Genomic DNA, 144,179 nt, shown 5'->3' with positions numbered 1-144,179 from the left:
TTTTTTCCCTTCCTGTTTTGATTGCAATGTTCCCTTTGCTTCAATTTTCAATTAGCACTAACTGGAAAATCACCTCCTTTCATCCCAGCATGAAACCTGGACATTATTGTCCTGTAAAGTAACTACTAATTATATTGGCAAAAGTAAACTTCCTGGAAGACTGTGTCCTTGCTGAATAAAGATATCATTTAGGCAACCCCAATTTCTTGTGAGAAGCTTAAAATATCTTTCTGTCTCATAAAACCAATTAAATATTCAGGGGAAATATTCCCCTTGTAGCTCAGCCAAGAAATTGAAAATGACCTTTTAAGTTTGTCTCCTGTTGTTAGTGCAGGAATAACTTCGAAAGAATAAAAATCGGTCATTCTTCTCACTTCTCTTTTACCTCCTACCTTCATAAGATTTGTGGGGATTATAAGCTCTCAAGATTCTCTATACCCCATTCTCAGCTTCAGTACCCAAATTATTATTTCACTTTTCCTCAAAATGCTCCTGGTTCCAATATTACATATCTCCTTTGTCTCTTCTTTTCTCTCAATATTATCTTTTCCTTGGCTTAACTGAGCTCGTTTCTCAGATGACCCCAATGACACCCCATCTCCTGTTATTCATATTCTTGTTATTCATACTCTCCCTCACTATTAAGGCCAACCTCTGTGACCAATAGAATTATGGAAGTGAAAGAGGACAAATTATAACACTTAGGTCACAAAAAACACTGTGACCTCTGCCTTACTCTCTCTTGGACTGCTTATTCTGTGAAGAGGCAGCCGCCATGTCATGAGAACAGTAAAGCTATTCCTGGAGAGGTCCTTCTGGGGAAGATCTGAGGTTCTCACCTATAACTAGAACTATTGGAGCACGCCATCTTGGCATGTATCTTTCAGCCCCAGCGGAGCCTTCGGAAGACTACACCCAGCCCAGATGTTTTTTGCTGTAGCCTTCTCTGAGACCTGGAATCAGAACCACTTAACTAAGCTGCTTCTAAATTACTGATCCACAAAAAATGTGATATAAAAAACTTTAATAACACTGAGTTCTGAGGAAAGGATAGCCAGTACATCACTGAAAATCAATTACTGAGAAATGTTCCACAAATTTTCAGAAGCGTTTACATATTCCAAAAAGGACAGTTTTAAACTCAAATCTATAATTGATAATTTTCAGACAACAGGAAAAATGAAGTGAAGGCTTCAACACAAGGAATAAGGGGAGGAGATAATTTCTCTTTGCATATGTATGTTTTGGGAAGCAGGAGAAGGCAGAAGATACTAATATATAGTAAATGAGTCCTGATAACCTGCTCTCCGATCAAACCCCTCCTAAACCCATACATCTTGTCAGGGCTTATTTCCTTCCTTTCTTTAAAAAAATATTTCATTGAAATAGATTATCCTGGTAGATTAAAAGTAGTCTCTTCTAGGGAAGCCAGCCAACTTAGACCACCATGCCAGGATGAAGCTCAAGCTAGCTATCTGAAGAAGTCCTTGAAAGGAGAGAGATGCCTGAGCTGTTTCAGTCATCCCAACTAAGGTGCCAGATCTGCAAGTAGAGAAGCCATCTTGGATATCTGGTCCAGTCAGCCTTTCAGCCAACTCCAGCCCCAGCTGCCAACTGACTACAACTGCATGAGAAACTCTGAGCAAGAACCTCCCAGCTGAACCCAGTCAGCCAACAGAACTAGAGAGATAATAAAATGGTTGTTTTAAACCACCAAATTTTGGAATGGTTTATTCAGCAGCAAAAATAACTATAACAATGAAAGAGGAAATTAAGCAGAAAACACTAGGAATGTCTGTTGATGCTGACAATCATTAGTTTGTAATGGAGCCATTTGTCTGACTTTGTTATTAATACTTTCTCTAGCTCAGCTTCTTAGGTTCAGGATCAGAGGGAATCGATAGCAGGACTTCTGCAAGATGATGATGATAAAGATGATGATGATGATGATGGTTTAGTGGTTAAAGCAACAATTTATTATCTTCTAGAGGTTTGGGCCTGATGAGCTCATTAGGGCAGTTCTTACTTGAAGTGTCTCAGATGGCGGCAGAGAGTTTCTTTTTCTACCCAATCTCTCCACATGACTAGCATGGGCTTCCTCACAGCTTAGCAATTTCAAAGTACTCAGATTTCTTACATAGCAGCTGGCATCCCTCAGAGCAAACATTCTAAGAGACACAGGCAGAAGCTATAGGGATTTGAAAGATTATTATTTTGCCATGACATGAAGAGACATTAAACACCAAAGGGGTGAAAAATGGACATGTAATAAGACTAGGTTCGAATATTTTTTAATGATTTTATTTATTTTTGGCTGTGCTGGGTCTTCATTTCTGCATGGGCTTTTCTCTAGTTGCGGTAAGCTGGGGCTACTCTTTGTTGCAGTGTGTAGGCTTCTCATTGCAATGGCTTCTCTGATTGTGGAGCTTGGGCTCTAGGGCATGTGGGCCTCATTATTTGTGGCATGCAGGCTCAGTAGCTGTGACTCCTGGGCTCTGAAGCATATGCATAGTAGTTGTAGATCATAGGCTTAATGGCTCTGAGGCATGTGGGATCTTTTTACCACTGAGCCACTCAGGAAGCCCCTAGGTTCGATTTTAAAAGGAGACAAGGAATCGAGAAAGTGGAGCTATGGTGCCCCAAAACTTGTTGTCTAGAACCAGTGTTGCCAAAAACAAGTTTCTTTTCTTTTTTTTTAAGTACACACTGCTATATTTTAAAAATAAATAAATAAATAAAACTGTGCTGAAAGTAAAATAATTTTTTTTAATAAATTAAATCTTTCAGGATTTATAAGACAAAACAAAATCTAAAGCTAGTCATTGACCATTAGCATTTTCTCTTCTGAACTTTTGGTCACCTTATTTCATTCACACTTTTTGTGTCTTCTATTATAGTTACTTGGGCATTTGAATTATTCCCAGGTATAAGATGTTGACATCCAATAGGACAAGGGCCATCTTATTTTTTTTAACATCATAGTAGCCTCAAGCCCTGTTTCAAGCAGGGTTTCCATAACAGTTGTAGTTCTGCTAGGTATTTGGTCTTTAAGAAGAAATATTAACATCCTCTTATTTCCCTGGGTTGGGAAGATCCCCTGGAGAAGGAAATGGCAACCCACTCAAGTATTCTTGCCTGGAGAATCCCATGGACAGAGGAGCCTGGTGGGCTACAGTCCACAGGATCACAAAGAGTCGGACATGACTGAACAACCTAACTAACTAACTATTTTTCTTGATCGTGAAGCAGAATGCTGAAAGCTTTCAAGACAACTAAAAAATGCTTTCCATCATTATTGTTGGTCTGTTGACTTCTTGTTCAGGTTAACCTCCTCAACCTTGAGGTAGCTCTTGACTTTAGTGAAGGCTTTTAATGGCAAGTGCTTCAGACTAGGATGTTAAGTATACCATTTGATGATGAAAACACTTATTCTTCAGGGAGGTAGGGAAAGACAGGATGACTCTTTGTCAGTTTGAACATTTGACATGGCCTCTGGCTGGCAACAAGATGGCATCTGAGAGGTTAGAGGAGTTTTGGATCTAAGTGTCCTTAGGCTTATTGAAAGGATAGTTTCTATTGGACAGTCAGGAATAATCTTTGAGTGTGTGGATCACAACAAACTGTGATAAATCCTCAAAGAGATGAGAATACCAGACCACCTTACCTGCCTTCTGAGAAACCTGTATGCAGGTCAAGAAGCAACAATTAGAATCGGACACAGAAATATGGACTAGTTCAAAATTAGGAGAGGAGTACATCAAAGCTATATGTTGTCGCCCTGCTTATTTAACTTCTATGCAGAGTATACCATGCAAAATGCCAGGCTGGATGAAGCTCAAGTTGGAATCAAGATTCCCTGGAGAAATATCAATAACCTCAGATATGCAGATAACACTACCCTTATGGCAGAAAGCGAAGAGGAACTAAAGAGCCTTTTGATGAAGGTGAAAGAGAAGAGTGAAAAGCCTGGCTTAAAACTCAACATGAAAAAAAAAAAGATCATGGCATCCATTCCCATCACTTCATGGCAAATAGATGAGGAAAAAATGCAAATAGTAACAGATTTAATTTTCTTGGGCTCCAAAATCACTGTGGATGGTGACTGCAGCCATGAAATTAAAAAACACTTGCTTCTTGGAAGAAAAGCTATGACAAACCTAGACAGCATATTAAAAAGCAGAGACACCACTTTGCTAACAAAGGTCCATATAGTCAAAGCTATGGTTTTTCCAGTAATCATGTATGGGTGTGAGAGTTGGACAACAACAATTATCAGGACAAGCAAGGACTTGCTATTGATAGAGTCCATAATGGTGCTAGTGGTAAAGAACACTCCTGCCAGTGCAGAAGACCTAAGAGATACAGGTTCGATCCCAGGGTAAGGAAGATCTCCTGGAGAAGGAAATGAAACCCACTCCAGTATTCTTGCCTGAAGAATCCCATGGACAGAGGAGCCTGGCAGGCTACAGCCCATGGGGTCACAAAGAATCCTACAGGACTGAAGCAACTTACCATGCAGCAGATAGAACTGACTTATTATTGTTCAGTTGCTACATTGTGTCTGACTCTGTAACCCCATGGAGGGCAGCTCTAGCCAGACTTCCCTGTCCTTCACTATCTCTCGGAGTTTGCTCAAACTTTTTCATTGAATCAGTGAAGCTATCCAACCATCTCACTCTCTGCTGTCCGCTTCTCCTCCTGCCCGCAGTCTTTTTCAGCATCAGCATCTTTTCCAGTGAGTTTGTTCTTTGCATCAGGTGGCCAAAATATTGGAGCTTCAGCTTCAGCATTAGTCCTTTCAATGAATATTCAGGGCTGATTTCTTTTAGGATTGACTGGTTTGATCTCCTTGCAGTCCAAGGGACTCTTTAGAGTCTTCTCCAACACCACAATTCAAAAGCATCAATTATTTGGTGCTCAGTCTTCTTTATGGTCCAGTTCTCACAGCCATACATGACTACTGGAAAATCCATAGCTTTGACTACATGAAACTTGTCAGCAAAGTGATGTCTCTGCTTTTTTAATATACTGTCTAGGTTTGTCATAACTTTTCTTCCAGGAAGCAAGGATCTTTTGATTTCATGGCTGCAGTCACTATTCTCAGTGATTCTGGAGCCCAATAAAATAAAATCTGTTTGGGGGGCTACAGTCCACGGAGTCACAAAGAGTCAAACATGACTGAGCAACTAACACTTTCACTTGACTTGTACCACCCTATATTTTGAGGATGTTCTACTTGGACATCAAAATATGAGATTCACTGTCTGGTGATTCTGTACAAGCAGCTCAGTGTTGGCGATTTACAAACTCCACAACCACTCCCAAAGGAATAAAGCAAGCCTAAACCCCTCCTATCTGGTCAGTAGACAAAATTTCACAAAACAAAAAGTAAATGCAGAACAAGCCCAAGATTTTCATCCCATGACTATGTTGATTGGGCATAAAATAGATACCACAGATGCCTATGGAGCTGAGTTTTTAATCTCACTGAATATCCAGAAACTCAGAAAAGATTTGGAGCAGAAACAATCAAATGTGAATACCCTACCACAAACACCAAGGGCTTAGGGGTAGGGAATATTGGCTTTCACTTCAATAAAAAGGTAAAAGACAAATATTATTTTCTACATACTTTGAAATAAGATTTTAGATAAAGTAATACCTTGAAACCCACATCAACCGTAATTCTATAATCACACATAAAATGTGTATAAAATTTTGTGAATCTCACAATCAACTTGGAAAACTTTGTTTTTTGATGTTTAAAGTGGCCAGTAAGTCTCTTCCTTATGTATTTTGTTAGTAGCTTTTAATCTTTTTGCTATTGAAAAGAGTGGCATTGTGAAATTAAAACAGGTAGATTTTTACGGTGTGAGGAAGGTGTTAGGAAGGAAAAATAATTTTAAACCCTTCTAGGTTCTTGACTGAGACATCTCCTTGGAATAAAAGAGAGATTAGGAGGAGAAAAATAGATTTAATTTAACTTTGTACATGGGGAGCCCAAATATAAGAGACCTTCTTACACGTCATGAGCTAAGGAGAAGGAAGTAGGGGTCTGGGACTAAAAGGGACTTCTCCTTCTGGAACTCCTATAATGTGAATATTAGTATGCTTGATATTATCCCAGGGGTCTCTTAAATAATCCTTATTTCTTTTTTCAGCTTGAGTGGTTTCCACTACTCTGTCTTCCAGCTCACTGATCTATTTCTCTGTATCATTGACTCTACTCTTGATTTTTTCCAATGTATATTTTATTTCAGGTACTGTATTTTTCATCACTGTCTGGATCTTCTTTATATTTTCTAACTATTAGTTAAAAACTACTAAATTCTCACTCTGTTTATCCAATCTTCTTCCAAGTTCTTTGAGCAACTTTAAAATAATTACTTTGAACTCTTTACTGGTCGTTTATCTCCATTTCCCTTAGCTCTTCTTCTTGTGTTTTATCTTGTTCCTTCATTTGGATCATATTCCTTTCTTGCCTCATTCTGCCTCATTTGCTGATTTTATTTCTACATATTTGGAAGGTTGATTATGTTTCCAAACCTTGGAGACATCCTATGAACAACCCCCTCTAGTCCCTAGAGCTATGTGCTCTAGGGTTGCCGCTTATGGAGGCAGCATAGGTCCTACTGTTGTGGTGTGCATACTACTGTGGGTGGCCTGGAAGTGTGACTGGCCCTTGGTCTGATAGGTGGCCAGGTCCTGCCTTGTGTGGGGGCTGCCAGCCCCTGGTGGTCAGGGCTGGGTCATGAGGCAGCTGGCTGCAGAGCCTTAGGGAAGGAAGGTGTCTGGTGCTGGCTCCCTGGTGTGCAGAGCCAGGCTTTGAGGTGGGTGGTTGTGCAGTGGGGTCCCTGGCTATGATCTCACCCTGCTAATGGTGGGGCTGGCTCCTGGGGACACTAACTGAGAGGTCCAAGGTTTCCCCGTTGGCATGCTAGTGGGTAGGGTAGATCCTGATAGGGCTGGCTGTGGGACTCTTGTTTTCATGGTGAGTGTGGATGGGTCCTTAAGCAGTCCCAGCCTACTGTGAGCAGAGCCGGGTTCTAGATTCTCTGCCTGAGGGCTTAGGAGTTCTTGTGCTGGTACCAGCTTTCTAGTGGTCAGGACAGATGCCCAGGAACACCTGGGGTTGGTGCCAGCTCACTGGTGTATAAGTCTGGTCTCAAGGTTAGTTCTGGCCCACTGGTGGATAAAGTTGGGTCCCAACATGTCTGACTGTTGGACCCTAAGTATCCTGAGGTTTATGTGTTTGCCTAGTGGAGGGTGGGGCCAGGGCGCAGGCAGTCCTGGGGCTGATGCATGCCCACTAATGGGTGCTACTGGTTCAAGGATTAGTTCTGGTCCACTGGTGAGTGGAGCTGGGTCCTGGGATCTCTGGCTTTAGGGCCCTGGGTGTCCAGGCGTTGGTATCAGCCAAGTGGTTCATGAGACAGGGTCTCAATGGCTGGCTGCAGGGTCCTGGGGGAGTCCCAAGGATAGTGTCTGAGGACTGGTATGTGGGGCTGGGTCCTGGGCCCTCTGGTACACAGCGTCAGGTCCTGAGGTGGCTATGGTCTTCTGAGGGTCTTCATGGAGCCCACCTGCCTCGGGTAGTACTGTGTACCTGTCTGGCTAGCTGTTTGACTTGAGGCATACTGGTGTTGGCTGACAAGCTGGAGGGCAGGGCTGGGTCCAGATCCTAATAAGCTAGAGGGAGGGCTCCAAAATGGTGCTTGTCAGCACCAGGTCCTTGTGCTAGAAAGAGTTCCCACAGTTGCTGCTGCCAGGGTCTATATCTGCCGTGTGAGTTCCAGTCATCTCCTGCCTCTCCAGGAGGCAGGCATTCCAAGATAAGCAAGTGGGTCTGACCCGGGTCTTTTCAAGTTACTGCTTCTGCCCTGGGTCTCAAAGTGTGTGAGATTTTGTGTGTGCCTTTAGAATGCGGTCTCAATTTCCCATAACCCTTCGGTTCTTCTAATTTCAGGTCAGACATTTGCTCAACATCATTACATCTTCGGTTCTTCTAAAAGTAGGCCCTGCTGACCTTCAGAGCCAAGGTTTTGGGGGCTTGTCTTCCCTGTGCAGAACCCCCAGGCCTGATGTGGGGCTTGGACCCCTCACTTATGGGAGAGAACCTCTGCAGTTATAATTAGCTCTCTATTAGTGAGTCACCCACCTAGGGTTATGGGTCTTGACGATACAGTGTCTCTGCTCCTCCTATCTGTCTCATTGTGGTTCCTTCTTTAAATCTTTAGTTTTAGAAAATCTTTTCTGTTAGTCTTCTGGCCTTCCTTATCAATAATTGCTCTATAAATAGTTATAATTTTGGTGTGCTCATGGAAGGAAGGAAGCTCAGGGTCTTCCCACTCTGCCATCTTCACTCTTCAGTTAAGTCTTCATGATGAAAAAAAAAGTTGATAATAACACTCTTCCTGGTACAGGCTCTCTATATAAATTATTTTACACAATTAAGGGACGATATAAAGCTCTTCTTGAGTCTGTTGGGCCTTGATTGTCTTCAGCTTGAAATAATCCATACAATAACGGTATATTCTAGAGTGCCCTGCTCTGAACCACATCAGGGGGAATAAGCACAAAGCAGATAAGCATCTTTGGGAGGTAAATATCCTCATTAATTAAAAAGAATCATAACAGTTATAAGCTAAGTGTTCAAATAAACCTTCATCTTTTATCTTTTCATTTGTTTGATGAGCAACATTGTTTCATATATCACATTGCAATTGTTTAAATTCTGTTGCGATTATACATTTTTTTTTACCATATATATAATCTTGTTTTCTTTTTTATTAAAGTTGATTTACCATATTATATTAGTTTCAGGTATATAATATAGAAATTCAATACATTTATAGATTTTACTCTATTTTAAGTTATCACTAACTATTGGCTATATTTCCTGTGCCGTACAATATATCCTTGTAGCTAATTTGTTTTATAATGATAGTTTGTACTTTTTAACCCTCTACCCCATTTTTGCACCTCATCATTCATCTCTCTACCAGTATCCACTAGCTCATTCTCTACATCTGTGAGTCGGTTTCTGTTTTGTTATACTCACTCATTTATTCTATATTTTAGATTCTACATATAAGTAAGTGATCACATTCAGTATTTGTCTCTTTCTGTCTTGACTTATTTTAAGCCCAGTGCCCTTCAGGTCTATTGATATTGTTGCAAATAGTAAAATTTCATTCTTTTTATGGTTAAGTAGTATCCCATTTTGTGTGTATATATGTATACCACACTTTCTTTATTCATCATCAGTTATTGAGAACTTAGATTGCTTCCGTATCTTAGTTAGTATAAATAATGCCGCCATGAACACTGGGTAGCAAACTAGGGCTTTGATTATACATATTTAATGCAAGTAGTTATCCTTTTTAGCTACTGAGACATTTTCCCCAAATAATCAACTTGTATGGAATCTGAAAGCTCATATCATAGGTTCGTTAGGTGAAAATGACATGGTATGATTTAGTTTACCCTAATTTCTACTTGCCTTGGGAAATTTATAGAATTTATCTCTGAATTTGTGACTTCTGTGTCCAACTTTAGCACACCAAAAAAGAATTTTGTGGAGGAGGGAGGAGAGAGTGCACACAAGAGATGCTGCTTCCAACATCTTCAGTGTGTTGTAAACATTATTTTTTTCTGCTTGCTAGCTCTAGAAATAACATAAGAAGTTTGGTGATTTATCTAAGTTCTCCATAAATGTAATGTGGGAAAAGTAAATGAAATTTGAACCAAAGATATTGAATACAGTCCTGATATTTGTTATTTACTTTATGTGTAAATATTTTCTCACCTTTTGTTTGCTTTCATGAGTCATTATGAAAGAGAGTGTACAACAGTGGGGTGTGGATTATCAGTTAGCCTCTGCCTATAGGGATGAAATGTAAACCTAGAATTGCAGCACCAGGTCATATGCAGTGACTGTTTCTTTTGTTTAAAAGATGAATCTGCCTGCAATGCGGGAGACCCAGCTTTGACCCTTGGGTTGGGAAAATCCCCTGGAGAAGGGCATAAGTACCTACTCCAGTATTCTTGCCTGGAGAATTCCATGGACAGAGGCTACAGTCCATGGGGTCGCAAATAGTCAAACATGACTGACTAACACTAAACTAACACTTTCACTACAATTTTTGGTACACATAATTTTTGATGACTTGTCTTGGTATTGCCTTCAAGTTTGGTTAGTGTTCCATCATCTAGAACTCCTGAGAATATATGAACTAACCCAAGAACATCAGGTGAGAGATGGACCACAGATAGCAAAGGCCTACAAAATGATGTACTTCTTGAGCATTGATCTACGGGGTCCAGACTGTGGTGAGCCTTCCTGATCAAAGACTACTTGTGTCTCGGGACTTCCCTGGTGATCCAGTGGTTCAGGGTCCACCTGCCAGTGAAGGGGACGTGGGTTCAATTACTGGTCAGGGAAAATCCCACATACTGCAGAGCAACTAAGCCTATGCATCACAACTGCGGAGGCCCATGTACCTAGAGCCCATGTTCCACAACAAGGAATGACACTGCAATGAAGACCCAATGCAGCCAAAAATAAATAAATAAATATATTTTAAAAGAGTACTTGCTTACTTGAAGAGATGGTAGCATCAGTACCCTGTGAAAGTTTGTTAGAAATTCAGAATTTCAGACCCCAGATCTGCTGAATTAGAACCTGTACTTTAACAAGATCCCCTGGTGATTCAGGGTAAGTTAAAATTTGAGAAATCCTGCTCTAGATCCTAGATACTAGGGCATTCCATAATTATATTCGATTTCTGTAAATTATGCAAGTGACCCGTATCACCTCTCTCACTCCTTTCTATCCACTTCTCTTCTGCTCTCTCCATCTCTTCCTCTTCTTCCTCTGCCACCTCTTTCTCCTCCATCTTCTTCTCCTCCACTTCCTTCTTTTCTTCCTCCCCCCTCTTCTCCTCTTCCCTCTTTCTCTCTCCCCCCTACACTCTGTACTCTCACCCTCTTTCTCTTCTTTCATCTATAGAATATATGCTAGGAAAATAGAGACCTTTAACTCACATACACATATGCATATTCACAAAGCCAAATAACAAATAACTCAGCCTACCTGGAGCATTAATCGGTAAAGGAGCTGAGGCTGGGTCTTGGAAGAGAGGTGAAAAATGTGAGGTTATAGTTCTCACCCGTGAGTTTGAGATGTTCTCTCTTTGTTGCAGAAAAGACAAAGGAGCTTGGGTTTGGGGTAGTAAATTGGTGAGGAAATAAAAAAAATTTTAATATAGCCTCTCAATCCTAAATTCCCTGTCTTGGCTGACAATGATACCTTCTCAACTCTGGATACAGGGAAGGCGTGTTTCACATGGAAAATTCATCTCTTGCTTTCAGGGGGACATAGGAGGGTCAGAATGTCCTCCTTACATCACTTTTTCACGTACATTTATTTCAAAATAATCAATATGTCAAAGTGGCATATTTTAGGGTGACATATTCTGAACTATTATATTTGTATGGTGTAAATGTTTTATAATGTCCTCAGTTGTGCATCTCTTCCCAACTCAACAGTTAGTCATGCCACACAGGTAGCTGAAAAATGGCCATGGTTAGAGTATTTGTACCATGGAAACTGGCAAATGGGACAAATCAGAATTGTTTTTTGGAGAGCCAACTGTTAAACAGTTACCATCAAACCACTGACTTACATATTACTTACTTTATTCTTTTGGGTTTTCCCCCTTCCCAGTCCCTTCCTCTTCCTCACAATACTTTCTGAGATCACCTTGCAAATAGGCTATTTGCATACAATGCTTTATCTTAGAGAAACAACAGGAAAAAAAATCTGACCTTTCCAAGCTGACACTTTTGTTGGCCAGGGAGGCTGGCCTCTTAGCATAGAGCTGGCTGCTGAATATCCCCCTTTATAGATGAGCGCAGTTTCCAAGCAACAAAGAATTGTCGTGAGCCCCATACTTACTGCAAGAGAGCCTGAAGTAACTCAGCCTGGCGAAAATTTGTATCCAAAGAGACTTTGAGGGGGAAAGTGGCTTACATAGAATTCATCAGAAGAATGGAATTGAATCTCCTACTCAGCAAATCTTGTGGATATTGTGTGTGAACATCACGGGCTTCAGTGTGCTTTAGGTTAGTGCTTTCAGATTTCTAGAAAACTTTGATCCAACAAAGTAAATTTTTTAAAATTCTGAGTCTAGATATAGGATTGCTGGTTTTTCATTTTGTCCCAAATAGAACATTATAAAATGAAACAAACTCCTATTGTTTCAAAGGATATTTTAACCTTTAAAAATAGAAATAAATGTCATTTATCATAGGATATCTTTTTACGGGATAAACTTGGCTTCATGAAGAACTTATGACATTTCCTTTGTATTTCTCAATTTTCTTGAGGCTGTAAATATGTCTTCAGGGATCACCAACCATTTCACCTGGACTTCAGGGCAATCTCTCATCAAGGTTCTGATGGTTTATAGTTAAGAAAAATTCTCTCAAGTGAATGAAATCGAAGGAGGGAATGATTGAGTTTATGGAAGGGATGCAGTGGAGACCACATTGCCCATCTTTCTTTTTTTTCTGTTTCCCTTTTTACATCTGTTCTGCCTGTGCCTTCCTTTTCCCATTGCCTTTCCCTGTTGACTCATCTTGGACTTGGCCTGATTATTTACAAACCCCTGACTTATAGAGCATTCACTGAGGGCTTTCTTCTCAGTATCTGTTGTGGGATCTGTCTCACAGAAAGATACATTCAAGTTCAACCCCTGTATCTCTGAACATGACCTTATTTGGAAATAGGGGTTTGCAGATACAACCAAGTTAAAATAAGGTCAGTAGGGTAGGTAATCCAATATGGCTTATGTCTTTGGACGAGTATAAGAAGCACAGAGATAGATAGACACAGAGGAAAGAGAATGTAAAGACAGATACACAGGGGAAATGCTGTACAATGATGGCAGCAGAGATTGGAGTAAAGTAATGCATCTATACAAGCTAAAGAAGGGTAAGGATTGCTGGCAACACCAGAAGTTAAGAAAAAAGTATGGAACAGATTCTCTCCTGGTGCCTTTAGAGACAGCATGGTTCTGGTGGCACCTTGGCCTCCAGAACTGTGACAGAATAAATTTCTGTTGTTTTAAGTCACTAAATTTGTACTTTGCTACATGAGTCTTAGGAAACATGTGGTATCCTAGCTAAAGTTGCTGAGAGAAGCTAATTAGCTTCCCTCTGATCAGGAACCGAACCCTAGTCTAGTCAGAAGCCAGCCAAGCTTTGCCTCCCAAACTGAGTAGCTGTGAGTGGGACACTTTGACCTACATGTCTGATACAGGAAAGCTGGCAGGACCCATGGGAGAAAGGTCAGTGGCCAGTGACTTGACGACATCGAGGGGGAAGCAGGACTTACCCTCTGTATCCCCTTAAGTTGAAGCTTGAGTTTCAGGAGGGCACAATGAAGTCCAACAGAAAGTTTTGCATTTCTTCAGCCATAATGAAGTAGTCTCATTATTTTATCATGGAGGAAAGGGAAGCTTTCTGGGGCCAAACATGAACCACTGAAATAGTGTTGACCAATACTGCCTTGTTTTGACAAAATATCTCAACTTCTCCATGCCAGCCGTTCTTACAAGATATGGTTCCACAGGAGAAAAAACACCGCTTAATGAGTTAGCTACTCCAAGACACTAGTATGCCAAACAAATTGGGCTATTCACAAAGTTATTTGTCTGAGCCCTTTATGGCAGTAATAAGCAGGGCAGAGATTAACAACAACAACAACAACAAAAACCCAACGATGTGTCTGGCATATTGTGTTTCCCTAATCAGATTGAAATAGCTGAAATGGAAAAATCATATTCTAGGGGGTTTTTGCCATTCTTGGAATTCCTTCACACTGCAGCTGGGAAAATAGGCCTCATAACATGCAGATCCAAGTTATGAATCATTCTCCCTACATCAATAAATAAAACTGAATTTGAGCTAGTTCAGTAAATCTGTTATATTTTAATCTGGGAGCTGTGGTGTGCCGGTAAATATCCGACAACCAGTCCTCCTCGGGGAAAGCCCTGATCTGCAGCATTTACTGGTTTCAGACTACCCTTTGGCTGATTTCAAGTCACCAACGTGAAGACAATGAACTTGAAGTTGGGAGATGGGTACCACCCACATGCAGCTGGCTCCTGCACAGAACTTCTTAAGAGTTTAATAGTTGTACTTGACATTGTTAGAGAACTTCAAAGAATTTGTTTTCTTTATACCAGGTGTTTCACATAAGCACTCATTCACAGTTGACATTCTTTTAAAATTCTTACACTTGATGAGGTAGATACTATCTTAGTTTTATAGGCTATAAAATTGAAAGCCTAAGAGTATGAGTGGTTTGTATAAAACCAGGTAGTGGAGCTGAATTAGCCAAGTTATTTAACTTAATGGCTTTTATTTCATTTCCTACAATATGTATTAATAATAGTACCTCAAACACAGTTGGGAGGATTTACTAAGATAAGGCATGGAAACTTCTTAGCACATTGCCTGCTGTGCAGTCATTCTCTATTTCAAATGCAATAAATATTCAGTGTGAAACATTAAAAAAATACCAATATGCAAAAAAGAAGAAAATTTAAAATACTTTTAACTGCTAACAATCCTGGTGCAGGATTTTAGTTCTGGTTTATAAGATTTATGATGGGCAATCCAAGCATAAAATACTTTTCCAATGATAAAACATTTGAGCAATTGTTGAGTGCAATTTTGTTTGGATCATGATGGAAGCTTAGGTTACATACCAAAGTATGCAAATTACTTTTAAAAATAAATTAGAGCAGAAGCAATAATATCATTGTCCCTCTGAGTATGATATCATGTTCTCTCTAGAGTGGGAGTCCTAAGAAAGAAGATGAAGCCAAGGTCCAGAGCATATAATAATCATGGCTAGAACATCCATGAGTACATGTGGTAGCTCTAAATTATACCCTTGGTGAATGCTGCAAGAAAGATGGGGAGAGAACTGAGTCAGACAAATTCACAGTTAGGGAGAGCTAGTGTGTTTCTTCCAAGTCATTACTTAGAGTTCCCTGTAAGGGGTAGTGGAGCTTCTCCTCTGGGTGTGGGGGTGGGGTACAGGGGGCTGTGTGATATTTTTCAGTAGATCACAGCTCTCCACCTGATTTGACAGAGGATTTTCAGCTGATTTCAGTGGAAACAAAAAGTGATACCTTTTTTTTTTTTTTTTAACCACACCGAGGCAGCATGTAGTACTTTTCCAACCAGAGACTGAGCTTGAGCCTCCTGTAGTAGAATTACTGCATCTTGATACTTTTGAACTGTGGTGTTGGAGAAGACTTTTGAGAGTCCCTTGGACTGCAAGGAGATCCAACCAGTCCACCCAAAAGGAGATCAGTCCTGAGTGTTCATTGGAAGGACTAATGTTGAAGCTGAAACTTTAATACTTTGGCCACCTGATGTAAAAAGCTGACTCATTTGAAAAGACCCTGATGCTGGGAAAGATTGAAGGCAGGAGGAGAAGGGGACAACAGAAGATGAGATGGTTGGATGGCATCACTGACTCAATGGACACGAGTTTGGGTAAATTCTGGGGAGTTAGTGATGGACAGGGAGGCCTGACATGTTGCAATTCATGGGATCGAAAAGAGTTGGACACAACTGAGCAACTGAACTGAACTGAACTTTTGGACTACCAGTGAAATCCAAGACATGACATTTTTTTGCCCTGAAAATTTCACAAATTTTTTTTCCTTCAAAACAACTTTATTGGGAATTCCCTGGGGGTCTGGTGGTTAGGACTCTGTGTTCTCACTGCTGAGGGGGCAGGTTTGATCCCTGGTTGAGAAGTAAGATTCCAGATGCTTTGCAGAGTGACCAAAAAACAAACAACACTTTCATTTTTGTTTCATTTGTTACCACAATTTGTTGCCATAATTCAGTAATTAGAAGATGAGCTTGTAGTTTAGCTTGCTTGTATATGCTTTTTCTATTGTTTTTGAGCATGATTAAAAATTAATACATATTCACATAGAATATTTGAAAAGCTGAGAAAAACACAAAAAGACACAACCTCACATGTTTCCACTACTTTTTTGTATATTTATTGAGCATTTTAAAAGTAGTATATTAACATATATTTCTATAAATACATATATATCAAGAAATACTTTTATTAAAAAGTAGGATCATACTAAAAACTCTTTCACCGGTTTTTACTTAGTAATAGATTGTGGACATTTTTTTAAGCAGGTACATAGGAGTAATTGAATTCTTCTTTAAGTGACTATTTCTTCTGTAGATAAATGAGCATCATTTATGTAACCACTGACAAATGTTTGTATTGTTTCTACTTTTTTTCTTAGTTCTTAGTATATTTTCATATGCCTGTAAGTATACCTTTCTAAAAAATATAAATTCTGGGTTGAAAGCTATGCACACAAATGTTTCATAGCTATGATTCAAATACTCTCCAAAAGAGTGCTATCAATGAACATCCTTAACAATAATGTGCCAGATTATTTGTTTTTTCACATCCTTTCAAAACTGGGTGCTATAAATTCTTACTTCTATTACTGATAAGTTCCTATGGTTTCTCTTTGTTAAAGACTGTTGGAAACCCAGGAGGTTGAAGGTCGTAGAACTAGAGATATGGTGGAATGAATTGCTCTGTTGGCTGCTAGAAAAGTTTTGGCTCTGAAATCAAAGAGGGCCATTCTGGGGTCTGAGCAGGAAGAGATCATGCTTGTCTATAGACCAAAGGATTACACAGAGCATAAGCCTGTGGTGGCATAATTAGGTGGCAGACATCTTCCTTAGGGCTTTCCTCATAGTTCAGTTGGTAAAGAATCAGCCTGCAATGCAGGAGACCTGGGTTCGATTCCTGGGTCAGGAAGATCCGCTGGAGAAGGAAATGGCAACCCACTCCAATATTCTTGCCTGGAGAATCCCATGGACAGAGGAGCCTGGCAGGCTACAGTCCATGCAGTTGCAAGAGTCAGACATGACTTAGCAACTAAAACACCACCACCACTTCCTTTTGGCTCAGGGCAGTATCTTTGGACTAGAAACAGGATGAGGAGATGTTGCATCTGTTAGAATAATTGTGTTCAGCCCTGTGCCAAATTCAAATAGTCATGTGAGGGACTTCCCCAGTGGTCCAGTGGTTAAGACTCCACCTTCCAAAGCAGGGAGCAAGGGTTCAATTCCCAGTGGGGGAACTAAGGTCCCACATGCCATGGAGTACAGTAAAAAATTAAACAAACTTTGGAATTCCCTGGTGGTCCAGCGCTTAAGAATCTGCCTGCCAATTCAGGGCACATGGGTTTGATCCTGGTCCAGGCAGATTCCATATGCCGAGGGACATCTAAGCCCCAGCGCCTAGGACACATGCTCTGCAATAACAGAAGCCACCGCAATGAGAAGCCCATGCACCACAACCAGAGAGTCGCCTCCTCTTGCCACAACTAGAGAAAGCATAGGCGTGGCAATGAAGACCTAGCACAGCCAAATAAATAAAGAAAGAAATATTTTTTAAAATAGTCATGTGAGATTAAAGTTTGTGATTCTGAAATCACTCCAAACTTCTGTAAAGATTAGATGGCCCTTCTGGTAGCTGAGATTAATTACAAGAAATCATGGGCTTTAGAGGTCAATTATTTATTCCCTCAGGCAACAGAACTTATCAAGTACATCTGATAGGCATAGTTATAGACACTGGGCTTCAAAAGAGAATAACATAAGATTCAGTAAATTCAAGGAGTTTACAAATTAGTTGCCCCTCCAGTGTTCTTGGGCCTCCCTTGTGGCTTAGCTGGTAAAGAATCCGCCTGCAATGTGGGAGACCTGGGTTTGATCCCTGGGTTGGGAAGATTCCCTGGTGAAGGGAAAGGCTACCCACTCCAGTATTCTGGCCTGGAGAAATCCATGGACTGTATAGTCCATGGGGTTGCAAAGAGTTGGACATGGACATGACTGAGTGACTTTCACTTTCACAAATTAGTCGGGACTGGGGAGACTGAAAACCAAAAACCAATACCAATAAAGATGCAGTTGATATTGTCTATGCAAATTTACCCATGTAAATTTTTATCACACCCACCCCCTCAACACACACACACACACACACACACAAACTCTAAGAAAAAAGCAGGAACAAAGAAAAGGGTTGTAAGGAAAGGTTTCCAAGATAAGTACAGATAATTTGATGACTTCTTGGAGCTAATTTTACAGTGGTTCAAGTGGGTGGGGTGAGGACAAGTAGAGGAGAAGAGTCTCTTGGAGCAGATCTTCTCAACCTTTGTGTTCAACTTTGAATACCTAGTAATCTTGTTAAAATGCAGATTCCAGGTTTGGCAGAACTGGAATACCAATGCTGTTGGTTCAAGGACCACACTTAGGATGGCGAAGTTCTAGACTGATATAGGTCTAAATCCTTTGGAATGACTGGGAAGGAAGGGAGTGGCTTGGGTCACAGACAAAGTTTTAGAGGTAGGTAGGATTCACTAATCGTGGAGAGCCATGGAGGTGGTGGTGAAATTTAATCCTGAGAGGTAGACTATGAGAATAAATCTACCCTTTTGCTTTCTTTGCCTTCCCCCTTCCTCCTCCTTCACCCCCCAACCTTACATGAAGCAAACAAAGAGGAAGGCTTCTCTATTTTGAAAACAAACAGAAATTTCTGGCTATTACAGAATTCTTAGGTCTCTGAATTTCTTAAAATTTCCAAGATGAGTTTTAATCTCCTACAAAAAGAATTTGGCTGTTTGCCCTAGGTAGTGGATGCCTGCTTTGGCCATGTTACTGAACTCAAATTAGGCTGTTTGCTGCTTGAAAGTCAATATGCAAAAAACACCTTGTCAATAGACGAGTGTTAGTTGGAAAGTAAAGCTTGCTTTATTCAGGGGGCTGGCACCCTGTGGAGAAAGCAAATTTTTGTCCAAGAACCAATTCTGAAGTTTCTGGTCAACCATGAAAATTTTTTAAAGGGAGAAAGAGGAAGTTAATTATTTGGGGGAAGGTGTCAAGAGTCTTTGTTATCACACACTGTGTGCAGACTTCCTTCTGATTGGTTGGTGGTGAGGTAACAGGGTGTGGTTCCAGGAATCTTGAGCTCAGCCTGAAGTTCCCATCCTCCACCTGGGTGGGGACCTTGGTGGTGGTTTAGTCGCTAAGTCATACGACCCCATGGACTGTAGCTTGCCAGGTTCCTCTGTCCGTGGGATTTTCCAGGCAAGAATACTGGAGTGGGTAGCCATTTCCTTCTCCAGGGACTTCGGGACCCAGGAATCGAACCCCGGTCTCCTGCACTGCTAGCAGACTCCAGCATTGCAGGCGATTCTTAAGGTGGGTGGGGGCCTTAATTCCTGCAAAAGAGCTCAAAGATATATTGTAATGTATACCCCTTGAGGAGGAGCCAGGATTCTGCCGCATGCCTACACTATTGTTTCTTTGACTGCCCCTCCTTTTTTTCTGCAATCCCTCCCTTTTCTGGTTGCTTAAGGCTTCCCTGGTGGCTCAGTCAGTAAATAGTCTGTCACAATGCATGTGACCTGGGTTTGATCGCTGGGTTGGGAAGATCCCCTGGAAAAGGAAATGGCAACCCACTTGAGAATTCTTGCCTGGAGAATTCCATGGACAGAGGAGCCTGGTGAGCGTCCATGGGGTCACAAAGAGTTGGACACGTCTGAGTGACTAACTTTCACTTTTTTCCCTTTTCTGATTAGCAACTGTTTTTATCTGCCCTTTGGAAATTAAGGAAGGTCAAGGAGGCCAAGTAAAGCCTGTTTCCTGCAAAGGAGAAAAGGCAATGTGGAAGGATTTGTGCCTGGGAGGGCCCCACAGGGTCTTGCTCAGTTTCAATTAGTCTATGATTTGAAATCTGAGACCTAAAAAGTAATCACTGACTTTAATAAGTTTTATCAGCCTAGGATGTCATTTCCTAAAGAACTTTTCTGTAATAACTGCCTACAGGAAACCTCTCTCCAAGTCCAGTAAAATAAAAATCTCTAAAACGAACTAATTAGTTGAGGTTACTAACGCTCACTTCTATAGTTGGCTGGGTTATGAAATAACTTGGGAGACAATTTCCATTTCTGATGGACTTTGGTTGACTACACACACTATAACTGAGTCTTCTAACCATTAATCATAGATGTAATACTTGCATTAAATAAAGGTCATTTATTCCGTTTTTTTTTTAAAAAATGCCTGTGTGCTCAGTCACTCAGTCATGTCCGGCTCTTTGTGGCCCCATGGACTGTAGATGGCCAGGCTCCTCTGTCCATAGAATTTTCCAGGCAAAAACACCAGAGTGGGTTGCCATTTCCTCCTCTGGAGGATCTTCCCAACCCAGGGATTGAATCCTCATCTCTTGGGTCTCCTGCATTGGCAGGCAGATTCTGATAGTTAAATAAATCTAGAGAGAAAAAGACTGGATTACAGGGGTACAAAACAAGGATATAATAAATAAAAGCAATAAAGTGTTAGTTCTCAGTCTTGTTTTCATTTTTAGGTAAAATAACAAAGGTATGGTGCAAAACAAGAGTAGAACAGAGAGAAGGGTTATTGCTGCTAATCTCCCCATCTAAATCATTCACAGAATAGATGTGCCACCAGTGCCAAAAACCTTTGCCTTCCTGACTCTGGCTCCAGCATTCTTTGGCCTGGCACCAGTCTGGCTTGAGCAGCTGGGTTTTTGGCCCTTGAGTGTGGTAGCAGTGCTGATAGTGGTTGTTTTTTGTTGCTGTTCAGAGTAAGGATATGCCCTGAAACAGCAGCTCATTTTGTGGACAATCAATATTTTCACTAAAATGGTAAAATGATAGCCCATCAACTGTGGAACAGTTTGAGCAGTAAAGGGAACTCTTTTGGGGATCCATTGTAATGCAAAATGCACAAGACTCAGAGGCATTTGGAAAGACAAGAAAATAGTAATAAGTGGAACTGACTGAAGACAAAATGTTCAGTATTTTCTGATAAAATTTTGTGTATTAAAAAAATGGAAATACAGTCTTAGTTCAGGTGTAATACATAGTGATTTGGCAATTGCATACATTTTTGTGAACATAGGAGTGCATTTATCTTTTTGAATTAGTATTTTTGTTTTCTTCAGGTGAATACCTAGAAGTGGAATTGCTGGATCATATGGTAGTTCTATTTTTAATTTTTGAGGCGCCTCGATACTGTTTTCCAATAATTTACATTCCCACCAAGGAATGCACAAGAGTTTCCCGTTTTCCATATCATAGCCAAGACTTCTAGTCTCTTGTCTTTTTGATAATAGCCATTCTGACAGGCATGATGCGATAGCTCATTGTGGTTTTGCATTTCCCTGATGGTTAGTGACGTGGAGCATCTTTTCTCGTTGGCCAATCTGTAGGTCTTCGTCGGAAAAATGTTATGTCCTCTGCCCATAATTTAATTGTTCTGCTTCATTGTATCCAGTTTCACCAAAATGAGAAAATTGTTATTCTATTCTCCCTTTTTGTGGAAGAGACTCTATATAGCAACTGACAAAGCTTTCTAAATAATTCTTCCATTTACTTAAAACATTTTTTTTTAAGTGCTCCCTTTTTGGTTATATACATTTAAAATGTGATAGGGAAATTAAATGGGTAATGGTACTCTACCAAAACTATTAGCATAATTTCCACAATTCTGGGAATTAGGCTGGGCATTACCTTATTCCACTGATTCTACTGTCCCTTTTGAAAAATTTAACCTCTGAAATCACTGATGGCCAGGGAGGAGCAACCCTGACATATTTGTCCTCTAGACACACTTGAATGTCGTTGTTTGCCCTGAAGACCTTTGAAGATGGAGTAGGAATCCAGACTATTATCTGTAGACCTTTGTTGATAGCTTCCCTTAGGCTCAAAACTAGCAATGGCATCAAAACTTGGCCATTGGTATCAGTGACTTAGGTCGTGGTGATCATATTTGAGCACTTTAAAAAAAATGTTGTCACTAATGTTATTGGATAATACTGTTTTGAAAACAAGGGCATTACAATGTTATTTATGGTTGAACTATAAATGTGAAGATGTTTCAGGAATACCAGGAGAAATATCAATAACCTCAGATACGCAGATGATACCACCCTTACAGCAGAAAGCAAAGAAGAACTAAAGAACCTCTTGATGAAAGTGAAAGAGGAGAGTGAAAAAGTTGGCTTAAAACTCAACATTGAGAAAGCTAAGATCATGGCATCTGGTCCCATCACTTCATGGCAAATAGGTGAGGAAACAGTGGGAACAGTGAGAGACTTTCTTTTCTTGGGCTCCAAAACCACCGGAGATGGTGACTGCAACCATGAAATTAAAAGACGCTTGCTCCTTGAAAGAAAAGCTAAGACCAACCTAGACAGCATATTAAAAAACAGACATTACTTTGCCAACAAAGGTCCATCTAGTCAAAGCTATGGTTTCTCCAGTAGTCATGTATGGATGTGAGAGTTGGACTATAAAGAAAGCTGAGCACCGAAGAATTGATGCTTTTGCACTGTGATGTTGCAGAAGACTCTTGAGAGTTCCTTGGACTGCAAGGAGATCCAACCAGTCCATCCTAAAAGAAATCAGTCCTGAATGTTCATTGGAAGGACTGATGCTGAAGCTGAAGCTTCAATACTTTGGCCACCTGATGTGCAGAACCGACTCCTTGGAAAAGACCCTGAAGTTGGGAAAGATTGAAGGCAGGAGGTAAAGGGGATGACAGAGGATAAGATGGTTGGATGGCATCACCAACTCGATGGACATGAGTTTGAGGAAGCTCTGGGAGTTAGTGATGGATAGGGAAGCCTGGTGTGCTGCAGTCCATGGCAGCACAAAGACTCCATGGACTGATTTGCAAAGACATGACTGAGCGACTGAACTGAATTAAGCACTTTATTTCACTTTTCATGCATATATGCACAATAATGATATATTAATAAAACTTGTGTCTAAATAGATATAAAAGAACACTTTCATTAAATAAAATGAAAATATAAGAAGATATTATGGCATATTTTAAAGGGCAGCACTTTTTGATTCTTAGTATTGTCTTACAATCAACTTCTTAGGTATGTTGAAATTGGTAGTTCTTTCATGGAATTGAGGTACAGGGAAGGTATAGGGGGGAAGGTAAAGTGTCTGCCTATAGTGTGGGAGACCTGGCTTTGATCCCTGGGTCGGGAAGATCCCCTGGAGAAGGAAATGGCATCCCACTCCAGTACTCTTGCCTGGAAAATACAAATGGGCTGAGAAGCCTGGTAGGCTACAGTCCATGGGGTCTCAAAGAGTCGGACATGGGCTAAGCGACTTCACTTTCAGAAGGGACATAGTCATTAGGTAGCAACAGGTACTGTGTCAGAGGCTGGGTGCCTTCTCCAGCTTCATTTGAAATAACCTATGGTATTTAAATTTCTACTTCACTGATGAAGAAACAGGTCAAAGATATTTTGAGCTAACCTTCTGAATCTTAGGTGCTACAGACATTTCGATATGGTGGTACAACTGAGAGCTTGGAAAGCATGGACCAGAAAAGCAGCAGCCAATTTGAAATTGGTTTAAAGGTTCACATATGCAGCACTTAAAAAATTTTGGAAATCATCAGTTCCTTTGGTTCCCTCCATATAGAATTGATCTTTATATGAAAAAAAAAAAAATTAACAACAAGAACAAACTTTAGCAATTGTGTCATTTTTATGAAGAATTAGTCAGTTCAGTTCAGTTGCTCAGTCGTGTCCAAGTCTTTGCGACTCCATGGACTATAGCACGCCAGGCTTCCCTGTCCATCACCAACTCCCGAAGCTTCCTCAAACTCATATTCATTGAATCGGTGATGCTATCCAACCAACTCATCCTGTCATCCCCTTCTCCTCCTGCCCTCAATCTTTCCCAACTTCAAGGTGGTTTCCAACGAGTCAGTTTTTTCTATCAGGTGGCCAAAGTATTGGAGCTTCGGCATCAGTCCTTCCAATGAATATTCAGGACTGATTTCCTTTAGGATGAACTGGTTGGATCTCCTTGCAGTCCAAGGGAACCGTCTTCAACACCACAGTTCAAAAGCACCAATTCTTCTGTGCTCAGCCTTCTTTATGGTCCAACTCTCACATCCATACATGACTACTGGAAAAACCATAGCTTTGACTGGATGCACCTTTGTTGGCAAAATAATGTCTCTCTTCTTAACATGCTATCTAGGTTGATCATAGCTTTTCTTCCAAGGAGCAAGTGTCTTTTATTTCATGGTTGGAGTCACCATCTGTGATGATTTTGGAGCCCAAGAAAATAGACTCTCTCACTGTTTCCATTGTTTCTCCATCTATTTGCCACGAAGCATAGGACAAGATGCCATGATCTTAGTTTTGTGAATATTGAGTTTTAAGCCAACTTTTTCACTCTCCTCTTTCACTTTCATCAAGGGGCTCTTTAGTTCTTCGCTTTCTGCCATAAGGTTGGTGTCATCTGTGTGTCTGAGGTTATTGATATTTCTCCCAGCAATCTTGATTCCAGCTTGTGCTTCATCCAGTCTGGCATTTCGCCTGATGTACTCTGCATATAAGTTAAATAAGCAGGGTGACAATATATAGCCTTGACATATTCCTTGCCCAATTTGGAACCAGTCTGTTGTTCCATGTCCAGTTCTAACTATTGCTTCTTGATCTGCATACAGATGTCTCAGCAAGCAGGTAAGGTGGTCTGGTATTCCCATCTCTTGAAGAATTTTCCACAGTTTGTTGTGATCCACTCAGTCAAAGGGTTTGGTGTAGTCAATAAAGCAGAAGTAGATGTTTTTCTGGAACTCTGTTGCTTTTCCGATGATCCAATGGATGTTGGCAATTTGATTTCTGGTTCCTCTGCCTTCTCTAAATCCAGCTTGAACATCTGGAAGTTCATGGTTCACGTACTGTTGAAGCCTTGCTTGGAGAATTTTGAGCATTGTTTTCCTAGAGTATGAGATGAGGGCAATTGTGTGGCAGTTTGAACATTCTTTGGCATTGCCTTTCTTTGGGGTTAGAATGAAAACTGACCTTTACCAGTCTTGTGGCCACTGCTAAAGAATTAGTAGGGGCTTCTATAACTTGGGAATTGCTCATGGACTCATACAGACGGAATGAAAGGCATGGCCCTTAACCTCGAGGGACAGGGCCACCTGTGAGGTGAATGAAACACGAAATTGATAGCCTTTTGAATCTGTAAAAGATTCTGACAGTAGAAAGACTGTGGAATATCTCAGGAGATATTCAAAATATTTACACGGGTTGATCAAGGGGTAAGTACGAATGATCACTCTTTTTAAAAAATTAATTAATTAGGCTGTGTCAAAGGTCCCCTGGAGGAGGGCATAGCAACCTACTCCAGTATTCTTGCCTGGAAAATCCCATGGACCGAGGAGCCTGGCAGGCTTCGTTCACAGTGTTGCATCAAGTCGGAAGTAGGAAGCAACTTAGCAGGCACACATGCAGGTGAAGTCTTAGTTGTTGTGCAAAGGATCTTCATTGCATCATGTGAATCTTTTGTTGTGGTGCATGGACTCTCTCTAGTTGTGGCGAACGGTCTCTGGAGTGTGGACTTCAGTAGTTTCAGTGTGTGAAGTTAGTTGCTCCAAGGCATGTGGGATCTTAGTTCCCTGACCAGGGATTGAACCTGTGTCCCCTGTCTTAACTACTGGACCAGCAGGGAAGTTCCCAAATGATCTTTTATCCACATAATAATGAATATTTCTGGGATAAGACTCAGCACAAAACAAAGCTGATTAGTTAAAATTACCAAAGGTGTATAGGCGTACATTAGTTGCTCATGAGTGTCTGACTTTTTGCAATCCCATCTGACTCTTTGCAACCTCATGGACTGAACCAGCTCCTTTGTCCACAGAACTCTCTAGGCAAGAATACTGGAGTGGGTAGCTATTCCCATTCCCTTCTCCAGTGATCTTCCCAACCCAGGGATCAAACCTGGATCTCCTGCATTGCTGGCAGATTCTTTGTAGTCTGAGCCATCAGGGAAGTCCATTGTTGGAGGAATCAACACTTTGTGATAAAAATAAAGGCTTGCAAAATTAGACTTGGTAAAATAGTGGCCACAAAAGTAGATGCTACAGTTGGTTAAAAAAAACTGGTATTAACATAAAACTTTTTTTTTTGTAGTAAAATTTATATGAAAAACCTGAACCTGGGATTTCTCTGGTGCTTCAGTGGTTAAGAAGGTAGGGGTCATGGGTTTGATCCCTGATTTGGGAAGATCCCACATGCTGAGGGTCAACTAAGACCCTGCACCACGAATACTGAACCTGTGCAACTAGAGCCCATGCTCTGCAACAGGAGAAGCCACTGCAGTGAGAAGCTTGCACACCTTAAAGAAGAGGAGGTCTCCATGCTACCCACCCCCTGCCATTAGAGAAACTCAGCACAGCTAAAAGTTAATTTGAAAAAACCCTGAACCCAACAAAGGCAATTTCAATAAAATAACCATGAAACTAGCAACAACTTACTTCTACCTCTATTACCGAGTCCAGGCTCACTCTACTTGCCACATGACAGGCCAATGAATCCAAGAGTCGAGGTGTTGAGGTAAAGAAAGTGAAGTTGCTCAGTTGTGTCCACAGTCTTTGTGACCCTGTGGACTATAGCCTAACAGGCTCCTCCATCCATGGGATTCTCCAGGCAAGAATACTGGAGTGGGTTGCCATTCCCTTCTCCAGGGAATCTTTCTGACCCAGGGATCAAACCCAGGTCTCCTGCATTGCAGGCAGATGCTTTACCGTCTGAGCTACCAGGGAAGCCCTGATTGAGGTAAGGGAGAGACTTTAAATGGGGAGCTGGCAGATCGAGAAGGTGGCAAGCTAGAGCCTCAAAATAACCAATTTATGTGATTCTAGGTGCCAGGTTCTCTTATAGACTGGAGAGAAAGAAGCAATGAGGAACTACAGTCAAAAGGCAGAATAGAGAGGGAAATGCAGAGGGGGAAATAAAGTGGAAGGGTCTTCAGTCTTGCAAAACATCTCCAAGGGAGTGGCCAGCCTTCAGAAGGGGTGTGTTTCTTCTAATCACAGGTGGGCAGGGACAAACTTATCTGTCCAGGAGCTGAACAAAGTCACTTTAGTTTACAGTCAAGCAGATGGGGAGGGTCCTCCAAGCAAGCAATTGAGTATGATTATAATAATAAAAGGAAGTAAAAAAAAAAATAGTTTCCAACATGGAGTCAGAATTGGGTTCCTTCCTGCAACACCTCTACAAAATTTAAGTAAGAAAGGAAATGGGCTTAATCGTTTTGTCCAGAAAGAAAGCCTCATAATTCATCAATTTGAGGACATCTTCCTGGTGGCCCAGTGGCTAAGACTCTGCACTCCCAGTGCAGGGGACCTGGGTTCAATCCCCCCTTAGGGAACCAGATTCCACCCCCGTGATGCAACTGAAGATCCCTAGTACCACAGCTAAGACCCAGAGCAAAAAAATAAATAAATATATTTAAGTTCATCGATTAAAAATTTTTCCAAAGATTTATATTCAATCACAGATAGTGAGGAGTAGGATTTAAGTTCAAGTCTGGGACCTAAGGCTAGAATATTTTCCACCAATGCTACTACCATCGTTAATACATGAAAGACAAACAGAGATCACGCAGCTGATTTTGGATGAATGAGTTAATATGTTTCATTATTTAATCAAATAAGATAACATTAAATATTTTAAATGAGGTAAGATCCAAGTTAATCTCATTAAACATTTCTTGCAAAAGTTATAACATTCCACAGAAGTAGGAGGAAGGAATGTATTGTTTATATTTTACTTTAATATAGCAATCATAACAAGGCATATATGATATAATTTAAAATATTTTGAATTATTATAAGAGTTTTCAAGCAAGACTGTGTAAAGTGGCAGCTCCAGGAGTCCCTTCTTTCCCTTTGCAGATCCACGTTTCTCTGTTCTCAGTTTTTCAGTTATCCAATGCTGCTGGCTTGTTTTGAATCTTCTAGAAATTCCTCAATTTCTGGCCCACTGATGGTGATTTTCAAATATGTGTAATTCTTCTGTGATTTCAATAGGACTTAGGGAAAAAGCATGGTTTCGACCCATCAACTTGAACTATAAACATTAGGCAAGTAATAGCTTGATTAAATAGTGATTACAGTAAAAAAAAGATCTAGTATAAACATTTAAAAAAAAGCAAACATATGAAAGAAATTCATCACTGAAGTATGACTAACAGCAGAGGAATGAAATAAACTCTAAGGTATTAGGAAATGTTAACAGTGGACTTTAGCGGATAAAAGTACATAATCAGGAAGACATTTTATTTCCTTAAGAAAATTGTGACTAAAACTAGTAACATCAAGAAATCATTGCATCTTGTGTCTTGCACTAAGCAGGCACTTAGAAATTATTTATTAACTGACTAGATAACAGTCAGAAATGCTCTGGGAGCTAATCCAAGATCAAATATCAAATGCAATCACCCGATATATAAAATTTTATTTTATTAACAAATATATCTATTTATAAAATCCGACTTATAAAACTAGGAGCTGTCTAAGAGCTAGAGCGCCTCTAACCCAAATGCCTGTTTAATAGGATCATTCTAACCAATATGCTTCCCTGGTGGCTCAGAGGTTAAAGTATCTGCCTGCAATGTGGGAGACCCAGGTTCGATCCCTGGGTTGGGAAAATCCCCTGGAGAAGGAAATGGTAACCCATTCCAGTATCCCTGGGTTGGGAAAATCCCCTGGAGAAGGAAATGGTAACCCACTCCAGTATTCTTGCCTGGAGAATCCCATGAAGAGAGGAGCCTGGTAGGCTACAGTCCACGGGTCCCAAACAGTTGGACACGACTGAGTGACTTCACTTTCTTTTTTCTTTAACCAATTTGCAGCTCAAGCTAGCTCTTGAGTCCTTTTTTCACATCTTAAGATATTTTTCATATCTTACTCAATTTTAAATATAACTACAAATACATTATCATATTGCAATAGAATTATGAAATGTTCGAGTTGGAATCTCACTCGTTTTAAATGAAATCTGATAGCAATTTTTTATTACGGGTAAACCAGCAGTTAACCTTGAAAACTGGAAAGCAATAGTTTAAGTTGGCTGATTAATTTTTCTGGAACCATCAAAGGAGAGAGTAAACCTTACCGTTTTTTTTTTTTTTTTTTTTTCCTTCTTCTTCTTGGTAAGGTTCTTCCCCCCCACCCCACCCCCCACCCCAAAAAATAAATGACTACGGGTTTTGCAGAGATCTTTCTAGCTTCAAGCTTTACTTTACATATGAATAACCTGGGTCTTGTTACACGCAATTCGTGCCGATTGACGTTGTTGTTCCTGAGTCGCTAAACTGTGCCTCACTCTTTTGCAGATACCATGAACTGTAAAAATGCGAGGCTCCTCCGTCTATGAGATTTCCCAGACAATTCTGGAGTGAGTTGTCACTTCCTTCTCCAGGGGATCTTCCCAACTCAGGCATCGAACCCCTTTTCTTGCCGTCTTCTGCATCGGCAGGCAGAATTCTTTATGATTGCACCTGGGAAGCCCTTAAAAGCAATTGGAATAGGCAGGTCTGACGGGATCTCCAGAGGGCAACTGTGATAATAACCACCATGTGACACTGCCAGAATGAACCCCATCCTTTGCATAAGGAAGGTATAAACTCTCAACAATCTTAGGTCTCTCAACTCTCCTTAACCCTAAAGATTTGGTCCAAGTGCGCTTTTCATTTTGTAACGAAATAGAAGTTTCCACGGAATGTTAGGCTTGTTAATCTCCCTCGCTTTCCAATGGGACAAAAGACGCAATTCAGGATCTCAGCTCCACCTTTTCATTCTAATTTGTCCCAGGACGACTTAGGGGACCAAGGTAGGTGTCTAAGAACCCAGGCCAGAAAAAAAAATAAAAATAAAAATAGAAAGAAAAAAAAAAAGAACCCAGGCCAGGCTTCTGCCGCCGGTCCCGGCCAGGCGAAAAAGCCCACGCGGGGAACCCCTGGAATGCCCAGGAGCCCTCAGTCACTGAAGCCAGCCCTTGCCAGAATCGCGCGGGCCCGCCCCCAACGTGCGGCCCCCAACGTGCGGCCATCCATTGGCCCGGAGGGCGCCGGGCGTGACGTCAGGCTCCGCCTCGCCGCTCCTCAGGCCCCGCCCCGCGAGGTGGCCTGGCGGTTTGGTCTGGAGCAGCTGAAACCGGTTTGAGCGGAGCCGCTTCCTGTAGCTTGGTGCGGCTGCGGGCTGCCTGAGGGAGCGCTGGCGAGGTGCTGACGGCCGGCACCCGGCACCTCGGCCTGCGACACTGGCTGTCGGGCGCGGCGTCGGTGGTGACGCTGACCCGTGGACCCAGCAGGTGAGGTGGGAGGCCGGGCGGGCTGGGCGCTCGGTGCGGGGGCCGTGGCGGTAGCTCACGTGGCTCCCGAGCTGTCAGGGCTACGCGGCGGGGCGGGGGGCGAGTTGTGGGCAGGATCCCCCACCCCAGACGGGCAGCCGGTCCGGGAACAGCGGCCTGGCGGTTTGCTCCTGTAAGTCGGTGGGTTACACATGTTTATTGTATTTATCGTTTGCTGCCGCGATTACGCAGTGCTGCCTAGTGCTTAGTTCCCGTATGAAAATTCTGTAGCGTTTTCGGTAATACCAGAATGCATAGAGGATGAAACCACCTAAGTATTGGAAGAACCATTTAGGGAACGAAGAAACGTAAATGCAGCAGAACTCGCTCACCGCCAGTCTCTGACTTCATCCATAAGTAATTCGTAGTGTTTTGACAACTGCTGCTTTTCTGAAATTGCTTATCCAAGTAGTCTAGGGCGTGCTTGTATAATTCAGTTATTCCAAGAAACCGAAGTGCCTTACTCTTTTAGGAAAAGGTTCTAGTAATAGACATCAGTGCCCTTGATACAATTTTAAGACAGCTGCCCCTTTTTCTAAAGCTCTACTTTTTCCAAGCTCTAAAGATTACCTTGTGGTAGAAAACCTAGTTCATCGACCCCCCTCTTTCCCCCTCGCCCGGATTTAAAGGAAATCAGGCATGAATCATGAATTCAGTCACGAAGTGTGGAGATCTTTCACCATTGAGACAGCGGTCTAGTCTGATGTAACACATAGAGGAACTGGTTGGATGTTTGGGCTTGATGTTTTCTTCATACTTTTCTGTTGCCCTTCCTATTTCTGCTCAATTTCTATCCACTACTCCCCTCCCGACCCCTTCTCCCCTCCCCGCCCCACCTTGCTACATTTCTGATAGTTGTGGCTTAACAGAAATAAATACAAGCTATCAGTCCTTTTTCCAACGCCTAACATTCTGGGTACAAGTAAGTAACATAAGGTAAAACAAACAGGTAAAACTTCATGGTTCGGTCCGTTCTTCACATCACTAGCGAGAACTAATACTCTAGACAAGATGAGATTAGGAAGTGAAATCGCTCAGTCGTGTCCGACTCTTTGCGACCCTGTGGACTGTAGCCCACCAGGCTCCTCCGTCCGTGGGATTCTCCAGGCAAGAATACTGGAGTGGGTTGCCATTTCCTTCTCCAGGGGAATCTTCCTGATCCAGGGATCGAACCTGGGTCTCCCGCATTGCAGGCAGACACTTTAACCTCTGAGCCACCAGGGAAAGTTCGACTGAAATAGTAACCACAAAGGATATTTCAGTGGCAGAGCGAGTAAAATTTGGTATGTACAAAAGTAAGTTGATGAATCAAGTCTTTGTGTATAACTTAACCAGGAAAAAAAAATATATATGAAAATAATATCTAGATGTAATGAAAAAAATTTGGAATGGTTTTCTGGCATTGTGTAGAAAGATGATTGATGAGTTTACTGGCTTAATGAAATCTTCAGAACTGCTTTCTTAATAAAAACCCATCATGTCTATGTACACTTGATTAAAGTATTGACTCAGTATACTGGGGTTGGACTAGAGGGGGATCATAATGATCCTCCACCAGGATGAGCAGAAGTTAGCTCAGGAAAGTATAGGCATTTCATATATTGCTTTCTAATATGCACTGAGGAGGCAAAGCTGTTGGAGCCTAGAGAATTGGAAACAGCTTTTTTCTTTGAAAAAATATTTGAAGGAAAACAGTGAAATACGTCTTTTTTGGCTAGGAAAAAAACACAATTTTGCTGAAAATACCTGTGACTTCAGTTTAGTTCTAAATTGTACCTCTGTTTGTTTAAATCTCTTTTGTTCCCTAAGCTGGCAAGCCAGTAAAGGAATATGTTAGGATAGTTTATTTGATAAAAAGAATAAAGTAAAACTTACTTTGCCAGGTAGTATTTTTGAAGTATTTTTAAAATGTAAATTACAGTGTCATTTTGCAAATTTATTCGAGTCCTTAAAAAAGTGTTAAAATAGTGTTAAATGCAACTCAAAGTCTCAGATGAGAATGCTGTTTAATACTTAAACTTCAGAAAGCAAAAAATGGAGGTTATGTTTAAAACCAAAGCAAAAACATATCTCAGGAAGCATGTTTTGTACTTGAGGGTATAGGTGAATTAGTTAAATTACATATTCAGTCAGCTCATGTATATAAAATGACTAGCATTTTCCATCTTATTCTTGTTGTATGTATCTAGAAGACCTGTCCCTGTTCAAGTTTAGGTTTCCTTTGCATGTTTAGAAGAAGAGGAAATGTTGGTTGTGTAAATTTTTTGTTCCATAACAAAACAATATTTTACTTTGGTAGCAGGGTGCCAAAATGGTACACTTCAGTCCTGCACCAGAATTTTGGCCTCTGTCCACCATGAAGTAAACTGCTGTAGGAGCAGCTCTGCAGGCTTTTGTTTGGAATGGCCTTAAATTTGGGCATTGCGGGGAGTGGAACTTAAACAGATTATATGACTTTTGGCAATCCAAGTTGGAGATGATGCTTTGTTCACACCCGGTGAGGTTTTTTTTGGAGGGGCGGGGTTAATTTTGTGCTTGTGCATGCAGCTTTGGTATATAGTACATAATGTAAACTGCAGCTGTTTCCAGCCAAGTTGCTATAGCCACTCTTACAAGCAACCTTAATAATGAGAGGCTCAACTGGAATCAGCTAATTCCCTTTTCATAAAATTTAATGCAGTAGAAATTCAGAGATTTTTTTTTTTACTAGGTGTTGATTTTAATACATAGGAATAATTACATCTGTTTCCCTAAAATTGGTTAAAACAGTTACTTAAAATTGATCAACAAATAATCAAGTACCAGTTTTTAATTATATACATGAGATTGTTCTTAGTAATTGTGGCAGTGAGCATTGGGTGAAAGTTCAGGTTATATGTTGAGATTGGTTATTCAGCAGTTTGCTGGATGATAGAGTTTTTTGCTTTGTCTCAATTCAGTAACTTAAAAAGCCTAGTTTTTTATATAGCCTTAAGGTTTCTGCTTGATATGATTGATGTAGATAAATGTAAGATAGATAAATTAAAAGTAGATTGCAGTGCTTCAATGAATCATTTATTTATTAGGAAAGGAAATCATTCTATTCTTAGGGTTATACTCAGATTCGTATCAAATGAAGGTTATTTGGGTTATATAGGTTAAATGGCGGGTAACAATCTAAAACTCATTTTAGATTTAAAACATTATTTGGCTGTGCTCAAACTGGATGTATTAATATATGTTTTAAATAGATCAGGTTTACTCTTAGACATAGAAGGTAGATTAGCATATGTGGTTTGATCAGGGACAGGCTTTTTTCCCCTCCAGTGTGGAATCTTGGGTTTTCTTACTGAATGGAGTTACTAAATAGGGATTTCTTGAGCCAAATGACGTGAAACCACGTTGACTGATGGTGTTCCTGGTTGCTTAGATGGTAAAGAACCTGCCTGCAATGTGGGAGACCTGGATTCGATCCCTGGGTTGGGAGGATCCCCTGGAGAAGGGAACAGCTACCCACTCCTAGCGTGGAGAATTCCATGGACAGAGGAGCCTGACGGGCTAGTCTGTGTTGTCGCCAAGAGTCCGACACGACTAAGCGACTTTCACTTCACTTGATTATTTACTGTATTTACATTTTATAATTGATGTAGGTGAGATGATGCATAGTGACTCTTGATTTTCATTGCAGCGCCCCCAGGGTTAGTTATTAGAGATTCCTCATCCTTAGCCCTCTTGATACTTGGAGCTGGATAATTATTTGTGGAGAGCTGTTCTATGCATTATATGGTGTTGAGCAGCACTCCCAGCTTTTACCACTAGATGCCAGGAGCATCACCCACAGTTGTGGCAACCAGAAATGTCTCCTAACATTGCCAGATACCCTTAGAGGACAAAATTGCTTCCAGTGGCAACTGCTGCTTTAGATCTATCTGCTTTGACTTGAAAGTGTGGTTAACTGTGGGTGTTCAGTTCAGCTCAGTCGTGTCCGACTCCTTGCAACCCCATGAGTGGCAGCACGTCAGGCCTCCCTGTCCACCACAAACTCCCGGAGTTAGTGTTCATTAAATGACCATTGTGGAGTTGTGCATGTGTTCATAGGGAGGGGAACGGAGCATAGCAAAAATGGAAGAATAGCTGAGAAAGGTACTTCAGGATTTTTTTGGAATAAAATGTGTAAATGCAAATAATATTTAAGCTGGAAAATTAATGGAAATGACATAAAGACATTGGAGTTCTTTTAGGAACATTGATGGATTGAGGGTACAAAAGTTTTATTGGAGGTGTTGGGATAGGTTATGTAAAATATGATGTGGCCTTTTGTGTGGAGTATGTGTTCTTTCTGTATTTAAATTCTCTAAACTGCCTAAGAATTGATGTACATTAAAATCTTTAAAAATTTCTTATCTAAAGTACTTAAAAGATGGTAAGGTGAATAAGTTGGTTAGGCTGGGAAAAACAGCAAAGAAATTGAAAGCAAGCTGGAGCGAAGATGTGGCTAAAGGAGTAAAGGACACCAAGAGCTTAGGGGTTTAGATTTCTGTAAAATAATGGAAGCGATTCTAAGCCAGGGATGCGAGAAACATTCTAATTGACATAAAAATGTATTGTTGGAAAGCGATTGGAAGACAAAATATAAGTAGGAGGCTTGAGTTTTTAAAGAAGTTTAAACTTAGAAAAGCATGTATGTAAGATAAATTCATATCTACAGGGTTTGGTAATAGATTGCAGAGTTGAGACTGCAAGACTGTAGTAATGATGGCCCTGTAGTTAATAAACTTGAAAAGTGATTTGTGGGGGAATGGGTTTTGTCTTTTTTAAGCCATCAGATCATTTAGAAGCAGATTCTCAAACTTGTTACAAAACATAGCCAGTTTGTTTCAGTGGATGGTGCTTAAGTTCTTTGGTTGTTTTCTTGTTATTAAAATTGGAACTTTCTTAATTAAAGTAAAAATACTCTTGAGCCAAGCTTTTTTCTGTCTGTAGTTGTGTGTGTGTATATTTCCCTCCACTGTAAACATGATCCTGGTCAGGAAAGATAGGTGGAGTTCAAAACAGCTGCTTATTAGAGGAGTAACTGTGTGACAAGATAGTCTTGAATTCTAAGAAAAAAAGCTTGGACACACTTGTTTTGAAGTTTTTTCTGGTCCATGCATTCTTACAGAATAGGTTTGTAACATTAGGCCCTAAGACTTCCCAAATAATTCAATCTCTCTCTATGTAAAGTCTCTGAAATCTTCATTTTTGTTTTGTGCTTTTTAGCTTATTTCTTGGTGGTAGCTATCTAGATATACTATAAATGACGTCATCTTTTTCTTTATAGCACGACATCCTAAAATATATTCATCAGAATGACACCTTCTCAGGTTACCTTTGAAATAAGAGGAACTCTTTTACCAGGTATTGTAAAGCTTTACTTTTAAACATTTTAAAATATTACATTTTTCTTATCTGGATTATCTTAAATATAGAGTTGTTACTAGAGTGGACCTAATTTTTATTTATTTTTTAAATATCTTTCTAATTTTTAGATGAAAGTATCTTCAGGGCATGCCTGATAACGGAAATGTGCTTGGAGCATAGTAAGCTCAAGGGAAAAAACAAAAAGCTGTCTCAAATAATGTCTTATTCTCATATTTTTCAGGAAAGCTGTGAATTTTGCATAGGATAAAGATATTTGAGCCATGTTTTTTTTGGTCACACCCACAACTTGTGGGATCTTAGTTGTTCCCTGACAAGAGATTGAACTTGGGCCCTCAGCAGTAAAGAGAGGTTTTAAGTTGCATGAAAATGATGGAAATGTTTCTAGTGTGAAAAGTTGGTTAAATATTTGGCTAAGATAAATTTGTTCCTTACTTGAACATCTATTTTTTAAAACTTCATTGTATTTTTTGCTGTCTACTAAAGCAGTGTGAAATAATTTTAGTGTAAGGTAGCACGTCAGAGCAATCATACCTTGGGACTTCCCTGGTGGTACAGTGGTTAAGACTCCTTCCTGGCTTCCATTGCAGAGGGCATGAATTCTATTCTTTTTCAATCTCTGGTCAGGGAACTAAGATCCTACATGCCTGCATAGTGTAGCCCAAAAAATGAACAACCGAAAAATACAGTATCATGCCTGGGTTATATACTTCCTTGTTTAATGCACTCTGGTTATTCTTTCCAGTCCTCAAATCTGTTGCTTTCCTTTTCTCCTTTGGGGCTTTCTCAAATTGTTTCCTTTGTTTAGATCTGTGCCGCTTCCCACCACCTTTTAACTCACTCATTCTGTATATCAAGCATCTTTGATCCAGTAGCTATTATAGCACCTGATAGTGTGTGTTTGTCTAACACACGTTCTTAGCCAAGATGATCTTATACAGCTCCACCTCTGCGCAAGATTCTGCAGGTTGAAGATTGCTGGTCCCTTGGGTCCAGTACTCACCTCTTATCTAATGTGTAACCTCCTTTGTGGAGAGAAGACTGCAGACCTGTATCTTTTATTGACTTTTGTTCATAGGCAGTTTAAGCTAGAAGGGGCTGACCATGTCAGACAAATAGGATAACCGCAGAATTGGCTCTAGAGGAGTCAGCTTGACACGGTGTAATTCCTGAAGGACTAGAGGGAAGATAGTGGTAGATGTGAATGTAGGTGAATCTAAGTGGGAGGAAAGGAGGTGGAGGGACAAGAAGGACTCTCACCTTCTGCCTAAGTATTGTGTTACCTTAATTTCCTCCCCAAAGCAACGAGGAAGTATTCTCTGCTAAATGTGGAGTGAGTGCAGAGAGGAGTGAAGTTAGAGGGAACAAGTTAAACTAAGAGTATGTGGCAGTACTGTTTGAAATTGCTTTAGTTAGCATTCAAGTCTCTTGATAAATGAAAGCCAATGAAAGAAAGTGGTCTATTCTAGTAAAAAGTTTCCCTTTTTTCCCCTTCATAGAAGCCGTGGTATTCAAAGGCAATCAGCAGAAAGAGTAACATTGTAGGAGGGTATTGATAAAATGCCTGAACTTTAATATAGAAGGAAAGTAACCAAGTTTGTCCAAGTTTCACTTTTTTCCATGTTTGATACATGTTCTTTCCAGAGCAGAGAGTAGCTACTGTTTTGTGTGGGAATAGGAAATAACTGAATCCATGAAAAAGTTTGATGAGACACTCCTTTATAAAAGAAGTATAACAGGCCTGAGTCAGTGATTTTACGGTAATCTATACTTTGAGCTAGGAACCATCTTATATGCTATACATATGCATAGCAGCATATGTGATCTTGAGAATAAACATTTGTGCCTTGTATTTAACAAAAGTGTTTATCTTTCTTTAAATCAGAAAAGGTAGTGATAACCTAAGTTAATTGCAAAAAAAAAATCTGATTAAGGATTGGTGAATATTTTAACATGAAATCTTTATGTATAACCACCATATGCCTTTATAGACATGTATTTAGAACCCTGAAAACTTCTGAATGACTACCACACTTGTGATTTTAGTTAAGTTTTAGACAGTCCAAGTATACAAAATACTCATGCAGGTTGCTAAAGCCAAGTATAGCTTCAGTCTTACTAGAATAGTGTCCAAAGCTTGGAAACCAGGCTATACAAGAGTGTGAAGGAGTTTGTACTGAAGTTTTGTTCATTTGGGCTCAGTTCATTGTCTTTTTCTTCATGAGTTTTAATTATAATAATTCAGAATGTGTTGATACATAAGTTAAAGACTTCTGCATACTTACATTCAAGAATTTGTAGACTTTTCCTAAATGTGTGAAATTAGCAAATATAGGTGATGTTGGTTAGTGTGTTGAGAAGTGTTCAGATGAAGTGTGATAGTCTTTTTTTTTTTTTTTTTTAGTAAGGAATACTAGATTTTTCACTAGTCTTGTATTGAGGGTTTTTTTTTTTTAAGTGATGGCTACATTGCTCATGTCCCATTGATAATTTTCTTGATCTTTAACTTCTTGATAGCCACTGTTTGAGTTCCTGGAAAATATCAATTATTATTTCTCTAAGATACTTATATGTCTTTAGTGTTTGCCCCTTTAAGTTGGAAGCTGCCTTGAAGACAAGGACTATGGTTTGATCACTTTGTCTTCTTGGTGCTCATTATTGGCTCAGTAAATAGTTGAAAAATGAAGAAAATTCTGTCCCTGTACAACCTTCTTTTTCTCTGCCTTTGGTTCTATGTTAATAATGCAGGTGTAATCAAAACAGAAAAAACACCCCCCTCCCAAAAAAACCACAGGGTCTAGTGTGTGTGCCACCTGGGTTTAAACCCATTTCTCCAGTGAAGCCCTTTCATCTCTGTTAAAGGGGACTCTGTAGCCTCTTAAACCAGGGCAACGTCCTAAAACAAAATGAGATGTTCCTACTTAACCCATTATGTTTTTTTAGGAGAGGTTTTTGCAATATGTGGAAGCTGTGATGCTTTGGGAAACTGGAATCCTCAAAAAGCTGTGGCTCTTCTTCCAGAGAATGAAACAGGTGAAAGGTAAGCATGGACATGTCATAGTACCAAATAATTGTGACATTCAGATTATAAACTTGTTTTTTTTTTTTTTTTTTTTTTTTTTACGGTATCTTGGTGTATTTTTCTTTTAATTTTTAGCAAACTTATCACATATGCATAGAGAGTAAAGTCATTTTACAAACTTTGCTGTGAAAAACAAGTTCCTTTGTTTCTCAGTTTTGACCTCTCAAATAGTTTCAGGTCTTGGTTGTTAGCTGCATCTTTTGGTACTAATACCATGTTTCTAAACAGGCTTATATTGTTTCTTATTTTAAAAATCTTTTATTTAAGACATTGTCTTTGGCTTCTTGTTACAAAGTCTTTTTAAAAGATCTAATTTTTGCTTTAGCATAAGAAATAATTTTCTTGAGACATGTATACTATTAAAAGCAGAGAGTGGAACACATCATTAAAATTTTTAGCTAATGAAATGAGTTCACTACTGACATTAATTACAGCACTAAGCTTAGCATGGGTGTGTTGGTGCATTGGAGTGAAGAAAGGAGGGCCTGGGTGCCAGTTTCAGTTCTGTAATTAACAGTGATTTGAGGCAGATTCTGTATTTCTTAAGCCTCAGTTCCCTCATCTACATGGTTAAGAGGTTAGGATAGAATCAATGATGTCAACAGTGGTAATCCTCCACTTGCAGATATTTTGAAGTGTTACTGATTGTCAAGATGTATGTGTGGGGGTAAAGGAGAGATGAGATTGTAAGTAGTGTACAAATACATGCAGTGCCCCCAGGGAGAAACTTCATATTAGATGATTATTAAGCAGTTCTACTAAAACTGTGGCCTTTAGACCCAGTGTTAGACAAAAAACATTTTTTATTAGTGCATGATGTGAGAAATGCACAAATTGAGAGCAAGTGTTTTGAAATGCTTAATGGCAATTTGACATTGCTAGGACACCGATACATGTAATGGACTTATTGAACTGGATGTGTTGTGGACCAGAAGTATTGGTAGGGTAATACAAACAAACAGAAACTGGTCCTTCACAGCAGATAGTTTGAGGAGCACAGGGAAATAACAGGGAAAGTAGAACAAGACCATAATGTTAGCTTAGGAAAAGAAAACGAACACGTAGAATACCATTTTCTCTGTCATTTGTGTGACACGTTTTCTCAGCCAGTTCTCTTCTGTTTATATATATAAGTTAAATTCTGTTGACAAATGATATTGGGATCACAGACAAATGAAATGTTTATTCTCTTCAAGTGGCTATTTTTTCCTTGATTTGTGGATCCGTCACTCTTGTCTGAGGTGAAACCTCATGTCCTTTCGAACTTGTTTACCTCTACTCTGAATTCTTAAGCTGCCCCTTTATCTGTCTTCTCATTGCAGTGCCTTCTCTTGTTGTGAAGCAGGGCGATAGGACCTGAGGGCTTCAGTAATTGTAGCGCGTGGGTGCCATTGTTGTGCATGGGCTTAGGTTGCTCCCTGGAATTTGGAATCTTCCTGGACCAGGGACTGAACCCATGTCTCCTGCACTGGCAGGCAAATTCTTAACCACTAAACCCAGGAAAGTCCTGAAACCACTTTAAAAAATTATTTAAAAAGGACTTTAGATGATTTAAAGCACTTTTAAAAGAGGCTTTTTTTAAAAAGTACATGTGCTTAGGCCCTACTCCTGGAAGATGAATAAACAGTGCACGGGAGAGGGACCCCAACACATTTTTAAAGCTTCATATTAATTCTACTGTGCACATTTAGGGCAAGTTTCAGTTAATCTGGTTGATTCTATGTATGAAATAATACTGGACATTTGCCATAATTTTGGTAGCAGAGATGGGAGCTAAGTTTCACCCCAGAGTTGGTAGAATCTGTCAGAGCCCTGTGTTGAAGAGGATTCTGAGGCTTATCAGGGAGAAGTCGTCAGGGCACATGTGCTGAGCATTCGCTCTGCCCATGCTGTGCAGCAGTGATTCTCAGCCAACTGTATGCATCCAGTGTATCAAGCTCCATGTGACCAGGCTTCACCCCAGACCTATGAAACCAGTCTCCCGAGGTGGAGCCAAGACATATGTATTTTATTATTGCCAGGTTAATCTGATAGTTGTAGCTGGAGACCGGGGTGGCAGCTGGTTGTGGATATTTGTTAGAGACCAGAATTGAGTCAGAGTAAGGGTAATGCCTTAAGTCTGTCTTGGCAGAGCCAGGTGGGGAGCAGTGCTGACCATCTGGTGTCATGGAAGAACACTCGGAGCTCCTGTTTATAGTCACTGAACTATTCATGCTGAATTAATGTTTGAGTAATGACCTATGATATGGGCTCTCAAACTCAAGTGTTCATCATCAGAGCCTGGAGGCTTGTTAAATTACCGAGTGCTTGGGCCCTCCCCCGGAGTTTCCAATTCAATAGTTCTAGATGTATTCTGAGATTTTGCATTTCTACAAGCTCCCAGGTGATATGATGGTCCTGAGACCACACTTTAAATGCTTTTGGTCTATGATTTGAGGTTAAGAATGACTTATAATCTTGAATTGTAGTGAATTCTTTCACTGTTGAGTCCATACTTTAGAAATAGCGTTTAGAATATGTTAAAATAGCATAGTTCAAAGGAAGACATTAAGTTGTAAGACTTACTTACAAATAAGTAAGACACAGACTCTGCTTGACTAGGGGGTAATAGCTAGAGGCTGGGCAGGAGAATAAGAGACAGTGGAAACAGGTGGTTAAGTCAGTGACCTTAGCCTCAAAGCCTCTTAGCAGCCATGTAACATCACTAGCTAAGTGAAAAGTGAAGAGATTCAGAAGTCTGCAGTGCTTCTTGCCTTTTTTTGTTTGGAATATTTCTGGTTCCTTTGTATGACTCACTGTTTAGGGCTCAGCTCAGACAGCTCTTGTTGAGGTCTCCCTCCAAAATTTGTCCCCTCAGAAAGATCAGCTAGTCCTTCCTATGTTTGTTTGTCTACTCATGTAAGCAAGCAGTTCCCTTGAAGATAAGACTTTTTCTGCCTTACTACTGATCACTATGTTTGATGCCTAAAGCTCAGCTTCTCTGTACATCAGTGCCAAAATGAATCTTGGAGACAGAGGTTTGGTTAAAGTAGAAAGGGACAGCTTTATTGCTTTGCTAGGCAAAGCAGGCCACAGTGGGCTAATCCCCTCAGAACTATGTGTCCCTGACCCAGCAATACCACTTCTGGGCATACACACCGGGGAAACCAGATCTGAAAGAGACACGTGCACCCCAATGTTCATCGCAGCACTGTTTATAATAGCCAGGACATGGAAGCAACCTAGATGCCCATCAGCAGACGAATGGGTAAGGAAACTGTGGTACATATGTGTCCCAAATTGGGAAAGATAGTCAAAAGTTTTATAGTAATTGCCTAAAGAAGGCATGATCAACTCGGTGGACATTTCTTCTGATGGGTGAGATAAATGGGAGTCAACTTCATCAACCTTCAGGTCTAACGGGTTCATGCTTGTGGGCTGCATGCCATTAACTTCTCCCACCTGGAGGGGATTTCAGTATCTGTAAAATAGCTCAAAGATAACTGTTGTATCCTAGGGAAATAGGACCTGCCACTAGGCTGCTCTTAACTGTTCCTTTCTCCGTGGTCTTGCATCCCCTCTGTTCCCTAATTAAGAACTGCTGGAATCTGCCCATTGGAACTCAGGGAAGGTCATGGAGACTGAATGAAGGTTGTTTCCTATTAATCAAAGAAATGGGGGACACAAAGGTCTTGTGTCCAGGAGCTCCCTGGGGCCTGGCATGGTATTATGTTCCCAGTTCCCAATTGATATCAGGCCTCAAGTAAAAATTTTTGTAGGATAAATGGTATTGATTACACATCTTACTTGAAGGATTTTATGAATTAATGAAGTCTTGCATTTTAGTTTGATACTGATGCTGCTGCTTTCTTTTTTTCTCACAGCATGTTATGGAAAGCAACCATTGTACTCAGTAGAGGAGTATCAGTTCAGTACCGCTATTTCAAAGGGTGCTTTTTAGAACCAAAGGTATGTTTTCTTTATCTAGTTTCCAGTTTCTTTAGAACACTTCTTTCAAAGCAAATAACTTAAGTTTGGAAACATTAAAAGTAAAATGAGTTTGTTTTGATCAAATAAGGAAAAAAGAACTCTAGATTAATAATGTGTCAGTACCCAAAAGAAAGGAAATAGCCTCTTCAGAGGCAGACAGTGTGTGCAGTGGAATTTTTTAAAGACTAATAGTAAGTATGTTCTGCAATATTCTTATCATGAAATTGGTTTTAATGGTAAATGTTCTTGATAGGTGTGCATTTTCTATAACTTTTGTAAACTAGTTAGTAACCAGTAGTAAGGGCTTTTCTGTTTGTTTCATGTTTTTAATTTGTCTGTGGTAAAATATATTTAGAGGAGTATATAGCCAACTAAGAGCTTAAGTAACTGTTTTAAAAATTATTTCACTGCAGCCAACTCTTAGTGGCTGCATTAACTGCTATCAAAACTGAAGTCATTCTTTATAGATTTTTTTCAGTGATGCTGTTGATAAATCAGGATCTTTTCTAAAGGCTTTGGAGTGTCAATTAGCTCTCAATCTGCTTGCTCACAATGGCTTATTATTTTGGGATCGTTTTCATGTTTAGAAAAGAAAATCAATTCTTATTTTAAAGATAGTTGCTTGCTGAAAGGATTCTTTTCTTTCAGATTTTTATCTGAGCACACATTGGGCTGCATGTGAAAAAGAGCTTAAGCGGGAGTCTAGGAAGCAGAAAGTGGATTAGATCTTTTTGAAAATGTATTTCCCTGTGGGGTCCTTGAATACTAGTTACATGTGAGAAAAAAAAATGCAAGCAGCCGCTGTTTCCTCAGTCTCTTTAGCCACCATTATAAAAAAAAAAAACAAAAAACTGACAAACCCACTTCAGCTGTCTTTTGCACCTATTACGTTTCTTATTCCAAAAATATAGTGAATATACTCAGTAATTAAAATTAAATTACATTATAGTTGATCATTATGTTGGCTTATCTTGACAATAGTCTCACTTTAATGGCTTGGAAAAAGATCATTATTTTGGCTGAGGGGTTGTGCATTGTGGCAGAATTCTTTAATATACAGTGAACATTTGTGCATAGAATGTTGATCATAGCTCTCATGACTAAGCTTATTTGAGGATCCTAGTATATTAAATCTGTAACATGTGAAGTTAACTAAATTTTACTTAAGGGGGCATATGGACAAGAAAAATCATAATGAATCCTTTGGGCATAGTTTCCTAAAGTAAGACTGTTGGCAACACAGGTCAAATTAAGCCAATCTATTTTCTCTTTTCATTGAAGATGTAACCAAAAGCAGCAAATCAATCCAAAATGTCTTTTCAAAAAATTGGCAAGAATTCTGTTTACAGTAAGAAACAAGTTTTTCCCCTTGTAATACTTGCAAAAGTTTACAGTATGTGTTGGTGAGTGTGTTTCTTTAAGTAGGTGCTCTGTATCGTGTACACATGTACCGTGTGATGCAGGGGCTGCCATGGTAAGTATGTTTTTCATGGAATAGAGTAAATAGCCACATAATAAATTCCATACATATGGCTAGAGATTTTTTCCCCCACATGCCAGCTTAAAGTGACGCTTTTCTTTTTAAAGTTGGTGGCGCTTTTTAAATGAGTATTGATTTTGAATAGAAACTTTGTCTCAATTGTGCAATGATAGAAACAATGTGCAAGGAATCTTAAATTGTGAAATGATGTAAATCATTAGAGTATATATTTTATGAATGTAAAGAATGATTGGAAAGAAAAATAATTTAAAAAGCCTTGAAAAACTGAAATGGGTAATAAGGTTAATTTTACTGAGTCAAAAGTTTTTGGTAGTCTATCCTGGCAGTTGTAGAACCTAAGCCAAAAATCTTGTAATGTTGTCACTTGACCCTCAGAATTCAGCTTCCTCATCTATAAAATGAAGAGTTTGAACTGTAGATTTTTTAGGTTCCTTTCATTGCTAAAACTTTTCTATAGAACATTTTACCATTCATAGTTTCTCTTCATAATTTGCTCTTTCTGGCATATTCCTCTTAGTTTAGAAGAGTCTTGGTCCTTTTTCTCCTAATTTTTCATATTCTTATACTTTGTAGAATTAGAATAAGGTATTAATAATTGAATTTTAAAATAATTTTACAGGTAATAGATATATTTTCTTTAAACAGAGCACACAAAAATAGTAGATATTCTTGGAATGGAAACATTGCTGTCAGTCTGCAGATAACCCATTATTTTCACATCTTCACCAAAGATAATTTTTGAATTAACATGTAACTTAAACATTTTTAAATCCATGTTCACCCCTTTTTATTTGTGGCTGGAATTAGGGATTGTCTCATACTGAGATTATATTGTCTTTGAAATTTTTCATTCATTTCAGTGAAACAGCTCTTTATTTTACAATAACATCTACTTTTAATTTTTACAGGTGTTAACATTCACTCATAATTAGATTCATTACAAATTCTTTTATCTTGAGGTTAATCTCCCTTGGTTTTTGTTTAAATCTTTTAATAGAAGAATCAATCATCTGATAGGCATAGTTGTTTCTTACTGGTCTTATTAAAAATAGTGATTTTTAAATAATTATGTATCTGGCCTCTGACATAGATTAAAAATTCTTCAGAGTCGCTTTCTTTTTTTTCTTTTTTATGGAGACATCAATAGTTTAATGGATGGGGAAGCTTGCATGTATGAAACAAATCTTGGAGCAATACCCGACTGTGTGCAAACCTTGGCAGGCAGGACATGGTAGCAGTCTTCACTGTGGGTGGAGAATGGGGGAATTACCAGTTGCAGGGAAATTGACTTCAGGTGTGAACTCCTTTCACATGGGCATTTGTTTCAAAATTGTAGAAAGAAAACAGTGAAATTTCTAAAATTTACACTTAACAGTTTTTATGATATTTGAAAGCAGTGATATTACATGATAGTGATAATTTTGCTTGGTTGTTTGTTAAAAGCAAAAACTGCACTCTATATGTTACATAATCTTTCTTGTTTCTCAGTGCTTGATGTAGCTGAATGATGTCAATCAATAACTTTAAGAAAGCAGTCAATATGATGTTTTTCTGGAAACTTTTTTTTTGGTATTTTTGTTAACATCCATTTTGAAAAGTGTTCCAGCAATCATCTGATTTAATACATGCTAAGATGGGCTTCCCTGATAACTCAGTTGATAAAGAATCCACTGGCAATGTAGGAGACCCTGGTTCGATTCCTGGGTCGGGAAGATCCCCTGGAGAAGGGAAAGGCTACCCACTTCAGTATTCTGGCCTGGAGAAATCAAATCTATGGACTGTATAGTCCATGGGGTTGCAAAGAGTCGGACACGACTGAGTGACTTTCAGTAATAATAATAAAAATAAGATGTGGAATAACTCTAATAGTACTGTTACTAGAATACTGTCTTGGGCTAATACTTACTTTTTTTCTCCAAAGAGTCACCTTGTGTTTCACTCTGAAGCACTTAACATTTTGATAGTCTTTTACAGAATGGAACTCTTGTTTTTCCTAAGATCTTGAAGAGTGACTTATTACATTTAGAGTATTAAAAAGGACTGCATGTTTTGGAATTGTTACTGAGATCTTTAATTTCCCAGTGCCCAAGTATTAAGTTTTTTGTTTTAAAAAATATTAGTAAAAAAAAAAAAAAAGTAAGCTAAAATTTAAGATTACCTTCTAAAGTTTAATAAAGTAGGCATTACAATTTTGGAAATTCAGTGTGTTTTAAGATTTGGTTCATTTGTCAGTATTGTAACATTTTATGTACCAATCATGAATTTTTAGTGTGAATGCTAGTAGACTCACTTACAAGCCATCTATTGAATTGGCCCTTTGGACTGCTCCTCAAAACTCTATTCTGTTCAAGCCTAGTTTGCTTTATGCTATGATTAGAGGGTTTGTTACTAAAACAGACAGGGGTGAGGTTTTTAAACTTAATCACTAAAATATGTTCACTTTCAAATGTTTAATCCATAGGGTTATTCTTAAATGATTATAGATACTGCAGTCAACACTTAGTGAAATTCCCCTGATACCAGAGTTAAAAAAAAAAAAAAAAAACAGACTCTCTTCTACTCACTTTTAATGCCTGCTGGTATTTACTGTTACATTCATGGCACCCTTTCAGGTCACATTTCATTAGTAACTTTTGTAACAATATGGATCAATACCATTTTTTGTAGCAAAGAGGATTTTTTTTTGAGGTGGCTGCAGAGGACATGGGGGTTTAGAAGAAGGGAATAGGTTAGTTAGTTCTGGTTTCCCGTTATTGCGAAGAAACATTCCTATTTTTAATGTATATATGCATCTTTTGAAATTATAAAGTTTTATCTGTGAAAATACAGAAAAATGACAGCAAAAAGTTTTAGTAAAAAATACCTAACAGATGCAGGATCAAATATTCCTCGTTTTTAAACATAATTCACTGTATTTTAAGATGAACACTTTCACATTACATTTTTTAAAAATGTCTACACAGTTTATTATAAATTCACAAGTGAACACTTATAACAAGGATGCATTTAGCTGGAGAAAATGTGTTCCTGAATTGTCCCAGGATTAAGGAATTCAATGTATATCTAATGCAATGTTAGTTTTCAAACTTTGAAAGTTTGCAAGTTTTAAATAAGGTTTTAGCCTCTGGATATTTTAAGTAGGAGAATTCTCTCTTGCCTAACTTGTTACATACTTACTATCATTTGGCACATTTATTACATCAATAATGAAATCCTAGAAAAAGTTATAAAGAGTATTTATATTTAATGCCATCTGCAGATGTACTACAGGGAGAAATCTACATGTTCCAGACTTAAGAGTATGTATAATACATACCTAGAAAAGAGTTTGAATATGTGAAAATATTGATAGTGATTGTAAGTGATGTGATAATGGGTGATTTTGTTTTCTTTTTGCTTTTTTGTATTTTATTAAATTTCTTTTTCAGGAGGAAAAAATACCTTGTTAGGTTATAGTTTGAAATTTTGCTTTTAAAATATGTAAAGGATTGTTTTTGGCACATACGTTTAATTAGTCAAGGTTTTTTTTTGTTTTAATGAAAATTAGGAAGCACTTCATACTTTAGTTCCTTAGGAACACTCAAAGGCGTCTTTGAGGTAGTTCATTCTAGGTTTTAAATTGCTGTAGACATTATCAACAATACATAAGGCTGGGCTTTCGGTGGCTCAGATGGTAAAAAAACAGCCTGCAATGTATAGGATACCTGGGTTCGATCCCTGGGTTGGGAAGATACCCTGGGGAAGGGATTGGTTACCCACTCCAGTGTTCTTCCCTGGGAAATCCCATGGACAGAGGAGCCTGGCAGGCTACAGTCCATGGGGTTGGCAAGAGTCAGACATGACTGGGCAACTAACACTTTTACTTTCACTTTGTTTTTAGTAAGACAACTTGATAACAGAAGACAAGTATTATAATTTTTCACACTGTATGAATTTATAAACTTCGAGGCATGAAGAGTAAAACTGGATGCCTACTCCCATTTAATTAAACTTGTTCTTCAGATTTAACCCATGCATGTTTCCTTTCCTGAAGGAAAGGGCTTCTTGTGCTCCTTAAAAGCACTGGTTACTCTGATATGAGGATCTGATATTTTTCCTGTTACCTACTTAAACCTGTTTTTAAATACATGAAATAAAGAACTTTATGATGCCTTCTAGTTCCTTGCATACTTGCGATAATTGATCTTGCAGTATTTGTTCTTACTGTTTATTTCTACCGGAGAGTTTCAGCTTTTTCCAAACCCTTGAAGAGTTACTTCAGACAAGATACTTCTTCCAGTAATCACATTGACTGCCAACATACGGAACATAATGTATATTTGCTGTTAATTTAACTCAGAACAGATTAAAGATTAAATCGAGTATTGTAGGCAGATTAAAGAATGGGTTTAGAACGGTTTTATGTGCCAGTTCATCTCATTTTTCTTTGTTTACTGCCTCACCCTCATTTTCTTCCAGCATTCATCATGTTTTGTGACCTGTTACATTTCTTATTTGGGGCATATAATATTGATATTAACAGGATGAATCTCTTGGTTTCATGCTTAGTATAAGATTAGGCCACAAACATCTAATGACATCATGGGTAGAAAATAAGATACAAAAAATTATTGCAGACGTTTAACTTTTAAATTGCAGACTATCGGTGGTCCATGTCAAGTCATAGTTCACAAGTGGGAGACTCATCTACAACCACGATCAATAACCCCTTTAGGTATGGGCATTAACTGCATCTGTTTGAGGCATATGCATAAAGTTACTAATATGCTGCACATTGGCTTAGTGGGATTTAATAAGTATTTATTTTAAAGTTTAAGGTAAATGCATTGTCAATACTACAAGTTTCACTTAGTGTCTTACTTTCAAAACTAAGCAGTTCTTAATTGCCTTTCTTCATAAACCTAATTAGAAACCTTTGCCTAGTTATTTTTAATTTCTTGGATTAGATGACTTTATGGAATATATATTTCCTTTTGGAGTAGTTAGAAAAGTTTGTAAAATAGCATTTTTCTTAACTGAGCATCTGTCTGTGGCTTTTATTACTTGCTCAGAGAACTTAAGAGAACATTCAAGGAAAGAACTAACACAAAACAGTGATTCTTTTAACTTTGAGTAGTATGTTATTTTATTTATTGTGTGTGTGTGTTTTTTTTAACTAGTGAATATTTGAATAAACTTGTATGAATGAATTCAAATTTCCTGGTCGTAGCAGACATTTTCCCCCAATACCCTGCTGGCTATGTTAAAGTTGCTATTCAGATAATTTTTTTTTGTTTGTTTAAATGTTAGTTTTTGTATGCCTAACAGTGGCATTTCTCTTCATACAAGTATTTTTGAATTTCCTTTTCCATACTGAGATTGAAATTCGAAATTCTTTTCACATACATTAAATTACCCACTTGGTTTCGTGTATAAATTAGTGCTGAGAAATCTTTTAGTTTCTAGAGAAAATTATAATTTAAAGATAATAAATGGCTTGTTAGTTACTAGCTTAGATTAGAAACTAATGAGTGATTCTGCTTTACCCTGCATCAAGGACACATCTCTTTAAACAAATATCTTGTTCTATCCTCTGTTGGATTTTCTTTTTGCATGTTTTAATACATTTCTGATATTATATTTAGAATTGTTATGATAGTGTACTTTAGAATTATACTGAGGTTGGAAATTATTAGGAATTGAATATTTTAAAAATGCATTTTGAAGCATTCTGCAATTAAGTATATTTTCTTTGAGAGGTAGGATGGTTTTGTTTCTGGTCTTTTTAATAAATTTATTTTAAGCTTTTGGGAAGTATAACTTCTGAACTTAAGAGCTGTGTGAAATATACCAGAGAATCTTTACTGGAAACTATCACACTTATTTTGACAACTACTTCAGATTTATGTTTAAAGTAAACTGGGGAATGAAGTAGCAGGGAAGATAATCAGTATTTTATTTAGAGGGTGGGGATTAACAGTTTTTCTCATTTAGTTGACATTTCTTTTGGAAGGGAGCACTTACCTTTTGGTAGTTCCTCACAGCTCTATGTATACAGGTAAGTTTATGCTGTTTGAAAAGCTTTTAGCTGGCTGTAGAGAATGGTTGGGGTTTGAGGAGCATTATATTTTAGTTAAGATCAGAATAGGCACTATGTGAGAATAAGCATTTTAATTGTGCCAATACCTTTGGTTTGAAAAAAACCAGGCAATATTGTTGTCCAGCAACTTGTCAGTCTCGTACATTGGTTGGTATAAACATTTGTCCCAGTGCCTCTAGTCTGGAGCACCTCTCTGAGGAGTTTTCTTTTCTCTTCCCTTGTAACATTGTGAATAATCACCATGAATGTAAGAACTATTACTGTCTGATAGCCTCCTTAAAAAGGGTTTCTTTATTGAGGGCTACAATAAATATGCTTATTCACTTTGGGATGCTTTTATATTTTTAATTAATTTTTAAAAAATCCTTAAGGTGGGTAATTTCTCAGTTGTTAATTCAGTATGTACATCATGAATTTTAACTAAGTTTTCTATTTTCCTTCAATTTTAGAAAGTGAAATTATTATTGACGATGGACAATTTGGAATCCACAGTAAGTGAGAATGAGTTTTCAAAAATCTTCATTCACATGGTTGAGATCTTACATAACATTTCATTAGAAACAGCACAGAGACATAAGAGTATGATTTTTTTTTTTAGATTATTTATCTATTTGGTTTTGGTTGTACTGGATCTTTGTCTAGTTAGGATGAGTGGGAGTTGCAATATGTGGGTTTCTCATTACAGTAGCTACTCTTGTTGCAGAGAACAGGATCTAGGCACAAGGGCTTCAGTAATTGCAGCTCAGGGACTCATTAGTTGTGATGCATGAGTTTTAGTTGTCTGGGGCGTGTAGAATCTTCCTGGACCAGGGGTCAAACCTGTGTCCCCTGCATTGGCAGGTGGACTCTTAATTCACTGGATCACCGGATCTACTGTATCACCATGCTGCTTGTGGAATCTTGGTTCCTCAATCTGGGGGATCAAACCTGTGTCCTTTGCAGTGGAAGTGCAGAGTCCTAACCATTGGACCACTAGGGAGTTCTCTCCAGTATAATTCTTATGCTTTATAATTTCATCTTTTTGATTTTTATTTGGCTGGTAACTTTAGGTGTATGAATTAATAGAATTAAAAGTATTATACTTAATGGTTACTATATCATCACTTAACACTACTGTGTTTGAGAATATTAATTGTTCTAAACCTTTAAATGTGAACTATTACTCATAAGCTGCATTTTTGCATTGTTTGTATGTGCATTTATACTAAAATCTAGATTAAGGAGAATGTTCTAGTCATTCTGGCTGAGTAAACAATTTACAGTGGAGTACAGTCTCTAGGCTGGTGGGCTCAGTAGTTTCACTGAGCCATCAGGGAAGTCTGCTGCTGCTACTGCTAAGTCGCTTCAGTCTGACTCTGTGCGACCCCATAGACGGCAGCCCACTAGGCTCCTCTGTCCCTGGGATTCTCCAGGCAAGAATACTGGAGTCGGTTGCCATTTCCTTCTCCAGTGCATGAAAGTGAAAAGTGAAAGTGAAGTCGCTCAGTCGTATTGAACTCTTAGCGACCCCATGGACTGCAGCCTACCAGGCTCCTCCGTCCATGAGATTTTCCAGGCAAGAGTACTGGAATGGGGTGCCATTGCCTTCTCCACAGGGAAGTCTGGGCATGAGTGTATTGATTCTGGTTTTACTAAGTACATATGTTTATCTACTTTACAGATGTATCTGCTTTTGCAATGTTTGGACAGTAATTTAACTTATTTTCTTGATTTTGTTTGGGATTATTTATATTGCATCATAAAGTAGTCTAACACTTGAGATGGTAGTGGTTTCTCTTTATGTATAAAATTTTGATAGTTAGGAAATCAGACCTAAGGAGAAAATTTCCTTAATTTTTTTTTTTTTTTTAATCCTGTTGATGGAAAACTTAGGTCCAAAACAGTTGACAGCTCCCTGGTATTTATGACAATGTTATTACTTTTGTTAGTAAGAAATTTCAAATTAAACAGTGCTAGCAGTGTTATCACAATCATGCAGTTTATCAATGACAGACTATGTAGGTGGATAATACATTTATTTTTTTTTCCACTTAAAAAAAATTTATTTTTCATTGAAGGATAACTGCTTTACAGAATTTTGCTGTTTTCTGTCAAATCCCAACATGAATCAGCCATAGATACACATATATCCCCTCCCTTTTGAACCTCCCTCCCATCCGTCTAGGTTGATACAGAGTCCCTTTTTGAGTTTCCCAAGTCATATAGAAATTCCCATTGGCTATCTATTTTACATATGACCATGGAGGTTTCTGTGTTACTCCTTCCATACATCTCATCCTCTCCTCCCCTCTCCCCATGTCCATAAGTCTATTCTCTATGTGTTTCTCCATTGCTGCCCTGTAAATAAATTCTTTAGTACGATTTTTCTAGATTCCGTATATATGTGTTAGAATACTGTATTTATCTGTATCTTTCTGACTCACTTCACTCTGTATAATAGGCTCTAGATTCATCCACCTCATTAGAACCGACTCAGATGCATTCCTTTTTATGGCTTAGTAATATTCCATTGTGTATGTGTTCCACAACTTCTTTATCCATTCATCTGTCGATGGACATCTAGGTTGCTTCCATGTTCTAGCTACTGTAAATAGTGCTGCAGTGAACAATGGGATACATGTGTCTCTTTCAATTTTGGTTTCTCCAGGGTATATGCCTAGGAGTGGGATTGCTGAGTCCTATGGTAGTTTTATTCCTAGTTTTTAAGGGAATCTCCGTACCGTCTTCCATAGGGGCTGGATCAATTTACATTCCCACCAACAGTGCAAGAATGTTCCCTTTTCTCCACACCCTCTCCAGCATTTATTGTTTGTAGACTTTTTGATGATGGTTGTTCTGACCAGTGTGAGGTGATGTCTCATTGTAATTTTGATTTCCATTTCTCTAATGAGTGATATTGAGCATCTCTTCATGTGTTTGTTAGCCATCTATGTATCTTCTTTGGAGAGATGTCTGTTTAGGTCTTTTCCCCACTTTTTGATTGGGTAGTTTGTTTTTCTGGAATTGAGTTGTATGGGCTGCTTGTATATTTTGAAAATTAATCCTTTGTCAGTTGTTCCATTTGCTACTATTTTCCCCCATTCTGAGGCTTATCTTTTCACCTTGCTTATAATTTCCTTTGCTGTGCAAGAGCTTTTAATTTTAATCATGTCCCACTTGTTTACTTTTGTTTCTGTTTCCATTACTCTAGGAGGTGGGTCATAGAGAATCTTGGTTTGATTTATGTCATCGAGGGTTCTCTCTGTGTTTTCCTCTTAAGAGTTTTATAGTTTCTGGTCTTACATTTAGGTCTTTAATTCATTTTTAGTTTATCATTGTGTATGATGTTAGGAAGTGTTCTAATTCCATTCTTTTACATGTAGCTGTTCAGTTTTCCCAATACCGTTTATTGAAGAGGCTGTCTTTGCCCTATTGTATATTCTTGCCTCCTTTGTCAAAAATAAGGTACCCACAGGTGCATGGGTTTATTTCTGGGCTTTCTATCTTGTTCCATTGGTCTATATTTCTGTTTTCGTGCCAGCACCATACTGTTCTGATGCCTGTAGCTTTGTAGTATAACCTGAAGTCAGGAAGGTTAATTGTTCCAACTCCATTCTTCTTTGTTAAGACTTCTTTGGCTATTTGGGGTCTTTTGTGTTTCTGTGTGAATTGTGAAATTTTTTGTTCTAGTTCTGTGGAAAATGCCATTGATAATTTGACAGGGATCACGTTAAATCCATAATTGCATTTGGTAGTATACTCATTTTCATAATATTGATTCTTCCTACCCAGGAACATGGAATATCTTTCCATCTGTTTATGTCATCTTTGATTTCTTTCATTAGTGTCTTAAAATTTTCTTTGTATAGTTCTTTTGTCTCCTTAGGTAAATTTATTCCTGGATATTTAATTCTTTTTGTTGTAATGGTGAATGGAATTGATTCCTTAATCACTCTTTCTGATTTTTTTCAGTTAGTATATAAAAATGCAAATGATTTCTGTATATTGATTTTGTATCTTGCAACTTTGCTAAATTCACTGATTAGCTCTAGTAATTTTCTGGTACTATCTTTAGTTTAGGGTTTTCTATGTACAGTGTCATGTCATCTGCAAACAGTGAGAGCTTTACTTCTTTTCCAATCAGGATTCCTTTCATTTTTTTTTTTCTTTGATTGCTGTATCTAGGGCTTCCAAAACTACATTGAATAATAGTGGTGAAAATAGACACCCTTGTCTTGTTCCTGATCTTAGGGGGAATGCTTTCAGTTTTTCACCATTGAGAATAATGTTTGCTGTAGGCTTATCATATATGGCCTTTACTGTGTTGAGGTAGGTTCCTTCTATGCCTGTATTATGAAGAGTTTTAATCATAAATAGGTGCTGAATTTTGTCAAAGGCTTTTTCTGCATCTATTGGGATGATTATATAGTTTTAACTTTGAATTTGTTAACGTGGGGTATCACATTGATTGATTTGCTTACATTGAAGAATCCTTGCATCCCTGGAATAAACCTAACTTGATCATGGTGTATGAGCTTTTTGATGTGTTGCTGAATTCTGTTTGCTAACATTTTGTTGAAGATTTTTGCATCTATGTTCATCAGTGATATTGGCCTGTAGTTTTCTTTTTTGTGTGTTGCCTTTGTCTGATTTTGGTATCAGGGTGATGGTGGCCTCGTAGAATGAGTTTGGAAGTGTTCCTTCCTGTGCAATTTTTTGAAAGGTTTTTAGAAGGATAGGCATTAGCTCTTCTCTTAAATGTTTGATAGAATTCTCCTGTGAAGCCATCTGGTCCTGGGCTTTTGTTTTTTGGGAGATATTTTATCACAGCTTCAATTTTAGTGCTTAAAATTGGATTGTTCAGAATTTCTATTTCTTCCTGGTTCAGTTTTGGAAGATTGAACTTTTCTAAGAATCCGTCCATTTCTTCCAGGTTATCTGTTTTATTGCCATATGGTTGTTCAAAATAGTCTCTTATAATCCTTTGTATTTCTGCATTATCTGTTGTGACCTCTCCTTTTTCATTTCTAATCTTGTTGATTTGATTCTTCTTTTTTCTTGATGAGTCTGGCTAAAGTTTTGTCAGTTTTGTTTATCTTCTCAAAGAACCAGCTTTTAGTTTTATTAATCTTTACTATTGTTTCTTTCATTTCTTTTTCATTTATTCTGCTCAAATTTTATGATTTATTTCCTTCTACTAATTTGGGAGTTTCTTTCTTCTTTTTCTAGTTATTTTAGGTGTAAAGTTAGGTTGTCTATTCACTGTTTTTCTTGTTTCTTGAGGTAGGATTGTATTGCTATAAACTTCCCTCTTAGAACTGCTTTTGCTGCATCCCATACATTTTGAGTTGTGTTTTCATTGTCACTTGTTTCTAGAAATTTTTTTGATTTCCCTTTTGTTTTCTTCAGTAACCTGTTGGTTATTTAGAAATGTATTGTTTAATCTCCATGTGTTTACGTCAAATCTGTTTTTTTACAGTTTTTCTTGAAATTGATATCTAGTCTCAAAGTGTTGTGGTCTGAGAAGATGCTTGATATGATTTCAGTTTTCTTAAATTTACTGAGGTTTGATTTGTGACCCAAGATGTGGTCTGTCCTGGGTAATGTTCCATGTGCACTTCAGAAGAAGGTGTATTCTTCTGCATTTGGATGGAATGTCCTGAAGATATCAGTGAGATCCATCTCATCAAATGTATCATTTAAGACTGTGTTTCCTTATTAATTTCTGTTTTGATGATCTGTCCATTGGTGTGAGTGGGGTGTTAAAGTGTCCTACTGTTATTGTGTTACTGTCAATTTCTCCTTCCATGTCTGTTAGTATTTCTCTTATGTATTGAGGTGTTCCTATGTTGGATGCATAATTACTTAACAATTCTTATGTCTTCCTCTTGGATTGATCCCTTAATCGTTATTGGTGTCCTTCCTTATCTCTTGTAATCTTCTTTATTTTAAGGTATATTTTGTCTGATATGAGGATTGCTACTCCAGCCTTCTTTTGCTTCCCATTTGCATGAAATATATTTTTCCATCCTCTCAGTTTCAGTCTATATGTGTCTTGAGGTCTGAAGTGGGTTTCTTGTAGACAGCATATATATGTGTCTTCTTTTTGTATCCATTCAGCCTGTCTGTGTCTTTTGGTTGGAGCATTTAATCCATTTACATTTAAATTAATTATTGATATGTATGTTCCTATTGTCATTTTCTTAATTGTTTGGGGATGATTTTGTAGATCTCTTTTCTTCTGTTGTATTTCCTGACTATATAAGTCCATTTAACATTTGTTGTAAAGCTGATTTGGTTGTACTGAATTCTCTTAACTTTTGCTGTCTGAAAAGCTTTTCATTTCTCTGTCAATTTTGAATGAGATCCTTGCCGGGTACAGTAACCTTAGTTGTAGATTTTTCCCTTTCAGTACTTTAAATATATCCTGCCATTCTCTTCTGGCCTGCAGAGTTTCTGCTGAAAGATAAACTATTAAATGTATGGGGTTTCCCTTGTATGTTACTTGTTGCCTCTCCCTTGCTGCTTTTAATATTCTTTCTTTGTGTTTAGTTTTTGTTACTGTCCTGGTGTTTCTCCTTGGGTTTATCCTGTCTGGGACTCTTTGTGCCTCTTGGACTTGATTGACTATTTCCTTTTCCATGTTGGGGAAATTTTCAACTATAATCTCTTCAAAAATTTTCTCATACCCTTTCTTTTTCTCTTCTTCTGGGACCCCTATAATTGGAATGTTGGTGCATTTGATATGGTCCCAGAGGTCTCTGAGACTGTCCTCAGCTCTTTTCATTCTTTTTACTCTATTTTGCTCTTCAGAAGATATTTCTGCCATTTTATCTTCCAGCTCACTGATTTTTCCTTCTGCTTCAGATATTCAGATATTGATTCCTTCTAGAGTATTTTTAATTTCAGTAGTTGCGTTTGTCTCTGTATGTTTATTGTTTAATTCTTCTAGGTCTTTATTTATTGATTGTTGCATTTTCTCCATTTTACTTTCAAGATTTTTGATCATCTTTATTATCATTATTCTGAATTCTTTTTCAGGTGGTTTGCCTGTTTCCTCTTCATTTATTTGGACTTCTGTATTTCTAGTTTGTTCCTTCATTTGTGCATTATTTCTCTACCTTTTCATTATTTTTTTTTTGTAATTTTTTTTCATTTATTTTTATTAGTTGGAGGCTAAGTACTTTGTGTTTGAGGTCTCCTTTTCTCAGGCTTCAAGGAAAGTTGAATTCTTTCCTTGAAGAATGTTGACTTCTTTCTTCCTTTTGGTTTCTGCCCTCTTAAGGTTGGTCCAGTGGTTTGTGTGACCTTCCTATAGGATGAGATTTGTGCTGAATTTTTGTTTGTTTTTCTTCTGATGGGAAAGGCTGAGTGAGGTGGTACTCCTGTCTGCTGATGATTGGGTTTGTATTTTTGTTTTATTTGTTGTTTAAATGAGGTGTCCTATACAGGATGCTACTGGTGGTTGGGTGATAGTGGGTCTTGTATTCAGGTGGTTTCTTTTGTGTTAGTTCTCACTATTTGGTACTCCCTAGGGTTAGTTCTCTGGTAGTCTAGGGTCTTGAAAGAGTCAGTGCTCCCACTCCAAAGGCTCAGGGCTTAATCTCGTTGGAGTCATGAACTATGCCATGGCTCAGGAGACAAACAGCTCCAGAAATGGGTGGGTATTGTTACTCACTAAAATCTTTCAACAAATATTTGTTCATTACTTGGTGTATGTCAGGCTCTGTTCCAAACCCCTTTGCCTGTTAGACCTTGGCTACCCTCTGGGTGGCAACCACCTCTTTCCTGCCCCTAGCATCTCCCAGTACATTTAGTTTGTTTGATTCTTACCTCCTGGTATCTCCACTGCCAGCACTAGTGGAATAACTAGTTTTCAGCTTAGTATCTCATGTGACACTTTGGAAGTGTAACCATGGTCACCAGTGGAACAACTGCTAGGTTATAAGCCTTCTTGGGATATGTATTTTTTCTGAGATAGATTTGTATTACTTTGATAATATATTCAATAAGAGTATTTTAATTTAGTTTGTCTAGTTCTTAATGTTCATTTAGTTTTTTCGCTCTTCATATGTATATGCTTCATATAGAAGTTTTCTTTTAATGACAAATTTAAGACTACTTGTATATTTGCTTTGAAGAGAAATACCAGTGATAGTTAACCTGAGTGTATCAAACTGTGAATGTGAACTGGAATTGTCAATGTGTCTTGTAGTTATTGGATTGTTTTTTAAAATGTGCATATTAATTAGTGTTCTTCATACTTTTTCTAGATGGTATTGAGACTCTGGATTCTGGATGGCTAACATGTCAGACCGAAATCAGATTACGTTTGCATTATTCCGAAAAACCTCCTGTCTCAATAACCAAGAAAAAATTTAAAAAATCTAGATTTAGGTAGGACCATGTGTATTTGTTACTTGACTTATTTATTTTAATCATTGCTGTAGATTTCTGATCCATCTGGTTATAGACTTTAAGTGTATCAACTGAGGAAATAGCATACTTGTATTCTAACAAACAACAGGGTCTTGTAAAAGTGAATTTGTTTCCTTTCATGAAGATTACTACAGTTAAATGTACTTACGTTAGTCTTAATCTCCAAATGTGAAACCAGAACATCTTTTTTTTTTAACCTTACCTAAGTGATTTCTAGGCTGACATGTCTTTGTAGTTCCTACCATTTGAAATTTCTTAGTGTAGCAATAAGTATTTGTTTTGAAATTGATGTGATGAAATGATTTTGTGTTAAATGAGGGGAGAGTGGCATAAACAGAAAAATGGTCATTGGAAATACACTTCAGTGTCCTAAATTTTTCTGTGTCTTAAAAACAAAAAACCTTTTCATAAAGGAAAGGTCGCAGTTACCATAGCAGTTCCAGATTAGTGTAATTTTAATCTTAATTTAAGAAATAGATGTCAAGCTTTGTATAAATAAGTAAATAGTAACTTAAATTTTTGTAATGTCACCATGTATATCTTTGAATGAACTGATTTCTTAGGAAACCAGGCAGCCTTATCATTTGAATTTTTTTAAATTTGGGACCGAGAATTCTAAGTATGCTATGTAATGCAGTTTTTTCTAACAAAATGTCAAGACTGGGTTGAAAGGGTCATTTTTCAGTAACTAAAGTAGTTAGTAATAATAGTTTATATTTATTTTCATGATAAAATTAATAATATTGCAGTTTTTAAATCCATAAATGCTTTATAGTAACTGCTGAAAATATTATTTATCCTAGTCATAAAATACATATGGGAAAGGGTGGGTGACACTTCTCAACCCTTTCCATTGGCCTGTTCTGAGAGTGAGTAAAGTGTTTTGGGTGTACCTTGTCTCTGTTCATTAGCTTTTTTAGGCCTCTGCTTTGCTTCTGAGAAACCTAGGTAATTGGACCACATAACTGATCTGCTCGGTCAGTTTGATTGCAAAGATTTTCTAACCAGATAGTCATAATTAGATATTTTATTTACATGTTAAAAGAAGCATATAAGTTGTGTTATAGCTATAAAGTGTCTTCGTTTAATGACCTTGAAATAATGATGGTAGGACTTCTCCTTTCCACTGTAAGGGATGTGATTCCATCCTTGGTGAATGAAGATCCTGCATACTGCGATGCAGCCAAAAAAATTAATAGATAATTAATTGTGTTCTGATTGGCTTGCTTATGCATACTGAGTCCTATGTTTTTCTTGTTTATATAAAAGTTGAGTGTTTGTATATGTTACTGTGTTGCTTAGGCTTAAATTAGAATATTTTTATAACCATACTTATTTGGATACTACAAATTAACTGATTCTTACTGAAATAATTGTGCATAGCTAGCAATTGATGTTTGTTTTGACAGTCTCTTTCCCCAAAATTCATAGTATTGATAGGTTAAGCCTTCATTTGCTAGAAAATAATTTATGTGCAGATTTATCATGACTATTTTAAAAGCTTAGCAACAGTGCTTGCATTTTAAATAAAACACTTGACATGATTTAAAATGTTTAAATCACATTTTATTTATTTTTAAAGACACATTTATTCAGTGTCATGATCAGACTGTTACATGTAGCAATCAACAGCATGGGTGCAAAAGAGAGTCTGCTTTAAAACTCTCTCCTGGAATGCTTTACACAGAACAAACTTGAATAACCTATTACACAATTAGTCACAAATACAGTCCTCAAGTTTTTTACCCATACAGATGAGTATTGTCTAAAGCATCTTTCTTCATAGCTGCTGGGCCCTGCCACCACTGTGCTTGGCTGAGTTCACAACTCCGTTACAACCTGTGGCTTCCCTGTCACTTCTCTGGCTCTCCTCTCTTGCTAAGCTTTGTTTCCTGGCAGTAATTAAAACCTTCTGCCACTGCCATACCTACTGCTGCTGCTGGAACCAACAGAGTCACCTTGCTTTTGTGTTTGGCAAGGTATTGGCCTTCAGTACCATATGAGCCAGAACTTCTCCCTCCAAAAGTTTCATCCTTTCATGAGTCCAGAATTTGAAGATTGATGTTGTAATTGCCAAAATAATTGTAGCTTCTGCCACCTCCAAAATTATTTCCATTATTATCAAATCCATAGCCATCCTCACGGCCATCATATCCACCACCACCAATGACTATCACCAAAGCCACCTGAAGTTTCCTCCACAAACAGAGTTGTCATCCTCACCACAACAACCTTGTTGATTACCACCAAAGTTTCCAGAACTACTTTTACCTCTTTGGCTGGATGAAGCACTAGCTATCTCTTGCTTAGATAGGGCTTTCCTTACTTTACAGTTGTCACCATTCACAGTATGGTATTTCTTAACGGCAGTCTTACCTACAGAGTCATGGTCATCAGAGGTTACAAAAGCAAAGCCGCTCTTTTTGCCACTGCCTCAGTGATTCATGATTTCGATCACTTCATTTTTCCCATACTGTTCAAATTTATCTCTTAGGTGATGTTCTTCAGTGTCTCCTTTAATGCTACCAACAAAAATCTTTTTCACATTTAAGTGAGCAGTTTGAGAATCTTTTGATACAACCCTCTTTGGTTCCACAACTCTTCCATTCATCTTGTGTGGTCTTGCATTCATGACCACATCTGCCTCTTCCAATGTGACTTACGTGACAAACCCATGCCTCTAGAGTGCTTGGTATTTGTACCCCTCATGACCACAATGTCTGTGAGCATTCCCCAGTGCTCAAGAAGGGCTTCTCAGACTCTCCTCGGTTGTTTCAAAGCTCACTCCTGATGAAGAGCTTCTGCAGCTGTTCGGGCTCTCTGGGAGACTCTGAGTTGGACTTGCCTTCAGCACTGCTTACTTAGTGATTTCCACAAGCCAAAAGCAGTAATCTAACAAGCAAATCTCACCACCACATTTTAAATACAAGTTTCTCTTTGACTTGATTCCACCAGAACTTGGAAAGCAGTGTTACTTTATGATAGACTATAACATATATTCATTCAAATTCCAAAGAAAGGCAACACTAAGGAATGTTCAAACAGCCACACAATTGCACTCATCTCACGCGCCAGCAAGGTAATGCTCAAAATTCTCCAAGCTAGGCTTCAACAGTACGTGAACCGTGAATTTCCAGATGTTCAAGCTGGATTTAGAAAAGGCAGAGGAATCAAGAGATCAAATTGCCAACATCTGTTGGATCATAGAAAAAGCAAGAGGGTTCCAGAAAAACGTCTACTTCTGCTTTTTTGACTATGCCAAAGCCTTTGACTGTGTGGATCACAACACACTGTGGAAAATTATTGAAGAGATAGGAATACCAGACCACCTTACCTGCCTCCTGTATGCAGGTCCTATATGCATACCTGTATCTGTATGCAAGTCAAGAAGCAACAGTTATAGGTAGATATGGAACAACAGACTGGTTCCAAATTGGGAAAGGAGTATGTCAAAGCTATGTATTGTCACCCTGCTTATTTAGCCTATATGCAGAGTACATCATGCAGAATGCCAGCCTTGATGAAGCACAAGCTGGAATCAAGATTGCCAGGAGAAATATCAGTAACCTCAGATATGCAAATGACACTACCCTTCTGGCAGAAAGCAAAGAAGAACTAAAGAGCCTCTTGATGAAAGTGAAAGAAGAGTGAAAAAGCTGGCTTAAAACTCAACATTCAGAAAATGAAGATCATGGCATCTGGTCCCATCACGTCATGGCAACTAGATGGAGAAACAATGGAAACAGTGAGAGACTTTATTTTTTTACACTCCAAAATCATTGCAGGTGGTGACTGCAACCATGAATTTGAAAGACGCTTGCTCCTTGGAAGAAAAGCTATGACTAACCTAGACAGTGTATGAAAAGGCATAGACATTACTTTGTCAACAAAGCTCTGTCTATTCAAAGCTATGGTTTTTCCAGTAATCATGTATGGATGTGAGAGTTGGACCATAAAGAAGGCTGAGCACCAAAGAATTGATGCTTTTGAACTGTGGTGCTGGAGAAGACTCTTGAGAGTCTCTTGGACTGCAAGGAGATCCAACCAGTGAATCCTAAAGGAAATCAGTCTAGAATATTCATTGGAAGGACTGATGCTGAAGCTGAATCTCCAGTACTTTGGCCACCTGATACAAAGAACTGACTCCTTGGAAAAGACCTTGATGCTGGGAAAGATTGAGGTGGGAGGAGAAGTGCACGACAGAAGATGAGATGGTTGAATGGCATCACTGACTCAATGAACATGAGTTTGAGCAAGCTCCGGGAGTTGGTGATGGACAAGGAAGGATGGTGTGCTGCAGTCCATGGGATTGCAAAGAGTCAGACACAACTGAGTGAGTGAACTGAACTGATAACATTTATATAGGTATTTGAAGAAAACCTTTAATATAAATGAACTAAATTCTTTCATGATCCCTTTAAACTTGGTTTTTTTGGGAAAGAGAGGTAGGTAGTTGCACACTGCTATTTGTAAACTAGCTTTTTTTTTTTTTTTTTGGTCACAGCATGCAGCATCCTAGTTTCCTGACCAGGGATCGATCAAACCCCTGTTGCCTGTGTTGGGATCTTGGAGTCTTAACCACTGGACCACCAGGAAGTCCCGAGAATAGTCATATTTAATTTCCATGCCTTCCTTGCCAATTCATCACAGTTCATTTGTGGTTGTTTTTTGTATGCCCTGGTAGAGAATGTTTGTTCCTTCAGGCTCACCAGCAAAATCAGTTGTTCAGAACTATTCCTAAGAGTTTGGAGAGAAGAAAGAATCTTTTTTGTTTGGATTATCAAAGTGGTGCTACTTTTGATTTTATAGTATGACTATGGCACATTATTACTAATTGAATAATCATATCCCCTCTGGGATACCTTGGAATATGTGCCTGTAAGATAAGTCTGCACAGTTGTTGGAGGCAGCAGGTCATTCAGAGTGAACAGGCCTCACTAATGTAGTTCTATTACTTGTATTATTAAGTGGATCACATTTAAATCTAGAATGAAAAGCTTTCCTAGCTCAACTGCATTTTATACAATAACATTGCTCCTACATCATTGGTATTAAAGTTATTTGATCTATGTACATTCCAGTTGGTGCAAGAAATAGTCTAGAATTGAGTTAACTTATTGGCATTACAAGTGTTCTCTGCAGCTGATTGCTTCTCATTTGGAGTAAATTAAATTAGTCTTTGTGACCCAGTGGCTTTTATTTTCATTGCTGTGGGAGTTACGACTCTTGGCTTCTTGTTTTGTTCCTTTGTTTCATTAAAAAGTACATATATGTAAATACATAAAAGCCATGCATACATGCAAATGTATATACTATACTTTTAATACCATTAATACCATGGTTTTCTTTAATAATCTGTTCACAAAGTACCTGGTCTCACTGTAGTGAGGAGAAGTAGGGGAAATTTAAAAATTTACGACCTGGAAGTATGCTCCTCAGCCCCACGGATCTGTCTCTTGCTTCAACAGTGCTTGGACAGAACAGACCCAGGGATGCCCCTTGTTCCAGCCTCCAACTACCCTCCAACCTTTTTTCCAGTCGCAACTTCTGGAATCAGTCACTCAGCAGTCTGCGATCACCGGGACCAGCCCCCATTTTTTGACTCCTTATTACTGACCAATCATGAGCTCCCAGATTCGTCAGAATTATTCTACTGAGGTGGAGGCCGCCATCAACCACCTGGTTAACATGCAACTGCGGGCCTCCTACACCTACCTCTCTCTGGGCTTCTATATCGACCGTGACGATGTGGCTCTGGAGGGTGCGGGTCACTTTTTTCGTGAATTGGCCAAGGAGAAGCGCGAAGGCATGGAGTGTCTCTTGAAACTGCAAAACCAGCATGGCGGCCGCGCCCTCTTCCTGGACATGCAGAAGCCATCTCAAGATGAGTGGGGTAAAACCCAGGACTCTATGGAAGCCACCCTTCTTGTAGGGGAGAACCTGAATCAAGCCCTGTTGGATCTGCATGGCCTGGCTTCTGCCCACGGAGACTCCCACATCTGTGATTTCCTGGGGAACCACTTCCTAGATGAGGAAGTAAAACTCATCAAGAAGATGGGTGACCACCTGACCAACCTCCGCAGGCTGGTTGGTCCCCAGGCTGGGTTGGGCGAGTTTCTCTTCCAGAGGCTCACCCCCAAGCATGACTAGGAGCTTCTGGAGACCAGTGTCCTTTGAAGAACCCACCTAACATTAGGGCTGCCTGAAGCCCCTCTCTGTAGCCACTAGGCAGCTTTTAACATGCTGGAGTCCTCTCTCAAGCCTTGGACCAAATGGAAACAATAAAACTTTTTGCAGCATAACAACAACAACAAAAATTTATGACCTCCAACTCTTAACAGGCTCTCTTTTTTTTTTTTTTATGTTTATTTGGCTGCATCAGGTTTTAGTTAACAGCGTTCAGGATCTCGTTGTGACATGTGGTCTTCTCTAGTTGAGGCATGAGGGCTTTTCTCTAGTTGTGGTGCTTAGGTTCTAAGGCACGTGGGCTCAGTAGTTGTGGTGTGGGTTTAATTGCTCTGCAGCATGTGGGATCTTAGTTCTCCAACTAGGGATCCAACCTACAAACCATGCATTGATACGTGGATTCTTAACCACTGGACCACTGGGAAGTCCCTGCCTAACAGTCTTTTAATGCACGTTGACAGATTATGGTTCAAAATTGTACTTGTTATATATATATTTGTGAAACTTCTCATAAGAAATTGAGATAGCCAGTTATAAATGGATAATAGTAAATGCCTCTTTAGATTCACTTTAAAAAACCCAAAGAATTAATGAAAATAGGCTTAGGCATAATGAGCATTTATCTCATTTTAATACTTGGCAAAAATGTGTGGAGATAAAAACACTATTTTATAAAATATAACTAATGCCTTAACCTGTAGTATGTATAGTTCTTTTGTTATTTTGAGGGTTTAGCATATAAAGGGAACACTTTTAAATTTACTGTTTAGGTAGCGTATATATTGGATTTTCTTTCTTCACTTTTTGCATTTCATCATTTTTTCCTTTCATTTAGGGTAAAGCTGACATTAGAGGGTCTGGAGGAAGATGATGATGATAGAGTATCTCCCACTGTTCTTCACAAAATGTCAAATAGCCTGGAGATATCCTTAATAAGCGACAATGAATTCAAGTGTAGACATTCACAGCCGGAGTGTGGGTATGGCTTGCAGCCTGACCGTTGGACAGAGTATAGTATACAGACAATGGAACCAGATAACCTAGAACTAATATTTGATTTTTTTGAGGTGAGTATATTTCACTGAAGAGGGTGAGAGACAATGTAGACATGAGTTTATTTTTACATATGTTTTGATTTTTATTGTAGTCTTAATTTATGTAAACGTATGATTCATACAGCTTTTTAGATGTTTACTCCTCTGTACATGTTAGCAGATTTTAAAAATCTTAAGAGTTGGCAAACTCATATTATTAAGAATATAATTGAGAACTTCAGAATTGCATTCAAATTAAGACCAGATGTCTTGATGTCTGTGTGTATTTTAAACATAAATGAATGTATCCAAAGGCACTTTGAAGAATAGAGGCTGTTATTTAATAGGCAGGCTGAGGTAACAAGCATGATTGAGTCTTCTTTATGACTGAAGTTTTGTTTATTGAAGCATTTTATAAGAATCCATTGTAATAGTGAACTCATTTTTCCAACTTTACTTGATATTATAAGTATGTAAGAAAAGATAGTTGCTGTGAAAATTGTGCCAAGTTATTCAGACTCTGTGCTGACAACTTTCTAGAGCTGTTTGTGATGCTTATCTTGGCTTTTGGGCTGTTCAGCTGCTCCTCACAAATAAAACTGGGTCCTCCCCTAAGGTCCTGGCTCTTTGATATTTCCACTCACATTTACACTAAATTAGAGTTTGACTCTTTGAGGGTGGGGAATAAACCTTCCCCAACAGTAGCACCTAGCCACTGTTTCTGAAAATAGCAAAATTCAGGATGGCTTAGAACCTGAGTAATTCTTATAGCTTTATAATATAAAGTTATCTCTCCTAATTAGTAAGATCTGTGAGACATTTATTATAAAAATATAAAGTTTTGGTTGAACATTTCCTTGTTCTTTTGGTACCTACCTATTATCTCTTGAACAGCCTGACTTTTCTTTCATTTGGTTAGCAGTTTTGGAAATACTAATTTATTCAGAGACTAGGTGGATAAAACACACTATATAATATCAAGTATTCAGTGTCCTAGAGGTTGCTATCCCTCTGTGTCATCTGTGTAGATGCATTTGTAAAGAACAAAATATACATTAAAAGTGAAAGTTGCTCAGTTGTGTTTGACTCTTTGTGACCCCATGATATAGTCCATGGAATTCTCCAGGCCAGAATACTGGAGTGGGTAGCCTTTCCCTTCTCCAGGGGATCTTCCCAGCCCAGGAATCAAACCTCAGTCTCCCTCATTGCAGGCAGATTCTTCACCAGCTGAGCCACAACGAGAATAATTACAGGTATATCTTGGGCTTCCCTAGTGCTCAGTGTTAACGAATCTGCCTGCCAAGCAGGAGACGCAGGTTTAACCCCTGGGTCAGAAAGATCCCTGGGAGAAAGAAATGGCAACCCACTCCAGTATTCTTGCCAGGGAAATCCAATGGTCAGAGGAGCCTGGCGGGCTTTAGTCCATGGATTTGCAAGAGTTGATTACAACTTAGCAACTAAACAACAACAACAGGTATATCTTAGTCTTTGAGTGTAAAAGTACTTAGAAACATTCAGTCGATGCTCTATGTTTGCATAATATATGCTAGAGGATCAGAAATGCAAATCAAAAGTTATGATTAATGAAAATAAAATCTTAAATATACTGTGTATTAAATATCTTTGCATACTAAAAGAATATATGTTACTTGTTAACAACAAAGCAATCTAAATTACCTGAATATAAATTTGGTTGTATTTCTTTTATTGATTTTCTTCCATAGATTCCAAGTTGGTTTTAAGGGTGTCTTTTTTGATCTTTTAATGGAGAATATTGAATTATAAGAATCTGGGTTATTCTTAATCCTTATTTTTCAGGAAGATCTCAGTGAACATGTAGTTCAGGGTGATGCTTTCCCTGGACATGTAGGTACAGCATGTCTCTTATCGTCCACCATTGCAGAGAGTGGGAAGAGTGCTGGAATCCTTACTCTTCCCATCATGAGCAGAAATTCCAGGAAAACAATAGGCAAAGTAAGAGGTAAGCTTAGACAAGCATGGTGGCCCTTTACAAATAAGCAAAGGTTAAGTTAGGATTCTAATTAGTTTCAAATTGTGCTTTTGAGAATGGTAAAGGATTAAATTAATAAGTTGTTTCAGAATATTAACAAATACATTCCCTGGTTGCTCATTGGTAAAGAATCTGTCTGCCAAGCTGGAAACACAGGTTCGATCCCTGGGTTGAGAAGATCCCCTGGAGAAGGAAATGTCAACCCACTCTAGTATTATTGCCTGGGAAATCCCATGGACAGAGGATCCTGGGGGTTGATGGTCCATGGGGTTGCGAAAGAGTTGGATATGACTTAGTGACTGAACAACAGCAATTTGCTGGAATCTTTACTTTGAATGGACATTGACTTGATTTCTCTCTGTTTGATCAATTGATAAAGCTGGTTTGAGTGATATTTAAGTGTAATTGAGTTCATCGTAGACTTTTAATTGTCTTTCTTTTCCTCTTCCCCCTTTTTTCCTTTGAAAGTTGACTATATAATTATTAAGCCGTTACCAGGATACAGTTGTGACATGAAATCTTCATTTTCCAAGTACTGGAAACCAAGAATACCATTGGATGTTGGACATCGAGGTGCAGGGAATTCTACAACAACTGCTCAGTAGGTTGATATTTGAGTAGTACTAGCATTTGGTAGGAGAACGCAATGGCAACCCACTCCAGTACTCTTGCCTGGTGAATCCCATGGACGGAGGAGCCTGGTAGGCTGTAGTCCATGGGGTCGTGGAGGGTCGGACACGACTGAGCGACTTCACTTTCACTTTTCACTTTCATGCATTGGAGAAGGAAATGGCAACCCACTCCAGTGTTTTTGCCTAGAGACTCCCAGGGACGGGGGAGCCTGGTGGGCTGCTGTCTTTGGGGTCACACAGAGTCGGACATGACTGAAGTGACTTAGCAGCAGCATTTGGTAGCTTATGCTTGCTGATAAGGTTTAACCAACTAAAGATCAAAGGATCCTTTTAATTATTACCCTGGATTTAAATTAATTTGGTAATTGGACTTTAAATTGGCTTGTAAATACCTATGATTATTAGAGCTTGATTTAAGGAATGCACACACCAGCCAAGTAATGGTCAGTCTTATTTTGGGGATGATAAAGTTAGCCTCAAAATAGAGAATAAGTACTGAGATCATTATTGAAAATATAGTTTACTGAACTTTACTAAATTTGTCTTTTCTTTATTAATGATAACTATATTTCTATATATTTATTTTCTTTCAGGCTTGCTAAAGTTCAAGAAAATACTATTGCTTCTTTAAGAAATGCTGCTAGTCATGTAAGTGAACCTCTCTTTAAACAACTTTGGACTGATGGTCCACAGGTAGAAAAGTAGAGAGTTGTAGGTCGGGGCAGCCTCCTCCATTTACATTAATAGGGTAAAAGGGAGAATATTTCTGCTTTTTCTAAATATATTTCTAAGTGAAGATAAAATATTTCTAGGCATTTTAATTTCATTTCATGGTACAGATTGGAATTAAAGCAATGGAATCCTAATCATCCTCTTAAATGTTAATTAGGTGATTTGTAGTATGGTTGATATATATTATATAAATTACAGATACACAGTATAATGATTCACAATTTTTAAAGATTATGCTCCATTTATAGTTATTGTAAAATGTTTGTTACATTCCCTGTGTTGTATCCTTGTAGCTTATTTTAAACCTAATAGTCTGTACCACTTGTACCCTATGCCTTTATTGCCCCTCTTGCTTTCCTTCTCTCCGCTGGTAGCCACTGTTCCATGCAAGTGATGTCATATAGTATAGTCTTTCTCTGTCTGACTTAGTTCACTTAGCATAATACCCTCCACGTCCATCCATGTTTTGTTTTGTTTTTTTTCCATGTTGTTATAGATAGCAAAATTTCACTCTCTTTTATGGCTGAGCAGTACACACAGCTGAGCTGTGTGTGTGTGTGTACATACATACACCACATCTTTATCCATTCACTTCAGGTTCTTTATATCTTGGCAGTTGTAAATAATACTACTATGAACATTGAAGAGATATATGTTTTCAAATTAGTATTTTTCAGCTGTGTATCTAAGAGTGGAATTGGTGGGTCATATAGTAGTTCTCTTTTTAGCTTTTTGAAAAACTTTCATAACTTTTTCACAGTTTATTTTCCCACTAGCAGTGTAGGAGGGCTCCTTTCACATGCTTGCCAGCATTTATTTCTGTTCTTTTTGATGATAGCCATTCTTTTGATGATAGTGAGGTGATAACTCATTGGTTTTTTTGTTTTATATTTCTTTTTGGCTGTGCCTCGATCTTTGTTGCTCTGCAAGGGCTTCTCTAGTTGTGGCAAGTGGTGGCTACTCTTACTGCAGAGCAGGAGCGCTGGCTAAGGCATGCGAGTTTCAGTAGTTGTGGCACGGAGGCTTAGTAGTTGTGGTGCACAGGCTTATTTGTCTCGCAGATCAGAGTTTGATCCCATATCTCCTGCATTGGTAGGTGGATTCTTAACCACTGGACCACCAGGAAGTCCAGTTCTTTGTGGTTTTGATTTGCATTTCCCTCATGCTGAGTGTTAAATAAAACATTTCCTGTATCTGTTGGTCATCTGCATTTCTGCTTTGGAAAAATGTTTATTCAGTTCTTCTAACATTTTAAATAATTGGATAGTTTTGGGGTTGTTTTTTTTTTTTTGATGCTGAGTTGTAAATTTTTATATGTTAGATATCAACTCCTTATTAGTCATATCTCTTGGAAATATTTCCTCCTATTCAGTAGCTTGTCTTTTTGATGGTTTGCTTTGCTGTCAGAAGGTTTTTGAGTTTAATTCGGTCCCATTTGTTTAATTTTTAAGTATCCCCCCCTTTTTTTTGAGATAATGTTTTAAGTGTTTGACACATGCAAAAATGTTCCCCATGAAACATTGCATTTCATCAATTGAATTACTATGCTCATTTAGATACTCTGTAAATAATGCTTACAGAAGGATTTTATAGTGATTTTGTGTAACACTTGGGCTTCCTTGGTGACTCAGATGGTAAAGAATCTGCCTGGAATGCAGGAGACCCAGGTTCAATCCCTGAGTTGGGAAGATCCCCTGGAGAAGGGAATGGCTACCCACTCCCAGTATTCTTGCCTGGAGAATTCTGTGGAGAGAGGAGCCCGGTGGAGGTCACAAAGAAAGACACTTAGTATGTCAGTTTGTCTCCTGTATACCAACCTGATTATGTTGAACTTCTTAACTTTTTATAGTATTGTGTGTGTGTGTGTATAAAACTCCTTATATATATAAAACTCCATATATATATGGAGATATATATATATACACACACTGTATACCATCCTGATTATGTTGAATTTCTTAACGTTTCTTATATCGTTATTCAGTTAGTGGTTTTTTTTTTTTTTTTTTTTAGCTTTTAGTTTTTTCAGTACCTGAAGTTTGACATTTTAAATCAATAGCCTGTGTGTTTCCTCCTCCCTCACCTTCTACTGTACCTCAAGTTAAGCTTCATGTTCTGGAAAAAAATGAGAAACTCTAATTATATTTCAGTTTTTTCCCATTGTTCTCCACATACATGCCTTAAGCTTTGCCTTTTTAAAAATAGTTCAGCAAATAAACTATTTGTTAGATTTTAATTTTATCACTTATATGAAGCAAACAACTATTCTAAGACGTACTTTTCCCATATTTTAAGGTCTCTAAAATTGGGATAGAATTTACAACTGTCTTAACTTGTCATGGTTTGGTTGGCATTGTTTTTTCTCCCTCTTAGTGGTGTATAAAATAATGATGGATTTTGTATTTCTTGACATCTTCAGTTCAGTTCCGTCACTCAGTTGTGTCCGACTCTTTGTGACCTCATGAATCGCAGCACACCAGGTCTCCCTGTCCATCACCAACTCCTGGAGTTTACTCAAACTCATGTCCATAGAGTCGATGATGCTATCCAGCCATCTCATCTTTTGTCGTTCCCGTCTCCTCCTGCCCCCAATCCCTCCCAGCATTAAGGTCTTTTCCAATGAGTCAACTCTTTGCATGAGGTGGCCAAAGTGTTGGAGTTTCAGCTTCAGCATCAGTCCTTCCAGTGAACACCCAGGACTGATCTCCTTTAGGATGGACTAGTTGGATCTCCTTGCAGTCCAAGGGATTCTCAAGAGTCTTCTCCAACACCACAGTTCAAAAGCATCAATTTTTTGGTGCTTAGCTTTCTTCACAGTCAACTCTCACATCCATACATGACCACTGGAAAAACCAGAGCCTTGATGAGACAGACCTTTGTTGGCAAAGTAATGTCTCTGCTTTTTAGTATGCTATCTAGGTTGGTCATAGCTTTCCTTCCAAGGAGTAAGCGTCTTTTAATTTCATGGCTGCAACCACCATCCACAGTGATCTTGGAGTGCCCAAAAATAAAGTCTGACACTGTTTCCACTGTCTCCCCATCTAATTCCCATGCAGTGATGGGACCAGATGCTATGATCTTAGTTTTCTGAATGTTGAGCTTTAAGCCAACTTTTCACTCTCCTCTTTCACTTTCATCAAGAGGCTTTTTAGTTCCTTTTCACTTTTCTGCCATAAGGGTGGTGTCATCTGCATATCTAAGGTTATTGTTATTTCTCCCGTCAATCTTTATTCCAGCTTGTGCTTCTTCCAGCCCAGCATTTCTCATGATGTACTTTGCATTTGAGTTAAATAAGCAGGGTGACAATATATAGCCTTGACGTGACTCCTCTTCCTATTTGGAACCAGTCTGTTGTCTAGTTCTAACTGTTGCTTCCTGACCTTCATACAAGTTTCGCAAGAGGTGGGTCAGGTGGTCTGGTATTCCCATCTCTTTCAGAATTTTCCACAGTTTATTGTAATCCACAGAGTCAAAGGCTTTGGTATAGTCAATAAAGCAGATATAGATGTTTTTTTGGAACTCTCTTGCTTTTTCGATGATCCAGCTGATGTTGGCAATTTGATCTCTGGTTCCTCTGCCTTTTCTAAAACCAGCTTGAACATCTGGAAGTTCACAGTTCACTTGACATTTTAACTTATCATAATTATTTATTTTAATGTTTCAAAATGTTTAGTTGATAATTTTGTGTTGAAAGGATGTTAAATATACAAGTATGCTGGGCTGTAGGTCATTATTTGTAACCAGTTTCAGTTCCTTATAGTTAAGTAATCTAAACATGATTTTATTAACTGCGAACACATGAAGATCCCTAAAAATAGAACTTTCAGGGTGTCTGCTTTTTGAGGGAAGATTCTATTGAGCTCTTTTCTTTTGAAACTCTTTTTACTCTTAGGGATCACATTATAGAATGTCTTACGTTAGTTATGAAAGGCTGGTTTGGTTTCATGTTAAAGACATTCTTGAAGAGGTTTCAGTTATTATTGGCTTATTTATTAAAATATCCTCACACATGAATTTTTTCGTTTTTTTTTTCCTTTTTAATTTTTGGCCATGCTACATTGCATGTGGTATCTTAGTTTCTTGGCTAGGGCTTGAACCAGGGCCCCCTGCAGTGAAATGGGGAGTCTTAATAACTGGACCACCAGGAAAGTCCTTACACATGAATTTTGAGATCAGATTTTATCCCTTAGTAAATTTATCTTCCTCAAGGATGGTGATCATGTAAAATTAAACTTTAAAACTGGAAAGCTATACTTTATGTATAATTGTTTTAACTCTTTAGGAGGTATAGGGGTTTTTTTCTCTTTGGTAAAAATGATTTGTGTTATTTTCTTGTTGACAGTGGAAGGAGCTAGGCTTATTTCCTGCTTCAGAAGTTACGGAGGAAGCAGGCTCATTTGGTTCTAGCCTATGATCCATATGTACTGATAAGTTAAGCATCTTTCTTGACTAAAGCTAGGGTAAGGGATGGAAACATGTCCATCAGTTCTTACATAGCACTTCTCTGGGCCATGGACACCCTCAGACCTTGTATCCTTTGATCCCAGCTGGTTTTCTTTTAGTGATCGCACACATTTGTATGTCAGTTTATGTTTTTAGCCTTTATTTGGATTAATTCATAAGTCATGATGGATCTGACTTAAGTCTAGTTGGTGTACATATTTCTTCTGTTTAGGCTTCTATTAGGAAATTTGGTGTATATATCATTCTTGTTATCCACTTCTGTTTTCTCTTTTCAGCAGAAGTTGTAGTTTCCTCTTTAATCTGATTATTGAGATTTTATTAAGAAAGGCTGTAAAGTGTGTTGTTCAAATGCACCAAGTAGCAGAGCTAAGAGCTTGCAGCTTTTCTTGTTCCCAGCTCACCTTTGAGGTTTGACTGTCGAACTCAGGTGTACAGGGGGCAGCAAGATGGGGGAGGTAGCCATGCCCCAGACTCCTCATAGGCTCCATTTCTGCTAATAGCAGTAGCAGAGGTGACACTGGTGGAGGCTGTCCACTGCCACAGAAAGGCCCTGGAGTGTGTTTGAGTGGGATCAGTACCCAATTTTTTGCCAGGAGAGATTGTTGTGCTGTTACAAAAAAGAACTTATAATTGTTTTAAAAGATTACCTTTTAGAAAAAGCTTGACATATAGCATTAAATAATTCATGAGAAAGTTTTTGTGTGTATAGGTCTATACTTTTACAGTGAACAATGAATTTGTTAAGTTCTTAGAGTTTTAGATGTATTGTGGGCTAGATAATATTTTTTAATTGTTTTTTCCTCTCAGGGTGCAGCCTTTGTAGAATTTGATGTACATCTTTCAAAAGACTTTGTGCCTGTGGTGTATCATGATCTGACTTGTTGTTTGACTATGAAAAAGGTATGTAGAAATTCCTTTAACTCTTATAGTTAGACAAAAGTTTAAAAACTAGCAAGTTTTATATACACATGCCATTATACATAAGAGACTTGAGCATCTGTAGATTTGGTATCCATGAGGGGTCCTGGAACCAGTCCCCAGCAAATACTGATGTGTGTGTGCTCAGTTGCTTTAGTCATGTCTGACTCTACAACCCCTTGGACTGTAACCTGTCAGGCTTCTCTGTCCATGGGATTCTCCAGGCAAGAATACTGGACTGGGTGGCCATGCCCTCCTCCGGGGGATCTTACTGACCCAGGGATGGAACCCACGTCTCCTGGCATTTTCTTTAAAACTGTGATGGGTATCGTTTTCAACTGAGTTGATCTGAAATTAAGACTGAGAAAACTGGAGAACTACATGGAAAAGAATGAAGTTAGAGCATTCTCTAACACCATATAGAAGAATAAACTCAGGGCTTCCCTGTGACTCAGTGGTGAAGAATCCATCTGCCAGTGTGGGAGACACAGGTTTGATCCCTGATCCAGGAAGATCCCACTTGCTGTGGAGCAGCTAAACCCATGTGCTACCATCTATTGAGTCTATGCTCTAGAGCCTGGAAGCCACAACTACTGAACTGAAGTCTTTGTGCCCTTGATTCACACTCTGCATCAAGAGAAGCTGTCTCTTACTGAACTAGAGAAAAGCCCATGCAGCAGCAAAGACCCAGCACAGCCAAAAATAAATAATATTATTTAAAAAAAACAAAAACCCTCCAAGTGGATTAAAAACCTAAATGTAAGACTGGACAGTATAAAGCTTAGAGGAAACAGAACACTCTTTGATATAAATTGCAGCAATATTTTTTTGGATCTGTCTCCTAGAGTAATGCAAATAAAAAACAAAGGGGATCTAATTAAACTCTGAAGCTTTTGCGCAACAAAGAAAACCACAGACAGCACAAAGACAACCTACTGACTGGGAGAAAATATTTGCAAATGATGCTACTGACAATGGATTAATTCCCAAAATATACAAACAGCTCCTATAATTCAATATAAAAAAAAAATCAAAAAATGGGCTGAAGACCTGAATATACTTGTCTCCAAAGAAGACATACAGGTGGCTAACAGGCACGTGAAAAGACACTCAATATTACTGTTAGAGAAATGCAGATCCAAACTTTAATGAGGTACCACCTCTTACTGCTCAGAATGGCCATTATCAGAAAGTTGAGAAATAATAAATGCTGGAGAGACAGTATGGAGAAAAAGGAACCCTCCTGCACTGTTGGTGGGGATAAACTGGTGCAGCCACAATGGAGAACAGCATGGAGTTTCCTCAAAAAACGAGGTAATGAAGTGAGTCTATGTGATCCTGCAATACCACTCTTGGGATTTCCAGAGGAGATTATAATTTGAAAAAATACACACACCTTAATGTTCATTGCAGCACTATTTAGAGTATCTCACACATGGCAGCATCCTGAATGTCCATCAACAGATGAATGTGTTAAGATATATACATGTACAATGGAATACTACTCAGTCATAAAAAAGAATAAAATAGTGGCACTTAGAGTGACATGAATGGACCTAGAGATTATCATACTAAGTGAAGTAAGCCAGAAAATGAAAGACACTTATGTGGAATCTAAAATATAATACAAATGAACTTACTTACAAAATAGAGACTTAGAAAACAAAATTATGGTTACCAAAGGGGGAAAGGGATTGTTTCATATAAATTTGGAGTTTGAGATTAGCAGATACAAACTGCAATATATAAAATAGATAAACAACATGGTCCTACTGTATATCACAGGGAACATTATCTTAATTCAGTATCTTATAATAACCTGTAATGGAAAAGACTAGATATTTATATATATATATATATGTTTGTGTGTGTGTATATATGTGTGTGTGTGTGTAACTGAATCACTCTGCTGTACACCTGAAACTGATACAGCATTGTAAATTAACTATACTTTACGATAAATTGTTTGCTTTGCTACCATGTACCAGACGCTGCATAATGTAGTATAAATCTGTGACAAGGCACCTGACTCTGCCTGCTGGTGGATTCTGTTATAATCAGTCATATGGGTTTGGATTATTTTCATTTATAGAAAAGGATCCTTTCCTTTTTGTGAAATGGTATTAGGAGAAGGAAGGAGAAGCACCTATTTATTTAAGTTATTTTGGGGGGGCACCATGCTGTGTGGCTCGGGGACTCTTGCTTCCCTGACTAAGGGTTGAACCCAGTCCCTCTGCAGTGAGAGTGCTGAGTACTAACCACTGGATCGCCAGGGAATTCCCAAGATGCACCTATTTAGATGAAAGAAGTAGAATTACTTAGATTTGGGGCAGGTTGTTTTTGCTGTGGGGGAAATGTTAATGGAAAGTGAAACAAAAAACAGATGGAATGGTGAGGGAACTCACTAACCAAGATTGAGATTAGTGACTCTAGCTGTAATGTCTTAAAATCCATGAGGGTTAGTTGAAGAGTATAAACTGATCCCTCATTTTTACCAGACTTTGATTGTTCTTATATTGAACCTGATTGAGTTAATTGCAGAATGAAAACAGTGAATTGGTTTTTTTTTAGTATTCATTTTTAAGTTGGTATTTTCCTTATAAAACCAATTTATGTTCATTTATAAAATTACCAGTAGTTCAGAAAATTATGAAATGGGTCTTCACTGGTGGTCCAGTGGTTAAGAATTTCTGCCTGCCAGTGCAGGGGATTAGTGTTCAATCCCTGGTCTGGGAAGATTCCACATTCTATGGGGCAACTAAACCCACTTGCCACAGCTACTGAGCCCACTGCCACAACTATGAAGCCTGTGCTCCTAGAGCCTGTGCTCTGCCATAAGAAGCCACAGCAGTGAGAAGCCTGAGCACCATAAGAAAGCCTGCACTTGGCACAACTAGAGAAAGCCTGGGCGTAGCAATGAGGACCCAGTGCAGCCAAAAATAATAAATAAAATTTTAAAAAGTAAAAAGATTATGAAATGAAAAGTAAATCTTCCTTTTTCTCCTTGGTTGTACTCTCTTCTCTACGTAGTAGTTTCTTTTGTATCCTTCCAGAAAAATGTACATAGACTGATACTATATGTACTTGGTGTGAAAATAAATAGACATACACTGGATTTTAATTTATATGTTCGATTGATGATTTACTGGTGGTACATTAACTCATTTCCTTAAGATAGAAGTGCCTGAATAGTGTGACTTTTGATTTATTAAAATCCAATGAAACAGATTTGCTTGTTGTGAAAACACCTATTATACAGTTCTTATTAAATATTACTCCTTAGAGGTAATCACTTTTTTCATGACAGTTGATTTCTGTGGCTGTTTTTAACCAAACTTAAGTTTAAAAGGTTTTGAAATGTTTAGAAACTTGACAGAAACTAATCCATACTTGGATCATGCTTGCCTGTTGATTTCCTAGTCATGTAGCATGGATATATGTCAAATAAATGTATACAGCCTGGCAGGAAACAGGAGAAATTACTGATGTATGGCTTGGTTCTCAGTGTGTCTTCAGTGCTACAACTTCTTCCCAGCTGTTTTTTTCTTCACTAAAAAAAAAAAAATTTATCTACATTAAAAACAAATAAACCAGAATTTTAAGAGCTGGAAGGTGGTGTTAGGTAGAAAGAGCTCCCCTTCATGGGCTCACTGTGGCCACCAAACAATTATTCTTATCAGTAAATTGAGACATAGGGACTGTCTAGAGTAAATATTCAGTAATAATTTATGGCCCATTTTTCTTCTTTTTAGAAATTTGATGCTGATCCAGTTGAATTATTTGAAATTCCAGTGAAAGAATTAACATTTGACCAACTCCAGTTGTTAAAGGTAATAATAGTGTGAAATATTAACCTTTCTGGTTTTACATTTATCATTTAGTTTTAGTACTATTTGTACTTGTCTGTATATGCTAATGTTCTCTTTGCCTGTGGGGATGACTATATATACAGCATGTGTAGAGTTTATGCTTTGGTTTTCTGTTCTATTAGGAAGAATGAGTTTGTGCTCATCCATCTGTCGTCTTTAACAGTTTCCGTGGATCCCATCGGTTTTTGCTTTCCTGAAGGAGACTGGGCTATAAGTCTTTATAGGCCATGGAGACTAGCTATAATCTTAGGTTGTCTCTAGTCTGTTTTAGCTCTTTTTATTTCATACTTGATCTTCTATGCTGTTGTTGAGTTTTATACTTAATGCTACTAAGATCCTTCTCTATTTTATTGATACCATATAATTTTACATGGTGATCCTTCCTGTTCTCATTAGATATCTTAAATAAATGCTTGTTTGAGTGTAAATGGTTTCCTCACCTATTGATTTATATATTCTCCTCTTGGTTATTTGATCATGATCTTTTGTGTATGTGTGTAAATAATAAAATATATACACTGATAAGTGCTTATTCTTGTTAAAATAATAATTCTACATTTTATAAGTTTTTTCTAACTTGCTAGCTTTTCAAGCTATAGTTCTGTTAACCATATCTTCATAAACTAAGGCCTATTTTTAATGATTGCATTTTGTATGTGTGTGTGTGTTTTCCAGCTCACTCACGTGACTGCACTGAAATCTAAAGATCTGAAAGGTATGTACCAATATGAAAACATTGTTTTCATTTCATGATTAGCATAATGAATTTTCTTTTCCATTTTAATGTACTCTTTGTGACCTTAATATAATACTCAGTTATATAAATGTAATGTTATAGATGCGAAGGCTTTACATAGAATACTTGTCATATGCATGTGTGTCATGTGTACAGAAAGCATGATTTTTTATTTTACGAGTTTTCTTAACTTGATGATCAAAAATCTTTATTATTTTGTACCTACCAATCTTTCCACACATTCTTAAGCATTACCGAGTATAAGAGTGTATCAAATATAGAATCTAGCCCTATATAGGTGTTTGAAACTAGCTCTAGCATTTACCAGCTATGACCTCCATCTTTGTGTTTAACCATTCTGTGTTTCACTTTCCTCAAAGGATTATAAAATCCCTTTGTAATTCCACTTTGCTTTCTGCCCCCATAGAACTTAATAGTGAATGGCATTCATCTTAGTCTCAATATGTCCTTTTTTAACCCTTTATTTTTGCACATGTCTTATCTCTTCCACCAGAATGTAAACTTCTCAAGGATGTGAAAATATTTTTATATTCCCTGAAAAATTTATAAGTGGTTATAGTAGGTATTCATTAAATGTTTATCTGCAATTAGGATAACAGGATAGTTGTAATGCCTTTATAAAGACATTGTGAGGTACCACAAACTCCAGAGATATCCCCAGAGCATAAATATGACTTTGCAAGTTTGTAAATGTTTCATAACTATTAATAGTAAAATGAATTTACTTTTAACTTATTTTACTGGAAAATTTTATATGACTTAGTTTTTGAATTTGTATTGCACAGGATTAGTTACTTTTTGGTTTTGTTTTGCTTTTTGTTAGTTGGGAGGTTTAAATCTTGATACAAAAATTTTTTCTCTAGGAAAAAACTCTGTGTACCTTGACATAATTGATTTTGAATTAAATGATAATGCTCACAAAGACAATGGTACTTGTAGAATCTCTTAATTTTTAAGTTGATATTTCAAGTAGAAGTATTAGCAAGATTACATAGCCCTTAATCTCATTGAGATATAAAAAATAATTGCTTATAACTTCTTTTTTTAACTCTAATTTTTATAAGAAAATAATCACCGTTGAGTTCATAAAGTTAGATGTTCCTATTAAATGTTGTAAAGTGGTCTTCATAAAGGATGCTTATTTTGAAAATGGGGGTTTTATTGGTTAAAATTACTAAATACAAGAGCCTTCAAAAATACTATATGTGAAAGGATCTCATAGCTACTTTGTTAAGAATTTAGGGGAAGGTCTTAGTGATAAAGTGTCGTTAATCTACTGAGTTTTTTTACTTAAAATTTCAGAATCTATGGTTGAAGAAGAAAATTCCTTTTCTGAAAATCAGCCATTTCCTTCTCTTAAGATGGTAAGTTCTTTAGATAAACTTAGGGTAATGCTATCATTAATTCTTTTATATCTGAATAATTTATTTTGGTCTTTTAAATGGCCACTAAAAAGACTGTGTAATGTAAACTAATGTTTGATGCTTTTTAGAGAAGATACAGTCTTGTGTATTTGTGCACCTTCTTTTTAAATGAGAAACTGAAATGCTCAGATGAATAAATTTCCTACCTCATTGGATTAGTTTGATAAGAACAGGAAATTCACATATTTCTATATATAAACAGAGAGGAAAGGACATAGAAAAGGGGGTGCAGGGGGAAGTGTGATGATGGGAGAGGCATTTTTACAAAATTCAAGGCTGGTCTTTAGCTTTTAGAGAGAAATTCTCCAACCAAAGAATATAGGTACCCTGGTTACTTAAAATGAGATACAAATTTCAAGAATTCACTCTGAAAAAGTGTAACAAAAACTGGCATGAAGATTTAAAACTAGACACAATTCATAGAGGAATTCCCTTGACAGGTCAAATACCCTCTTTGATCATCCTGAACCTCCTTTTGTTCTTGTTGGTTCCATTTCCTAATTTTTCCTCTTCTCCACTGTCTTTCTGGTGATGTGTCAGCTACAGTATTTTTCTTAGGCAAAAAATAGGTAATATCAGTTTATCATGATTATTTACCCTCTAAAAAGGATGCTACAAGAGAACTCCTATAATAGTCATTGTCCTAGTGCCTTTAGGTCATGGTTTGAATAATTTTTAGATATTTATGAAGCCTCGCTAAGTCATTCCTTCTAGTCCATAATTCTGAAATCATTTGGTTCTTAGAAATTTCATTTCTGGAAATGATTTCATAGAACAGAAAAACAGATTTTTTTAAGAATTGTGTATTAAAGGGTTGTCCTTTTCTGATTGTGCATTAGTCCAGTAAAAATATGGCAGATATATTAAGTAAGGCTTAAACATATGAGAGAACAAAGTAAAAAACCCCACAGGAGATTGAGTACAGCTTGTTTTAGGTATTATACTTTTCATGCAGCAGGTTAATGGAGACCACGGCTATATCCAAGATCACCAGAATTCCAGGCTATATTCTTTTTCTGTTAGCATTCTTTTACTTGCTATTATAATTAATTACCATATATACTATCCATATTAAGTGGTTTCTAAACTTTGAAATAAATTGTTCTAAGTTCATTTTCTGCTTTAGCATGCTTGAGTATTTGACAAAGCAAATTGGTTATTTGAATAAACAAACAAGCTGCTTGTAGGTTAATAAACAAGCTTCATTTTTTTTTTTTTAAATTTGGCTGTGCTGGGTCTTCATTGCAGCCCATGGATTTTCTCAAATTGTACCACAGGGGCATTTCATTGAGGTGTGCAGGCTTTTCTAATAACTGTAGAGCCTGCAGGCTCAGTAGTTCTCTAGTTGCTCCATGACATGTGGGAAGTTAGTTTTTTTATTTATGAGCCTCTTTAACTTTGGAGATGACATCTTTCCAGGGAGTTATCACTGTGGTACAAGTTAAGTATCACCACCTTCAAAACAAGCTAGAAATTATGTTTCTTTTTTTGTATAACTATATCTCAGTAGATTGACATGCCTGGATGCGATTCAAAAAATATGACAGATGTCTTTTTTAAAATTCATGAGGCTGCTTGTCTGTTATTAGGGCTCACTTTAGTTGTTTAGTAACGGTGAAAAGGATTTTATGTTAGGATCATCTCTATGGTTAGTAGTAATCAATTAGCACATGCTAAAGACCGCTGTCTTTGCTATTTAATTTGTTTTGACTTTCTTATTCAGTTTAATCATCAACCAGGTTTTCCATTTGAGTATAAGAAAGATAGTGGTTTTTACCAACAGCACAAAGCACTTTAACCTTACTAGTGATATATTTTCTTACAGATTGCTTTTTGTAATTTGTTTTTCTTTTTTTCCTTCTTATTCTACCATTCATCTCACCAAAAATGAAACAATTTACCATCAACAAACACAACTCTAGGTTTTAGAATCTTTGCCAGAAGATGTAGGCTTTAACATAGAAATTAAATGGATCTGCCAACAAAGGGTAAGCTGTTCTCTATGTGACCCATTCTTTCCTCCCTCTCATTTCTTTAAATGCATTGATTCTTGTCTCTTTGTTTTAGTTGAATAAATGAAACTGAAATCTTATGGCTTCGGCCAGCAGGCACAATGCTTGTTAGACCTTTTAAATAAAGCATAATTTACACTTACTTATTTGAGTTCTTAAAGGTAGTTATGGAGTGGGTAGCCTTTCCCATCTCCAGGGGATATTCCTAGCCTCGGGACTAAACCCAGGTCTCCCGGATTGCAGGCGGATTCTTTACCAGCTGAGCTTCAGGGAAGCCCAAGAATACTGGAGTGGGTAGCCTATCCCTTCTCCAGTGAATCTTCCTGGCCCAGGAATCGAACTGGAATCTTCTGCCTTGGAGGCAGATTCTTTCCAACTGAGCTATCAGTTATGATGAAGCCCAGTTATGATTACATTATAGTAAGAATTCCAATTTACATGCCTCATGCGCACAGTCATATGGACAATTTCTGGGACTTGTAAAAGGAACAATGAGAAATCTAACCAGTCAGAACTTTGTAACTGATTAGTTTTTGTTTTTTTTACCCCCATCTCAATACCTCAAATAATTGCCTAAGCAGTTTTCTGTTAAGTGGCAATAGCTAGTAGTAATTAATTAAGAAAAGAAATTTCTGCACACGTATCTAAAATTTAGTCATTCTTTTGTTCAATAAAGAATTATTTATTGAAAAGCTAGCTGCTATGGGCCAGACATTTTCTGTGCTTAAGTGGTGAAAAAAAACCTTGACTTTGTGGAGCCTGGTAGTGTTCTACTCCAGGAAGATAACTAAGTCTTGGATGTATCAGATGGGGCTGCATGCTAAGAGCACTGGTTGGGATGGGGGACATTGGAAGTAGTTAATCCAGGCAATCCTGGTATTTGTTTTGGTCAGATTAATCAAAACTGTCCTCAAAGCGATGTCTTTTACATCGCTGTTTATGATAAGCTGGTCCTGGCTAACATGTTTTTCTTAGTACTTGATTTTTAGTTTTCAGAGCTTTTAGAATAACTGTAATGACTAATATTTTAAATTTTTAGTATTTGGGTATCAACAGGGCTCTTAGTATTTTAGCTATATTTAGAAAATTATTTTTTGTGGGTACTTAATATGCCTAAGACTCAAGAAAGAGATTTTTAACTGGTAATTCTTAATTACCAGGGATTCTTGGCTAGTGAGTTAACAAATAAAATGGAGTCTTTTTGTCTACTTACAGTATATGAAGATTATATAAAAATATTTTAAAGTCACAGATTTCAGATTTCCAGAATTTTAGCTTTTATTTTGTTAAACTTTATTAAAGCAAAAGTCAATTGATGTTATAACCACTTTGTATGTAAGTGTCTATACCTAATTATAATAATTGACATAGGGCTTTGCTTTTCTTATCTGTAAAATACTAGTTGGACCATTCTCAAGAATTTTTCTTAGTACTGTGATTCTAGGGTATTTAATGACTTTTGTTTTCCTTTTCTTCCATAGGATGGAATGTGGGATGGTAACTTATCAACATATTTTGACATGAATCTGTTTTTGGATATAATTTTAAAAACTGTCTTAGAAAATTCTGGGAAGAGGAGAATAGTATTTTCTTCATTTGATGCAGATATTTGCACAATGTGAGTAGTTCAGGTTTTTTCTCCTATATACTTAGACTATAGCAAGAATTTCGAGTAGGATTACTGCAGTAGGAGGTAAGGAAGTTGTCAGACTTCACCCTTGATTTGTCTTCTGTATTGCGTTTTATATATTCTCTACTGAGATGCCTTGTACACCACTGGGTTGGAACACCGCACACCCTGTGTTTCATTTTACAGGCATATAAAATCCTCCTTACTGAATTGTAATCCCTCAGGGGCTTTCTTTTTGCCCATTTCTGAGAGCATTTTAATTCTTGTATAGAATAATTTAATTTTTTCTTTTCTTTTTTTTTTTTTACTTAAAGGCAATATATGTTAATGTTTGTTATACCTCTGTAACGAGTATGCCTTTAATTTTTTTCTTTATATTTTTAGTATTTTCTCAAATTTAAAAACAATATGTTATGGTTATCTGCCCAGTGAAAAATATTTTTTAAATTGTCTTTTTTTAGGGTTCGGCAAAAGCAGAACAAATATCCCATATTATTTTTGACTCAGGGGAAATCTGATATTTACCCTGAACTCATGGACCTCAGATCTCGGACAACCCCCATTGCAATGAGCTTTGCACAATTTGAAAATCTACTGGTAAGCTATGCTTGAATTTTTTTTAATATTTATTTTTTGAAACATGCTTTAGAGTAATAGTAAGTAAAATTATATATTAATTTAACATCTGAGTGGTTAGTTTTAACCTATGTGTAATGAGCAGATAGCTCTACGTAAAATGAGAATATTAAATTACAGACTGAAAAGCAGTTAAGTGACCACCACGACAAAAATTTTCTTGCAGGCCTTGGTTAAGTATGTTTTGTAGTTTAGTGTTCTGAGTGGGTTTTATGAATCATCTAAAATGGTTACATTTGTAAACTGGTTTGATTTATTAAATTGTAAGAAAAAATTCTAACATTTTCTTTCCCTGTCCATTCTGCTTTACAGAATACTAATATAGAGTATGACCATTTAGAATTTGTAGTTAATAAGTTACTTTTTCATGAGTAACTTATTTTTCATCTTTTAGGGGATAAATGCACATACTGAAGACCTACTCAGAAATCCGTCCTATATTCAAGAGGCAAAAGCTAAGGGACTGGTCATATTCTGCTGGGGTGATGATACCAACGATCCTGAAAACAGAAAGAAATTAAAGGAATTTGGAGTTAATGGTCTAATTTATGATAGGTATTTGTTTTTTATGAAAAATTTTCATGGATTGTTAGAAGAAGAAAAGTAGTAAAATTATCTTAACATTTATTTGTCAGTGAAATTTTTTCAAACTTTGGAGTATACCACAGTCACTTGGGAAGTTTGTTAAAAATTCAGATGATTGGGCGCTAACCTAGATATATTGACTCATCTTGCAGGTGGAGGTGGCTGTTTGCCCTAAACCTCTTCTCTGTCTGCACCAACTTTCTTGGTGGTCTCATCCAGTTCTGTGACTTTTCATACTTTGTACATCCCCAAATATTTATCTCTAAGTTAGTCCTTTCCCTCCATGAGGGTAACGCTTTGCCTGTTTTGTTCACTTTGGTATTGTCAGATTTTTGAACAATACAATAGCTTAAATAATTTGTTTTTAAATAAATACGCTGGTTGTTTAAAATGTAAGTCTGAGATCTCTGAGAGATGAAAAGGTTGCTTAGTGTAAAGAAATCTGGGGTTAGAAGGTTTACTCTACTGAGGGGGTTTAGTGTGCTTACTAATACTTGAACAACGTCAAGTAAGTGATAAAATTTGTTACCAGACCTGCTTTAAAAAAATACAGTCCCTGGATTTAGTTCATATTACTGTTTGTTCTATAAAGTTATATCGCTTGTTTAATAAAGCTTTCCCCACCCCCGCTATTTTGTCTGAATTAGTCTTGTCTTAAAACTACAACCCAGATAATGCCTGCCTTTTAAAGTATTTGGTTAATATTTCTTTAAGCTGCATGATTCATGATTCTTTCTATTAGATATTTCCATCTAATTAAAAGAAAATTAAAATTTTTAAATTGCAATATGATAGAAGTGCTTTATTTAGCAAATTTTGAGGGAATATTTCTTTGAGGAGGAGGAAGGAATGATTGCAAACATTTTCAGGTAAGAAAAGTATATTGTGAGATTATACCATGTATAGCTATTGTAGAATGTAGAAATTTTAGTCAGATCCTTCATCTGAAGGGCCCTGCTTGGTTGTAGCCAAACACTGACTTTGCAAGGAAAACAGGAAGATACTGTGTGATTTATATATATCATATATAAGGCCAAAAGAAAGTGAGTGCTTTCTGGCACAGGGTCAACAAAATTAATTTTAAAGAGGAAGCAAGGGATAGATTTGAGCCTGGGTGGTGATGGTTAAATTTGCTCTGACAGAGTTTGCATTTTAGGCAGAGGTGGGAGCAGGCACCAGGGCAGGACTGTGTTGAGGGTGTGTGTGTGGAGGATGTTGAGGCGGCCCAGCACTGGGCTTCTGCTTGGGCCCAATGAGAGGTGAGATATGGACTGGGTTAGAGTCAATTTTTATTATTCTTGGAAGTTTTTTCTTCTTTTTTTAAAAAATTTTAGTCAAAGTATTACATGTATATATATAATCAACCATACTTATATATATGAAAACTACATATATGTCTTCTCTGTGTGTGGGTGTGTGTGTGTGTGTGTACGTACTTCAAATAGTTTAAGACTAATAATAAAAACTTAACAGTCCCGGGAATTACCTTGCTCTCTGTGGTTAGGAGTTAATACTTTCATTGCCAATGGCTTAGGTTCAGTTCCTGGTTGGGCAACTAAGATCCTGCAAGCAATGAGGTGCAACCAAGAAAAACCTAGCAGTCTTTCCTATCTCTTTCATTGTCCCTGAGTCCCTGTGTAAGTTTTTTTTTTTTTTTTTTAACTGTTTCTTATGGTATTTAAGGTATTTATTGCTATTATTTTTTCATTATCAAATTTAAACATATTGAAGATTTAAATGATTCAGAGCCTTTGTTTCATTTTACATGGGGGAGAACTGTGATGTGTTTTAATTTATCAAAAACCAGTTCTGTTTTTACAAAGGCATTAACACAGATTTTAGATTTAATCATGGTTTTGTGATTTATTATCTTACACAAGCTGCTATGCTTAATTTGCTGATATTTGGAATTTGTGCATTTGTAGTAATGAGTGAGATGGCCTTTAATTTGCCTTTATCAGATGATTGTCTGATTTTGACATGAGGATAATACTCACCTCATACAGTAAATTGAGCAATGTTTCCTCTTTGTATACTGTGCCTGCTCAAATGATTTAAAAGAATTCAGTAACAGAACCCACATTTAAAGAACATTATTGTTAGATATGAACTCCCTTGTGTGCCCCTCTCTAATTCTATTCCCTTACCTTCTCCCTCAGATATAACTGATTATCAGATTATTCTCTTAAAATTTTTTAAATTCTTATTTTTATTGTTAGACAATATAACATTTAGTTTTTCATGACTTTAAACTTTATTTGTACTCTTTCCCTACTTGTTACATTCTTAAAGTCAACCCATTTGTTGCATGTTATAATTTGTTTCTCTTCATGGCTCTATGATTCTACCACAATTTATTCTACTATTGGAGAATGTTGAGGTGGTTAAGGAGTTTGGACTCCTTTTAACTCTCCCTTTTCATTTTTTCAACTACTAGCTTGTGGTTTGGACTTTTCTATTCTGCTAACTGAAGTACTTTATTACTTATCCATCTGTTTTCCAGCTTCCAGAATTTTGTTGCTCTGTCTCTTCGGTTTTTCTCATATTCAGTGAATTTTCTCTCAATACCCTTATTTTATTTCTAACATGATATAGGGAGTGAACTTAGATGCTTCTATTCAGTCTGATACCTTGATCCAGAGGTCACTTATCATTATTTTATATATGCCTTTAATTAAGTCTTTGTGTTAGAATAGTGAAATATTTAATAAACTCAATACTTGAAAAATAAGAAAATTTTCCCTATTCTGATGTCATAGTAGCTTCCCAGGTGGCTCAGTGGTAGAGAATCCACCTGCCAGTGCAAGACACAGGAAATTTGGGGTCGGTCCCTGGGTTGGGAATATTCCCTGGAGGACCGTATTCTTGCCTGGAAAATCCCATGGACAGAGGAGCCTGGCAGGCTACAGTCCATGGTGTTGCAAAGAGTCTGAGCACTGCTGAGTGACTTGATGTCATAAAGAGTTAGTGCCTCACGTAAATTGTCTGATTTTTTATATTTAAACAGTGAAAGGCCTTCCTTGCTGTGCTGGTGGGCAATGCTAGTACTGTCATTGACACTGGGGGCTCTCAACTCTAGGTACATCTGTTAGTACTACATAGCTTTAGCAGAACTTTCACACTGGTGAGTAATCCTTTTTTTTTTTTTTTTTTTTTTTAATTTTAATGTTTTGGCTGCATCGTGTGGCATGTGGATCTTAGTTCCCCAACCAGGGCTGGAACCCATGTACCCTGCAGTGGAAATGTGGGTTCTTAACTACAGAACTGCCAGAGAAGTCCTGAGCAGTCCTTTTCATCTTGATCTTTTGTGCTTTGAAGTCAGAACCGGGTATGAATTCCAACTCTGTGGACTGTAACCTACCAGGCTCCTCCTCAGTCCATGGAATTTTCCAAGCAAGAGTCCTAGAGTGGGTTGCCACTTCCTTCTCCAGGGGATCTTCCCAACCCAGGGATCGAACCAGGGTCTCCCTCACCACAGGCAGAGGCTTTACCATCTGAGCCACCAGAGAAGCCCAATTCCAACTCTACCTTGTAGTAACTTCCCGTCTGTCAGATAAGGCATTGCTGATTGATTAACTTGGAGAAAAGATACTTGAAGAATCACTAGTAAGCTACAAATTTCATTTTCTGATTCAATTTATAATCAACTCTTTTGCTTCAGGGTTGCAAAAAGGTAGTAAGTAGACTGTAAGAAGAGAAATATTTTTAAATAGAACTGATGCTTATATCTTTTAAAGAAAAAATTATGACTTTGTAGTATAGGTATTCTAGGCACTCTGTAGGTTGTCAGATCCTAAGTAAGCCATAAAATTACCTATGTTATGTTTTGTGTTTGTCTCATCGTAGGATATATGATTGGATGCCTGAACAGCCAAATATATTCCAAGTGGAGCAGTTGGAACGCCTGAAGCAAGAATTACCAGAGCTTAAGAGCTGTTTGTGTCCCACTGTTAGCCGCTTTGTTCCCTCATCTTTGTGTGGGGAGCCTGACATTCATGTGGATGCCAATGGCATTGACAATGTGGAGAGTGCTTAGCGTTTACTGGGTGGAGACCATTTGGGGCATGCACCGCTATTCTGGGTGTTCACTTTTCATCACTAAGCACTGTCTATCTATGCCTTTTAGGTTTTCAGTCCAATGAAGCAATAATGAAGTATTTCCTGTTTCATTACAGTTCTTGCTAGAATTTCGAGTATGCTATTTAAATCACTTGGCCAGGTATAATTACCAGTCAATCTCTTTACAATGAGAATATTTATTGGTTGGTAAATATTTTAAACTAAATATGTAAATGTATAATGTTAAACATAGGATTTTGGAATAAACTATATAAATATCTCATATTTACACTTACTACAGCTTTTTATTTGATCAGGTCGGAAATATATTTAGCACTTGGAAGAACATGACTATGCATAATTATACCTGACCATGGGAAAAATAAGTACCTCAAATGCATGTATTTGCACTGGTGATTCCAACTGCACAAACCTTTGTGCCATCTGTGTGTATATGTATTTTTCACATGAATTGACATGCACACCATTTTCATTCAGTATGAACTTTGAGGCTGCTGCCATTTTCCCATTTAACCAAACCAGTACCTGTGTAAATAGCCTAAAGGTGATCCTTGAAAACTTGTTTCATAAATCTTTCAGAAGTTATTTTGCATAAATATTAAAATTCCAAAAAGCTGCAGGGTAACTTAATGTACAAAATATTACAAGTATGGATTGCAGACTTCATACAATAGATGATAATGTATAAATTCTATTGAATGCATGCTTTCTGTTTTAAGCATGAGACTGTACACGTTTACTTTAAGTCCTTGCATCTGTGGTGCTAGGTGAGTATGAAAAGGTGTCAAGGACTGAAAAAATACTTTGTTGCTTAAAAAAAAAAAGGAAAAAAAAGTTGTCTGTAGGCATGTTAAATATGCTTAAGTGTGTCTCTCACTACCTATTACACACCATTGCTTTGTGGATTTGTTTCGTGTATGTGTGTGTTGTAAAGTAGATAAAACCCTGTGCAAAAAATAAATGTCCTGAATTCTCATTGGTATTCTTTATTGGTTAATGAATATCATGCTTGTAATTTATTTAGAAATGTAGATGATTCTACTAAATGTGTATGCATATTATTATGATTATACAAAGGTATCATTAGAAGCAGATTGTTTTGGCATAACTAACTTATGAGTGAATGTTAAATACACAGATTTATTGTCTTCATTATATAATGAAATTTCAAGATGTTACTTTTGCAGAATTGGTCTTTTGTTATTATTATGAAATATTGGAATTTAGTGTCCACCCTGAAAGGATGGCTTATTTGCATATAGCTTTTACTGCATGTAGGCAGTTTATTCATTACTGATATGATTTGGTAGTAGCTGAGAACCTAAAACTTGGGTTGTATGTTGTATCTTTACTTTTTTAAGTGGAGTAATGTGGTTTTGGTCAGATCTTAATTGTGTGAAGATAGGCTTTAAAATCCTATGGTACTGTGTTTGTAACACTGATACTTAATGGAAAATAGTTTAGGAAATGGAGTTTTCTGCAGGGATTTTATATACTTTTCTCATGTTGAAAGAGATTTTGTAACACTTTATGTGGAAATTAACTTGGTGTGAATTAGGCACTTTTAGAAAACTTCTGAAAAAGACCTGGTATAATACAGTTACCTGGTATAATACAGACCTGGTATAATACAGTTACCATTACTTTATGATAACTTGATTAGCCATATGTGTTTTTCTAGTCCTGTTTGTTTGCTCCTCCCCTGTGCCTTTTTAGTTCCAGCTCCATTTTGAAGACTTGCAGATCATGAATGGAACGAAGAGGAACAGGAAAGGAAGTGATGTGTAGGGGTCAGTTTCCTGTAATTTGCTGAGTAGAGCTTACAGCCACTGCTTATGACAAGGACAGAACCTCACTGCTCACTTTCTCCTGTCTCTGATCTTATAAACACCAGGGTTAGTAGATGATTAACTCAGAGCAAGCAGTAGCTTCCCTTTTTATAGGACTAAATCCTGGCTTCCATATCACTAGCTGTTGCCCCATACACTCTGCTCTAGCTACACTGTGCCTGTATTAGGCCCTGGCCATGCCCTTTTCCTATACTGCTCCCTGTCTCTAGCCATGTGCCTTGCCTGGAAGCCTTTTCTGCCCCTGATACTTTCTCCCTGCTCACACTCATTTCTCCTTTAGCCCTTCATCGACCTCTCTGCTGCACCCTTGCCAAAACTTAGGAAGGGATGAATCCACCTTTTTTTACTCCATGGCTGAATGTTCATTCCTTTATCATGTCATTCATCATGGTACATTCTTGGTAGACACAGTTAATTTTGCCTCACCACACTGCAGGCTTTTAAAAGGTAGGGACCTTGTTTGACAAATTTTTATTTCCACAGTGCATGGGAACATAGTAGAAAAGAAGTATTGGAATTTTGAGGATAATATAATTTGTATCAAATGTACTTTTGAGTTAAGAGATTTAATTTACTAAGAATGTAAACTTTGAGTTGGTTTACATTTTGGCAGTGAATTGGTTTACATTTTGGCAGTTGGAATAGTTTATTAATGTCAATTTTAAATGTAGAAGTGTAATGCTAAATTATATTTTTTGGAAATCGAGTGAAATGTTTGATAAAATGCTGCCATTGTTCTTTGATTTTTCCATTATCTGGGATTATGTACTGTAACTGACTGTAAATATGAGGAGCACAGTTCATTCCTGTGTCAGTGGTGCCGGAGGGCTGCCACTGCCACCTGTTTACCTCACTCTCGTTGCTCCTTGTGACATTTGTCTTTCTTCTCCCCTCCGAAGCCCATGCTTAGGCCTACCTCAGCACCACTTTCCTTGACTTCCTTCTGCGTTCAGCTCAGGTGCCACCTCCTCAAAAACCATTCCTCTGCTTTTGATCAGAATCATGATGCAAACAAGTACAGAGAGCCTCTAAATCTCACTATTTTGCAGCTGGGGTAGTAAACCCAGACAGGTTAACTGACTTACTGGGTTGGGACTAGAACTGGACTTTGTGACTCCTAGCCCTGTGTTCTTGAACAGTGCTGCCCTCTGAATTTTTGTGGCATTTGTTAGCATATGCTTTCTTGTAGTCCCACTTTTTATGTGCCTGTTCTATTTCCCTTATAAGATTGTAAGCCCCCTAAGGGCAAGGACTTCTTTGCATTTCTAGCACTACCATAGTGTTCTATACTTAGATATGAACTAGATAAATAAATGGTGGAGACTACAATCCTAGTTTCCTAACTCAGATTGTTTCACAGTATACATATGTTTTTGTATGGTGTGCAGCCATGTTGTCTGGAGTGTGTGTGCTCACATGTGCATGCATGTGCATGTATGTTGGCATGTTTAAACATGGAGTTCTCACTCCACCCCCAGTTTCTTGGGGTCATTTAGTTTAGGGGTTACCATAACTAATTTTTTCCTCCATGCTGAATGAGGACAGTCATGGGAATGAGTGGCAGATAAGGTAGTTTTCTCCCAGGCCTGTCCCTTTCTAGGGCAGTATACCTATATCCTGCAGTGGGTGGCTGAATCAGGTACTGCCTTGGGTAGGACTTGCATGACCTGTGGGGCCAGTGTTCATGAGTCTTAAGGGACCATCATTATCCTTTGTTCCTTGACTCTCCATACACTGACCTCATTCCTCCCCTTACCCTGCGTGCACGCACACGCGCGCGCACACACATTATCACTGGCTTGCTACTCTAGGTTAGACAGTGGGGTTCTATTCATTTAGATTTGGATACAAGTGCTTTACTCTGTCTTAGGTTTGGATCATGTACTTTTGGGGTAGAAAGAAAGTATACATTCTAGAAGTAATGTATTATTTGGTGTTCATGAGTGGAAGTTTATCAAAATAATCTCAGTGGGTATATATGGAGAAATGGATTTGAAATGTTTAAAAAGTAAGCATATGGTTAAGATCCACAAGTATGTATTGGAGGAGAGCTCATGGATTGGAACAAAGTTTTCATGAGGCTCTCAAGCCCTTGCAGAATGGGGTGGCAGTCAGTTTGGGGCACAGCCTTTGTAAGTATGGCCAAAGTAGTAGTATGTTCAGAGAGGATCATGGAGCCATCCCAACAATGGAAAAGGATTTAGGGATGTCAGAGTATGTTCACTATGTTCAGTAGTATGTTCAGTATGGCCTTACTTTGTAAGGCCAAAGTAGTAGTATGTTCAGAGGAGCATGGAGCCATCTCAACAATGGAAAAGGATTTAGGGATGTCAGAGGCCTTGCATCCTTGTAGGAGATAAGTTTATTGATGATTTTTAAGGAAAATGATGTGAAGGTGAGATGAATTTTTAAATAATGAAGAAAGTAATGTTAGTATAGAAATAATAAACCACTGATGGCTCAGCGGTAGGGAATCCTCCTGGCAATGCAGGCGATGCAGGTTTGACCCTTGGGTTGGGAAGCTCTAGAGAAGGAAATGGCAACCAACTCCAGTATTCTTGCCTGAGAAATTCCATCAACAGTCCATGGGGTTGCAAAAGAGTTGGACATGACTTGGCAATGAATGGAAATTGTCTACTCCTACTAAATTGATCCAAACATATCTCTGCCTTTTCCCTCAGAAAACAAATGGGATGAATGAACTTCTGAAACTTACTTGCAGAACCAAATAATTCCATGGGAATTATTTACATAATTAATTTACATAATTACATAATTCCATGGGAAAGAAACCAAACCTTCATAACAGTTCCATATTATCCCATGACTTCAAATGTATTTCTCTGTAGCCCAGACCTCTCTTAAGTCCCAGATTCATATATCCAGTTGTCAATTTGCATCTCCAGTTGGAGATATAATAATGGGCATCTCACATTTAACGCACCTCTACAAAGGTTTTTCCTTCCATTCACCAAACCTGCTCCCATCTCACTTCCTTCAGTGTTCTGTCCAACACTATGGACCATACACTGTCCAACAATGTATGGTCCAAATCACAGCATATTAAGCAAAGACAATACTTTTTGCTGACCAAGGTCCATGTAGTCCAAACTATGATTTTTCCAGTAGTCATGTACATTTGTGAGAGTTGGGCCATAAAGAAGACTGAGTGCTGGAGAACTGATGCCTTTGGATTCTGCTACTGGAGAAGACTCTTAAGAGAGTCTGTGGGACTGTGAGGAGATCAAACCAGTCAATTTTAAAGGAAATAACCCTGAATATTAATTGGAAGGACTGAAGCTGATGCTGCAATGTTCTCAATAAGCAGATACTTCACAGATTTGTGTCACGTGATGGTAAGAGCTGGTTCATTGGAAAAGAACCTGATGCTGGAAAAGACTGAAGACAAAAGGAGAATGGGGCAGCAGAAGTTGAAATGGTTAGGTAAAATTATCAACTCAATGACATGAATTTGAGAAAACTCCAGGAGATAGTGGAGGACAGAAGCCTGGCATGCTGCAGTCCATGGGGTCACAAAGAGTTGGGACACGACTTCGTGACTGAACAACAAAGCAATCACAGAGTATGTACACTTTTGCCCAGGGTACCAACTTTTCTCCCCTCTGCCTCTTGTACTTCCCAATACAACTAAAACCCTTGACATCATATGAACAATTGTATGCAAAACAAGCATAAGAAGACAAAGATGGAGAGAAGACAGATTTAGCAATGGACTTCAGGAATCATGGAAATAAGTGAATTCTCTGGGTTTTCTTATTTTCCTTATCTATCTAAGACAATTTTGGTGAAGTTGGCTACCAGGAAACACCAGAAGATGTAGGCAAAAATGAAATAACAAGACACCAAAACCCAGTAAAAGCCTGATCTCTTCACCCAAAGGACCAGGAAAAGGACAGCTTAAGTCAGAAATCCTTTAGACAGTAACTTCTCTATTCTAATCAAATATCTCATGAAAGATTGCAATTGTATTCTCACCCTCACCAGTTAAGGCCAAAGGGATGGCCTAGATTCCACCCCAGGAGGCTTAAACTTAGTACTTCAACCCTCTGCCAGGATGGTGTCAGAGAAGGTCTAGTGAGGAACCTGGACTCCAACCTCCTTGCTTTCTGGGATGGAAACAGGGTACTCAAAGAAGAATCAGGGTTTTTACCACTGCACAGTGGCAAAGAGATGGCCTGCACGACAGTGTCAGTGGAGACTGCACAAGGAGCCTAGACATCATCCTTAGTAACAGATGCTTCTCACCCTGTGGTGTCAGAGGAGGTCTAGGGTAAAGTCTGAACTCCCAGCCCTTCCTGTCCTCAGGTGTCAACAGGAACCTTCTACCTGGCAGTAATGAGGCAATGCTGTGGCAGAGGGGACCCATTAAAAAAAAAAAAGATTTAAGTAAAATTTAGTAAGAGTCTTATAATTCCAAAAACGTCCAGGTTTCAATCAATAACCATTTGTCATACCAAGAACCAGGAAGATCTCAAACCATGTGAGAAAAGACAATACAGATGACACATATTATAATCTGACAAGGATTTTAAAGCAGATGTCAGCAGATGCTTTGGCAAGCAATTAGAAACATGGAACAAATGGAAACAAATGGAAAAGTGGCCTCAGCAAAGAAACAATAAATAATGAACCACACAAAAGTTTCAGAATGAGCAAATTTAAATAAATGACCCAATCAAAAGATGGGCCAAAGAACTAAACAGACATTTCTCCAAAGAAGAAATACAGATGGCTAACAAACACATGAAAAGATGCTCAACATCACTCATTATCAGAGAAATGCAAATCAAAACCAAAATGAGGTACCACTACACGCCAGTCAGAATGGCTGCTATCCAAAAGTCTACAAGCAATAAATGCTGGAGAGGGTGTGGAGAAAAGGGAACCCTCTTATACTGTTGGTGGGAATGCAAACTAGTACAGCCACTATGGAGAACAATGTGGAGATTCCTTAAAAAACTGGAAATAGAACTGCCATGTGACCCAGCAATCCCACTCCTGGGCATAAACACTGAGGAAACCAAATCTGAAAGAGACATGTGTACCCCAATGTTCATAATAGCCAGGACTATTATAATAGCACTGTTTATAGTAGCCAGGACATGGAAGCAACCTAGATGTCCATCAGCAGACGAATGGATAAGAAAGCCATGGTACATATACACAATGGAATATTACTCAGCCATTAAAAAGAATACATTTGAATCAATTCTAACAAGATGGATGAAACTGGAGCCCATTATACAGAGTGAAGTAAGCCAGAAAGATAAACACCAATACAGTATACTAATGCATATATATGGAATTTAAAAAGATGGTAACGATAACCCTATATGCAAAACAGAAAAAGAGACACAGATGTGTAGAACAGACTTTTGGACTCTGGGAGAAGGCGAGGGTGGGATGATCTGGGAGAATAGCATTGAAACATGTATATTATCAAGTGTGAAACAGATCGCCAGCCCAGGTTGGATGCATGAGACAAGTGCTCAGGGCGGGTGCACTGGGACGGCCCAAAGGGATGGGATGGGGAGGGAGGTGGGAGCGGGGATCAGGATGGGGGACACATGTAAATCCATGGCTGATTCATGTCAGTGTATGGCAAAAACCACTACAATATTGTAAAGTAATTAGCCTCCAACTAATTTTAAAAAAAAGTCAATGGGCTCAACAGAAGAATAGGACAGAGGGTAGAATCAAAGAACTTAAAATAAAAATTACCCAATCTAAACAGAAAGTAGACTGATTAAAAAAAAATGAGCATGACCTCAGAAACACATGGGATTAAAACAAAAATCTTAACATCATCAGAATCCCTGAAGAAGAGGAAAAAGAGGATGGGGCTGAAAAAATGGTTGTAAATTCCCCAAATTTGGGGGAAAAACTAACTTGTAAACTTAGAGATTTAAGCTGAGCAAACCACAATCAAACCCAATGAAATCCACACCAAGACATTGTAAGCAAACTTCTGAAAGTTAATGACAAACTTGAAAACAATTAGATGGTCCACTACCTACTGGGGAAAAACAATTCAAACAGCACATTTCTCTTCAGAAACCATGGAGACTAGAAGGACCTGATATTTTTCAAGTGCTGAAAGGAAAGTACTGACAACCCAGAGTTTTATATCCTGCAGAAATAATACTAGATGTGAAGAGGGAAACAAGGATAAAGGAAAACTAAGAATTTGTTGCCAGTGAACCTACACTGAAGGAATAGCTAAAATGGAATTCTCTAAAGAGAAAATGGTAAGAGGAAAGGTTAGGGAAAATGTTAGGAAGGAAAAAAAATTTGGTAATAGCAAAAATGCAGGCAAATGTAATAGAATTTCCTTATCCTATTGAGTCTTCTAAATTATGTTTGACGCTTACAGCAAAAATTATAATACTGCCTAATGTGGTTCTCAGTGTATGTAGGGGGAGTTTTGGGGAGAGGGAAAAGCATGCAAATGGAGATGTTTCTATACTCAAATTGGTAAAATGGCACCAATAGACCTCGATACGTCTTTTTGTGTGTGGCTGTGCTGGGTCTTTGATGCTTTGTGTGGGCTTTCCCTAGTTCTGGTGAGCAGGGGCTACTCTGTGTGGGGCACAGTTTCCTTGTTGCACTGTCTTCTGTTGCGTACATAGGCTCTAGGCTTGTGGGCTCAGTACTGGCGGTGCACATGCTCAGTTGCCCAGGAGCATGTGGAATCCTCCTGGACTGAGAATCAAACCCATGTCCTTGCATTGGCTTGTGGATTTTTAACACTGGATCACCAAGGAAATCCAGACTTTGATAAATTATATATATAAAAGGTTGAGTAAACACTCAAAATGCTACACAAGGAAATACACTCAAAATACTATAAGCAAGTAAAAATGCAATTGTAAAAAATGTCTAATTAACCCACAGGATGTCAGGGAAAAGAAAACAAAACATCAGAACCAGTAGAAAAAAAAAATAGCACATTTAAGCCTTAACATCAGTAATTACATTAAAATTAACTTGTCTAAATGTACCAGTTAAAAGATTCATAGAGTGAACATGCTATTGACAGGAAACTCAAGTACAGTGATAAAGGTAGACTGAAAGTAAAAGAATGGGAAAAATATGGCATGCAAAAAAAAAATCAAGACAAGTACAGCTATTAATATCAAATAAGGTAGACGTTAGAGCAAAAGTTACCAGAGAGAGAGAGAGACATTGCATAATGATAAAAGTGTCAGTTCACCAAGAAAACAGCAGTTTAAAGGTGTATATCTCCAAAACTCCCCCCAAAACAACAAAGCCATAAAATAGGTGAAGCAAAAACTGCTAGAACTGAAAGAAGAAAGCTACACGACCACAGTTGAAGATTACAATTGCCTCTCAAAAACTGATAGAACAAGACCATCAACCAACAGGATGTAGGTGACATTCCAAAATTTGTGGGATACAACTAAAGCAGGGCTAAGAAGGAAATTTATAGCACCCAAATGCATATGTTAGAAAAGAGGAAATATCTCAAACCAATAACCTAAGTTTGCGTCTCAAGAAATTAGAAAGGAAAGATCAAAATAAACCTAAAGGAAGCAGAAAGAAGGAAAACAATAAGATTATAAATGAGTATATTTGGAGACAAAAAGAATAGAGAAAAATTAATGACATAAAAAGCTCCTATTTTTAAAGATCAATAATTCTGACAGACCTCTAGCAAGATTGGCAAAAAATAAAAAAAGGAAAATTATTATCAGGAAGAAAGCAGGTCCTGTTAACAGACATCAAAAGGATAATCGGGTAATATTATGAAAAACTACACATCAGATCAACAACTTACATGAAAAGGGCCAATTTCTTGGAAGACACAAGCTATTAAAACACCCAAAATGAAGCATATATTGAACAACCCTATAACTATTAAGGAAATTAAAATTTAAAACCTGAAAAATAAATCTCCAGAACTTCCCTGGTGGTCCAGTGGTTAATAATCCACCTTCCAATGCGGGAGGACCAGGGTTCAGTCCCTGGGCAAGGAACTAACATCCCACATGGCATGCCCCAAGTGCCATGGGGCAACTAGAGAGCCCATGCTCTGCAACAAGAGAAGCCTGTGCACCATAATGGAGAATCCTGTGTGCTGCAACAAAGACCCAAAGCAACCAAAATAAAAAGAAGTCTTCAGGCTCAGATGTTTCCAATGGAGAGTTCTACCAAATGTTTAAATAAGATTTAGGACCAACTTTTACAAAACCTCTTCTAGAAAATAGAAGAGAAGAGAGCCTTTCCCATCTCATTCTTGGAAACTAGTTGTTAGTTATTACTCTGGAACCAAAACCAAATGAAGAGTACCAATAATAATAATAATAATTTTTAAAACAAAAACCAAGAAAAGAAAACTGTAGACCAACATTCCTTATGGATGTAGATGCAAAAATTCTTTTGAAATATTAGCAAACAGAATTCAGCAATATATAATAACATTGTATACCAGGAACAAGTGGAATTTGTTTTAGGGATGAAAAACTGATAAAATATTTGAAAGTTAAACTGTAATTCACCATATTAACAGGCTAACTTAGAAAAATAACATGAAGATATCAATGGATGTGGAAAAAACTTTTGACAGAATTCAACACTTATTTCTGATGAAAACTCTCAAAAGAAAAGGAATAGAGGATAACTTCTTCAAGCTGATAAAGAATATCTACAAAAAACCTACATCTGAAATCATGGTGAAATATTGAGTACTTTCCCCCAACACTGGGAAGAGGACAACGATGTCCACTATCCAATGCTATTCAGTGTAGTACTGGAAGTTCTTCTAGTGCACTAGATTTAAAAAGGAAAATGCATACAGATTGGAAAGAAAGAAATCAAAGTATCCCTATTTGCAGATTACAGGATATTAACTTACATAGAAAAACTACAAACAAACTATGAGAGCTAGTGACTCAGCAAGGAATCTACAATGAGAGCCAGTGATTCAGCAAGATCAGAGGATCAACATAAAAAAAATCAAAAGCACTTTTTTAATCAGTATATAGAAACTATATATTCTGTATATCTCTGTATACTAGCAATGTACAAATGGACACCAAACTTTAAAATACAGCGTCATTTACATGGAGTTGCAAAGAGTCAGACACGACTTAGCGACTGAACCACAACAAGCCATTTACAAGTGCTAGGTGCAAATACAACCAAGAGGTGATTTACCCCACACTGATATACAGTTTTAATGCAATTCATATTGTACTCTTTCAGCAAAACATTTTGTAGATATACACATTATTCTAAAATTTATACGGAAAAGCAAAGGACCTAGAGTATCTAAGTTTTGAAAAAGAATTAAGTGGAAGGAATCACTGTCTGAGCTCAAAACTTAATGTAGTTTCAAGAATCGATTCTGTATGGTACTGTGAAAGGGTAGACACATATATCAGTGAAACAGTAGAGAAGTTACAGAAGTACATACAGCTGACCGATTTTTGACATGGGTGTAAAAGCAAATCAATGGAGAAATGTCTTTTCAACAAATGATGCAGGAACAATTGGACATCCATTTGCAAAAAAAAAAAAAAAGCAAAACCTTCACCTAAGTTGCCAACATCTGCTGGATCATTGAAAAAGCAAGAGAGTTCCAGAAAAACATCTATTTCTGCTTTATTGACTATGCCAAAGCCTTTGACTCTGTGGATCACAACAAACTGTGGAAAATTCTGAAAGAGATGGGAATACCAGACAACTTGACCTGCCTCTTGAGAAACCTGTATGCAGGTCAGGAAGCAACAGTTAGAACTGGGCATGGAACAACAGACTGGTTCCAAATAGGAAAAGGAGTACGTCAAGGCTGTATATTGTCACCCTGCTTATTGAACTTATATGCTGAGTACATCATGAGAAACGCTGGGCTGGAGGAAGCACAAGCTGGAATCAAAATTGCTGGGAGAAATATCAATAACCTCAGATATGCAGATGACATCACCCTTATGGCAGAAAGTGAAGAGGAACTAAAGAGCCTCTTGATGAAAGTGAAAGAGGAGAGTGAAAAAGTTGGCTTAAAGCTCAACATTCAGAAAACTAAGGTCATGGCATCCGGTCCCATCACTTCACAGCAGATAGATGGGAACGGTGGCTGATTTTATTTTTTGGGGGGAGGCGGGCTCCAAAATCACTGTGGATGGTGATTGTAGCCATGAAATTAAAAGACACTTACTCCTTGGAAGGAAAGTTATGACCAAGTTAGATAGCATATTAAAAAGCAGAGACATTACTTTGCCAACAAAGGTCCATCTAGTCAAGGCTATGGTTTTTCCAGTTGTCATGTATGGATGTGAGAGTTGGACTATAAAGAAAGCTGAGTGTCAAAGAATTGATGCTTTCGAACTGTGGTATTGGAGAAGACTCTTGAGAACCCTTGGGACTACAAGGAGATCCAACCAGTCCATCCTAAAGGAGATCAGTCCTGAGTGTTCATTGGAAGGACTGATGTTGAAGCTGAAACTCCAATACTTTGGCCACCTGATGCGCAGAGCTGACTCATTTAAAAATCCCCTGATTCTGGGAAAGATTGAAGGCAGGAGGAGAAGGGGACGACAGAAGATGAGATGGTTGGATGGCATCACTGACTCAATGAATATGAGTTTGGGTAAACTCTGGGAGTTGGTGATGGATGGGGAGGCCTGGTGTGCTGCGGTTCATGGGGTCTCAAAGAGTGGGACACTACTGAGTGACTGAACTGAACTGAAATTTCATGTCTTATGCAAAAAGTAACTCAAGATGGATCATGGGTTGAAATGCAAAATTCTAGATCTTTTGAAAGATAACATTGGAAAAAATCTTCAGTCTTAGGGGCTTAAAAAAAATTAGTTCTTAGAAAATCTTTAGGTCTTTTTAATTGCTAGGCAGGATTTTATCAAAATGAAAAACTATTGCTCTGCAAAGACCCTGTTAAGAGTATCAAAAGAGAGATTACAGACTGGGAGAAGATATTTGCAAACCATATATCTGGCAAAGGACTCTCAAAACTCAACAGTAAATAAAATTCAATTAGAAAACAGTCAAAAGACATGAAGAGACATTTACACTGAAGAGTACATATAGGCATTAAATAAATACTTGAAAAGATATTCAATGTCACTAGCCATTAAGGAAATGCAAAGTAACATGATATATCACTACACTCTCATTACAAATCAGAACAGCTACAATACAAATCTATTAGACTAGCTACAATCTATTAGAATAGCCACAATACAAAGTTGTGCAATACCAACTGATGGTGGGGGCATGGAGAAAGTAGATTTCTCATACTGGTGGGAAAATTAATACAAAGTTAGTTTTACATTAAATGGTACATCTACTTTAGAAAATAGTTAGGCAGTGTTTTTAAAATGAAATATATACTTAACTTATGACCCAGGTATGCACTCCTGAGGTTTTAACCTAGAGAAATGTAAACTTTTGTCCACACAGAAACTTATACACAATTGTTTCCAACAGCTTTATTTGTAATAACCCCAAACTGGAAACAATCAAAATGCTCCTCAATAGGTGAATTGTTGGACAATCTGTGATACATTTATACCATGTAAAACTATTAAGTAATAAAAAGGAACCAACCATTGGCCCAAACAATAGTTTGGATGGATCATGGGGGCATTATGCTGAGTGAAAAAAACAGTATCAAGAGGTCATATACTGTATGATTACATCTGGGCTTCTCTGGTGGCTCAGATGATAAAGAATCTGCCTGCAATGTGGGACACCTAGGTTCTATTCCTGGGTTAGGTAGATCCCCTGGAGAAGGAAATAGCAATCACTCCAGTATTCTTGCCTAGGAAATCCTATGGACAGAGGAGTCTGGTAGGCCCCAGTCCACGGAGTTGCAAAGAGTTGGACATGACTGAGCAAACACATGGTACATTCTTGAAGTAATAAAATTAGGTGGAAAACAGATCAGTGGTTGTCAGGTAGTAGAGATGATGGGGGACTTCGCAGGTGGCTCAGTGGAAAAGAATCAACCTGCCAATGCAGGAGACGTGGGTTCAATCCCTGGGTTGGGAAGATTCCCTGAAGAAGGAAATGGTAACCCATTCCAGTATTTTTGCCTGGGAAATCCCATGAACATAGGAGACTGGCTAGAGTCCATGGAGTCACAAGAGTCAGACATAACTTTGTGGCTAAACAACAACAAAAGAAATAATGGGAGATCTTCACAGTGATGTAGTGGTTCTTTATCTTAAAAAAATTTTTTTGGGATGTAACTATTTTATTTTTTTTTGCTCACTGGATCTTATATGTGGCACTTGGCATCTTCAATCTTCACTGCTGCATGTGTGATCTTAGGTGGCAGTGTGTAAACTCTTAGTTGCAGCATGTGGGATCTAGTTCCCTGACCAGGGATTGCACCTGGGCCCCCTGCTTTGGGAACACAGTCTTAGCCACTGGACCACTAGGGAAGTCCCCTGGTTCTTTATCTTTACTTCAGTGGTGGTTACATGAATCTAAATATGTGATGCACTGAACTATACGCACACATTGTACCAATGTTAATTTCCTGATTTTGATACTTATAATTACTTAAGACATAATCACTGGGGGAAACTAGGTGAAAGGTATGAGGGAATTCTCTATTTTCTTTGCAAAGTCCTCAGAAATTTTAATTATTTCAAAATAAAAAGTTTAAAATATACATATATAGAATTTAAAATGCCCATGCCACTCTACATTTTACAACTTCATTTTTAATGGTTACGTAGGGACTCTGACACTTCTGATCATTATTTAAACATTCTGAGTGCACTGCTATCTTTTAAATGGCTTGGTAGTAGCAGTAGCCAACAACTTATCCTGGGAAAAGTGGGTTATGAGTGAGCCTCTGAGAAGTCTAAGTCCTACATTCTGATAGAGGAGTTCCCCTTGGCCTTAGTAACTGTTCTTAGGGGCTCTGAATGGCTCAGACCAGCTTTTTTCCTGCCCTTTTCCAAAAATTTTGAATATACTTATTCAAGGATAAAAATTGGGGACTGCCTCCTTCTATCTGGTAATGCATTCTTTTTCAGTCTTTGCTGATGTCAGTTACCAAAACACCAGTAATTCTAGAGGTATGGAGGAAAACATCTGTCTTTGTCTCTCTCTTATCTCTTAGTGCTTTACTTCCTCTTATTCATTGAATTAATGTCTGACGCCATGGCTACTGACCGTCACTGAGTCAAACCTGCTTCTCTGAGCCGAGGTGGTCTCTGTTGTCTTTGATGCTAGAGAGAGTGGCCACTCAGCACTGTCCAGAGCAGCTGTCTCTGTCTCCACTGGCTCCTACTGAACCAGCTGGAGGCCATTGTCTGTCTTTCTGGAAGCCAATTCCAGGAAAAGAAGGTTCTGTGCAGCTTAGCAAGTACCATTGTCTTTTGTAGGGCAGAAAAGAGCTGGTTGCATTTCTCCAGTGTTCCACACACATCTTTCCAGCTCTGTGCCATATCAGCTCCTGTGCCATGCTGAGGACTAATGTTGGATGTGGACTAGGCCCTGCTCAGTCAGTACATACTTTGGGTCACCTGTGGTAAGAACTGACAGTAGCAGTCTGGTCAGATGTCCGAGGTGCCCAATGCCACGAAAATTGTTTCTGTTTGTTTGACGGATTTAAGGCAACCCAGGTTCACAACACAAAAAACAACTGGATCAAAAAGAAGTAAGCATGCATTAATTCCCTAGCATCAAATAAGCAGGCTTAAAATACAGAATTTTCTAAGGATGATTACATCACAATGAATTCAAAAGCTTGTTTACCTGGATTTTCTTTTTTCTTCTGAGGTTTTTTTTTGTTTGTTTGTTTTAAACGATGTTCACATGTGACAGAAAATTCAAACATATAAATTTTGTATTAGACAGCAGTTTGGAATTGTAATACCAGATATTTTTCTCTGCTTCATAAATGATATTCCCTGACAACTGTTCTGCCACATGGCCTTAGGCAAGGGGGCAAGTCAGGGACACTGGAAAAGAAGCAGCAGGGGATATCCCATCCCGACAAGAAAGAAAAGTTAGAGGAAGCACTTCCAAGCCAGCCACATGTGGGAAAAAAGAGCGGAGGAGTGAGCAGGTGAGATTGCAGAGTTCTTGGAATCCCATTTCCTTCCCTTGAGGCAGAGTTGGGAAGGTTGCTGAACAAGCCTCCTGATAAGCAGGGAGGACTGTGGAACATTAGTGGCTCCATCACTGCATATACACTGTTTGATTGAGGCAGGGGCAGCAGGGAACTTGGTGAAAGCAGGGGCTTCATTAGACAACCTGGGCTACGCTGACTGCTGAGGATGTAGCGAGCTCCTGGCTGCTGCACAAGCCTGCCCTGTTGTTGCTTTATGTTTATCAAGTGTTTTATTCTTCACAGCCACCCAGTGAGGCAGGTACCATTATTACTCCAATTGTCCAGAGGAGAGACTGCTGGTCAATCAGGAGAGAAGTAATGAAGTTCTCAACACCAGCATTAATTAGTAGGAGTGATGGGGGTTGAGGGGAGCTTCAGATCTGGAAGACAGTGAGCAGAGGAAGCTGAAGGCCTTGACTGCATGGTGTGACAGAAAGGGAGGTGTCCATCATGACTCCTAGGTTTCTGTCTTGAGTAACTAGGTGAATAATCCTGCCATGTGCTGACATGAGGGCATATACTGATTTTCCCTTTGGGACTGTCTGGTCTGAAGTGTCTGAGCAACACCCAACAGGAAAGTCCCATGAGCGTCTGGATATATTGGTCTGGGCCTGAGCAAGATGTCAGGTGGAGAATTCAGAGTCATCATCACATAGATCTGCCTGCTACACATACACAAGCCAGGAAAGTTATTTAACTCATTGTTACACAGTCAGACATTTCAGTAGCAGTTAATTAGTGTCATAGGCCTATTTTTAAAATGCAAAATCTTCAGGACAAAATTTCGATAGTGCCTACTATGGAATTCTGGAGCCAAAGGGAAGATGTAAGAGGTGTTACATTAAAAAGGGTTCTTTAGGTAAAAGGTTAGGGACATGTTAGGTCAGAAATTCTGACCAAGAGCATATTGGAAGCTCTGGAGAATTAGTAATAAAGGAATATGTCTAACTTTAAAAAAATTTTCTTGTCTACACACTCATTCTGGGAAATGCTCTAGTAAGATTTTGATCCAATCAGTGACTTACATCTCAGTGTGGATTAATTTCTGATTCAAGTGTTGAGGGAGTGGATGCTCTGATTGGCTAGGAGTACAGGCAGATAATTTTGGAATACAGGATGCATGGGTCTTATCCTGCCCTCTATACAGCATTTAGATACAGGATACGGGATTTAGAGGAGGGTTGAGATGATGCCAAAGAGAAGAGAAACAAATAACACTTTGCCTAGCTTTGGCCCCATACCAGGGAAGGACAAGTTTCTTGACTTCCTCTCCTCTCTTCCCTCTGTGACAGGAAACCCAGACTGAGTATGGCCCACAGTCCAGAAGCATGCGTGTATGTTGGGTTAGCCTGGGATCCTGAACACAAAGTTCCCTCCCTTTCCATCTGTAAACCCACCCAACTTCAGGGCAGATTTCTCTGTATTATGTGGCGTGATCTTCCAGGCCAGCTATGTCTCTGCTCCAGGGCACTGAGTAGCTAGCAGAAGAGCAGGCTAGAACTTTCTGGCCATCACCCTACCTACAGCACTTAAGACATTGCTTTGTACTTCTGATTTATGGGCCCTTTGTCTTAGTCTGTTCAGGCTGCCATGACAAAACACCACAAACAGAGGTGGCATAAATAATAGAAATTGATTTTACACAGTTCTGGAGGCTGGAGATTCAAGATCAGAGTGCCAGCATGGTCAGTTCCTGGTGAAGACTCTCTTCCTGGCTTGCAGATGGCCACCTTCTCTCTGGGTCCTCAGCCTTTTCTGGATGTGTGCTCTTGGAGACAGAATGAGCTGCTTTTCTTATAAGGGCGCCAATCCCATGGCGGGCATCTCACCCTCATGACCTCATCTAAACTTAATTACTTCCCAAAGGTCCCATCTCCAAATACTATCACACTGAGGGCTAGGGCTTCAACATGTGGTTTTGGGGGCCACAATTCAGTACCTAACACCTTTATCTTCACCAGGACAGAGTTTAACCCTAACACTTGATTCAGAGTCTAGCACTCATTAGGCCCCAAGTGATACATGGACAAATAAATAAAAATGACCGAAGTATAACACCTCATGTCTGTTCCCTATCAGAGGGGTCAGGTCAGGGTCCACATGTTCCTGAATGCCTGGAGTGGGCCCCAGAGAACTTAACAAAGCTGAGTGATGGAGTGAGGGCTCTCAGGCTTCTCAGAAAAACTACATGATAGTGTTGAATGAATGGTATATTATGAGACACAATCTCACTTTGTTTCTTATCTTCAAAATGATGGAAAACAACAACATTCTGTAAAGGAATTATCCTTCAATTAAAAAAGTAAATGAATTTTTAAAATGTCTTTTTAATCTGAAACTTCATTACCTTAAGGAAATTTAGAATATAGATAAACAAAAATGTACAAAATAAAAGTAAAGGCCATAATAATTCCCGAGAGGCAACACTGATCTGGTTAGGCTATTTCAGGCCTTTCTCTGAACAGAAGCATGTATATGTATGCTCACATAGTATGTATTGCTTGTAATCTGCCTATTTCCACTGAATTTCACATTTCAGGAATAAATGCACTGCTCCAGTAGACTTTTCAGCATCGTTTGAAAGGGCCACTTGGTACTTGGTCTTTTTGCTCAAGGAGAGCTGGGATGTTGCCTCAGTGTATGAAAGTTGTGGCTCTCCCTCCATTCCCCTGCCAGCACTGGCTGTGTTTCTCACTTGGTGAGAAACTAGGCAAGCTCTGGGGAGGCAGCCTGGGGAATCAGGCAACTGACAGAGCGCGTCTCTTCATCTATGGATACTTTGTCCGAACTGTCTGAGGTCCTGTGTCTAACCTGTGGCCAGTTAGAAACCGTGTAGGTGAGGGAAACACTTCCGTTTGGATTCTCCTTAAACAAGAAGGGGAGGTGGGATAGTGAGGACAAACTTAAAGGTCCAGACACTTTCTGCTTATACTCAGAGGACTGTCTTCAGCTCCTGTTTCTGCCAAGAATACATTGTTTAGGCATTCATTCATTTGTTCCACAAACCTTATTGAGTTCCTAGTATGGTGGAGGTGACACAAACTAAACACATCTATCTATATTTTAAGGGTCCTTGACCATCATCACAGTGTAAAGTTGAGATGCCTCAGGGATAGTGAGAGCCCTTCCCTTCATGAGATGGGATGCTTCACCAACTGCCTTTTTTTTTTTTTTTGTAACAGTTATTTATTTGGCTGCATCAGGTCTTAGTTTTGGCTCATGGGCTTAGTTGCCCTACAGTTTAGGGTATCTTATTTCCCTGACCAGGGATCAAACCCATGTCCCCTGCATTGGAAGAAGGATTCTTAACCACTGGACATTCAGGGAAAGCCCCCAGCTGCCCTTTTGAACAAGATGACCTTCAAAGTTAACATTGAAATTTAATGAGTGCTGTAAACACCCACTGGTGCTATTTTGACCTCATAAACTAGCCAACTTCTTCCATAGTGTCATGACAAACTCTGGGCTTCTTTCCACAGCTGGGTGAGCAGTGAGAGGGAGTGAGGAGAGAATTTATCAATCTAGGGCCAGTGACTTCCTAGACGGTCTGGTGGCCTCACCCAGCCCTGTGGTGAGTCACCTCTGGAATATCCCAGTCCTGGCTGCTGCCCTCTCATGGGCCACAGCCCTACAGCCTCTGCCAAACTCTACATCCTACTCATCTTCTCAAGCTGAGCCTGTCATCCTTCCTTTAGTGGGCAAGTCATGGCTCCCTTGGTTATACTGAACTGAGATCGTGAGGGCTGGTGCCATTTGGAGATGTGGATATTTTGATATGCAAATGAGAATGGATGTAATCTGAGTCCTGAGCAATCTCAGAACAAAATGGTTTCACAACCACTTCATCATGCTAAATAAATAAAGCACTGAACAACAACAACAACAACAAAACATCTGTTCAACAGAACTTCCAGCTGGTGTATGGACAGCAGATAATTTCACTCCACCCTTGAGTCTCACTCTGCCCCACTTTACCTCCCCTCCTCTTCCCCAGCTTCCTTGATGCCCCATATCCCTAAACCACACCCAGCAGTGAGCCCTGGGCCCCTGCTCCCACCTGGAGCTCCAGTCTATTCCTGCTTCTGCAACTCCACTCACTGCTAACTGTGTCACTTTATCTCTGTCCTCAGAGATGGAGGAAGAATCAGAAGTGGATAATAGCAAGTGGGAATTTGTTCTTTGGATGTTGGATGTCAAACGTCCATTCCAGAAGTTGCCTCAGCCAAGCCATCCACTCTGGCCAAGGGAAGCAGTGATTGGAGAGGAAGGAGGTAGGCAGTGCTTGAATTAAAACTGGATTCTTTTAAGGGCCAACCTGGCCCTCCAGAATGTTCTTCTTTCTCCTGCTTTTCCTCTGTATCTGCCTATGTGGCTATGAAGCAGTCATGTTAAGAGGAAAAACAAAACAAAAAGCAAAGCGTGAGATCTGGGCATGCAAAGAGCTTCAGGGGCCTTATAAAGAAAAGGTTATATAAACCCACAGAGTAAACTTTCCAAGGTATCTTGCCAAGTGAAAAGCAGATTCTCATGACCACAACTGTTAGCTAAAGGAAAGGCCCAGATATGCCCTAAGGAACAGGGAGTATCAAGAAAGCCTGTGGATTGCCACTGGACCAGCAGAAAATAGATTTCAACAGGTTTAGGGCAAGGCTTGAAGGACAGGAACACGGGATATCTTATTATGCCTAAAAAAGGGAAGGTATCAGAGAAGTAAAAGAGCACACAAGCCAACCTGAAGGGACTTTCACTCACCTAAGATTGAACAGTTTAGCACCAAAACAGATAATAGACTGAAACACATTATAATGATACAAGAAAAAAATGAAAGAACAAAAACCCTGCATTTGTCACCACTAGAAGTTACCAGGGCAAAATTCAGTTCTTTGACAATTGGTAAATAAGTGAACAGAATCAAACGTTTATCCTTGATAAGATCAACTACATAGCAGGAAAGGTGGTATATGCACAGTTGTGTCTGACTTTTTACCACCTCATGGACTATATAGTTCACCAGTTTCCTCTGTCCATGGGATTTTCCAGGCAAGATTACTGGAGTGGTTGCCGTTTCCTATTCCAAGGGTTCTTCCTGACCCAGGGATGGAGCCTACATTTCCTGCATCATCAGCCTTGCCAGGTGGGTTCTTTATCACTGTACAACCTAGGGAGTTCCAAGCAGGAAAACCAAGTAGTTAATAAAGAAAAATTTCCCTTTATAGAAGAATTCCAGCTAATAGAAGCAAATAGAATTAGAAAAATTTCCATCTTGCAAGCATTAATGATGGAGAGGAAATGGCAATCCACTACAGTCCATAGGGTCACAAAATCAGACACGACTTAGCGACTCACTTCAGTTCAGTTCAGTCGCTCAGTTGTGTCCGACTCTTTGCGACCCCATGAACCGCAGCACGCCAGGCCTCCCTGTCCATCACCAACTCCCGGAGTTCACCCAAACTCACGTCCATCAAGTCGGTGATGCCATCCAGCCATCTCATCCTCCGTCGTCCGCGTCTCCTCCTGCCCCCAACCCCTCCCAGCGTCAGGGTCTTTTCCAATGAGTCAACTCTTCGCATGAGATGGCCAAAGTGTTGGAGATTCAGCTTCAGCATCAGTCCTTCCAGCGAACACCCAGGACTGATCTCCTTTAGGATGGACTGGTTGGATCTCCTTGCAGTTCAAGGGACTCTCAAGAGTCTTCTCCAACACCACAGTTCAAAAGCATCAATTCTTCGGCACTCAGCTTTCTTCACAGTCCAACTCTCACATCCATACCTGACCACTGGAAAAACCAGAGCCTTGACAAGTTGGACCTATGTTGGCAAAGAAATGTCTCTGCTTTTTAATATGCTATCTAGGTTGGTCGTAACTTTCCTTCCAAGGAGTAAGCATCTTTTAATTTCATGGCTGCAATCGCCATCTGCAGTGATTTTGGAGCCCGCCTCCCCCCCAAAAATAAAATCAGCCACTGTTTCCCCATCTATTTGCCATGAAGTGATGGGACTGGATGCCATGATCTTAGTTTTCTGAATGTTGAGCTTTAAGCCAACTTTTTCACTCTCCTCTTTCACTTTCATCAAGAGGCTTTTTAGTTCCTCTTCACTTTCTGCCATAAGGGTGGTGTCATCTGCATATCTGAGGTTATTGATATTTCTCCCAGCAATTTTGATTCCAGCTTGTGCTTCTTCCAGCCCAGCGTTTCTCATGATGTACCCTGCATATAAGTTAAATAAGCAGGGTGACAATATACAGCCTTGATGTACTACTTTCCCGATTTGGAACCAGTCTGTTGTTCCATGCCCAGTTCTAACTGTTGCTTCCTGACCTGCATACAGCTTTCTCAAGAGGCAGGTCAGGTTGTCTGGTATTCCCACCTCTTTCAGAATTTTCCAGTTTATTGTGATCCACACAGTCAAAGGCTTTGGCATAGTCAATAAAGCAGAAATAGATGTTTTTCTGGAACTCTCTTGCTTTTTCGATGATCCAGCAGATGTTGGCAATTTGATCTCTGGCTCCTCTGCCTTTTCTAAAACCAACTTGAACATATGGAAGTTCACGGTTCACATATTGCTGAAGCCTGGTTTGGAGAATTTTGAGCATTACTTTACTAGCATGTGAGATGAGTGCAATTGTGTGGTAGTTTGAGCATTCTTTGGCATTGCCTTTCTTTGGGATTGGAATGAAAATTGACCTTTTCCAGTCCTGTGGCCACTGCTGAGTTTTCCAAATTTGCTGGCATATTGAGTGCAGCACTTTCACAGCATCATCTTTCAGGATTTGAAATAGCTCAACTGGAATTCCATCACCTCCACTAGCTTTTTTTGTAGTGATGCTTTCTAAGGCCTACTTGACTTCACATTCTAGGATGTCTGGCTCTAGGTGAGTGCTCATACCATCGTGATTATCTGGGTCGTGAAGATCTTTTTTGTACAGTTCTTCTGTGTACTCTTGCCACCTCTTCTTAATATCTTCTGCTTCTGTTAGGTCCATACCATTTCTGTCCTTTATTGTGCCCATCTTTGCATGAAATGTTCCCTTGGTATCTCCAACTTTCTTGAAGAGATCTCTAGTCTTTCCCATTCTGTTGTTTTCCTCTATTTCTCTGCATTGATCACTGAGGAAGGCTTTCTTATCTCTGCTTGTTATCTTTTGGAACGCTGCATTCAAATGGGTATATCTTTCCTTTTCTCCTTTGCTTTTCACTTTTCTTCTTTTCACAGCTATTTGTAAGGCCTCCTCAGACAGCCATTTTGCTTTTTTGCATTTCTTTTCCATGGGGATGGTCTCGATGCCTGTCTCCTGTACAGTGTCACGAACCTCCATCCATAGTTCATCAGGCACTCTGTCTATCAGATCTAGTCCCTTAAGTCTTTTCTCACTTCCACTGTACAATAATAAAGGATTTTATTTCGGTCATACTGAATGGTCTAGTGGTTTTCCCTACTTTCTTCAGTTTAAGTCTGAATTTTGCAATAAGGAGTTCATGATCTGAGCCATAGTCAGCTCCTGGTCTTGTTTTTGCTGACTATATAGAGCTTCTCCATCTTTGGCTGCAAAGAACATAATCAATCTGATTTCGGTGTTGACCATCTGGTGATGTCCATGTGTAGAGTCTTCTCTTGTGTTGTTGGAAGAGGGAGTTTGCTATGACCAGCGTGTTCTCTTGACAGAACTCTGTTAGCCTTTGCCATGCTTCATTCTGTACTCTTAGGCCAAATTTGCCTGTTACTCCAGGTGTTTCTTGACTTCCTACTTTTGCATTCCAGTTCCCTATAATGAAAAGGACATCTTTTTTGGGTGTTAGTTCTAAAAGGTCTTGTAGGTCTTCATAGAACCATTCAACTTTGGCTTCTTCAGTGTTACTGGTTGGGGCATAGGCTTAGATTACTGTCATATTGAATGGTTTGCCTTGGAAACAAACAGAGATCATTCTGTCATTTTTGAGATTGCATCCAAGTACTGCATTTCGGACTCTTTTGTTGACCATCATGGCTACTCCATTTCTTCTAAGGGATTCCTGCCCACAGTAGTAGACATAATGGTCATCTGAGTTAAATTCACCCATTCCAGTCCATTTTATTTCGCTGATTCCTAGAATGTCGATGTGCACTCTTGCCATCTCCTGTTTGACCACTTCCAATTTGCCTTGATTCATGGACCTAACATTCCAGGTTCCTATGCAATATTGCTCTTTACAGCATCGGACCTTGCTTCTATCACCAGTCCCATCCACAACTGGGTATTGTTTTTGCTTTGGCTCCATCCCTTCATTCTTTCTGGAGTTATTTCTCCACTGATCTCCAGTAGCATATTGGGCACCTACCTACCTGGGGAGTTCATCTTTCAGTGTCCTATCTTTTTGCCTTTTCATACTCTTCATGGGGTTCTCAAGGCAAGAATATTGAAGTGGTTTGCCATTCCCTTCTCCAGCGGACCACATTCTGTCAGACCTCTCCACCATGACCTGGCCATTTTGGGTGGCCCCACATGGCAAGGCTTGGTTTCATTGAGTTAAGACAAGGCTGTGGTCTGTGTGATCAGACTGGCTAGTTTTCTGTGATTATGGTTTCATTGTGTCTGCTCTTTGATGCTCTCTGGCAGCATCTACCATCTTACTTAGGCTTCTCTTACCTTGGACGTCGGGTATCTCTTTACTGCTGCTCCAGCAAAGCACAGCCGCTGCTCCTTACGTTGGACGAGAGGTATCTCCTCATGGCCGCCCCTCCTGACCTTGAACGTGGAGTAGCTCCTCTTGGCCCTCCTGCGCCCGTGCAGCTGCCGCTCCTTGGATGTGGGATAGCTCCTCTCGGCCGCCACCCCTGACCTCGGGCTTGGGGTAGCTCCTCTTGGGTGCCGCCCAAACAATAACAAACAACTGGAGAAGGCAATGGCAGCGCACTCCAGTACTCTTGCCTAGAAAATCCCATGGACAGAGGAGCCTGGTAGGCTTCAGTCCATGGGGTCACTAAGAGTCGGACACGACTGAGCGACTTCACTTTCACTTTTCACTTTCATGCATTGGAGAAGGAAATGGCAACACACTCCAGTGTTCTTGCCTGGAGAATCCCAGGGACGGGGGAGCCTGGTGGGCTGCCTCTACGGGGTCGCAATGAGTCGGAGATGACTGAAGTGACTTAGCTGCAGCAGCAATAACAAACAACAGCAACAAGCATTAATGAAGCAATGAACGTATCTTCATGTGATGCTAGAACCACAATGTGAAACTTGATAGGAAGGTTTATTTTATTTGTTTGTTTCTGTCTGTTCTGGGTCTTTGTTGCTGAGTGTGCTACTCTCTAGTTGCGGTACATGGACTTCTCATTGCTGTGGCTTCTCTTGTTGCTGAGTACAGGCCCCAAGTGCCCGAGCTTCATCAGTTGAGGTTCCCAGGCTCTAGAGCACAGGTTGAATAGTTGTGTTGCACAGGCTTAGTTGCTCCACTGCATGCGAGATCCTTGTGGACTGGGGATGGAGTGCACATTGGCAGGTGGATTCTTCACCACTGAGCCATCAGAGAAGCCCTGATAGGAAACTTCATAATGGAGGGATCAGGCCAGTACCCCCTGGACCTGGTTAACAGCTTTAGCATCACCAGAAACAGCCAGGAGCTCTGTATGATATGCCTCTGACGGATAGCCATAGCAAATGCACAATCCCTCCTATCTATTTTTCATGCCTAAAAAGTTGAATCTGGTATGAGTAAGGCTCTAGACCTGACTTCTGGTATACAGGGGCTACAAGTAACAGGAGAGCGCCATGCGACACAGACAACCCCGCAGGAAGCCAAAAGCCAAACTCAGAGCAAGAAACATCCTGGACGCTAATTGGTCCAGCCTCCTGAAGAAATCAATGGCATTACATCACAAAGAGCAGTAAGATTGCCACATCCTTCAAGGGACTCAAGAGACACACAACCAAATGCAATGTATGCATTTTTAAAATCCTGATTCCAATGACTGAACTACAAAGACAACTTTAATAATCAGGGAAATGAATATGGACAGGTATTAGATGATACTAAAGGAGTTATTGTTAGCTTTATTGAATGTTTAATGACATGTGTTTTTCTTTTTTTAACTATTTTTATCAGTCAGAGAGGCATGCTAGAGTAGTTACAAGAGAAATGACATTGTATTTTGGATTTTATTTATGACAATTCAGTACAAATAGAAGAGGGGATGAATAAAGCAATATACTGGCAAAATGTTGATGAAAGAAAGTGAAAGTGTTAGTTGCTCAGTCATGTCTGACTCTTTGCGACCCCATGGGTGAGGCTCCTCTGTCCATGGAATTCTCTAGGTAAGAATACTGGAGTGGGTGGCCATTCCCTTCTCCAGGGAATCTTCCCAACTCAGAGATCAAATCTGAGTCTCCCACATTGCAGGTGGATTACTAACCATCTGAGCCTCCAGGGAATTTGATGGGTATGTATGGAATCATTATACTATCCTGTATACTTTTGTTTGTGTTTTTGTCTGTAATAAGCTAAAAGAGAAGGCAGAAAAGGGAGTAAGGGCTCTGGTTCTGATTCTGTCACCACCAATTTTAAGCTTCAGTTCCTCAGCAAATTGGTAATTGAAATGATGAGTTTGCAGTCTGACCTCTGTGGTTTTTTTAATTCTCTCTCCAACTTGGAAGCCATTTTTAAAATACCTTCCCAGTTATGTCCATGAGGGGAGGCATCTGTAGTACAAGTTGTGTGGGAAGAGGGATGGGATGCCAGGTGGTGGGGGGGTGCTTCCAGAAGGAAGTAGAGTGCAAAACCAAATCAGGGTTAAATGGTGACAATTAAGAGTTTTTGTTTTGTTTCAGCTAACCAAGGAGCCACAAAAGGAAAGACAGATTTATCTGATGCAATTTCCTTCTCTTCCCCCTGCTCCACTTTTTTCTCTTCCTTCCTCCCTCTCTCTTTCACTTCTATATGCTCTTGTTTAATTACTGTGCAGAAAGCTCTATTCTAAGGCTCTGGACAGGAGAACTGCTTATTGGCAGTTCTCCAGTTGGCCTAATGCAAAGAGAATGACTTTTCATCAGTTGAGGTGATACAGCTAGTTCAGTTCAAAAGACTCACCAAACATTTAATTTTTTGTAAACAAATTTCAGGCATGTAGGGAAACATTTGCAGTGAGGCAGGAGCAACTTGTAAGCATGGTGAGCAGCAGTTAGGAAGCTCTCAATGAGTCAGTGGTAATAGGTCCTCTTTGTTATGAAATGTAGAAACACCAGTCTGGCTTCTGGACCCTTGTACCCCCTATCAGCAGGTGTTCAATGTAATATACGATTGAGTTAAATACCAATAGGAAGATACATCGGGGGGAAAAATAAGCTAAAAAATGAATTAGGGGTTATTTATTTCATAGTTATTCAGCAAACTAATGGGAAATAGCTGTAATGATCTAGAATATTTTGACCTCAGAATTCACATTGTTGTTTTTTTCATTGTTTAATTACTAAGTCATGTCTGACTCTTTGAAGCCCCATTGACTGTAGTCCACCAAGCTCCCCTGTCCATGAGATTTCCCAGCTGGAAATCCAATGGGAGTGGGTTGGCATTTCCTTCACCAGGGGATCTTCCCAACCCAGAGATCGAACCTGCATCTCCTGTACTGGCAGGTAGATTCTTTACTGCTGCGTCACTATGGAAGTCTCAGAATTCATGTTCCGTAGCTTTAAATACAATCTAGATGTTGAAGACTCTCAGATTATCTCTAGCCTCAACTTTTCTGTGAACTGCAGACTCCTACAACTAATTGCTTCTTCAGGATCTCTCCTTGGAAGTCTAAGAGAATCTTTGAACCTAGCGTGCCCCGGTGTGAATCCATGCTGTTCACCACCACCACCCCAACTTTGATTTGCAGTCTTCCTTTTTTGATAAAAGGCAACTCCATCCTTCCAGTTGCCAAATCCTCGAGTCACCCCTGACTCCTCCTTTACTTTCATACCTTGAAGAAATAGGTTTCCTTCAAAAGAGTTGTTTTCCCTGCCTCGTTTGGCAGAGTGAGTTAGGGTTCCCAACTAGACATAGCTCATCTTCTTACCTCCAGTCACGGCTTCACCACTGGTTCTTGCTTTGAGAAAATCAAGACAGCTCTTTATATTTGTCTGCGTTTTCTCCAGGCACCACAGGAGGCCCAGGACTTTCTGGAGGTCCCTCAGTTCCAAGACACCCACAATCATGAGTGTGCTTCTGCCTCTCTGACCCTTTCTGGCCTTTCTACTGTGCCTTTTGGAACATTTGGTCAGTTGTCAGCTAAGTGCCCATTTCTTTTCTAGGAGCTTCTTTTATCATCTTTCCCTAAGCTGGCATTGCCCAATAGGAATGTAAAGTAAGCCATACATGTAATTCTAAGTTTTTTAGTAGTCACATTAAAATAAATAAGGGGACTTCCCTGGTTGTCCAGTGGCTAAGACTTTGCACTGCCAACTCAGGGGTCCTGGGTTCGATCCCTGGTCAAGGAACTAAATCCTACAGGCCGCAATAAAGATCAAAGATCCTGTATGCTGCAACTAAAACCTGGTGCAGCCAAATAAACAAAATTAAAAAAAAAATAAGTAGAAAGAAGCAGACAAAACTAATTTTGATAATTTATTTTCTCAAATAAAACAAATCCAACATGCAAAAATATATATATGTAACCTGTTAATAATATACTTATCATGCGAAAGTATAAAAATATTAATAAACTTAAAATATTTAAAATATTGATATATTTAAACTTATCTTAAATACTGTCTTTGAAATATGGTGTGTATTTTGCACTTAGAGCATATTTCAGTTTGGATTTTCAACAGTTAATGTGAAATGTCGTCCTACCAAAACAATAGATCTGTGATTAACAGAAAAAATTTTTATATAGCTTCAGCTTTTAACCTGACTGGAATTAAATTCAAGTAAAGATTCGGTTCCTCAGCCACACCAGTCACATTTCAAGTGCTCATGGCCACATGTGCCTGGCAGCTGGCATGCTAGATCACCTTTCCCCTCTGCTCTCTCAGGTGTGGATGTTTTCTGAACTTTTTGTACCTCTGTGGACCTGAAGGTGGGGAGAAGGGGCTGTTTCCTCCCCCACTTACTGTTGCTTTCCTGGAACATGCACCCTCCTTCTCACCAGGAATTGTTTCTCCTACCATCATTGTGGTGACAGTGATCTACCAAATTCTGGATGTGTGTGTGTATACTCAGTCGTGTCTGACTCTTTGCAACTCTTTGCAACTCTTTGCAACTCCATGACCCCGCTGCTCATGGAATTTTCCAGGCAAGAATACTGGAGTAGGTTGTCTTTTCCTTTTCCAGGGAAAGTCAGGGTAGATGAATTTATTCCTTGAAGTTTCACTTCCTGAATCACTGTAACTTTCTCTAACACTGCCTAGTCATATTCCTTGGTAAGATCAATATCTTGGTAGATAATATTAACATTTCCAGCACACTGGCCTCCCAGCTCTCCATCACTGATCTTGTCTCCTCAGTGGTGTGTTCCCACAGTCACATCTCAAAGATGTCCTGTCCAGTATTGACACCCTCATAAGTCCATGTGGGCTTAGTTGCCCCACGGCATGTGGGATCTTAGTTTACAGACCAGGACTTGAACCCTCATTCCCTGCATTGGAAAGCAGATTCTTAACCACTGGACCACTAAGGAAGTCCCTCTGGGCATCTCTTGGATCTATGTGTTTACCTAAATTTCTTCATGTTTGCAACACATTGTCATAAAAGGATACCATAAAGGATGTCATAAAGGTTCATCATAAACCTTCAGTGTAGAGTTTTCCAGGATGGCAGGGGTATTAACAGTGGACAGTTTAATTACACTGTTCTCTAGATGACTTCCCTGGTGGCTCAGACAGTAAAACATCTGCTGACAATGTGGGAGACCTGGGTTCGATCCCTGGGTGGGGAAGATCCTTTGGAGAAGGAAATGGCATCCCACTCCAGTACTCTTGCCTGGAAAATCCCGTGGACGGAGGAGCCTGGTGAGCTACAGTCCATCGGGTCGCAAAGAGTCGACTCTACTGACTAAACTCATTTACACTTTTCTGGATGAAGGCAGTTCAAATGTTGTGTGTATGTGCTGCCATCTTGTGGTATTTTGAGGAACGTGTCTCTGATGTAGTCTGGTGCTGTTTGCTCACTTCGTGAGATCCTGACTATTCATTGGAAGAACTGATGCTGAAGCTGAAGCTCCAATATTTAGCCACCTAATGCGAAGAGCCGACTCACTGGAAAAGATCCTAAGGCTAGGGAAGTTCAGTTCAGTTCAGTCACTCAGTCATGTCTGACTCTTTGCGACCCCATGGACTGCAGCACACCAGGCCTCCCTGTCCATCACCAGCTCTTGGAGTATGTCCATTGAGTCGGTGATGCCATCCAACCATCTCATCCTCTGTCATCCCCGTCTCCTCCCACCTTCAATCTTTTCCAGCATCAGGGTCTTTTCCAATGAGTCAGTTTTTCACATCAGGTGGCCAAAGTAGTGGAGTTTCAGCTTCAACATCTGTCCTTCCAATGAATATTCAGGGATGATTTATTTCCTTTAGGATTGACTGGTTGGATCTCCTTGCAGTCCAAGGGACTCTCAAGAGCCTTCTCCAACACCACAGTTCAAAAGCATCAATTCTTCGGCACTCAGCTTTCTTTATAGTCCAACTCTCACATCCATACATGACTACTGGGAAAACCGCAGCCTTGACGACACGGACCTTTGTTGGCAAAGTAATGTCTCTGCGTTTTAATATGCTGTCTAGCATAACTTTTCTTCCAAGGATCAAGCGTCTTTTAATTTCATGGCTGCAATTACCATCTGCAGTGATTTTGGAGTGCCCAAAAAGAAAGTCAGCCACTGTTTCTGTTGTTTCCACATCTATTTGCCATGAAGTGATGGGACCAGATGCCATGATCTTAGTTTTCTGAATGTTGAGTTTTAAGCCAGCTTTTTCACTCTCCTCTTTCGCTTTCTTCAAGAACAACTTTCATCTTTAGTTCTTCTTTGCTTTCTGCCATAAGGGTGGTGTCATCTGCATATCTGAGGTTATTGATATTTCTCCCAGCAATCTTGATTTCAGCTTGTGCTTCTTCCAGCCCAGCGTTTCTCATGATGTACTCTGCATATAAGTTAATAAGCAGGGTGACAATACACAGCCTTGATGTACTCCTTTTCCTATTTGGAACCAGTCTGTTGTTCCATGTCCAGTTCTAACTGTTGCTTCCTGACCTGTATACAGATTTCTCAAGAGTCAGGTCAGGTGGTCTGGTATTCCCATCTCTTTCAGAATTTTCCAAAATTTGTTGTGATCCACACAGTCAAAGGCTTTGGCATAGTCAATAAAGCAGATGTAGATGTTTTTCTGGAACTCTCTTGCTTTTTCAATGATCCAGCGGATGTTGGCAATTTGATCTCTGGTTCCTCTGCCTTTTCTAAATCCAGCTTGAACAGCTGGAAGTTCAAGGTTCACGTACTGTTGAAGCCTGGCTTGGAGAATTTTGAGCATTACTTTACTAGCGTGTGAGATAAGTGCAATTGTGTGGTAGTTTGAGCATTCTTTGGCATTGCCTTTCTTTGGATTGGAATGAAAACTGACCTTTTCCAGTCCTGTGGCCACTACTGCTGGGGAAGATTGAAGGCAAGAGGAGAAGAGGGCGGCAGAGGATAAGATGGTTAGATAGCATCACTGACTCAGTGACATGAATTTAAACAAACTCTGGGAGACAGTGAAGGACACGGAAGCCTGACGTGCTGCTGTCCATGGGTTTCAAAGAGTTTAACATAACTTAGTGACTTAACAACAACAAGCTTTCTGAGGATTGCAAACGGCATATTACATACACATACATCTTACACAAACACCCATAAATCCACACACAAAACTTGTGTTCCACAAAGTGGGTCACTTTGCCCATGAAGTTATTCACCGCTGCCGCCGCCAAGTTGCTTCAGTTGAGTCCGACTCTGTGCGACCCCATAGATGGCAGCCCACCAGGCTCTGCTGTCCCTGGGATTCTCCAGGCAAGAACACTGGAGTGGGTTGCCATTTCCTTCTCCAATGTGTGAAAGTGAAAGTGAAGTCACTCAGTCATGTCTGACTCATAGTGACCTGATGGACTGCAGCCTACCAGGCTCCTCTGCCCTAGGTTGGAGCTATTATGAATAAGGCTACTATCAACATCTGTGTACAGGTTTTTGTGTAAATTTGAGTTCTCATTTCTTTTGGGGCCATAGCTTTGTAGTAAATCCTGAAGTCAGCAAGCTTGATACCTCCTGCTTTGTTCTTTTGTCTCACGATTGCTTTGGCTATTCGATCTCTTTTTTGGTTTCATAGAAATTTTAAGATTGTTTTAGTTTTGTGAAAAATATCATGGATATTTTGATAGGTATTACATTAAATATGCAGATTTCTTTGGGTAGTATGGTTATTTTAACAATATTAATTCTTCGAACCCATGAACACAGGATATCTTTACCTTTTTTTCGGTATAATTTTCAATTTTCTTTCAATTTTCTTCATCAATGTTCACATCAATTTTTAGAGTATAGGTGTTTCACCTTCCTGGTTAAGGTTTTTTTTTTTTCCCCCCTGGTTAAGTTATTTCTAGGTATTTTATTCTTTGTGATATGATTTTAAATTGTTTTCTTGCCTTCTCTTTTTGATAGTTCATTACTAGTGTATAGTAAAACATTTCCATATATTAATCCTTTATCCCAAGACTTTACTGAATTCATTTATTAGTTCTAATAGTTTTTTGGCTTACAGACTTTAGGGTTTTCTATATATAGTATGTTACTGCAAATAGTGACAGTTTTACTGTCACTTCTCTTCCAAACTGGATGCCTTTTATTTCCTTTTGTTGTCTAATTGCTGGCTAGGAATTTTAGCACTGTATCAGATAGAAGTGGCAAGAATGCGCTTCTTTGTCTTGTTCCCAATTTTGAAGGAAAAACTTTTAGCTTTTCACATCGAGTATGATGTTAGCTATGGTTTTGTCATATATAGTCTCCCTCTTTGATGGGAGGTTTTTTTAAAATCATGAATGAATGTTGAAGTTTTTGAAATGCTCTTTAAATCTGTTGAGATGATCATGTGATTTAATCTCTCCTTTTATTAGTGTGATGGATCACTTTGATTGATTTGCAGATATCAAACTATTCTTGCACCCCTGGAATAAATTTCACTGATTGTGGTGTATAATCCTTTTAATATATTATCGAATTTGGTTTGTTAATATTTTAATGAGAATTCTTGTGTCTATAGACATCAGAGGTATTGGTCTGTAATTTCCTTTTTTTTCTTTTTGGTAGTATTTTTTTCTGGTTTTGGTATCAGGGCATCATAGAATGAATTTGGGAGTGTTCCATTCTCTTCAGTTTTTTTTTTTTTTTTCAATAGTTTGAGAAGGATAAGCTTTAGTTTTTATTATGTTTGTTAGACTTATCCTGTGAAGTTTTTTGGTCCTGGATTTTTGTTTGCTGGGAATTTTTTGGTTTTATTTTGCTTTGTTTGGAGAAGGAAATGGCAACCTACTCCAGTACTCTTGCCTGGAAAATCCCATGGATGGAGGAGCCTGGTGGGCTCCAGTCCATGGGGTCACAAAGAGTCAGACACAACTGAGTGACTAAACTGTTTGTTTTTTGCTAATTCAGTTTCACTACTAATGATTGATCTATTCAGATTGTGTATTTCTCCCAATTCAGTTTTCAAAGACCATATGTTTCTGGAAATTTATCCATTTCTTCTAGGTTGTTGAATTTGTTGGCATATAATTGTTTGTAGTATCCTTTTTATTTATTTAATGTGTTTGGCTGCACTGGGTCTTGGTTGCAGCACACAGGGTCTTTATTTCATCTTGCAGGGTCTTTCCCGTTATTTGTGGACTTTCTAGTAATGGTACGTGAGCTTCAGTAGTTGCAGCATGCAGGTTCTCTAGTTGCAGCACATGGGCTCTGGAGCATGTGGACTCAGTAATTGTGGTACATGGGTTTAGTTGCTCTGTAGCGTGTGGGATCTTTGTTCCTTGACAGGGGTTGAACCCATTTCTCCTGCATTGCAAGGTGGATTCTTAACCATTGGACTATTTATCATTTTTTCATTCCCTGTGATGTTGATTATAATTTCTCCTCTTTCATTTCTTATTTGTTTATTTGGGTCCCCTTCCCTTTTTTTTCTTGTCTTTCTCTTTTTTAGAATTTGGAATGCATCCAAATGTGCATATCATTTTGCACAGGGGCCATGCTAGTCTTCTCCATATCATTCCATTTTAGTATATGTACTGCTGAAGCCAGCACTCTCTTCTTTTATTCTTAATGAGCCTGTCTAAGATTATGTTTATCTTTTCAAAAGACTAGCCCTTTGTTTTGTTGATCTTATCTATTATTTTTTGGCCTTTATATTATTTTTTTCTGCTCTGATATTTTATTATTGCCTCCCTTTTACTGATTTGGGACTTTGTTTTTTCTTCTTTTTCTAATTTCTTTGGATGATAGGTTAGGTTATTTGAGATTTTACATGTTTTTTGAGGTAAGTCTGTATAACTATAAACTTCCCTTTAGAACCGTTTTTGTTTCTTCCTGCAAACTTTGGAAAGATTTATTTTCATTTTTCTCAAAGTATTTTCTGATTTACTTGTTGATCCTTTTTTTTTTAAGTAACATGTTGTTTAGTCTCCACATATTTGTGTTTTCCTCATTTTTCTTTCTGTAATTGATATCCAGTTTCCCTTGTGGTTGGAAAAGCTGCTTAATGTAATCTTTATCCCTTTAAGTTTATTGAAACTTGTTTTGTGATCTAGCACATGATCTATCCTGGAGAATATTCCATGTATATTTTAAAAGAGTGTGTATTCTGCTGTTTTGGATGGAATGTTCTATAGATATCAATTAAGTTCAACTGGTCTGATGTATTATTTAAGACCACCTTTTCCTTATTGATTTCTGTCTGGATGATCTGTCTGTTGATGTAAGTGGGTGTTAAAGTCCCCTATTATTATTGGGGATTTCAATTATTGTCAATTTCTTCCTTCATGTCTATTAATGTTTGCTTTATATATTTAGGTACTCCTAGATTAGATGCACATATGTTAATGAATGTTATGTCCTCTTCTTATATTGATCTTTCAATCATTATATAATGCCCTTCTTTGTCTTTTGTTGTATTTTAAAGTCTTCTTTGTCTGATATGAGTATTGCTACCTTAGCTTTCTTGTCATTTTTATTTGCATGAAATATCTTTTCTATCTCCCTCGCCTGCAGTATGTATGTGTCTTTACCTCTAAAGTGAGTATCTTGTAAGCAGCATATAGATGGATCTTTTCAATTGAGATGCAGTTGATACATAATATTATATAAGTTACAAGTATACAACATAGTAATTAAAATTTTAAAAGTTATACTCCATTTATAGTTATAAAATATTGGCTATATTTCCTACCCATTGGAAAAGATGCTGATGCTGGGAAAAGATTGAATGTAGTAGGAGAAGGGGGTGACAGAGGATGAAATGGTTGGATGGCATCACTGACTCAATGGATATGAGTTAGAGCAAACTCTGGGAGACAGTAAAGGACAGGGAAACCTGACATGCAGCAGTCCATGGGGTCACAAAGAGTCAGATGTGACTTAGCGACTGAACAACAACATATTTCCTACATTGTACAATATATCCTTGTAGCTTATTTGATACATAATAGTTTGTACCTTTTAATTCCCTTCCTCTATCTTGTAGTCCTTCCATATTGTTACAAATGGCAAGATTTTTTTTTTTAATCCTAAAAAATTGTTTTTTTATTTTTGGTTGTTCTGGGTCTTTGTTGCTGCATGCAGCCTTTCTCTAGTTGTGGTGAGTGGGCTACTCTCTAGTTGTGGTCCACAGGCTCCTCATTGTGGTGGCTTCTCTTGTTGTGGAGCACAGGCTCTAGAGTGTGTGGGCCTCAGTAGTTGTGGCACATGAGCTCTAGAGTGTGTGGGCTTCAGTAGCTGTGACGCACAGGCTTGGTTGTCCCACAGCCTGTGGAATCTTCCCAGATCAGGGATTAAACCTGTGTCCTAGGCATTGGCAGAAGGGTTCTTAACCACTGGATCACCAAGGAAGCCCAGAAAATGTCATTACTTTTTAATTAATAATCCATTTTGTTTGTGTGTTTGTGTGCACAAAATTTGTTGATGGATATTTAAATTGTTTTCATATCTTGGCAATTGTAAATATGCTGCTATGTATGTTGGGGTGCATGTATCTTAGTATTTTTGCTTTTTAAAATACTTACTCAGGAGTGGAATTGCTGGGTCATACTGTAGTTCTTTTTAATATCTTGAGGAACCTGTGTACTATTTTCCACAGTGGCTGCACCAGTGAACATTCCCACCAGCAGTATATGAGGGTTCCCATTTTTTCCACATCCTCCACAACATTTGTTGTGTTCTTTTTGGTGGTAACCATTGTGACAGGTGTGAAATGATATCTCATTGCAGTTTTGATTTGCATTTTTCTAATGATTAGTGATGTTGAACATCTTTTCATGTGCCTGTTGGCCGTATGTATGTCTTCTTTGGAAAAATGTATATTCAGGTCTTCTGGCCATTTTTTAATTGCATTGTTTGTTTTCTTGATGTTGAATTGTATATTGTGTGAACTGTTTATGTCTTTTGTATATTAACCCCTTATTGGTCCTATCATTAAGAAATATTTTCTTCCATTTTGTAGGTTGTCTTTTTGCTTTGTTACTGGGTTTCCTTTGTTGTGCAAAAGCTTTTTAACTTGAAATAGATCCCACTTATTTTTGCTTTTGTTTCCTCTGTTTTAGAAGCTAGATCAAAAAATATATTGCTATTATTTATGTCAAAGAGTTTTCTGCCTATGTTTTCTTCTAGGAATTTTGTGGCTTTGAATCTTATATTTAGGTCTTTAGTTTATTTGAGTTTATTTTTGTATGTGGTGTTAGAGAATGTTCTGATTTCCTTTTTTTATATGTAGCTGTCCAGTTTTCCCAGCACCACTTATCAAAGAGATTGCTTTTTCTCCATTGTGTATTCTTGTCTCCTTTGTTGTAGATTAATTGTCTACAAGTGTGTGGGTTTATTTCTGGGTTCTCTTCTGTTCCATTGATCTATGTGTCTATATTTGTGCCAGTACTGGGTCTTCTTTTCTTAAATTAGATCAGCCACCCTACATCTTTTACTTGGGGCATTTAGTCAACTGACATTTAAAGGGATTATTGATAAGTGTGTACTTATTGCCATTTTATTATTTGTTTTCCAGCTGTTTTTGTAGTTCTTCATTCTTTACTTCTCCTTTTCATTTCTTCTATGTAGTTTGATGACTTTGTTTAGTGGTATGTTTGTGTTCCTATCTCTAGTTTTTGTGCATCTATTGTAGATTTTTGATGCGTAGTTACCATGGAGTATATATTTGTTGACTACATCTGCTTGTTTTAAACTGATAATCATTTGAATTCAAACACATTCTAAAAGATCTACATTTTTAAATCCCCTTCCTAATATTTTGTGTTTTAAATGTCTTATTTTACTTCTTCATGTTTATTCTTTGACTGTTTATTGCAGTTATAGTTGATTTTACAATTTTTATTTTTTAATCTTTGTACTAACTTATTTAAATGGGTGATGGTCTTTATCATATAGTTGCTTTTACTAGTGGAATTTTTCATTTCCTATAAATTGTATATCTTGTAGCCTTTTCATTTCCATTTAGAGAGCCTTTTTGACACTTCCTTTAGGGTCAGTTTAGTATTTAAAAACTTTTTTAAAATATTATTTATTTATATATTTTGGCTGCTGTGTATAGAACTTTCTCTAGCTATGGTGTGTAGGCTTCTCTAGGTGGCTTCTCTTGTTGCAGAGAACAAGCTCTAGGGCATGTGGGCTTCAGTAGTTTGTGGTACACAGGCCCAGCAGTTGCAGCTCACAGGCTCTAGAGCAAGGGCGCTTGAACTTAATTGCCCAGTGGCATGTGGAATCTTCCCATGCCAGGCAGGGCTCAAATCCATGTTCCCTGCATTGGAAGGTGGATTCTTAACCACTGAACCACCAGGAAAGTCCAGGGTCAGTTTAATATTGACAAACTATTTTAGTTTTTGCTTGTCTGAGGAATTTTTGCCTCCTCTTCAATTCTTAATTATAATCTTTCTCGGTAGAGGATTCTAGGCTGTAAATTTTTCCCTTTCAGCACTTAAAATTACCACTCCCGTCTTCCTGCAAAGTTTCTGCAGAAAAATCAGCTGATAAGCTTATGGGAGTTCCCTTGTATGTGACTCACTGTTTTTCTCTTGTTGCCTTAAGAATTGTCTATCTTTAACTGTTGCTGTTTTAATTATATTTTATCTTGATTTCATCTTGTTTGTGATTCTCTGTGCTTCATAAGCCTGGGTATCTGTTTTGTGTTTTTTTCCAGGTTCAGTTAATTTTCAGCCATAATTTCATCAAATGTTTGACCCCTTTCTCTAATCTCCTCTGGGAACTCTGTAATGTCCTAGAAACCTCTTAAACTGTTCTCATTAAAAAAATTATTTGTTGTTCTTTCTCTAGTTGTGGTGAGTGGAGGCTATTCTCCAGTGGCAGTGCAAGGGCTTCTCATTGTGATGGCTTCTCTTGCTGCAGAACACAGGCTCTGGGGTGCCTGGGCTTCAGTGGTTGCAGGGTGTGGGTTCAATAGTTGTGGCTAGAAGTCGCTGGAATGCTGGCTCAGTAGTTGCAGTGCAACTAATTAGTTGCCCCATGGCAAGTGGAATCTTCCCAGACCAGATCGAGCCAGTGTCTCCTGTATTGCAAGGCAGAGTCTTAATCACTGGACCATCAGGGAAACCCTATTTTCATTTTTAAACATTTCGTTTTTACCTTGCTGTTCTGATTAGATGTTTTCCACTATTCTGTATTGCAGGTCTCTTATCCATTTTCTATATCACCTAGTCTACTATTAATTCTTTTATTGTTTTTCATCTTAGTCATTGTATTCTTCAGCTCTGACTGATTCTTTTTATATTTTCTAATTCCCTGGGCAGTTTCAATCTTTTACCTGGGAGTAGTCAAGCAAGGTTACACTGCAGATGGTGATTGCAGCCATGAAATTAAAAGACGCTTACTCCTGGGAAGGAAAGTTATGGCCAAGCTAGACAGCACATTAAAAAGCAGAGACATCACTTTGTCAGCAAAGATCCATCTAGTCAAGTCTATGGTTTTTCCAGTAGTCATGTATGGATATAAGAGTTAGACTATAAAGAAAGCTGAGCACAGAAGAATTGATGCTTTTGAACTGTGGTATTGGAGAAGACTCTTGAGAGTCCCTTGGACTGCAAGGAGATCCAACCTGTCCATCCTAAGGGAGATCAGTCCTGGGTGTTCATTGGAAGGACTGATGTTGAAGCTGAAACTCCAATACTTTGGCCACCTGATGCAAAGAACTGACTCATTTGAAAAGACCCTGATACTGGGAAAGATTGAGTGCAGGAGGAAAAGGGGATGACAGAGGATGAGATGATTGGATGGCATCACCGACTCAGTGGACATGGGTTTGGGTAAACTCTGGGAGTTGGTGATGGACAGGGAGGCCTGATGTGCTGCAGCTCATGGGGTCACAAAGAGTCGGACATGACTGAGCAACTGAACTGAACTGAACTGTATCAAGCAGGTGCATGAACTTCACGAGCAAAGTCTAGATTTCTTACAGCCTTCCTCTAAGCCCCATTGGTTTTCTAGGAGGAGAAGGGGACGACAGAGGATGAGATGGCTGGATGGCATCACCGACTCAATGGGCATGAGTTTGAGTAAACTCTGGGAGTTTGTGATGGACAGGGAGGCCTGGCGTGCTGCAGTTCATGGGGTCGCAAAGAGTCAGACACGACTGAGCAACTGAACTGAACTGACTGAACTGAAGGGGAATTATCTTCTGGGTGTTGTCCCTCAGGCCTGAGGTTCCCAATGTGTGGTTCTAACTACTGACTCCGCAGGGAGGATCCCCAAGCCCATGTAATCCCCCTCCTCTTCTGTGTCTGCTGCTTGGGGCTCAAGTCCTAACCTGATCCTTCCTGCACAACTCCATGTGGAAGCCTCGGTTGTAGAAGAGTCTTTCTGACAGTCTCTAGTTTGTTTTCAGTGAGAATTGTAGAGATATTCTTTATATGTTCATGGGGAGGTGAGCTCAGTTTCCCCCTACTGCATCTTCGTGGTCTCTTCCTGCCGCTATATTTGTTTTAATCACTATCATCATAGTTAAATAGTGATATCTCACTGTGGTCTTTTCATTTCCCTAATGTTTCATCATGTTGAACTTCTCACGTGTCAATTTGCTATCCATATATCTCCTTCAGCAAGTCTCTTCTGCCCATTTTGTAACTGATTTGGTTTTTTTCAAGCTATTGAGATTTAAGTATTCTTTCTCTGGTTATATCATTTTTTTTCAGATATGTAGCTTGCAAATATTTTCTCCCTGTCTAGAGATGCTCGTCCTCTTTAAAAGATCTCTTACACTGAAAAAGTTTTTGGTTATGATGAAAATAAATTTATTATTTTTGCCTTTTATTTATCAGGATTTTGGTATAAAATTTAGCAACTCTTTTCTAGCCCTAGAACATAAACATTTTCTCTTGTATGTTTGTTCTTGAAAGGTTTATTGTTTTGCATTTTACATTAAAGTTCATGATCCATTTCAAGTTAATTATAAGGTGTGAGAATTGGGTCAGGGTTCATTCTTTGCCTATAAATGCCCAGTTGCTGCACCAACATTTCTTGAGAAGGCTATCCTTCCAATATTAAATTGCTTTTGCACCTTTGTAAAAAACACATTCACTATACTTGGGTGATTTTTGGGTTTTCTATTCTGTTCCTTTGATCTGTATCTTTATCTCTCTGCCAAAACCACACAGTCTTAATGATAGCTATATAATAAGCCCTATAATCAGACTGATTCCTCCCCCCTTTATTCTTATTTTTCATTGTTTTAACTGTCATGATTCCTTTGCCTTTCCTTATACATTTTGTAACAATATTTTCTAAACCTACAAAAAAGTCCTGCTGATACTTTGCAATTATTTGCTAAACTTGTATTCCAATTTGGGAATAATTGACCTCTTTTCCAAATTGGGTTTTCAACCCATGAACATAGTATGTCCCTCCATTTTTAAGATCTCTTTAGATTTCTTTGATCTGTATTTTGTAGTTTTCATCATATAAGTTTTGTATGAGTTATGTTACATTTGCATGTAAGAGTATCTTTTTAAGTAACTGTAAACGGTTTTGTATTTTCAAATTTAGTGTCCATATATTTGTTGATAGTGTAGGTTGATTTTGTATGCTGAACTTATTAGTTCTAGGGGGGTTTTTATTATTGTTTTTTAATATTATTTGGGATTTTCTAAGTAGAAGATCATGTCATCCACAAAGAGGACCTATTTATTTTGCTAGGAAATTTCTGATATATTTACATGACTTTTTTCCCAGTAGCCTGTTAATTTGTATATTATGTAGTTTAATTGGTTTTCAAATATTGAATCAGTCTTGCATTTCTGGAACTAGCCCTACTTGTTTGTGATATATAGTTCTTCCTACATATTGCTGAATTCTATTTATCATTGTTTTGTTAAGAATTTGCATCTATATTCATGAGAAATATTTGTCCATTGTTTTCTTTCTTTTTTTTTACTCTCTTTAACTGGTTTTGGTACAAGGGTAATACTAGTTTCCTAGTTTACTAGTTGGGAAGTATTCATTCCTCTTATTCTATTTTGGAAAAGATTTTGTAGAATTGATTTTAATTATTTTTTAAATGTTTGCTAGAATTCTCCAGTGAAACTGTCTGAGAGTTAATTATAAATTCATATTCCTTAATAGCTATTTGGCTATTCAGATTATCTACTTCAGTTTTGTGAGTTGTGGTAAGTTTGTACTTTTATAGTACAGTGAGTCCCTTACATATGAACCTTCAAGTTGTGAGCTTTCAAAGATGCAAATGTGCATTTGCATGTCCAAACATGTAAGTTAGTTCATGTGTCTGGTGTACATTGTCACCTACATGCATCCTCTACAAGGAATTGGGCTTCTGTGTACTTTACTGTACAGTGGTGTACAGAATACAGTAATACAACATCTTTATTTCAAGCCCAGGATGTCCAGAAGCAAGTGTAAAAGCAATGGTGATGAAGCTGGCACTGCTAAGAAGTCCCAGCTGTTGTATTGTACTACTGTACTTTTCAAGGTACAATAAGATTATATAGTAAGATTAAAAATGTTCATTTTTTGTGTTTGTTGTTTATATATTACTTGTATGAAAAGGATTATAAACCTACTACAGTAGAGTACCAAATAGCCTATTGTGTTACTTAGGTTACATAGGCTAAATTTGTTGGGCTTATTAACACATTGGACTTACAAACATGCTCTCGGAATGGAACTTGTTTGCGTGTAGGGGACTTACTGTAGTTGTTGCTAAATCTATGTTTATAGAGCTGTTTGCAGTATGCCATGATTATCTTTTGATGTCTGCATGGTCTTCAGTGATGTAATAGGGGCAGAGCAGGCACACAGCTGTTAGTGAGCGAACAGTAGCAGTCCTGCTTAGCCATTGGTTGGCACTGAAGTGGGCCCTCCCTCAAGTGAGCGACCATTAGTGAGCAACTGTTAGGGAGATGGTGTTATCAAGCAACCATTAGCAGTCGCATTCAGCCATTGGTTGGAATCACAGTGGGCTTCCTACTCCTCCCAATCCTCTGTCTAAAAGAAGCCTGAATTCAGACTGAGTGAAGATGTGTTACCAAGCCCAAGCTTGTTCTTCTCCCCAAAACCATCTTGTCCCAGTTCAAATTCAGGCTTTTTTTTTTTTTTTTATTTTATTAGTTGGAGGCCAATTACTTCACAACATTTCAGTGGGTTTTGTCATACATTAACATGAATCAGCCATAGAGTTATACATATTCCCCATCCCGATCCCCCCTCCCACCTCCCTCTCCACCCGACTCCTCTGGGTCCTCCCAGTGCACCAGGCCCGAGCACTCGTCTCATGCATCTCACCTGGGCTGGTGATCTGTTTCACCATAGATAATATACATGCTGTTCTTTTGAAACATCCCACCCTCACCTTCTCCCACAGAGTTCAAAAGTCTGTTCTGTACATCTGTGTCTCTTTTTCTGCTTTGCATATTGGGTTATCATTACCATCTTTCTAAATTCCATATATATGTGTTAGTATGCTGTAATGTTCTTTATCTTTCTGACGTACTGCACTCTGTATAATGGGCTCCAGTTTCATCCATCTCATTAGAACTGATTCAAATTAATTCTTTTTAATGGCTGAGTAATATTCCATGGTGAATATGTACCACAGCTTCCTTATCCATTCATCTGCTGATGGGCATCTAGGTTGCTTCCATGTCCTGGCTATTATAAACAGTGCTGCGATGAACATTGGGGTGCACGTGTCTCTTTCAGATCTGGTTTCCTCAGTGTGTATGCCCAGAAGTGGTATTGCTGGGTCATATGGCAGTTCTATTTCCAGTTTTTTAAGAAATCTCCACACTGTTCTCCATAGTGGCTGTACTAGTTTGCATTCCCACCAACAGTGTAAGAGGGTTCCCTTTTCTCCACACCCTCTCTAGCATTTATTGCTTATAGACTTTTGGATAGCAGCCATCCTGACTGGCGTGTAATGGTACCTCATTGTGGTTTTGATTTGCATTTCTCTAATAATGAGTGATGTTGAGCATCTTTTCATGTGTTTGTTAGCCATCTGTATGTCTTCTTTGGAGAAATGTCTGTTCAGTTCTTTGGCCCATTTTTTGATTGGGTCATTTATTTTTCTGGAATTGAGCTTCAGGAGTTGCTTGTATATTTTTGAGATTAATCCTTTGTCTGTTTCTTCATTTGCTATTATTTTCTCCCAATCTGAAGGCTGTCTTTTCACCTTACTTATAGTTTCCTTTGTAGTGCAGAAGCTTTTAAGTTTCATTAGGTCCCATTTGTTTAGTTTTGCTTTTATTTCCAATATTCTGGGAGGTGGGTCATAGAGGACCCCGCTGAGATTTATGTCGGAGAGTGTTTTGCCTATGTTCTCCTCTAGGAGTTTTATAGTTTCTGGTCTTACATTTAGATCTTTAATCCATTTTGAGTTTATTTTTGTGTATGGTGTTAGAAAGTGTTCTAGTTTCATTCTTTTACAAGTGGTTGACCAGTTTTCCCAGCACCACTTGTTAAAGAGGTTGTCTTTTTTCCATTGTATATCCTTGCCTCCTTTGTCAAAGATAAGGTGTCCATAGGTTCATGGATTTATCTCTGGGCTTTCTATTCTGTTCCATTGATCTATATTTCTGTCTTTGTGCCAGTACCATACTGTCTTGATGACTGTGGCTTTGTAGTAGAGTTTGAAGTCAGGCAGGTTGATTCCTCCAGTTCCATTCTTCTTTCTCAAGATTACTTTGGCTATTCGTGGTTTTCTGTATTTCCATACACAGGCTTTTTTTACACAGAGGCGGGGGAGTGGGTGGGGCACATGTCAGCACTGACCAATGGCTGAGCAGGCCTGCTATATAAGTCATGCCTGCCCCACCCCATTACAGATATTTTTTTTGAGACACAGATATTTTTTGAGTCTACCATCTTTTCAGCCTGGTAACTTTCAGGTTAAAGTCACTATTTCTTGCCTCAACAGCTTGTCTCTCGACTTATTGGCCTGTTATGTGGTGAGTAGAGTAAGCTTGAACTTGGTAACAATTTCAGCAAAGTCAGCCAGGAGCCTTGCTGCTTGTGGCCTACTCCTCTGATTGGGGAATTTTGGGGTCAGGCCCTAACAACTGCTAAGACCACTTTTCCTGAGGATCTTCCCTTCAAAATTTCCTGAAGTGGAATTAGCTGCCTCAGCACTTGGCAGTTGGAAAAAAGAATTGACATTTGGGAGTTGACAGGCTCTATATATTAGGGTGTTTGGGCTTTTCCTTAGGGGGAAAAGCCAGTTTGTTTTGCATTTGTTTGGGGGTACCCTGTTGGAGAGGGAAATTGTTGTTGGACTCTACCTGATTTGTGAACTGTTTCATTGCTTTCGTTTTGTGTTTATTCATCATGGAATTTGTCTGTGCTTTTGATATTGGTATATGCTTAAGATTTTTGTGTTTTGTTGCTTTTGAATTTAAATATGGGAAATGCTCCATCTGTCCATAAGGAAAGTCCTTGGAAGCATATCTTAAATAAAAGAGCAAAATATAGCTGTGGGCTTGTGACTAAGAAAGAGATGATATTCTATTGTAATAGTGTGTTGTCCCAATTTATGTTAGAATCAGAAGAGCAATGGCCTTTGAATGGCTCACTGAGCAGGGCAATTTCCCTGGTGCTGATATCTCATAGGAGGCCTTAAATTAATACAGATGGCCAACCAGCTGAGTTTCTATGGATGCACAAGCCATTCTTAACTTTGTGTGTGCATGCTAAATTGCTTCAGTCATGTCTGACTCTTTGTGATCCTATGAACTATAGCCTGCCAGGCTCCTCTGTCCATGGAATTCTCCAGGCAAGAATACTGGAGCGGGTTGCCATGCTGTTCTCCAGGGGATTTTCCCAACCCAAGGATCAAACCTGTGTCTCTTCCATCTCCTGCATTGACAGACAAGTTCTTTACCACTAGCACCACCTGGGAAGTCCATTCTCAACTTCAACATTTGCTTATTGGGAAAACTGTGCTTATTGAGAGGACCCCCTCTACATGCCTGAACTTTTCACTTCTGTCTTTGTTACTCACCATCCCTCTTCAGCAGACATTCACACTCTCACGAGTGTAATGTTTACTGAAATGAGGGTGGACATTGACAAGGCTAGAGAGAAAGAGCACCAGCTTCATCTAGCAGATCCAGATGGAACTCCAGAAGCAAATCTGGAAGTTGTGGACTTCCCTGGTGGTCCAGTGGTTAAGAATCCACTTGCCAGTGCAGAGGACATGGGTTCAATCACTGGTCCAGGAAGATTCCGCATGCTGTGGGGCAACTAAGCCTGTGTGCCACAGCTATTGAGCCCATGTGCTGCAACTACTGAAGCTCACGTGCCCTAGAGCCCATGCTCCACCACAAGAGAAGTCAATGCAATGAGAAGCCTGCACACCACAGCTAGAGAGTAAACCTAACTCACTGCGAGTAGAGAACAGTAACAACCATGTACAGCAACGAACACTCAGCACAGCCAATAAATAAATAAAAACTTTAAAAAAAACCACCAAAACCTGGCAATTCCCCTTGCTGAACCTGGCTGGGATTCTAATAATGGAGATATGCCACTCCTAAGGCATTATAGGAAGTGTATCTTAGTAGGTCTTTGAAAGGGAGTTCAGTTCAATTCAGTTCAGTCACCCAGTCGTGTCCGACTCTTTGCAACCCCATGAACTGCAGCATGCCAGGCCTCCCTGTCCATCACCAACTACCGGAGTTTACCCAAACTCATGTCCATTGAGTCGGTGATGCCATCCAACCATCTCATCCTCTGTCGTCCTCTTCTCCTCCTGCTCTCAATCTTCCCCAACATCAGAGGTTTTTCAAATAAGTCAGCACTTTGCATCAGGTGGCCAAAGTATTGGAGTTTCAGCTTCAACATCAGTCCTTCCAATGAACACTCAGGACTGATCTCCTTTAGGATGGACTGGTTGGATCTCTTTGCAATCCAAGGGACTCTCAAGAGTCTTCTCCAACACCACAGTTCAAAAGCATCAATTTTCAGCTTTCTTTATAGTCCAACTCACACATCCATAGATGACTATTGGAAAAACCAAGTCTTGACTAGATGGACCTTTGTTGGCAGAGTAATGTCTCTGCTTTTTAATATGCAGTTTAGGTTGGTCGTAACTTTTCTCCAAGGTGCAAGGGTCTTTTAACTTCATGGCTGCAGTCACCATCTGCAGTGATTTTGGAGCCCCCCAAAATAAAGTCAACCACTGTTTCCACTGTTTCCCCATCTATTTGCTATGAAGTGATGGGACCAGATGCCATGATCTTAGTTTTCTGAATGTTGAGCTTTAAGCCAACTTTTCCACTCTCCTCTTTCACTTTCATCAAAAGGCTCTTTAGTTCTTCTTCCCTTTCTGCCATAAGGGTGGTGTCATCTGCATATCTGAGGTTATTGATATTTCTCCCAGGAATCTTGATTCCAGCTTGTGCTTCATCCAGCCCAGTGTTTCTCATGATGCACTCTGCATATAAGTTCAATAATCAGGGTGACAATATACAGCCTTGATGTACTCCTTTTCCTATTTGGAACCAGTCTGCTGTTCTATGTCCAGTTCTAACTGTTGCTTCCTGACCTGCATATAGGTTTCTCAAGAGGCAGGTCAGGTGGTCTGATATTCCCATTTCTTTCAGAATTTTCCAGTTTGTTGTGATCCATGCAGTCAAAGTCTTTGGCATAGTCAATAAAGCAGAAATAGATGTTTTTCTGGAACTCTCTTGCTTTTTTGATGATCTGGCGGATGTTGGTAATTTGATTTCTGATTCCTCTGCCCTTTCTAAAACTGGCTTGAACATCTGGAAGTTCACGGTTCACGTATTGCTGAAGCCTGGCTTGGAGAATTTTGAGCGTTACTTTACTAGCATGTGAGATGCATCCAACTGTGTGGTAGTTTGAGCATTCTTTGGCGTTACGTGGGCCAAAGAGTAAAAAAAACCCCAAATGTTTAGGGTTTCTAGAAAGAATTTACCAAGCTTATAGGCACTACATGGATACAGACTCTGAGGCTCCTCAAAATATAAGGATGGTAAATATGACCTTCATTGGCGAAAGCACCCCAGATATAAGAAGCAAATTACAAAAGTTATATGTTGTATTTGGAATGAACCCTTCTCAATTGGTAGACATTGCCTTTAAGGTGTTGACATCAGGGAACAAAGAGAACCAGGATGATCAAGAAGTAACATCACTTTCCTGGCAGCAGCATTGAATTCCCAGAAGGTGAGTAACCTGAAGAGAGGTTAGTCATACCACTGGGGGAGTAACAATGTGCTTACTGTGAGGAGGAAGGGCTTTGGAAAAGATATTGCCCTAGGCTACTGTGTGGATCGCGATAAACTGTAGAAAATTCTGAAAAAGATGGGACTACCAGACCACCTGACCTGCCTCTTGAGAAACCTATATGCAGGTCAGGAAGCAACAGGTAGAAGTGGACATAGAACAACAGACTGGTTCCAAATAGGAAAAGGAGTACATCAAGGCTGTATATTGTCACCCTGATTATTGAACTTATATGCAGAGTACATCATGAGAAACGCTGGGCTGGATGAAGCACAAGCTGGAATCAAGATTCCTGGGAGGGATATCAATAACCTCAGATATGCAGATGACACCACCCTTATGGCAGAAAGGGAAGAAGAACTAAAGAGCCTCTTGATGAAAGTGAAAGAGGAGAGTGGAAAAGTTGGCTTAAAGCTCAACATTCAGAAAACTAAGATCATGGCATCTGGTCCCATCACTTCATGGCAAATAGATGGGGAAACAGTGGAAACAGTGGTTGACTTTATTTTGGGGGGCTCCAAAATCACTGCAGATGGTAACTGCTGCTATGAAGTTAAAAGACCCTTACTCCTTGGAAGAAAATTTATGACCAATCTAAACTGCATATTAAAAAGCAGAGACATTACTCTGCCAACAAAGGTCTGTCTAGTCATGGCTATTGCTTTTCCAGTAGGCATGTATGGATGTGTGATTTGGACTATAAAGAAAGCTAAGTGCCAAAGAATTGATGCTTTTGAACTGTGGTGTTGGAGAAGACTCTTGAGAGTCCCTTCGACTGCAAGGAGATCCAACCAATCCATTTTAAAGGAGATCAGTCCTGAGTGTTCATTGGAAGGACTGATGTTGAAGCTGAAACTCCAATACTTTGGCCACCTGATGCAAAGAACTGACTCATTTGAAAAGACCCTGATACTGGGAAAGATTGAGTGCAGGAGGAGAAGGGGATGAGAGAAGACGAGATGGTTGGATGGCATCACCAACTCAATGGACATGAGTTTCGGTAAACTCAGGGAGTTGGTGATGGACGGGGGGTTGGAGTGCTGCAGTCCACAGGGTCGCAAAGAGTCGGACATGACTGAGTGACTGAACTGAAGTGAACTGAAGGAATAAGAAAGAAAACAATAAAAGGAAGACAGGAGCCTCTCATATGGTAGAAAGAGAGGAACCCTCTGAACCCAGCAGAAGCCCCAGGTAACTCTGATAGTGGGGGGAAAGTTGACTGAGTTTCTGATAGATATGGGTGCAACATACTCTGTGATGGGAGCTTCCCAGGTGGTGCTAATAGGAAAGAATCTGTCTGCCAGTGCAGAAGATATAAGAGACATGGGTTCAGTCTCTGGGTTGGGAAGATCCCCTGGAGGAGGGAATGGCAACCCACTCTAGTATTCTTTTTTTTTTTTTTTTCAATTGAAGGATAATTGCTTTACAGAATTTTTCTGTTTTCTGTCAAACCTCAACATGAATCAGCCATAGGTATACATATAACCCCTCCGTTTTGAATCTACCTCCTGTCTCCCCATTCTAGCATTGCTGCCTGAAGAATCCCATGGACAGTAGAGCCTGGCAGGCTACAGTTCATAGGGTCCCAAAGAGTTGGATACAACTGAAGAGACTTAGCACACATGCATACTCTGTGGTAAATACCAAGATGGCACAGGAAACATTTCAGTCCATCCTGGTTATGGGAATTTCTGGAGAAGTACAAAATTGTTCTTTCTTACAACCTCTAGAATCCCAATAAGCAGACCTCACCCTGAAACTCGGTGTTTTATATATACCAGTGTTGGGCTGAGATCTCCTTTGTAAGTTAAACATGCAGGTAACTTTTTTTCCAGGACAGCTTAATATCAAGGTCTCAAGAGAGCATGCTGTAAGCCTGAAGGTGGCATTCATGCACACTCAGACAGAGCTCTTTCCGCTGAGGTCTACAAAAAGGTAAAGCTGGAAGGGTGGGCTGATGGCATCCAGGGAAAAACACATGACCAATATAAATCCCATTTAAAAGGAACATTGGGACACCTAATCTAAAATAATATCCTCTGAGGCAAGAGGCTCAGAAGGGAATTCAGGCAATTCTCAAGAAGTTTTGAAAATGAGACCGATTAAACCTTGCAGTGTCCCCATATAACCACCTTATCCTCCCAGTCAAAAAGCCGAACTCAATAAAGCATTGCTTTGCCTGAGACTATTAATGACAGGACCCCCTTGCAGGTACAAGATTTGCACCCTGTGGGACCTAATCTATACATTCTGCTCACAACTATTACAGGAGAATACAACTAGTTCTCAGTTTTGGACTTGAAAACACTTTTTTTTCTGAATTCCTATTGCATAAAAATCACAGCAGGTTGTGAATGGCAGGACCCAGAAACACAGTAGTGAAAAACTAAGAAAATGAATTATATATTAAAGAGGAGCATTGACAAAATTTGTCAAGAGACTAATTTAACTTGGGATAAGGCATCGCCAGTTGCCCTGCTATAGATCAGAGTAGTTTCCAGAAGTAGACTTAAATTAAGCCCCTTTGAATTATTGTATGGTATGCCATTCTAGGTGTCTGCCAAGGTGGGAGGATCTATAAATGCTCTGAAATATCAAGCAGTTGCCAATTATCTTAAAACTCTGGGCACTATACTAACCTCTGTTTGTGAGTTTTCCTTCAACAGACCTGGTTAATCAAATGAGATAGCCTTACATTCTTTCCAGCCTGGAGACCAAGTCCTTCTTAAAACCTGGAGAGAACAAGCTCCTGAGCACCAGTTGATTGCAAAGTGAAAGGAACACATGTGGTCCCACTTACCATGCACTCATCTTTGAAGTTAGCTGGAGTAAAGCCATGGATTCATCACACTCGGGTTAAAGCAGCCCCAGTGTCATCAGAAAATGACCCAGCTCCTGAGAAGACAGTGGATTTGTGAACCCTTAAAAGGATTAAGTTTGCTCTTCAAAAAGTGTAAGTATTGAGATTAAAATTTCATTGTAGAAGGAATTTTGTCAGATTCGAATAGTCGTAGATAAAAAGAATTGAATTACTTACTAAAAATTTTGAGGAGTATTCTGGACACAAAACTGACCAATTCTATTTCACCTCTTCATTACTCCTGTTTAGTAGGATGTAGCCAGAAATACTGTTGCTCCTTTTCCCACACGATTGTGGAGTGGACATTGACAGTGGGGAATTGTGATATGGTCAGGGCAGGTGCACAGCTGTTATCAGTACGGCTCAGGCATTGATTGGAATCACAGTGGACTCCTCCCCCTACCTTTCCTCTGTGTAGGAGGAGCCCAAATTTCCACCAAGGGAAGATAATTTTTTTTGAGACAGTAGTCCATCTTCTAGGTCAGCTAGCTTTCCAGTTGAAGTCATTATTCTTTGCCCCAACAACTTCTCATTTATTGACCTGTTGTGCTAACAGCAGAGCAAATTTGGTGACAGCGTTTCACTCCAATATTGTAATTTATGTATTACAGTTTCTAAGAACTATTATTGAAAAGGTACTAGCAGTCTTGGGCTTCACTGGTAGCTCAGACAGTAAAAAATCAGCCTGCAGTGCAGGAGACCAGGGTTCGATCCCTGAGTTGGGAAGATGCCCTGGAGAAGAGAATGGCAACCCTCTCCAGTATTCTTGCCTGGAGAATCCCAAGGACAGAGGAGCCAGATGGGCTACAGTCCATGGGGTTGCAAAGAGTCAGACACAACTGAGCGACTAACGCTTTTTTTCCCTTTGTCCCTTTGTCTTTGTTTCCCTTTGTCACTCTTGTGGTCTGTCAATTTTACCAGTCTTGTCAAAGAATAAACCCTTTGCTCCATTGATTTTCTCTCTCTTTTTTTTCAATTTCATTGATTTCTGTTTTTCATTATTTCCTTCTTTGTGCTAGCTTTGGGTTTATTTTGCTCTTGTTTTCCTAGCTTCATGAGGGAGCAGTTGGGTAATTTGAGATACTTCCTTTTCTCTGTGTGCATTTATTGCTATTAATTCCCCTTTTAGCACTGCTTTAACTGTGCCCCATAAATATTGATATGTTTTGTTATCATTTTTATTTATTTCACTCTATTAAAATTTTTCCTTGGGAATTCCTTTTTTTGATCCATGGAGTATTTAGAATGTGTGGTTTAGTTCCCAAGAGTATTGGAGGTTTTCTTATTATTCATTACAGATTTCTAGTTTGATTGCTGGGCAAATGGTCTTTTACTCCTTTCTGTGCCCTCCCAGTCAGTCATAGCTCCTCTTCTGGGTAGGTGTGATAGGTGTCACAGTGGAACTCTTGTGACATCACCGCCCCTTCCCCAGTTACTTTATTCTGGGAATTGTCTCTTATCCTGCCCAGCCCAACTCCCAATCTGTGCTTCCCTTTTTCTAGCTCCTGTTTCCATCTCACCCCATCCTACCCCATCCATCCAAAGTTGATTATACATTTGCATAACACAAAAATAACTGAGGTGCAAAGAGAATAATATTGCCACAAGTTGGTAGCCCAGATGTGCAAATGCAATGAGCAGAAATACAGAGAAATGAAGCCTCAAGGAGAGTGCCAAGCATTAGGGACTCAGACAAGGAAAGGTGAGGCACTGAAGTCTGGGGCTCTGGACCCAGGAAACAGAGTGGCGGCCATGGGAAGCATAGCCACTCAGGGTCTCAGCAGCTCTGGGGAACATAGGTGAGGTTTGACTGGGGGAACCCAGATATCCCTGGGTCCATGGTGGCCAGCACTAGGACCAGCCTGAAGAAGATACACTGGGGTAGATGGGGGATAACTCTGTCTTTGGAAGACCTTGGTGCTGATGGGGTTATCCTGGAAGGGACTGGGTAGGTGGGCATTCTGGCTGTGTGAACAGAGGTCTGAGATTTCTCCTGCAGGGAACACCATCTGTGAATCAACCCTGGGTGATGGCCAGGAAAGAGGCTAATTTCTTTTCTTTTTTCTTTGGCCATGCTGTTCTGGCTTGTAGGATCTTAGTTCCCTCACCAGAGATTGAACCTGAGCCTTTGGCAGTGAGAGGGCAGAGTCCTAAACACAAGACAGCCAAGGAATTCCCAAAGTCTTCTTTTTATTATTTTCTATTTTTAAAATAAAATTTGCTCATTCAACATAGATTAAACAAATAACTTCTAACAGGTTTTATTTCAGGAAAGAGCCACCTCCTCCCCTGACCTGTCCCCATTGTCTGACTCCTTTAGAAACTCATTTTTCCTATTTGAACTAAGCCACAGAGATCTTCTCTAATATTCTCTCCCTCTCCCCATGCCCCAGCTCTGCCAGCTTTAGTCCAAGGCATCCTGCTGTCTCCCATCTGCTGTATGAGCACTTAGATCTCACAATTGCCACATTGCCATTTGTTGCAATATTTTGGGTCATAGAGTCCTTGCTCTAAGGGAGTGTTTTTTTTCTGGTGAGTGTTTTCAGTGAGCTTTGATTTGCTTCCCCCCGCCCACCCCAAGTCTTCTTTTTGTAGTTTTTTATATCTCTCCCCAGCTCTTTCTTATTTTTGTATGAGGTTAAGTTTTGCCCAAATCGGATTTTAGCAGGAAGTTCATCCAGAGGAGCATTGAGTGCTGTGGCCCAGGTTCTCAGAATTTATAGAAGCTGAGGTTTTTGTGGGTGTATGTTTTTCTTTATTTTAAGAAATGAAATACAGTAGCTAACATGAAAAAGGGCTTCACTAGTGGCCCGGTGGTAAATAATCCACCTGCCAATGCAGGAGACATGGGTTTGGTCCCTCGGTCAGCAAGATCCCCTGGAAAAGAAAATGGATATCCACTCCTGTATTCTTGCCTGGGGAATTCCATGGACAGAGGAGCCTGGCAGGCTATAGTCCATGGGGTTGCAAGAGTTGGACATGACAGCAACTAAGCAACAACAACAGGAGAAAAAAAACCAAATAAATTGCATATGTGAGGTAGAAAGAGAACTAATCATGGAAGCATTCCCAGTGTAGCTATCTCTCAGCTCTTGGATAGTTTAGTTCAGTTCAGTTGCTCAGTCATGTCTGACTCTTTGTGACCCCATGGACTATAGCACACCAGGCCTCCCTGTCCATCCCCAGCACCCGGAGTTTATTCAAATTTACATCCACTGAGTCAGCGATGCCATCCAACTCTCTCATTCTCTGTCATCCCTTCTTCTCTGTCGTCCCAACTACAATCTTTCCCAACATTAGGGTCTTTTCAAATTAGTCAATTCTTTGCATCACGTGGCCAAAGTACTGAGTTTCAGCTTCAACATCAGTCCTTCCAATGAACACTCAGGACTGATCTCCCTTAGGATGGACTGGTGGGATCTCCTTGCAGTCCAAGGGACTCTCAAGAGTCTTCTCCAACATCACAATTCAAAGGCATCAATTCTTTGGCCCTCAGCTTTCTTTATAGTCCAACTCTCATATCCATAGATGACTACTGGAAAAACCATAGCCTTGACTAGACAGACCTTTCTGGCAAAGTAATGTCTCTGCTTTTTAATATGCTGTCTAGGTTGGTCATAACTTTTC

General features: G+C 38.9%; 1 protein-coding gene, 2 non-coding genes and 1 pseudogene across 4 annotated transcripts; 1 reads left to right on the top strand and 3 right to left on the bottom strand.

The window, feature by feature from the left end:
• Nucleotides 1-7,943: 7,943 nt before the first annotated feature.
• On the bottom strand, nucleotides 7,944-7,994 carry LOC136162320 (small nucleolar RNA SNORD78). The gene has a single exon (XR_010662122.1). It is a non-coding gene; the product is annotated as a small nucleolar RNA SNORD78 (small nucleolar RNA).
• A 22,142-nt stretch (nucleotides 7,995-30,136) lies between these two features.
• On the top strand, nucleotides 30,137-90,951 carry GPCPD1 (glycerophosphocholine phosphodiesterase 1). Of its 2 annotated transcripts, XM_065921466.1 has the most exons (20): nucleotides 30,137-30,307; nucleotides 35,646-35,722; nucleotides 38,687-38,783; nucleotides 42,689-42,773; nucleotides 48,934-49,009; nucleotides 50,824-50,865; nucleotides 58,627-58,750; nucleotides 65,814-66,045; nucleotides 67,831-67,993; nucleotides 68,492-68,624; nucleotides 69,249-69,303; nucleotides 74,659-74,751; nucleotides 78,522-78,599; nucleotides 79,314-79,353; nucleotides 80,698-80,759; nucleotides 82,742-82,807; nucleotides 84,313-84,449; nucleotides 84,923-85,058; nucleotides 85,492-85,652; nucleotides 89,529-90,951. In XM_065921466.1, exons 2-20 carry the CDS (start codon nucleotides 35,674-35,676, stop codon nucleotides 89,716-89,718), a joined length of 2,019 nt encoding a protein of 672 aa, XP_065777538.1. In that variant the 5' UTR covers nucleotides 30,137-30,307; nucleotides 35,646-35,673; the 3' UTR covers nucleotides 89,719-90,951. The 2 variants fall into 2 exon arrangements, with proteins under 2 accessions (XP_065777538.1, XP_065777539.1); XM_065921467.1 differs by lacking the exon at nucleotides 35,646-35,722.
• Nucleotides 90,952-113,160: 22,209 nt separating this feature from the next.
• LOC136157868 (craniofacial development protein 2-like) lies at nucleotides 113,161-114,042 on the bottom strand (annotated as a pseudogene).
• A 9,863-nt stretch (nucleotides 114,043-123,905) lies between these two features.
• Nucleotides 123,906-124,009, bottom strand: LOC136162171 (U6 spliceosomal RNA). Its single transcript, XR_010662003.1, has one exon. It is a non-coding gene; the product is annotated as a U6 spliceosomal RNA (small nuclear RNA).
• Nucleotides 124,010-144,179: the final 20,170 nt, after the last annotated feature.

Source organism: Muntiacus reevesi, chromosome 2 (assembly GCF_963930625.1).
Source record: "Muntiacus reevesi chromosome 2, mMunRee1.1, whole genome shotgun sequence".
Taxonomy (NCBI): domain Eukaryota; kingdom Metazoa; phylum Chordata; class Mammalia; order Artiodactyla; family Cervidae; genus Muntiacus; species Muntiacus reevesi.
The sequence above is the reverse complement of the archived record's forward strand: the minus strand, read 5'-3'. Positions and strand labels throughout refer to the sequence as shown.

Coding starts and splice junctions, on each gene's coding strand:
- GPCPD1 (XM_065921466.1), top strand. CDS start 35,674: ATGACACCTTCTCAGGTTACCTTTGAAATAAGAGGAACTCTTTTACCA. Junction 35,723..38,686: donor AAGAGGAACTCTTTTACCAG/GTATTGTAAAGC, acceptor ATGTTTTTTTAG/GAGAGGTTTTTGCAATATGT. Junction 78,600..79,313: donor ACCAACTCCAGTTGTTAAAG/GTAATAATAGTG, acceptor TGTGTTTTCCAG/CTCACTCACGTGACTGCACT.